Source organism: Lepidochelys kempii, chromosome 27 (assembly GCF_965140285.1).
Source record: "Lepidochelys kempii isolate rLepKem1 chromosome 27, rLepKem1.hap1, whole genome shotgun sequence".
Lineage (NCBI taxonomy): Eukaryota > Metazoa > Chordata > Testudines > Cheloniidae > Lepidochelys > Lepidochelys kempii.
Window position 1 is genome coordinate 14,611,278 of NC_136406.1, and position 128,795 is coordinate 14,740,072.

The 128,795-nt window shown below is 59.4% G+C and overlaps 5 protein-coding genes and 1 pseudogene across 9 annotated transcripts; 3 read left to right on the forward strand and 3 right to left on the reverse strand.

Annotated features, from left to right (window-relative positions):
• Positions 1–832: 832 nt before the first annotated feature.
• CACNB1 (calcium voltage-gated channel auxiliary subunit beta 1) lies at positions 833–30,743 on the reverse strand. 2 transcript variants are annotated; one of them, XM_073325770.2, is made up of 14 exons: positions 30,559–30,739; positions 26,290–26,376; positions 17,058–17,177; positions 14,730–14,852; positions 14,395–14,531; positions 13,527–13,603; positions 10,879–10,898; positions 10,398–10,478; positions 9,871–9,929; positions 9,209–9,318; positions 7,174–7,325; positions 6,588–6,683; positions 5,810–5,995; positions 833–3,853 (listed from the first exon to the last, which is right to left on the reverse strand). In XM_073325770.2, exons 1-14 carry the CDS (start codon positions 30,643–30,645, stop codon positions 3,389–3,391), a joined length of 1,800 nt encoding a protein of 599 aa, XP_073181871.1. In that variant the 5' UTR covers positions 30,646–30,739; the 3' UTR covers positions 833–3,388. The 2 variants fall into 2 exon arrangements, with proteins under 2 accessions (XP_073181871.1, XP_073181872.1); XM_073325771.2 differs by lacking the exons at positions 833–3,853; positions 10,879–10,898 and adding an exon at positions 12,543–12,700 and having other exon boundaries at positions 5,702–5,995; positions 30,559–30,743.
• Positions 30,744–39,129: 8,386 nt separating this feature from the next.
• RPL19 (ribosomal protein L19) lies at positions 39,130–44,112 on the forward strand. 2 transcript variants are annotated; one of them, XM_073325538.1, is made up of 6 exons: positions 39,130–39,234; positions 40,552–40,658; positions 41,542–41,664; positions 41,909–42,029; positions 42,597–42,707; positions 43,920–44,112. In XM_073325538.1, the coding sequence occupies exons 1-6, from the start codon at positions 39,230–39,232 to the stop codon at positions 44,041–44,043; spliced, it is 591 nt and encodes a 196-aa protein (XP_073181639.1). In that variant the 5' UTR covers positions 39,130–39,229; the 3' UTR covers positions 44,044–44,112. The 2 variants fall into 2 exon arrangements, with proteins under 2 accessions (XP_073181639.1, XP_073181640.1); XM_073325539.2 differs by lacking the exon at positions 39,130–39,234 and adding an exon at positions 40,061–40,354.
• Positions 44,113–46,767: 2,655 nt separating this feature from the next.
• LOC140903766 (uncharacterized) lies at positions 46,768–65,806 on the reverse strand. The gene is made up of 4 exons (XM_073325536.2): positions 65,541–65,806; positions 51,939–52,053; positions 49,539–50,657; positions 46,768–48,089 (listed from the first exon to the last, which is right to left on the reverse strand). The coding sequence occupies exons 2-4, from the start codon at positions 51,951–51,953 to the stop codon at positions 47,889–47,891; spliced, it is 1,335 nt and encodes a 444-aa protein (XP_073181637.1). The 5' UTR covers positions 51,954–52,053; positions 65,541–65,806; the 3' UTR covers positions 46,768–47,888.
• Positions 53,916–59,650, forward strand: LOC140903739 (uncharacterized; annotated as a pseudogene).
• Positions 65,807–73,273: 7,467 nt separating the features above from the next.
• On the reverse strand, positions 73,274–97,003 carry STAC2 (SH3 and cysteine rich domain 2). Its single transcript, XM_073325961.2, has 11 exons — positions 96,729–97,003; positions 83,333–83,639; positions 82,173–82,270; positions 81,635–81,719; positions 80,986–81,098; positions 80,610–80,673; positions 80,420–80,481; positions 79,765–79,862; positions 79,290–79,341; positions 76,797–76,934; positions 73,274–75,151 (listed from the first exon to the last, which is right to left on the reverse strand). The coding sequence occupies exons 1-11, from the start codon at positions 96,816–96,818 to the stop codon at positions 75,047–75,049; spliced, it is 1,212 nt and encodes a 403-aa protein (XP_073182062.2). The 5' UTR covers positions 96,819–97,003; the 3' UTR covers positions 73,274–75,046.
• Positions 97,004–110,085: 13,082 nt separating this feature from the next.
• Positions 110,086–123,302, forward strand: LOC140903934 (transcription factor CP2-like protein 1). 3 transcript variants are annotated; one of them, XM_073325919.2, is made up of 15 exons: positions 110,088–112,453; positions 113,800–113,951; positions 114,104–114,177; positions 114,361–114,466; positions 115,571–115,677; positions 115,785–115,937; positions 116,883–116,993; positions 117,448–117,536; positions 117,660–117,714; positions 118,667–118,760; positions 119,413–119,503; positions 120,671–120,753; positions 121,369–121,514; positions 122,081–122,132; positions 122,525–123,302. In XM_073325919.2, exons 1-15 carry the CDS (start codon positions 112,371–112,373, stop codon positions 122,560–122,562), a joined length of 1,434 nt encoding a protein of 477 aa, XP_073182020.1. In that variant the 5' UTR covers positions 110,088–112,370; the 3' UTR covers positions 122,563–123,302. The 3 variants fall into 3 exon arrangements, 2 of the variants coding, with proteins under 2 accessions (XP_078706841.1, XP_073182020.1); XM_078850715.1 differs by lacking the exon at positions 122,081–122,132 and having other exon boundaries at positions 110,087–112,453; XR_013635085.1 differs by lacking the exons at positions 121,369–121,514; positions 122,081–122,132; positions 122,525–123,302 and adding an exon at positions 119,988–120,222 and having other exon boundaries at positions 110,086–112,453.
• Positions 123,303–128,795: the final 5,493 nt, after the last annotated feature.

The window sequence follows — 128,795 nt, forward strand, 5'->3', positions numbered from 1 at the left end:
AAAAGGGAAGGGCAAATTTTCTCCCACCAACTGTGTCACGGTCCCTTTAAGTTTCTCAACTGTGGGGCAATAGGTGGGCCAGAACAGGTGCAGTATTGTTTCCATTTTCGGCTTGGATAGAGGAAAAGGGCAAACAGATGTTTGAAAATTCATGGCCACTGCAGACACACCCACACACTGGCACCGGAAGTATCATCTCGTGCTTCCTGACATAGGTCGCAAAGGCCCAGAGCCTCAAAACCTTTACTTCATGGCTATCTGAGAACCTTTGAGGCTCTGGGCCAAAGTCAAACACAGAAGGGTTGGGTATAGAACCCAGGAGTCCCAAGTCCCACTCCCACATGCTCATCATTAGACTTTAGGGCCCCCCCAGTGGGAGAAGTAGAACCCAGGAGTCCTGATTCCCTATGCCTGAAAAATGATGCAAGTGGGGCTGAGGAAAAGCAATTAAAACATTTGATCACTTGTCCCCAAAAGCTCAGGAATGGCCAGAAATGCAGCTTCACAGACACTTCCCTGCAGAACCACCAAGGGCCAGTGTGAGCTGCACACAACCAGAGCGCAGGCTGATTATACAAAATTGTTCCACTTCCACTGTAATGGGGCTGGGTCTTTGGAGCTTTCACAGCAGAAGAATCAAATTATACGACAGGGGATGGAGGAGACAAACGGTGCGTGGCTGATCTGTCACTTTAAAAGAAAAAACAATCTAAAATGGACTCAACTGCAGAGGTAGCCAACTGATAAGGGTGGAAGGGGACTCATCTGGCATTAAAAACTCACAAGCACATGGCTCTAGTGTTCTTCCCACATGCCCCATCACAGCAGCGTCTTTAGAGGTCTCAATGAAATATTTATTACAAAGAATCAAGCTAATGGGAGAACGTTACCCCCTCCCCGAATGAACGATAATAAATAAATAAAATATTTGCTTTTAAAATAGTTTGTTAAATGACATAAATACAGGACGGTTCATTGCTTTCAAGTGGCTTTGCTCACATTCGGGCTGTGTCCATTTCACAGACACCTCCTCCCCGCCGCCCTCTACTGGGTTCAATAGTGTATCATAGGCCCCATACTGCCAAAGGAGATTCTCCTGTAGTTCAACTGGTAGAGGCCTGTGTGCTGAGTCCTAGGCCTGCTACCACCATGAAGCTATGAGCAGTAGCACAGAGAGCCATGAAGTGCAGTATCGACAACACGTTGATGTGGCTAGAGCGTGCGGATTTCTTAGTGCTTAGTGGAGGTTCGCTTGTTATCCCCCCGGTTTACAGAAAGGAGAAACTGAGGCACAAAAAAGGAGCGTGACCTGACAAAATGGCAGAGCTGGGTGTGGACCTGAGGCACCCCAGGCCCCTGTTCTAACCACGAGATGGCACTGCAGGAATCACAGACAGCTGCCAATCAACCTCAAGAGGCCACTGAAACCAGGATGGTGCTGCACAATCAGGGTTTACAGCGAATGCCAGATGCGGGACTGGGAGGCCCATGGGTCTGGTCTAAGGCAGTGCCTCCCAGGGCTCCCCTGGTGAAGCTTCCAGTGATACCCCAATGGGGGGGGGGCGTTGCCCCCAACCCTTACTGACTAAGAGCAAAGCTTAACATTCCCTTCAGGTGGGGGGGGGGGGGTTTGGATCCACAGCCACCGTGCAGGCTGGGGAGGCTGGCGCAGGCCCCTCCAGGCGCGCATGTGATGGGGGGGGGCGGTGTCTGATGGGCAGAGCGCCAGGGAACTCACATCCAAGAGGCGCTATGCAGAGCCAGGCCCTGCCCGGGTCCCAGCTTGGCACTGGGGGGTTGGGGGGGAGGGAACGGGGGGATGGACAGACACGTGCTCACACACACACGGACACACCATGGCCGGACAAGACAGGACTGAACACACACCAGACAGCCACAGGGACGCAAGACACTGCACAGGGGAGGGGAGGGGCGCTGGGCAGCCATGGGCATTTCATGTCAGCCCAGGTTTTGGCACCAGGTAGGGGGCGGGGGCGGGGGGAAGCAGCTCTGCCCAGAAAGTCAGAGGTCTGGGCTTGATCCATCCAGATCCCTTTCACCCCACCCTCCTCCCAGCTTCCACCATCCCAGGCCCTGGGAGGGAAGAGAGCCCCAGTGGGGACGGCAGGGAAGGGCCTGGGCCTTTGGATAGGGGATGGGCTCCGGCTGGGATAAAAATACCCCAGAAGCGAAGGGCCCCAACAGGCAGGCCCATGAGCACTGGTTCCCACCCCAGAAGTGGGCGCAAGAGAACAGGACAGGCCAGAGCTGAGCCTCAAGAAGCTGTTAACACCTCCCCTCCCAAGCCAGCTGGGAGATGCCGCCCCCTCCAACCCTTCCCCCCCCTCGGGGAGTGGGGGGCATTTCAGCCCAGGGGCTGCTTTGCCCTCAGAGAGCAGGGTGTTAACCCGCCCCTCCCAGCCCAGTTCAGGCTTAGGGTGCCCAGGTAACCCCACACAGCACTCACATGCGGCTCTGCAGGCAGGGGCGCACTCACGGCAGGCCCCAGTGCACACCCCACACGCATGCATCACCCCCTCCCCAACCCACTCCGTCTTGGCAGGCAAAATTGAGCTGGGGGAGCTGCCGGGTGGTCAAGGGGCTGGGTTCTGTTGTAGGCACTGGACCGCAGAGGAGCTTCCTTGGCGCTGGGCAGGGACCCCGGGTGCCGGAGACGGGCTCTCTCCAGCGATGGGGGGGCGCCGGCCGTCCCACTCCCCTGGCGGCTGGGTCATAGAGAGCACCATGGAAATACAATGGGATGGGGGGGTGAGCGGGGAGCAGAACCAGGGCAGGGAGCGAGGAGGAGGTGGCTGATCGGTTACATACCAGGGTTGAGCATGCTTTCCTCCCCGGGGTGGAATGGGGGGAGAAGGTGCCCTGCCTCAGGGCATGGTGCCTCACACCACACGTCTGCACGTGAGTGGGGCAGGCAGGGGGGAGCAAGCTGGGTCCCAGTTTGGTCAGCTTTGGGGGCGGGGAAAGCCCGAGAAACACTGGGCTGCCCTTCACCCCCGGGGTCCCCTGAGGCCCAGGAGGGGTTTAAGGTGGGGGTGAATCTTCACTATCTTATGGGAGATGAGAAGGGCCCCTCTGGGGGCTGAGTGGGGGGCACCACTGGCAGAGGGCCCCCCTGGCACTGCTGGCAAGGGATCCCCATGGAGGTGGGGGGGGGAGCATCATACAATCTCAGGCCAACCCTGCTAGGGGGCATGAACCACACCAGCCTCACAGGGGAGCGCTATGCTCAGAGGCTCCTTGAGGAGAGAGATTCCCCCACAGGACACACTGAACCCTGCCCCCCCAGTAGATCACACCCCATCCCAGGGGCTCCTAGCTGACCGAAGCCCCACCCCCCAGGGCCCCTAGCAGCCAGATGCCCCACCCCCTAGCGGATATAAACATCCCGCCCCCAGCCCTCCAGGTCGTTCTTGTTCCGGCTCATGGCCTCCTCCTCACTGGGGCAGTAGCGATCGCGCCCTTTGCTCCGGCCCCGCAGCTGCCGGTTGTGGTTCTGGTGGTCGGGCTCGGCCTCGTCCCAGGAGCCCTGGCGCTGGTGGAGGCGGCCCAGGCCCCGGGGGTAGGCACTGGGGGTGCCACCGCGGGGCTCGGGCTCCTCGTAGGGGTCTGTCTCCATGTCCATGCAGGAGTCGCCCGGCTCGGTGTAGGCAGAGTCGCGGCTGCCCTGGGTCTCCGAGTCGAAGGTGTCCTGGCGGGACAGGCCGCGGTTGGCCAGGCGGGCGTGCTGCTGGCCTGGCCGCCCCTGGCCGCGGTTGACCAGCTCCCCCGGGTAGTCGTGCAGGCTGGCGCGCTCCCCCTCACGCGTCTGCTCCCCATGCACTAGGTAGGGTCTCTGGTTAGGAGAAGTAGCGACAAACCATGCAAACGGGAGAAGACAAGGCAGAGTTAGTCTGGCCACCAGGGGGTGACACTGGCAGCTCAGTACCGATTAATAGACACGTATATCGTCAGCGCAGCGAGAGCAGCCTCTGGGCTGCTGAGCCCAGGCCCCCAATCCCAGTCTGGGCCACAGGGGAGATGAAACTATGGGGTCCCAGCCCAGCCCCTGGGGGAGGTTATGCCTGTAACACTGAGTATGTGGGATGGTTTGCTCAGGTGGGGTTCAGGGCTGGGATGTGAGGGCTGAGGGTCAGGACTGAGCAGCAACTGCAGAGCTGTGTGCGGGAGAGGCCCTGGACTGGAATAGCAGCTGGGAGGGCGGGGGAGGGCTGTGGGCGGGATTGAGGGGCACTGGTGGGCAATGTATGGGGAGCCCTGGACTGGCATAGTGGGGGGCTGTGGGGGGGATTGAGGGGCACTGGCAGGGTGGAGAATGGGGAGCCCTGGACTGGAATAGCGGCGGGGGGGGGCTGTGGGTGGAATTGAGGGGCACTGGGGGGCAGGAATGAGGGACGCTGGCAGGGCGGTGTATGGGGAGCCCTGGACTGGCATAGAGGTGGGCTGTGGGCTGGATTGAGGGGCACTGGCAGGGTGGTGAATGAGAGAAGCAGGCCCGGCTCCTGCCTGCCCAAACGAGGAGAAGGCCATGAGCCGCAGCTCTTCAGCTATCCAACGAGCATTACAAACGACAGACACCACGACACAAACATGCCCTGACCGCCCCGCCCACCTGACCAGGGCGGGGCACAACTTGGGGCAGGTTCCCCGGCAGCTGGAGAACCTCCACTCGCACTTATGGGGTGGTGCCCAGGGGGAACCAGCCACTCACTAAGGCAGCAGTGGGGAGCGGACAGAGGGGCCAGGCAGGCTGGATCCCGAGGAGCGGGCACAGACATGGTGTGTCAGGGTGCCCTGAACAGAGGCCTGTGAGCTCGGTGCTCTCAGAGACCAGGGGCAGCCTGCAGGCAGGAGTTGGGATGCCTTGGGGGTGGGGGACAGCGAAAGGGAGGAGATGGGAGAAGGAGTCCAACTTCCTAGCCAGGGTGAGGAAATTGTGAGACGCTTCCTCGCTAATGGCTCCCACCTACACTAGTGGGGATGGTACGACAAGCCGAGAGGACGCCTAGCACTGCACGACAGCCACGCCGGGGTTTCTGGCGCAGGTCTGGCTGCGCTGGTGCTGCCCTCTGATGTGGATAGGGAGTCACCCCCTTGCCCCAGCACTCCCCCGCCTCACAGCCCCATCCTGCACTGCAGAGCCTCGTGTTCGGAAATCACCCAGCGGCCTTTGCTCCCACTCTGAGAACGGTGCTGTGGGAACCCCAGAATGCACTGCGCCGGAGGCAGAGCCCAGCAGGGCCAAGGGTCCCCCGCTAGAGGGGTGACTGGAAGGAGCCCCGTGCAAACAGGATCCTGAGCTAGAGCCGGCTGATGGGCTCGACCTAGCTCTCCAGAGGGGGCAGCCTTTACGCAGAAGCCCGGGGGAGTGGGGGGGGAGGCCGATGGCTGTATGGCACTTCCTGGGCAAAGCCCGGCTCCCTGTGACGCCGCTACAAGGCTCAGGCACCGCTGCCGGGGGGGGGGGGGGAGATCCTTCCAGGTTCCCCCCATGGACGCGATGCCCCCAGTTCCTGAGCCTTCGAACGATGCTGGGCAGGCAGAGGGAGTCCCTCCATGCGCAGGGCAGCGGGATGTGGGGGGCAGCAGCAGAGGCAGGGGTGCGGGGAATCAGCCGGGGGTTTCCCATGAAGATTTCTTCCTCCGTGTTCATTGAAGGCACCTCCTCCTCCTCCTCTTAAAGCTACAGCACGTGCTCCTCCACCCTGGGCTGGGCGCTCAGCCCCTGCTCCAGGCTGCCCTTCCCGCCCCAGAAGCCCAGGTTGCGCTTGAGGGAGGTGAGCACCTGTACCTGGAGGTTGGAGACGGGGGCGGGGCTGGCGGCCAGGGCGGCGGTCGCCATGGTGCGGTTCAGGAGGGGATTGGGCGGGTTGCTGCTGGGCGGGTGCGTGGCCTTCCAATAGGCTTCCAGGTACTCAGCCAGGTGCTCGCAGGCGTCTTCCAATTGGTTCTCGTCCAGGATGATGTCAAACATTTCCTGCAATGAGAGAGAGGGGTGTGAGGTGGTCCAGCTGGGGGTGTGGGGAGGGGCCTCGGCCAAGCTGGGGCAGAGGGAGGGGCAGAGGGTGGGGCCTCGGCCAAGCTGGGGGAGTGGGGAGGGGCAGTGGGCGGGGCAGAGGGTGGGGCCTCGGCCAAGCTGGGGGAGTGGGGAGGGGCAGTGGGCGGGGCAGAAGACGGGGCCTCGGCCAAGCTGGGGGAGTGGGGAGGGGCAGTGGGCGGGGCAGAAGACGGGGCCTCGGCCAAGCTGGGGGAGTGGGGAGGGGCAGGGCAAAGAAGGGTACTTGGTCAAGCTAGCAGTGAGAGGTAATGGGGGTATAGGCCGATCAGGGCACGTTGTGGGGCAGATATTCACTGCGGGGGGGGCAGAGACTTGGCCCAGGCTGCGAGAATGGGGCAGTGGGGCGGGGCAGGTATTCTGCCAAGCTGGGGGTGTGGGGCAGCGGTGTGGCAAGCAGAGGGCGTGGGGGGCGGGACAGGCTGTGGGGTGGGTACTCACTGGCTGAGCTGGGGGCATGGGGCAGTTGTGGGGCAAGGCAAACTGGGGGCGAGGCTGTGGGGCAGGTACTCACTGGAGGGCACTGTGCCAGCTTATCCGACGCCACCATCTGCACATTCAGGTGCTTGGCCTGGGACTTCCCCCGGGACTTGACCAGCCTCTGGAGCACCTGCAGGGGGAGGCGGCGGGGGGGGGGGTGAGCGCAGGGGAAGGGATCCCCCTGGGGTGTCCCCCGCTCTCTGTTCCTCTCCAGTCCCGAGGAGAGGGGCTGGGCACGGCGGGGTCTGACTCAGGGCGAATGAAGTATCATTGCGGCTCGGGCCAGGGTCTGAGCCCAGAGCTCAGGCAGGAAAGCTACAAACTCTGCCCCTTTAAGATGCTGGCTTCCCCAACCCCCATCTCTGTTGATGCCCCTGAGTCCCTACCCGCAGCCCCCCGCCAGCCCAGCCTTGGGCCTCTCTTAAGCAAACACTCTGCATTGAATGTGGAGAAATGTCCCTCAGAGGACAAGGCTGAGACCCTACAACTCGTTGCACTTGTGAGCTATCCCTCCCCCCCCCCACCACTTTGTTCTGACCAGCATGGGAGGACTGGGCAGTGAGTCCCCAGGCAGCAACACAAGAGCTGGGCCATCCCTCTGCAGGGTCCAATGCACTGACCTTGGGGGAGGTGATCTTGATGTAAACGATGATGGGGGCCAGCGAGGTCTTGGCCAGCTGGGCCGGGTGGTTGATGGTGTCGGCATCCAGGGCCACAAGCTGAAGCGTCCGGGCCAGCTCGAAAATCCGCTCGATCTCGCTCTGCACCTCAGCTGTCAGAGCAGAGAGATAGTGAGAGACTGTGGGGAGGGCATGGACTGGGGGGGAGGGGGAAGGGGAAGAAAGACCGTGATAGATGGGGGGCAAGGGGTAGAGAGACAGTGAAAGACTGTGGGGAGCGGGGGGCAGAGGCAGAGAAACCTTCAGAGATGGGGGAGCAAGGACCAGGTGGGGGACCAGGAGTAGAGAGACAGTGAGAGACCGGGGCGGGGGGGGGGGCAGAGCCTGGATAGGGGTTGGGGGGAAGGGGCCAGGTGGGGAGGATCCTGGCACAGTACGTTGTGGGTGGGGGAGATGTCAGAGGGGATAGCAACAGGGGAAGCAAGGTATAGTAAGGGGGCAGACCTTGTGTGGAGGAAAAGGGGGAGATATGGAGGGTATATGTGGGGGAACAGCTTTGCGGAAAGCCACAGGGAGAGGCCATACACTGGGGTCTCTGTATCCCAAAGACAGTTCCCCCTCCCCTCCCCCCAGACACACACGAGAAACATGGGTTTCACTGCAGCTCCGTCTCCTCCCAGAGGCGGGAGGGACGTGTCTCCTGGGTCCCCAACGCCAGGTACCTTCATGCCGTGCTGCACACTGGGCAGTGGGATCGCTCGGCGGAGCCCACGCCTGGCGCGTGCCCAACGTGTAACGCTGCCCTGGGTGGGTGCACCGCCAGTATGGACCAGAGATCATCCAGCACCAAGCCACGAGGCGGGGCAGGGTCTGGAGCTGGGGGCACGGTAGAGTGGGGAAGGGACACACACACCACTTTGCGCCAAGCAGGGGACAAAGCAAAACCCAGATCCCCACGTGCCTGGACCCTGGGGACACTGGGATCTGGGATGAGTGTCCTGAGCTCATCTTCAATCCTGAGACCTCATATCAGGCCGGGTGTGGGACAGACCCCTGGGGAGGGGATTCCTGCCCTGGCTGACTCCGGCCCCACACACGGAGCAGCTCATTGTAGATCTGAGCCAGGGGGCAACGGCGGGGCAGCTATCTTGCTCTGCTGCCCGCCTCGTGGCCCCTGCTGGAGTGACCCTGAGTCCATATGGCAGTAGGAGCAGGAGGTTACACGTCGGCCCCTGGCACGCTGTGGATCCCACGGGGTTAAGCAGCACGGTAGGGAGCGGTCTGGACAGGTCTCCGAGAGGTTAAAGGTTACATACCCAGGACATCTGTACCAGGAGCAAGGGAGGAAGGAAGCAGCGCGGAGGGAAGGGGTGGGGGGAGAAAGAAAAAAGGGGAGGGAAAAAAGGAGTGAATTGAACTGATCATCCCAGGAGTCAGTGCGTCAGGCCCCGCCCCAGCCCAGCCCAGGGCGGTCAGTAGCCGCAGCTCACACGAGCCCTGTTAGTCACCCCACTACACGACAGCACCAGTGCCCAGGGGACCTGAAAACACGCCCTGGCCCTGTTGAGTGGGAGTCAAGGCACGTCGCAACCCAGCATGCACTTGGGGGTCCCTGCCTGGTGTGGCCAAGCATCCCTCGGGGCAGGAGCCTCACCCCAGGGCCTCTCTTTCCATCTAGCACGAGCAGGTGAGAGCAAAGCAAGCCACCAAGCCCTGCCCAGGAGCGGGTGAGGCAGGGAGCATGGGCCCGGAGAGCCCTTCCAGACAGGGTGAGGGGAAGGGATGCCCCGGGGCATGGTGGGCATTCCAGGGCCAGCTGGGGGTGAGGGAAGGGAGGATGCAGGAAGCCAGGGCAGCTCCCAGTGGATACAGATCCAAGCCAGGCAGGCTTGAAAGGGTTCAACCTCCAAAGCCCAGCAGTCAGTCTAAGTGAGAGGCAGCCAAAAAACAAAGAGGCCTGGAATAACCAAGCGGGGCTGGGATGTAGGAAAGGGTTAAATCCACAGCTTCTCCTTCCCCTCCACCATGGCCTCACCCAGGCTGGAGCGGGTGCTGGTGCGCTCGATGATGGTATGCTTGGTGGGGTTGTTCAGCACGGAGCGCTTGGCCAGGGCGATATCGGCCGTCACCCGTGTGATGGAGATTCTGAGAGGGACGGAGAGAGGAAGAGAGCGTGAAGGCGGGAGGGGGGGCCCCCCGACCTTTGCTGTGGCCCCCAGCAGGGCGCCCACCCCACCAGGGTCAGGCAACAGTACCCCAAAGGAGCCCTGGGGGCAGAAGTCAGGGTGTGAACCCCAGCACCTTGGCAGCAGAATCCCCATACGGGGAACCACCCCATCTGCGCTGCTCATTGCTGCCTGCCCAGCAAGGGGACGCAAGGCCAGAGCACCAGACTCCTGGGCTCTCATGCTTACAGAGTGCTTGGAGATCCTCCGATGGAGAGGGCTAGGGACGGGCGGAGGGAGAGAGAGAGTGTCCTGCATCAGGCTGGAGTGAGAGCGTGTGGCTGACCTGCTGGGATCTCTCTCAGTCAGACCCTAAGGAGCCTGTCACCGTGGTGTCCAGGTGCTTGCATGGGGCGACTCCCAGAAACTGGGATTTTGAGTAAAACACCATTTCCCTGGTGACCAAAAAGGGCCACAGTGGGGAGGGTTGTGGGGGAGTGTTTGGCAGCATCTGTCTGAGGAGCCCCCGCACCTGCCATCGAAGCGATGCTTCAGGAAATCGAAGAGGGCTTTCTGCATCATGTCCGTCACCTGGGGAGAGAGGGTGACGATGGAGTCAGGCACCTGGGGGGCAGGAGGGAGGGGGAGTCGGGATTCACTGCATCAAGGTGTGACTGCGTGGGGGTGGGTGGGTGGGGTTAGAAAAAGAGAGAGCAATGGACATCGGAGGGGTGGGCAGTGATTTCAGAGATCAGATGTCACTGGCTCCCCCTGGCACAGGCCCTCAGGAGACAGAGCAGATGGGTCCCGGAGGAGATGGAGAGAGGAGGACGTGGGCAGATGCAGAGGTGGAATGGGGCAAGACGGGGCGGGGGGGGTTGTCGGTCAGACGGAAGGGGAGGGGAAGAGGGAATGGCCGAGCGAATGGATGGACAGACAGATGGGGATGGGTGAAACAGAGGGAATGAGATCAAGGGTCACCTGCTCCCCGGGAAGCTGCTGAAAATGCCACCTCCCCAGCCTGCCCCCCCCCACTCCATGCACCCGCCCCGGGCTCACCTCGTACCCCTTCAAGGACGGCCCCACAAGAATGATCGGCCGCATGGAGGGCACCACGTCATAGGGCGGCACATGCTCTGCCTGCCGGAGAGGGCAAAAGACAAGGTGTGACATGTACCCAGCGGGAGTCATTGGAGCAGGGGGCCCTACCCCCACGGGGGCACTGCAAAACCCAAGTGCCCTGCAGGGTGGGGGAAGAGCTGGCATCTTCTTGGGTTCAGGCTACCCAGCTCATGCTGATGCTCCCTTGGCTTGAGAGCTGGGAGGTTCTGCCTTCGTACCTTCATGGCCCAGTGCGGGTGGTGGCACTGGGTCCCGGGAGAGGGGAGCTGATGGCATGGGAACACCCAGGCTGTTGGCTCTGGTACACTCACACGGCCCATCACCGCTGGTGGAGAAGCCGGGTGGGGAAGGATCATTATGGGGGCCCAGGCCCGCCCCCACCCTTTACAGGCAGGTCAAGTAAAGCCCTTTTACTCACCGATTTCTGCTTCTGCTTGGCTATGTCCAGTGATCACCATTAATGGGGCAGGGGAGGGGGCAGGCGAGAGAAGACAAACAAGGCATGCGTGTTATTGACAGGTCACGCCAGCAGACACGCAGCAGCAGTGGGGAGGTTTCTGTAGCCGGCAGTGTGTGGGAAATGGGGACAGGCAGGGGAGGGGGCTCTGAAACCTGGCTCAGGCTGCAGGTGGAATCAGGGAGGGAGGAGGATCTAAGGGAGGGTGTGTGGCCACATCGGAGGGATGGCGTGGCTCCCCCGGGTGTCCCCCAGGTGCTACGCAGCTCCCCCCTGCGCTGGCCCTGCTCCCCACTTCACACCCGCCCTCTTCAATCCACACCCTCTGGCACTGCAAACACCCTCCCTGCTTGGCAGCAGCAATGCCCTCCTCCCCTGCCCCCTTGGCTCACAGGCCCTCGCCCCCAGACTGCCCCCCTGGCCCTGCACTGAATACCACCCCCCTGACGGATCCCCAGCTCTGTGGCTCACTGGGGACCCCTTGGTGAGGAATGTCCTGGAAACACCCTGCTGCAGCCCCTACCCGTGTACTCTAGAGCAGCCCCCGGGCTGCTCAGCAAGCAGCAACCTCCAGGCCACAGGGGCGCTGCCCCCAGGGGAGCGGGATGGGCCCCCGACGGGAGCCGCCCCCCCACCATCTAATGGGGGTAGGGTGGGATGGGACAGACGATGCCACTCCCATGTTTCCGGGGGGGGGCGGGGAGGGGGAGTGTGCGCTGGAACGTTCCACTCCCATGCTTTACATGGGGGCGCAGCATTGGAACATTCCATTCCCATGCTTGGAGAACCGCTAGAATGTTCCACTCCAGAGTTTCATGGGGGGGGAGGAAGGGAGCACTGGAACATTCCATTCCCATGCTTGGAGAACCACCAGAACCTTGCACTCCAAAGTTTCATGGGGGAGGCCAACACTGGATCATTCCATTCCCATGCTTTACATGGAGGGGTGGGGGCCAGTGCTTCAGCCTTCACATGGTGTGAGGAGCTGCCGGAACGTTCCACTCCATGTCTCATGGGGGAGGAGCAGTGCTGGAACATTCTACTCCCATGCTTTATGCTGGGGGCTTTGGAACCGCTGGAATGTTCCACTCCCGCATTTCACAGGGGCGAGGCAGCACTGGACCGCTCCATTCCCACGCTTCATGTGGGGAGGGTGTCAACTGGCAGAAATGCTCTCAACTCATGGGCCGTGTGTGTGATCACTGGAACATACCATTCTCATGCCTCATGTGCACGTATGGGGGGGGGAGGCCAGAGAAGGGACACCCCCGAGGGCTGCCCCTTTCCAAGCCACGCTGGAGGCGGGGTTTCCTGGTGTGATGGGGAACACACCCAAAAGTGCCTGCAAAGGGGACATCCAGCCCTGGCTATAGGTCCCCTGGTGCCTGTGAGATGATGCTCTTACCCCATAGTGTGCCCCACAGCGCTGACCAAGAGCAGCGGCTGAACGACAATGGGACCACGTCCAAACCATGGCCCTTCCTGCCCCCCCTCCCGCCCCCAAAACCCAAAGCTCCCCAACCAAGTCAGCGAGCCCCATACACAGGGTGAATCACGGGTATTAGCAGCAGGCGTGAGCGAGGGTGCGGCAGGCGGGTGCAGAGTCCCACTCCGGGCTCCTTTACCTTCTTAAAGAAGGGGATGTGCTTGACGTTGGAGGGGGACGTGGTGACACTGCTGATGCTAGCCTTAGGGGATCGGGGGTTCTCCAGGCCCTCGGCCTCCTCCAGCTCTAAGTCAAGGGCGTCTAGGTCATAAGCTAAATTAGTCATGTCCAGAGTACCTGGGGGGGCAGATTGTGGGGAGGGGGAAAACAAAAAGAAAGAAAGAACGAATGAACGAAAGGAGGGAGGGAGGGAGGGAAGAAAAAGTAAAACAGAAAAAAGAAAGGAACAGCTGAAAAGAACAAAAGAATGAAAAAATGTACCAAAGGGAGGAGGAAAAAATGATTCAGTAAACGAAAGAGAAAAATGAGAGGAAGGGGAAAAACCTGTCGCTTCCCTGCAGACAACGTAGAGAGGGGGTCAGAGTGGGGGGAGAACCATCAGGTACCCCACCTGCAAGAGTGACAGGGCAGCTGGTAGCAGGTTTCCTCTGCATGCCATGAAACTGGGCATAAGTGGGCATGTCTAGGGGATGTCTGTGCCCCGGTGGGCATACCTGGAGCATGCCTGTGTATACGCCCTTCTGCCTGTGCCCAGTTGTTCATCCATACAAATGCAAGACTCTCCATGTGCACGCCAGCATGAACGACGGGCCCCATACTCCCAGCCCAGTGCTCCCCGCCAGCTCTTGTGTGCTGTGTGTGCACCTGTGTCTCCGCCCTGGCCTGCGTTTGCAGAGGACGCGGAGATTCCAGGATCTGCGGTAGGATTCCTGAGAAGAAAGCTGGGCACTTCCAGGCCAGCACCCTTGTCTCTCTGACACTGGGGCGCTAGCTGGTCTCAGGGCATAATGGGGGAAGAGACCTGGCATTTCAGCCCCTTTTGTTATTGCCAAGGCCACAGCCAGAATCAGCCCCTCTCCATCAGTCTCTCTTAGTGGTCCAGTAAACTTTGCCAGCTGGGGGCTGTCCGCTGTCAAACAGCAAAGGGAGGGGGTGGTCTTACCACTGGCAGGCGGGGTGGGTCTGCGGGTCCCCGTCACCACATCTCCCAGGCTGGAGCTGGAGTTGTCCCCCGATTTGCTGCGTGGAGCAGAAAGGCAAGGAGCAGTAAGTGCCTGGAGATGGGGAATTTCCTGGGCTGGTGGAGGGGGCAAAGGGAGGGGTGTGGGGGGACGGGGACGGACGACATCAGTCTGGAAAGCAAGGGCCCCACCACGGCAAATTCTGAGCAAGGGGGAATTGGCCTCCACACCCAGATTCTGTGAGAGACTTAAATCTGGAACCACAGCACCAGGGCAATGCCATGTGCCCATCTAGCCTGGTATCTCCTATTCCCCTCCCCCAGCTGGGATCAGACCACTGGGGCCAGAGTCCAGCGCTCTCCCACTCACCCAGTGATGTACCAGATCCGATCAAGGGCCTATCTAGCCAGCTATTCTCCCTACTGTGCCAGTTCAGACCAATGAGTCCATCTACTCCTGCACGTTCCTCCTGACCCCTTCCCAGCCAGTACTCAGGTTCTGCCCTGCAGCATGGGGATGGAAGGCCCTTTGCATCCTCAGCTGGTGTCACTGCTGATCCTGGAGCTGGTTCTCCCCTGCCTGGCCCCTTGTGCAGGAGCTTACCACTGAGCAAAGGGAATGATGACCCAAGGTGCCCAGTAGTGAGCCCACTGGAAGGGGATGTTGATCCTCCTCCCCCCACTCCCAGTCTCACTGGAGTGGATTTGTTCAGAGGGCTAACCTGGGCCTGCCTCAGTTACCCATAACACACTGCTCTCGAGCCCTGGGGGGTCCCAGGGCTCCAGGCTGCACACGGATGCGGCCAGGAGCCATGATTCCCCCTCTATCCCCTCAGCTTGGCTGCTCCACCTTGAGCTCAGGCGATTTTGCCTCATCTTCTGCTCCTGCAGCATCCTCATGTTCTCCAGCTTGACGGGGCTGGGGATGAACCCCACCTCGCAGCCCTCCTTCACCAGGCGCCCGATCCACCAGTCGTTGTTGTATTTCTGCAGGATGGAGAGAAGAAGGGCCTGAGACATGGTGCCCATCCCCGCCCTGCGCCGAGCCTGTCCCATCAATGCTGTGCTGGGCCCGTGTCCTCTCCATGCCAAACCCACACCCAGCAACACAGTGCCGAGCCCCAGTCCCCCTGCCGCGGCGCTCCGCAGAGCCTCAGCCGGGCCTGGGCCCGCGCCGGCCCCTACCTCTTTGATATGCAGGAAGTCTTTGGGTTCGAAGGAGATGGCCATGCCCTGGACCGGCACGTCATCGTTGGGGGACGGGTTGTAGCCCACGTTTGTCCTCACGGCGAATGCCACCGGCTTGGTCTGTTCAGGAGACGGGTTAGCGGTGCGGGGAGGGAGGAGAGAGACGCTGGAGGGGCCCGGGTCTCTCAGACACAAGGCTGCATTGCTCTGGCATTTCAGAGAACGCTGTTACCTAGCGGCTGCAGAGACCAGCCAGGAAGGGGGTAAGCAATCCGGGGCCAAATTCTCACCCCTGATCCAGGAACACGGAACAGCCCCAGCCAACTCCCTCCCCTCCCCTCCTCTCCCCACCATAGGAACCAAGGAAAAGGGGTCCCTCCTCCAAGAAATGGAGTGGACCCCCACCCCAAGAATAAATTCCCCACGGGGCAGCGAGCCAGGCAGGGAGACCAGCCCAGGTCCCCCAAGTCCAGGAGGGGGCCACAAGCAGGGCCCTGAGAGGAGCCATGGGTGAGATGGAGCTGAACGGCTCCGGGGACTGGCTGGCTCAGGGGTTGGGCTACGATGCCTGGTGCCTTGAGGCCGCCGGTCCAGAGCCAGGCCAGGTCGGCCGTGAGGAGAGAGGTGTTGCCGTGCGAAGGGTGAGGCGTGTGCGTAATGACTCGGGTGGTTCTTGGTCACAACGGCTGCCCCAAAAGAGGACCTGGGCAACCAAGCTGTCCCACCTATAGAGGGGCCTGCCAGCGCCAGGGGAGATGGGGAAACCCTGCCTGGTCGGGCGATAAACAGAGGCCTTTGCTCTGCCAGCGATGCCGATCTGGTAGCTAGAGCCTTACAGGGCCTTGTCCTTGTCCATGGTGCCCTGGTTCTGCTCACGCACAGAGCTGCGCTAAAGGGCTGGCCCTGCCTGGGAGAGGGGCTGGCACGTCTCCCAATGGACATTACACCTCAGCTGCCAGCAGCAGAGCGAGGGGGTGCTGCGGCTGCAGAGCGTGCGAGCCCACTGCACCATGGGGGGCGGGGAGAGACAGGGGCCTCATTAGCTAATGGCAGCCGGACTGCGCAGCCAGCGAGCAGGGCAGGGCCAACATCTCCCCTCTTCCCAGGGAGCCTGGCTGCGGGCAGGGGAGAGGTGTGCGCTCAGGCCAGGGAAGAGCACGAGGGGCAGAGGTGAGCACCAAGGGGCCGCCCAGGCTCAGCCTGGAATAGAGGGTCCCAGCAGGCCCCTGGGAAGCCTGATGTTCATTGTACAGAGGGGAAACTGAGGTGCGGGGAGGTGAGACGTGCCCAAGGTCAGGCTGGGAATAGAACCCTGGAGTCCTGACGCCCAAATACCAATTGTTCTAACCACTAGTCCACACTCCCCTCCCAGAGCGGTCAATGTCACAGCCCTGATTGTGCCCAGCCCCGAGAGGGCCTCAGGAAGTGATTTTGGGACCTGGTGTCCTCCTGCGAGCTCAGACAGTGGGGTGACCCACGGGATAGCCTCCCCCAGGGCCTCTGACCAGAGGAAGAGAGCGTGCCCACCCCCCGTGTGGATATGGCTGTAGGGGTGCGTCCCTGTCACCCACCTGTGGCAGGGCGGCGGCAGTCCCTGGATGAGGTGGGGGGCCCTTCCCCCACTTGGCAGCCGGTGCTAGCTGGCTGGGAGGGGGTGTAATGGAAGGGCTGGGATGCCGCCAGCTGAGGCAGCACCAGCCGGCAGTCTCCTGGCACCAGCACTCTCCCGAGCCCAGCCCGGGTCAATGAGACGTTTCATCAAGATTAGCCAAATGAATTAGCTGATGGTGGTCCCAGGACTGCGGGATTTACGGGCGGCGCTGGGCCCGGGGCCAGCTGCAGCAAGAACAGCTAGTACACTGGGCACGGGGAGGGAAGGAACAGCCAGGGTTCCCTGGCACTGGGCTCCCCCTGCAGAGCGGGGCTCTCTGGAACGGGGGTGGCGACTCAGGGCATCCGCACAGCAATGCAACCTGATCCGTCACAGACGGGAAAGGGGCCAGGCCAGAAAGCTGGGGGATGAACTCCTAGCACCAGGGCAGCTTGGCGCTGGGGGTGGGGCTGAGGCGAAACTGGGAACGGAGAAGTTGAACCAACCCCCCCCCACGCTGGCTTAGCAGGTGGGAAGGCAAAGTGCCAGCCACAAGCTGCTGGACAGCCCGTGTTTCCCTGCGTAGCCCCCCAGCCTCTCGATCAGCGTCCACCCTGTGGGCTGGGTACAGAAAGGGACCCGTAGTCCCTGCAGCCTGCACAAGAGGATTCAGAGACCGAACGGGAGTGAAGGAACCTCCCCACCCACCCCCACGCACAAGCCCTGGCACCTACCTTGGCCTTCTCCAGCTGCGCCAGGGCCTGGCGCTCAGCCTCCTTGCGCAGTGCCTCGCGATCCTCCTCCAGAGACACATCTGAGTCTGAGGGGCGGCTGGTGTAGGAATCCGCGGAGCCCTGGAGGAGCAAGCACCCACATCAGAGGCGGGTGGGCTTTGCAGCCTCCCCCGTGGAGGCAGAGCCATGGCCACACAGCCGAGTGAGCCCATTTAGAGCAGCAGGAGATACCCAGGGGGATGCTCTCACCTCCCCATGCACTGATCACCCTGTGAAACCGCGGGGACAGGGGCTGGCCAGGCAGCCTGGCATTGGGCCCAGCTGCCCGCCACGCTAGAGGCGGTTGGATGTCATTCATTATGGACCCATCACCGTGGCCTCTGGGCACTTTAGAAACAAACCATTGACCAGCACAGCCCATCCCGGGCTGTAACAACCCCCGCCTCTGGCGCATGGGGTAAAACCTCCACGGTGTGAGCTAGAGAGACGAGCCCCTAAGGGACCTTAGGCCCCTGCAGGGCACAGGGGTTTGTAGGACTCTGGGGCTCTGCCAGCTCTGGAAGGGGAGAGGGGTCCAATGTAGTGGCTATGGTGCAGGAGTCAGGACTCCTGGGTTCCATTCCGGGCCCTGCCGCTGACTCTCTGTGCCTCGGTTCCCCCTAGTGCGGCGAGGGTTAAACTGAGTGGCAGGGAACAAGGTGCAGCTGTTCTCACCGCTCTGGGATGGAACGTGATAGCGGGGATGGGACAGGGCAGTGCCAGGCTGGGGGGGTGGCATCAGACCACATGAAAGCACCAGCACTGGCAAGAGAAACAGGGCCACAGGCGGGGAGGGGGGGGGGACCTAGAAACAGACAGTCCCCCTGGGGTGAGGGGCCTGGAAACCCACATCCTTAATGGGGAGCAGCCTGTGAGCGAGAGGAAATGGAGCAGGGGCAGGAGAACCAACAAGGAGTGGGGTGGTGAGTGAGACTCAGGGGCCTGATCTTGTCTGATCCAGTGGGGCTACGATCCCTGGCCTGTCCCACATCCCCAGCATGTGCCGCTTACCCGCAGGCTGAGGCCTGCTAATGAAGCAGTCAAAGTGCTCTGCCCCCACCCGGCGCCTCTGCTTCGGGGGTTCCGATGCTGGTGGGGAAACTGAGGCACCAATCTTGGCAGTGAACTCAGGGAAGGGAGGAGGCAAAGAGTCCACATGGGGATGGGAGGCATCTGTCTTCTGTGGGGGCAGGCCCCTGCATTCTGGTGGACCCTGACGCACGTCCCCCTGGGGATCAGTGCAGAGGAGACAGGACAGCGTGCAGGCTCTCGGCCCTGCCTGTGACGAATGGAGCTTCCTAGTCACCGGAGAGCCCTGGCAGGGCAGTGAACGCGGGAGCAGGAGCCCAGAGAGAAGGCGAGGGCTCCGGGTGGCATCAGTGCAAGGCGTCCCAGCTGCTGCCATGGGGCATTGGGCTTGGCGCTGCCCCAGCCTCGCCTAGTCATACTAATAGAGCGTGGGCACTGGGCTCAGGGGCCGGGTTTGTTCAGGAATTCGGGGCATCCAAGGAAGGGGGGTTAACCGTGAAGGGCAGTTTAGAGAGGCCTCCTGCACTGTTCTCCTAACTCCCCTCAATCTCGACCCGCAGCTGCCCCACTGTGCCAATTCCTGCCCCCCAGGTCTGCCAAGGCCCTGAATCCTGACCCAGCTCCCCGCAGAGCAGAGACTGCCTGCTAATGACCCTGCATCACCAAATGGCTTGGTATCGGGATCCTAGGGGAAGGGGAGGACTAGCAAACTCATTTCCCTGACTGGCTTGGGGACTCCGTGTTCTCTTGGGGTCCCTCCCCTTCCAGTCCTGCAGCGGGGTTCCCAGCTCGCTTCCAAGTCTCCGGGCCCCGGGGACAGAGATGGCAGCCCTCAGCTGCCTCTGCCCGGGCCCCAGAAACATCAGCGCTAATTAGTCAGCTCTCATCCCACACAGTGAGTTCATCTACCTCCCCGGCTGTGTCAGGAATGGGGGGAGCAGCATCCCATGACTGGCAGCTCAGAGGGGATCGGGGAACTGATGGGGGTTCCCCTTTAATCACAGGCTCTGCACTCAACTGCTTGGGATCTAAATCAAACCTGCTGCTTTCTCCGCAATCCCAATAACTGAACGACCCCAAGGGGCCAGGAGCTGAGGGCAGGGGGCTATGCTCAGGCCAACCAGAGGGGCTGCTGCAGAGCCCCACAGAGCATCCCCCCTCTCTCAAACCGTGCCAGCCTCCTCTCAGGGCCGTTCCAGGTGCCCTTCGGTCCCAGCTGGGTTTAAACACACCAGCAGGTTTCACTGGATCAAACACAGAGGCATCCTCTGAGGAGCCCCCACAGAGGGAGGCAGCGTGGAGCAGGGGGGACCCCTGCTGAGGGGGGCAGCCTGTGCTGTGTGAGGATGGATGGATCTTTGCAAGCCTGGGCTAACCTCAGTCAGGAGTGGAGATGATTCAGCTGGAGCCGGCTGGAGGGGGGACCACCTCCCCGCAGAGACATGCAAACCCTCCCCCTTCCGGTCTCCCCTTTTTGGCCCCCAACTCTGGCCAGGCAGCTCACCCAGACAGACGGGGTTCGAAGCCAAGGTAGCAGCGTACTCACCTCCTCCGAGTCGTCCAGCCAATACAGATACATCCCGGCCGTGAGCGGGGGGCGCACAGGGGAGGGGGGCAGCCCGGCTGGGAGGGGGGACCCCAGGCAGAGGGGCGGAGGGCTTCGGGAGACGAGGCCAGCAGGCAAGGAGGGGAAGCCACAACGCAGTTTTGCTGAGTATCAAGGGCTTCAGGGGTGGGCATCAGCACCCCAGGGTGGGCTGGGTGGGAGGCCCTCGGGGTGATCTCGCAGAGGTACCATCCGCCCTGGCTCAGGGCTGGGGGAGGCAAGCTCATGAGGCACGGCTGCCCGGCTTCCCCTGCCTCGGACCGGAGCGGAGAGACAGGCAGCCAGGAGCGGATGACGTGGGGCTTGGACGCAATTGGCTCAGTGACCGAGCGAGTGTCAGATATGAGTGCAGCCGGCATGTGGCCCAGCTGGGTACGTGTGCGGGGGGTCGCCAGCCCTTTCAGAATGAAGACGCTGTTCTGAAGCCCTGCAAAGTGGAACAGGGGGTGCTTGGGGGGCTGGGAGGGAGCCCTGTCCCGGGGGGGAGGGGAACAACCCACCCAGCTGAGAGGGATTTCTGGGCACATGGGGGTTTAAGCGAGCAGCTAGTGGGATGTACCACGGAGCAAAGGCATTGGATCGGGGGCCAGGGATGGCACTTAGCCCTGGTTGTGCCATTGGGTGCTGTGCTTGGGGCCAAGACAAATGAGAACGGGGGAGAGGGGGAGGGAGAACTGTCTGGATCCAGACTTCCCCAGCGGCCCTTATTTGCTTCTCCAGCCCCTCGACCCAGAATATTCGAGCACCTGCCGCATGCTAATGAACTCCAAGAGGTGAGTCAGGATCCAGTGGGGGAAACTGAGGCACAGAGCACCTCCCCCACAGGACCAGATTTCCAAGTGCATAGCCCTATGGAAAATCCTCCCCCAGCATGGGTGCTGCACCCTGAAAATTCAGGCCCAAGGTCCCGCAGAGATTCAGCGGCAGAGCCGGAATTCGAACATAGATCTCCTGAGGCCTAGACCCCCAACCCTTCCTTTCCTGGCTCCCAGCCCTCCAAGAACTTCCCCCTCGCCCCACTAATTCCTTTGTAAATGTGAAGCCGGCACAGTCTGTTGCTGGTCTGGGACCAGAGAACCCCCTCAGAGAAGAAACACAGAGATCAGCACAAATTCATGGGGGCGGGAGGGGTCACGGATACCTTGACAGCACAGGATTCCCAACGTGTTTCACAGCTCTCTGGAAGCCCTGCCACCCCACCGCCATGCAGCCACCTCGGAGTGGAACGAGGCAGCTGTTTAACAGCGCTCAGCAACAAACAGGCAACGGGGGAGTCTGAACCCCCCCCGTGCGTGGTCAGGAACTAGGTTTTACATCTCCAGAGACAGCCCCTCGAACAGCAGAGCGCCCCCTAGCGCCCAGCTGGAACTGGGGTCAGCCCTGATTCCATGGGCAGGATGGCTCCTACTGAGCCCCTCACCCGGAGCATGGCGCCACCCTGGGGTGTTGGGGTCAGCACTGACCCAGAAGGGAGAGCACCCCGTCGCCTCTCACTCCCTGATGCCCAAGTTAACCATTTCTCAACCCACTGGGAGGAGGGACAACTCCAGCCTGCTCCCTACAACCAGGAATCCCCCCCAGTGCCTCCCCCTGCCATGGCACATCCTGCTCCTCCCCCGCCTGGAGCCTCAGCCCCCAACCTCCCAGAAGAAACACCCCCACCAGACCCTTGGCTCCGGGGTGGGGGGTTCTCTGTACTGAGATCATGGATGGACAGGAATGTGGAGGGGAGGGCAAAGGGGCATCTGGGGGGAGAGTGGGGCAGAGGGGTTATGGAGAATTCTGGGTGGGAAAAAAGCAGGGGGTGGGGGGGCATGGGCTGAGGTGGAAGCGAGGCTGTGAATGGAGCGAGGAGGAAGCAGGGGGTAGAAGAAGGTTGCGGGGGTGGCAGAAGCAGGGGGTGCAGGAGGGAGGGATTGTGGAGGGGTGCAGGAACCCCTGCCAGCTCAGCTGGCCTTGGAACCACTGTGATTGGGGCTGGCTGGGTGCTACATGGGTGGCCCCATACTGAGGGGGGTCCCAAGTGTTTGGGGGGGGCACAAGGGAAGGGATGAAGGGCAGCGAGCCTGCCAGAGAGCGTCAGGGTTGGGGAGCAGCCAGGGGGACCCCAGGCCCCCGGAGAGAGTGAGAGCTGTCAAGGGCTGGGGTGGGGGGACGCTCACCAAGACGGGCCGGTGCCCTTTGCTGGCCGTCTCCATGCTGCCGGCGCTGGCTGGGCCTGGGCGCGAGTGGGCAGCACGGAGTGGGGGCTCTGCTGGGCTGCCGGGGCTCATGTTTCACCAACAGTGCAACATTCGCAACCTGCCAGGGTATATTTAGCCCAGTGCAAGGGGCGGGCGAGCGAGGGGGGCTGGCCTGAGCCAAGGGTCAGCCTCGGGTATAGCCACCCTGGGCACACACTCTCTGCTCACAAGCGATCTCAGGGGGTCCGGAGGGGACTGAAAACAGCCAGGCACCCCCACCCGCGTGCTGGTGCCCCTCTGCCCCCTGCTATTCCAGGCCCCCCAGCTGTGCCGAGGCCCCTCCATCCTGACCCACAGTCCTCCCCCTGCTACCCCAAAACTAGCCCCCTCCTCACAGCAGACCCCGGCTGGAGAGTCAGGGGCACGCTGCGTAGTCCCGGGGGCGCAGACGCTCATTGCAGGGAGCACACGCAGAGCATGCCTCTCGTGAGGTGCGTGGGGGGAAGCTGTCAAAGGGCCAAGGTTCCTCCTGATCCTTGCAGACCCCTGTCTGAGACCGAAGCACTGAGCAGGGCTCTGGGGCTGCTTTCTGACCCGGGTCAAATTCTGGGATGGGTTAAGGCTAAATGGGGTCTGTAACCCGCATATTTTGGGCCAATTCAGCAGCCCCTTCCTCCCAGCCCAGGCCCCCCCACCGCCCATCTCCCGCTCCCTGATCTTCCTGCCAAAGCAGCCCCCAGCTGAGCTATATGTTGCCCCCCAACTGTACCAGCTCCCTCTGGTGCCTCTGATTTCAGGGATCCTGCCCTTGATCCCCTCAGCTGCAGGACCTGGGTGTCCTGGCTCCCCGACAATGGCCTGGACCGACCTCAGCCCCGAGGAAAAGCCAGAAGAGGGGAGAAGGTGGGTTTGCAGAGCACAGCTCTGTACCCCCTATTCACAGCCCATGCCAGCAGAGGGCAGCACAGCGCCAGGTTCGACTGCCCGGCAGACACGCACACACTTTGGGGGGAGGAGGGACTGGGAACCCCCCCCAATTAACACTCCTGGGGGAGATCAGATATGAATGACCCAACTGCTAACACCCAAATAGAGCTAGACCCTGCCCCGGGCCTCCGCAGTCCCTGCACCCAATTCCCAGCCTCCCCACAAAGTGCGAGCTTCCGGGGGACCCTGGTTCCACATTCTTTGGGGGCCCCATAAGGTACCAGCCTCTCTCGCCCCCATCCAAACCTCAGCTGACCTTGGAGCAAGGTGCTGACCCCATTCCAGCCTCCGTCCCATCACCCTCCACGCTTACTAGCCTCCAGAAGCTACTGTGTTATTGCCAGCCAGGTCCAAGCCCCCCAACGCAGGGAGCTGTCAGTGGGCAGCCCCACAGCCAGCAGGGAGTTCTCCCTCCTCATCGGGTTGGGCTTGTTCCTGGGTGGGGCAGGCAGCTGAGAACCCACCCCACTACCATGAATGAGCCCACGCTGCCCTCTGCCGGGCAAGGCTAGGAAGGGCTCTCCAAAAGGACCTGCACCCCCAGGACCCCAAGATGTGGGAATCAGGCTGAGATTCGTCCCATCAGATATTCCTAGGCATGTAGCCCCTGGATTCACCCTCATGGCCTCCCTGGCTGGGGCTATAACGTACCACCGGAGGCTGTTTCTCTGAAGCAGGGCTCAACCTCTGAGCTGGAGATCCCCCCGCCCCTTCCCACCTCTATTCCAGATCTATCCCCCACCCCCTTCACAGGCGACCTGAGCCGCCCCAGACAGCCACTCAGCCCACCCTCCACCAGCCCTCCCAGCCTCACTGCGGGGGCTCACGCATGATAGCGCCACAGAGAACGGGCCCACTCAGTTCTGGGGTGTTTGAGAAGCGCCTCCATTGGGTTTTGGCCGGTTCTGATCCAGGATCCAGGGGCGATGGGTACTGGGTCTGTCTCTTTGGGTGGAAGGTTCTGCTTTCGGCCTACCGCCAGGCGGAGAGCCCTCCCTCGGGCGGATGGAGGGTTCAGGGCCTTTCGGGAGCCCGTGAATGAGCCCAGGGCACAGGGAAAATCCCGCTAGCCCAGGTGCGTGTCCCCCAGGCCCCAGGTCTGTGACCCCAGCAGCCTCATCATCGCCCCAGGGGGCAGCAGGGAAATGGCCAGGCCCAGAGTTTTCCCTAGGGCACCTCTCCAGCCTTCTCCCTCTCGCTCTGGAGGGTGGAAATACAAGGCAAGCTGGCCCTTTAAATCCTCTCTCTGCATGGGGGCCTCGCTCCAGGAACCTTCTCCAGGGTAACTGCCACCTCCAGCATCTTCCCATGTCATTGCCATGGGAACCATTCACCCACCCACCCCCCTCTACTGGGGGGACAGGTCATAGGACCCCTCTCTCCAGCTGTTTATCCCCTTCCCCTTCACACATGGGGGGGGCGCTGGAGGGGATTAAGCCACACCCACCCCAGCCCAGACTTCCAGCCCCCCGCCCTCCAGTGTAGGGCTCAGTCCAGTGCAAAATCTAACGTCCCAAGCACTGGGGCCTTGTCCCGTCCCCTGGGGGTGATGACCTCGCCCCCGCCTGAGATCGAGCTCCATCCAGCCCAGCCAGTGCCTTCTCTCGGAGTCTCCCCACTGGCTGGCTCCCCATAGGGCAGAACCGGGGAAGGGGGGGGGCTGCCAGGCGATCACCCCGTTAGCTCCAGGGGCTGAAGCTTTCGATGCTGGGTCCTTGGAGGCCTGCCCAGACGCAGCCGTTGGGTTCTGGTTCTAGACAGACAGGCGCCGGCTGGACTGACCACCCCACTCTCCCCCCAGCGGCCTAGCCCCGGGATGCTGCCCCCCACAAACCATCCATCTCGCGGGGACTCAGCTGTTTCATTAGTTAATGTCTATTCCAGCCCCCCCCCGCCTCCCCCACAGGGGGTTGCTATGGAGACCACGCTGCTTCCGGCTCGGAGATGTTTCTGGGCTGTTTGATGGGGAGGGACGGGGACGCAGAGTGATGGTGGCTGGAATGGGTGGGGGGAGTGACAGCAAAGGGAGTGGGGGAAGACAACGCTGCAGGATCTACCCAGCTGTCAACTCCAGTCCCAGCCACGCTGCTGGATCGATAGCCAGCTCCCCTCCCTGCCCTGAAGGGGGAGGAGCGCTGGCTCTGTGCATCTTATGGATGGGGAGAAAACCAGAGCTGGTCCAGTCCTGGCCTCTGCAGGGGGTGGGGGGGCACTGTGGGGAGCCTTTGCCAGGTGTGGGGGGCATTGTGGGGAACAGGGCCAGAGGGCTGGCTGGAGGAGCTCCCGGCGACTCCAGCCCTGGTCTCCCCAGCAGGGGGCGCTGCAGGGATCAGGGCAGGAGCAGAAAGAATGGGATGGGAGAAGCATCAGAAGAGCCATAGCAGAGCTGTGCTGTACAGCGGAAAGGGGGCACATTAACCCCTTCCCTCCCCTGACCCTGCCAGCTACAGCCAGCCCCCCACCCCACTCCTCCCCCAGCCAAGCACGCCCTGCCACCCCCCCCCGATGTGTGCGGGCAGCATCCCTGGCAGTGAAGGGGTTATGGCCACGCTGTGTGGGCATGGGCACGGACACAGCTCACATCAGCCCCAGGATGAAAAGAGACCCCAGGGCTCTGATCCCAGCCCTCCTGTGACCTTTCCCCCGCTCGGGGGGGGAGGGGGCAGCTTTGACTTGGGGCTCCCCCAGATGCCCAGGTTCCTCTCCTACAGGCCTAGAGTCAGCGTACCAAAGGGGAAGGGAACCATGCAATTCTTGTGTCCCCAACTCCATCACCCTCCAGCGGTACAAACCGGTCTTACTAAGATGCCATTTCTGCCCTTAAAGAAACACAGCAGATTAAACCGAACTGTAGATTTGGGCGGGAGGGTGGATTCTCCACTGGCCTGCAGAGGTAGGCACTGGTTTGGTCTCCGCACTGCTGAGGGTGACGCACACACCCTATTCTCTCCCATGGGCACTTGACGTTAGTTCTTTCTTGTTCCTTTCCTCACTCTGTAGCTGCTTTAGACTGAAAGGGGCCGGCCATGGCACTTGGCAGATGGAAACAGAACAGCACAAGAGCTGGGAACACGATGCTGTGGCTGTGGGCAGGGATCAAACCCAGGATCCTCAGCACTGAACCCTCAAGACCCTGTTGCTCAAGCTAAAGGAGTAACTGAGAGCAAGGAGGAGACTGTTACAGCAACTGGGGCTAGCCACTAGGGGGCGATGGGACCACCTGCCCTATGCTGCTGTATTACATCTATTCCAACACTCCCAGCTGCCGAATCAATGGTGCAAAGCAAGTTAAATCCCACATCTCATGGCGAGGGACCCCTGGGGCTCTGTCCCCTCTCCTGAACACGGGATGCCGAGGCTATGGGAGCTCCCACCCCGCTGTCCTTACCTGTCTGACGAAGCTGTTGGAAGTCGTGTCCGAGGAGGTGCTGCCATCAGAGCGTTTAAACCTGCTCTTCCGCTTGCTGTATTTCCCCTGGAGGAGGGAGGGACAGCCTGGTTAACGAGCATGCAGGTGCTTACAGAGGGGCGGGAGCAGACAACTGCATGGCATACCAGAAACCTGTGGAACTCCCTGCTGCGGGACATTGCTAAAGTTAATGGAGGAGTTACCCTGAAATCTGCTTTGCCACGCCTTCCATCGGAGGATCTCAAAGTACTTTACAAGCACAAATTAATTAAACTTCATTCCTCTCCTGCGAGTATCATTACCCCCACTGTACCGCTGGGGGGAAACCGAGGCAAAAAAAGGGAAAATGCTTTACTCATGGCCACGCAGCAAGTCAATGGGAAAGTGGAGAGCAGAACACAGGAGCCCCACTCCAATTGAGCCTATAAACAGTCCTATGACCACACTAGACATCCGTATGGCTGAGAATAGAGTGAGCTGCTTGAATACAGATGACAAGCCTAATGCTTCAGGGCATCAGGTCATCAGCTCGTGAGGCCAGGAAGGAATCTCTCCCCTCACGGTAGCATATCACACCACAAGGAGGCTGCCTTCCCCTGTGGCCAGCGGCTGGGGACAGATGGACCCCAGGCTAAACATCCTGCTGAGATGGTCTGAGATGGTCTATTCCACTGTGAAAATCCCTCGGATCGCAGACCCTTAGGACATGTCCCCATCTAAACACCCACCTGGGCCTGGCCTGGCTATGGGATCCCCTTCCCTATGGGGCTGCTGAGTCTCCCACAAAGGAGCCAGTGACCCCCACAGGTCCCTGGCACTCACACGGCACACTGGGAGTGCAGGAGGCAGGGCTGGAGGGCGGGGTCGCCCTCCAGGGAAGCAGCTGGCTCCCAACGCCGCACGGTCACCTGATGCGGGTGCCAATCAATAGGCAGCTCCAGGGCTTTAATAGCCTCGCTGGGTTCCCAACCAATCTGGCGTCACAGCCAGGCTCTAATCACTGGGGGGGGAGCTAATTGCAATGCCGGCCATGTCAGCTCACCCCGATGGAAACAGGGAGGCGCACGCCAGTCAAGGGCAAACGGCACTGGACCGGGGTGGGCCTTTATTGCAGCCGCTGCCGAGGCCCCCCCATATTGCTCTGGGGAGGATTCAAGAACTGTGGGGGGGACCCCACCCCCCTACCCCACAGACAGCAGCATGTTTATAGGGTAACCATCGATCACATGGCATATTCGGGGGGGGGGGGAGCTAAATGCTCAGCTAGCTGAAGGGGAAACCAAGGAACAGAAGAGGGAAGTGGCTTGCCCATCAGAGGCCCCTGTGGGGAAGACAGCCTGGGAGCAGCTTTACTGCCCCGTGTCGATGGGCGGGGTGAGGCGTCTGCCCACCTGTCCCCATGGGTGCTGCAGGGCTGGGGCCGAGCTCCGGACAGATGTACAGGGGGTGGGGGCCTGAGCTGTGTTCTCCAGTGAGATCCGGAGAGCTCCCCCTGTGCCCAGGTAATGGTGGGGCTCAGTCTGCGTGCAGAGGTGTGGGGTGTTTAACACATCACACCCACTGGGCCTAGCAAAGGCAACTGATTCAGCATGGAGCAGCTCTCGGGCCATCCTCAGGGGCCTCGGATTGAATCAGCCGGTTGGTCGTCAGGGAGAGGGGGGGAGAGAGAGGATGTGGGGCTGATTGGATTTGCAGCCAGTCTGTGCCCACTCAACTCTCTCCCTGCCCCACAACCAGGGTGGGGGCAGTGTGGGCTCCAGAGATCACCCTGCTGCTGCCCAGAGCCGTCCCCTCTGTGCCAGGGGTGGGGTGGGATCCACAGGGGCAGAGGCTGAGCCCAGGGAAGGGGTTCCAGTCCCAGGCTCATGGACCCTCCAGGGGAGGCCCCCAGCTGCCAAAGAGATGAAGGGGGTGGGGCTGCGATCCACACACACACCCCTACCCTGTGCAAGGAGCTGTACACACACCCCTACCTCCATGCAACAAGCTGTACAAACACACACCACCTCTGTGCAATGAGAGCTGTGTACACCCACACACCCCCTTATCTCCGTGCAACGAGCTGTGTACACACACACACACACACACACACAAAACGTACTATACACACGCCCACCCCCACACAATCAGAGCTTACTACACACACACACACTCCAAACACCTCCCTAGTGACACAAGCGCTCACCTCCACTCCTCCCCCTCGTGCACAGGCTCTGGTGCTCTCCTTCCTCCCACCCACGCAGGCCCCAGCAGCCATGCAAACGCACACACAACACACCTGCTGCTACTGAGTCATCCCATGACCTAGCGGCTCCTCTTCCAACAGAGCCTGGCAAAGGCTCCAAATACCCGGCTGGTGGCAAAGACTTAGACAGAAGGAGCTAGCAGCTGGGAGCTTCCCTACAGCCCGCGCTCCTGCACCATCCTCTACAGCACCTCCTGCTGGGAGAGGCTGGGGTTGGAGTAGCCAAGATTTCCACCCCACCCGCAGCCAGTGCTCCCTACAGAAGGTCAATTGCTGCTGGACCCTTCTGCTGCTGTCCTTGAGGGCCCAGTCTTGCTTCCCTCCACCCCGATGCGGGCAGGGTCATCACAGCCCGGGGGCGTCAGTCCTTTTCCAGGCCTTTCTGCACAGGGCAAGCGGTCAGGACATGTTGGGGCAGGTCTCGGAATGAGCCAGGCGCATCCCAGAGGGACAGCTGGGCCCAGTTGCTGCCCAACCCACAGACACGTGGTCTCTGAGCAGGGCAGGCGTTGGTATTTTTAGGATTCTTCCCCACCCCCATCTTTCCAATCGGGGCCCCTCCCCCGTCACATTCACTGTGCCTCCATGGGCGGCTGGGATCCCCCATCCAGAGGGCTGGTGCAGGGCATAATTTGTAACGAAAGAGGTACCGACACTGCAAGCTCAGAGGTGCTGGGGCTACAACCTGCCAAGCCTAGAGGGGTCCGGGCTCAGCCCTGGCACAAATTAAGCACTGGGTTGGTGGCTCTCCAGGTGGGGAAGGGTTAATCATGGCCATTTACAGAGCCAGATCCTAAGCTGGTGGAGGCTGGTTCGGTGTTTCCCAGCCCTGTGTTGAGGGCCTGGCACTGCCAGGGTGTCTGGGTGCTACCAGGAGCCTCTCCCCACTTGCCTCTCCAAATCGCCTGGTGCTGGGGGACAAAGGGGCTGCGTGTGGACAACACCCAGCAACGTGACTGGGAGGATGTGCTGAGCTGGGTCAGACCAGTGGGTCCATCTTGCCACTGCTATCCTGTCCCCCTCCCCACCCCGCTCACTAGCCCTGACCAACAGGTCCAACCTGCCACTGGGATCCCCACCTGAGTACATCAGAGCAATGGCCCATCTGTGCTGGCATCCCCGCCTCCTGCTACATTGGCTCACGGCCTGTTTCCAGCAGAGGCAAAGTCCCCTGGTACCAACTGGCAAGGGGATGGGGCGGGAAAGGGGTGTGGTGACTCCGGAGAGGGTTTCCCAAATTATCCTGTATGTTCCAAAGTTTCCCGGAGCGACACCTGCCCTTCGCTAGCTGCCGTTCCTGGCAGCAGCCCAGGGCACCCTACGCAGCGGGACTGATCCAGCCCCACAAACCCCTCGGGATCATTCCCCACATTTCCAGCTGGGGAGACTAAGGTGACACAGCAAACGAACAGCAGGGTGGGGACTAGAACCCAGGTGCCCGGACGCCCCGTCCCCTGCCTGCTCTAACTAGGAGACCGCACTCTTCCAGCTCCGGGGGAGGCACCCCTAGGACCCCCCTCCCATCTACTCTCGGCTGGCTTTGGCACCCATTGCAAAGTTTGGGGGTCGCCTCCCTTGTGATCTCTGGGCATGCGGGGGACACCTGCAGGATGTAGGGCATGGGGTGGGGGGACCCCGCTTGGCCTGGCTGGGGCAGCAGGAGCCCGGTGGGGCCAACAGGGCTTTTGTGCTAAGGCTGAAAGCCGAGGGCAGCTGGGAAGGGCTGATCCCCGGGGAGGGGAGGGCGGAAAGCCGCAGCCAGGCGGAGATTCCTCCAATCCCCCCACATCGGTTCGAATCCCCCCCCAGCAAGACTCACCCCGACCCCGGGAAAAGCAGAGACCAGTGAGTCATTGGCCGGCTCCACCCGCCCTCCGGTTCCGATCGGGTCCAGTCCCACCCCCGCTATTTCTGGCTACAAAGCTCCCCCCCCCGGCTGCGGGAGACGCCCCCCCAGCGGCGGTGGCGGGGGGGGGGTGTTATCCCCCCTCCCGCGGTCCCACCTGGAGGCCGGGGTTGTCGAACACGTCCATCTGGATCTCCTGGGTCGAGCTGCGGGGTGTCCGGGCCATGCCGCCCTCCCGAACCATCGGGCTCCCGGCGTCTCGGCCTGGCTCGCCCCGGACTCGTGTCCCAAGCCAGCCCCGGCGGAGGAGGAGCCCGGGGCGGGGGCGCGTGTGGGGGCGGCCACACAATGCGCAGGCGGGGCGGGCGGAAAGGGGGGGGGCGCGGCGAGGTTCGGGGGCTCGCCGGCCCCCGGGGGGGGGGGGGTCCAAGCGCCCCCCTCCCCCAGCAGAGGGGCTGAGCGATGGGAGGGGCTGGAGAAGGGAGCGCCCAGGAGGCTGGAAGGAGAGACAACCCCCCCCCATCCAACCAGCCCCTATACAGCCAGGAGACCCCCCACACACCCCGATTCCCATCTCCCCCTACTGAGGGGCCTGGCTGCCCAGCAGTGCCGGGGGGAGGGGGGGCAGATGACAGGGAAGGTCAGCCCTGGAGTGGGGACTCCCAGGGGGTGAAGGACTGGCTGGGGGGTGGCCTTATGCCTCCCTGCCCCCACACAAAGCCCCCTGAGTCCAGGGCGATGGCTGGGCGGGGGGCTCCAGTGATCAGTCCCCTCCCTGTTGCCCAGATGGCTCTGGCTTGCTCTGGGGGGTTGAGGACACCACTGCCCTACGACTCCCCCAGGTCCTGCTCAGATATGGCCATGGGTATTTTACTGCCCTGCTGGGCAGCTATTCCAGACCCACAAAGGGCTGGGATTCCTTGTCCCTGCCCCTAGTAGGCAGTGTGCCTAGGGAGGGCTCTTGACATATCAATTCCAACCCACACCCCAGCTGGAGAGCATGTGGTAACCTGGTGTGGCTTGAGAGAGATTTCTGGGCACCAAGGCGGAGATCCCCCGCTGGGCCGGATTGCCTTGTTTCCCGTCAGGTCACAGGGTCAGTGCAGGCATGGGTGCCATGCTGCCGGGATGTGCGTGCAGCCAGGGGAGCTTGGTTGGGAATAGGTCACAGCCTCCCAGAGCCCCTGCCTCAACAGCCTGCTGGAAAGCGACCAGCTGTATTGCTTAGCTGGCCCTATTGTGCAGCGATGGCTGGCCTGGGTCTCCAATGCTCTTCTCCTGGACTGTTCCTCAGTGCAAGATTCCCTGTGGCTCTTAACCCTCTCACCTCGCTCCCACTTCACTCTGCACCCTCTTTTCACCCCAACCCCTTTCCCCCACCAGATCCTTCCTGAGAACCCACCTGCCCCAGGGCTCATTGGGGGCTCCCAACAGGCCCTGATGATCCTCAGAGCCAACCGCATGCCATGCAGTCTCTACATCCCAGCACAGAGGGAGCACCATGGCAGGGGCAAAGCAGCAAATGGGGCTGCATCAATGTCCCTGGGACGATAGGGGAGAAAATCCACATGGCTGGTGGGATTTGTGGCTAATTAGGAATGAAGCATGGGGACCTGGGTCTGCGCTTCCCCATCCCCTCCCTTGTCTCACTCCTAATTGGGCTGCGGCTTTGCCTGAGCATTGGGATGCGCCAACACCAGAGTGGAGAGGGACGTAGGTCTGGGCTGGGCTGGCTACCCAGATAACATGCACAGCTCTGGAAACCAAAGTGCAGCAAATAAACCCTTGTGTCCAGCTCGATGAAAGGGGCCCACTGGGCAGCCCCAGAGCCTGAATCCTCCCCTTGGCCATATGGTCCGTCTGTGGCTCTCAACCCGCCCTATAAGGTGTGGTGGCTGAATGGTGAGCGAGTCTCCCTTGATCTCACACTGAAAAGCTGCATCCAGTCCACCTAGCTTCAAAACGAGGGCCTGATCCATCAAGGCAGGGCCAGCAAAGGTGGTGAGATGGGCTGTTCCCTTGGGTACCATTGGCTGTGAAACTGACGCGGCTTGGTCAGGTGAGCTCAGTGAGCCCCTGGCTGGGGGAACTTTGACTTGACTCCCTATGAACGACCTACTCAATGCTTGTCTTCTCTGCTGAGCATGCCAACACTGAGACTGACCAGTGCCCGTGTGTCCAATTAGAATTGAGCTGAGATCCATGGCACTCATCTCACCTCAGCAATTAGGCAGTAATCGGCTTCAACCACAACTGCCCAAGACTGGATTTGAGCAGACTGCTGAAGGTCCCTGTGTCCCGTACCATTCAGCTTGCTTTTGTCCCGAGGTGGCTATGGAGTCTTATCTCCTTGCTTTTGGAGAGTGAGGGGGTGGATCTGAAGGGACAGATCAACCCACATCCCCTCTGCCAGGGTGGAGGTTAGAGGTCCAGTCCCAAGCCGAACGGAGGCCCTAGAAGGTTAAAAATGAACCTCTCTGCAGGGAGCTGTGGATTCACTCCAGGGAGCTGGCTCCTTCCTGGCCTCTGCAGCTGAGAGACAAACTGTCCAAGAACACGGGACACCCGATGCAAGAGAGATTTTCCATGATTAGAACCCATCTATCACTGACGGGCTGAGGTGTGACGGCAGTGCCCAAGCACTGAATCATATTTAATCTCCACTTTGCAGGCTGGAAAAATGAGGCACAGAGAGAAATGACTTGCCCAAGGTCACACAGCTAATTGGTGGCAGAACCGGGAATAGAACCCGGGCATCCGGTCAGGCTCTAGCCACACTAGACCACGCTGCCTTCCCCCAGCTTTGGAGGGTGGGGATCCAGCTTGGATGACTGTGACAATCCGGGTCCAGACACCCCAAGGGGCGAAAAGGGGGTCTGAACCCCAAAGAATATGCAATTGACTCACCTGGTTCTATACAATGTGATGGTGGATGAATACATCATGGAAGGTCTTTCATGAAAGCTTGTGATGTTCTGGACTTGCGGAGCACCAGGAGAGCTGCATGCAGGGTATGACTGTAGGTACATGTCATCGCATGTGTATACGTGTAGAACCTTGTAACTGTGGTGCGTCTACAGCGTCACCTCGCAACAGGTGGTGAAGGGGTCAGGCAGAGATGGGAGGGGCACCAAGCCAGTTGCTTACAGGAAACCAACTTCAAGTACCCCTTCATTGTCCAACCAGGAAAAGACAATGGTGGACCATTAGAGTTAATGGAAAGACATGGAGACAACTGGGAATTCCCCCCACTCTGAATACCCAAGAGTCACCATGCCAGGAATGAAAAGAAAAAAAAAAGCCTTTTAAAACCAGGTTTGTGTCTGAGGTTTTTTCCCAGAAATTGAAGGGCTGCCTTTAAGTGCAAAGCTGTCCCTGAACCGCTGGGTCTTTCTATGATGGCTGGGGCATGCTGGGAAACCATTTGGAGGCAACAGGTACTTTATAGTAGAAAAGGGGATTTGTCTAATATAGAAGGGTAAAGTCTGAAGTTGCCTCTTTTTGTTCTGTGTGACTGGTCTGCGTTTGCTTTTCCTGTTTCACTTTTGAATCTGTGACTTTTTTTCCCCTATTAAATATGCTTTTTGTTAATTTTTGCCCCCAGCAGGTCTCTGGTGCGTGAACTGGGTGGAGTGGGTCCGCCAAAGTGAACTGATACCTGGGGGCTCTTTGCACACCTTCGGGGGTGACAAACCAGAAGGGAAAAGTCCGAGTGCCTGGTAGATAGGAACTCGGGGTAGATGGAATGGGGAAGACTTGGGACTGGAAGGGCCCTGCAAAGAGTGACTAAGTTGCTGGAAGCCAGGGTGAGACCTTTGGCCTGTGTGCTGGCTAATGGTGTCAGGTCTCTGAGACACAGCACTGTCGCATTAAGGCAGACAGTGACAGAACCCCTCACTGGGCCCAGAATGTCCCAGTGACATCAGAACTGCCCCGGCCTCTTCGTCCCAAACTCCAAACCAAGTCCTGAATCGATACAACGTTGGTTGGTTGGTTTTTCTTCCCACCCATCGCACCGCACGTCCCATTCCTGCTTCCAGTTGGCAGTGAAACATCCAGGCCATGAGGTGGGAGCCTGCTCTCCTTTGATTTTTGTCCCAGCTGGAAGCAGAAAATCCTAGAGTCCCCAGAGGGCGCGACTTCTCCCAAGGTTTCCCATCTGCAGAAGGATCCCAATGTTCCAGCATTTCCCCGACGTTCATGATGTCATGAGACACCCGAGTTAGGGATCCCAAGTTAGGGGCAGATGGGAGGCTGGAGATCATGGCCATGCAGACAGTCCCACCACCATTCAGAGTCTCCCCCTGGACATGACCCTCCCAGTGCATGGAGCAGGCTGTGTTCTCATCTCTCCCCTCCCTGCCAGACTAGACCCCAGAGATGGGCTTGGACCAAAACCCGTATCTAAGCAGTCCCACACATCCAGATGTGACTCCTACCCATCCCCCTCTCCTGACATGGGGATGCCAGGCCAGATTGGAAATGACCTCTCTAGACCAGAAACTCCTTGTATATCCTGCTTCCAGCTAGGACAAGGGAGATGGTCTTACCTGGGCTTCAGTGCAGCAGCCTCTCCAGGAGGGTTAGCCTGGAGGCTCCCCTCTCCCATGTCGGCCTGTTTGTGAAGACACCATCCAGCTAACCTTCCTGAGAGGAGCAATTCACTGAGCATCTCGGACAGCTGCAGCTGTTTCCTGGATATTGTTTTTCCAGCTTGTCCCCCCTTCCCTCCTCCCACAACCCACCAGCAACCGTAATCCCCCCCAGGGACCCTGGCAGCGAACAGAAGCTGGGCAGGAAGAGTGGGAGGGAGAGGGGAGTGGGGGGATGGGAGAAAGATGATGGGTGAGCAGAGGGAGCCATAGATTGGGAGATGGGGCTGGGGGGGGGAGCAGAAGGGAAAGAGCTGCTGGAGGGAAGGTGAACACACAGACAGCAGGCAGCTGCATGGGAGTATAACACAATTACAGATCTCCCTTTACATGGCCAGAGCCTCTCCACCCGCCAGGCGCACTTAATCACCACCTCCACATTTTAGTAGTAAACACTGCAAGCAGATGGTGGAATGCCAGTGGAGCCCCTGGGTGGACTGCTGCTGTGAGGCAGCAAGGGATGGCCTCAGGCCCATCCTAAATGCCAGCAATATAAGGTGTTACCTCAAGGAGATGTCTTTCCCCCCATAGCGCTCTTTACAAATAGATGCAGCCACCTCTGGGGCGGAGCAGAGTACCTTTTGTGAGCAATGATCCACTGGAAAACAAAACCCAGTGCAAGATGCTAAGGAAGACATTTGAAAACACATAGACAGGAACCTCTGGCAAATTTCATTGTTTCCTAGGAGAGATAAGGGCATAAACAATATCACACCAACCCCCGCAGCATTCTATAAATGCTGCAACCCCACTTCTAGGCTTCATTCTGGTGCTTTTGCACCATGTGAGAAAACAGCCAGATTTCCCCACCTGGGAATTCCTCCAGTTTAGGGGAATTCCCCTGGAGAGCATAGGGCAAAACATGATTCTTCCACAGGAGCTGGGAAGCAACTATCTCCCCTCCCCTGTACAGACCCAGGGGTCTGACCAAATGTGTTATGGGGATGTATTTTTATTTGCCTTTCTCTTTGGCATCAGCCTGTGTGGCCAATGCTAGAGGCAGGATCCTGGAACTGGTGAGCCAGTGGGTCTGAGCCAAGTTTCCAACACACGTTCCTTTAGCAGGTATTTCCAGGTTTGGAGTTTGTTTTATGAAAACAACAACTCGGTTTTTAAACTCCCTAAATCTGTGTTTATCTGTGTTTTTCTCGCTTAATGAACCAAGAATCTGTTCCTGTCAGGTCTCCTTCTCCTACCATATGTTGATCATTTTACACCAGCCAGATTCCAAATGAGCCATGAGATGGAATCTAGTCTGAGTATTTAACAAGCAGCCTTAGCCTTTGGTCTGATTTTCTAGCCAATTGCAATTTTCAGACATGACTTTCAAAGGAGGAAATATGCCTAAACGCTGCAAAAAGTGGGGATTTGGGTGCTTTTCAACTTTTAGTTTATAAAAAGTGTGCTGTGCTGGAAATGGCCCAACCTGATGATCACTTTAGATAAGCTATTACCAGCAGGACAGTGGGGTGGGAGGAGGTATTGTTTCATATTCTCTGTGTATATATAAAGTCTGCTGCAGTTTCCACAGTATGCATCCGATGAAGTGAGCTGTAGCTCACGAAAGCTCATGCTCAAATAAACTGGTTAGTCTCTAAGGTGCCACAAGTACTCCTTTTCTTTTTGCGAATACAGACTAACACGGCTGTTACTCTAAAAAAAAAGTGACATTTTTGCTTGAGTGGAATTTATATCAGTTTAAAAGTGGAGCTTCAGTTATATTTTGCAAACGAGGCAATTGGAGAATCACTTTTTAAAGAAACAGGACCATTTATACATTTATATTTTTGTTAGTCTCTCCTCTTGTTCCAAGAACTCTTAAGCTTTGAGATCCTGGAGAAGTTCTGAACACCCCAAATTCATACAAATTTCAGCCCCTTTCTGGATCAGACTTTCTTGGACATGGGGTAAATCAGTGACTCTCTCTGGGCCTGAATCTGACTCTGGTTTTACATTACCCCTTTTTTCATGGAGATGCTCCTGGTTGACATGGCATGAGGGGGGAGTTAGGCCCCCTCGTGCCTCAGTTTCCCTAGCTGGACAACGGTGACACTGATACTTACCAACCTCACATGGGGCCTGTGAGGATTAATTAATGTTTGCAAAGCGCCAGAAGGCAGGGATAAGAGGTGATTGGGAGTCAGGACTCCTGGGTACCATTCCAAGGTCTAACATTGGTTCACTGTATGAGTTTGGGTTAGTGGTGACCATCTACAGGTCAAGGATAAGCACATACAGGCCCAATGGCTACCTGCAAAGCTGTGATTATGGCCTGCCCCATAGCTTTGGTTCCTGTTTCATGGCCGGCCTTTAACCTGGCATAGCCTATCCCATAGCTACCCCCACACCTGATCTGGCCCAGGCCCCCAGCCTAGCACACCTTATCCCATAACTTCTCTACTGTCCCTCATTAACTTAGCTCCTACCCCACGGCTAACTTCCAATCTGACATAGCTATCCTCCAGCCTAGAACAGAATCAGAAATGTAGGGCTCGAAGGGACCACAAGTCCAACCCCCTGCATGAAGGCAGGGCAAAGTGAACCTACAGCATCCTTTACAGGTGTTTGTCCAACCTGTTCTTAAAAACCTCCAATGATGGGAATTTCACAAGATCCACTGGAAGCTATTCCAGAGCTTAACTACCCTTATAGTTAGAAAGTTTTTCCTAATATCTAACCTAAATCTCCCTTGCTGCAGCTTAGCCCCTTTACTTATTGTCCTACCTTCAAAAAAAGAAAAGGAGGACTCGTGGCACCTTAGAGACTAACAAATTTATTTGAGCATAAGCTTTCCTGAGCTACATCACATGCACCCGATGAAGTGAGCTGTAGCTCATGAAAGCTTATGCTCAAATAAATCGGTTAGTCTCTAAGGTGCCACAAGTCTTCCTTTTCTTCTTGCAAATGCAGACTAACATGGCTGCTACTCTGAAACCTGTCCTACCTTCAGTGGCTATGGAGCACAATTGATCAGCAGCCTCTTTATAACAGCCCTTAGCCTACCTGCAGATTGTTTTCAGTCTTCTTTTCTCAAGACTAATATACCCAATTTTTTTAACCTTCCTCCGTGGAAGCGCCTCGGCGTTTCAAAACCTTTGATCATTTTTGTTGCTCTTCTCGGGACTCAGCCCAATTTGCCCTCATCTTTCCTAAAGCATGGTGCCCAGAACTGGACACAGTGCTTCAGCGGAGGCCTCCCCAGTGCCGATCAGAGCGGGACAATGACCGCCCGCCTCTTACACAGGGACATGCGTGTTAATACACCCCAGAATGATTCTAGCCTTTTCCTCAGCTCATCAGGTTGTTGATCCATATTCAATTTGTGATCCATTGTCACCCCCTAAGCCTGCTGATGACAGAACATCAGCAAGTGGTAGCTGATGACTGAACAAGGAGTAATGGTCTCAAGTTGCAGTGGGGGAGGTTTCGGTTGGATATTAGGAAAAACTTTTTAACAAGGAGGGTGGTGAAGCACTGGAATGGGTTACCTAGGGAGGTGGTGGAATCTCCTTCCTTAGATATTTTTAAGGTCAGGCTTGACAAAGCCCTGGCTGGGATGATTTAGTTGGGGATTGGTCCTGCTTTTGAGCAGGGGGTTGGACTAGATGACCTCCTGAGCTCCCTTCCAGCCCTGATATTCTATGCCCCAGGACTCCCCCCCTGACCCCATGAACTCAGCTCCTACCCCCTGACTGCCCCCCAGCCCTGATCTGCCCCAAGGCCCCTAGCACCTACCACCCCACGCCTGCCCTTACGCTCCTCCGTGCGCCCAGCCCTCCCCAGACCGCAGATCACCCAACACCCCCCTTCCACGTGGTGCCCTGAGCAGCTTCCCTCCACTGCGCAGGCGAACGCTCCGCCGGACTAGTCCGGGCAGCACGCCTCCGCGATCATTGCGCAGGCGCCGCTGCGCCCCGGGCCGTACCATTCCCAGACGCGGGGGGTGGGGAGATATGTTTCAGACTCCCGGTTCCGTCCGCACTTTCTCCTTCGGAACCGAGCTCTGGCCCCTTCTTCCCCGTTCAGGGGTGGAGCGAGCCGGGATCGGAGGGGAGGGGAGGCGCTGTGAGCGGAGGGGGTGATATGGTACGTCCCACCCAGCTACCCCCGCGCTGATAGTGGGAGCGGCCGGCGCTACTGTCCCCCTTTCCTTTCAGCGCTAGGGCCGCTGCCGCCATGAGGTGAGCGGGGCGCGGGGCGCGGGGCGGCGGGGACTGGGCGCTGCGGCCTGTGGCGCGTCGGGCCGAGCCGGGCCGGGCCTGGCCTGGCCTGGCCTCGCCTCGCCTCGCCTCAGGAGAGCGGCCGGTGCCGGGCCTGCGGGTGGGCCTGGGCCTAGCTGTGAGGAGCCGCTTCCCTGCCCCCATCCGGGGCCTCGCTCGTCCCCTCAGCCCGGACCCGGGCGGTGGACAGCGGGGCGATAAGGGGCGCCCCCGGCGTGGAGCGGGGGGGCTGCGCGCCATGGGGGGGGCTGGAATGGAGCGGGGGGGGGCTGCGCGGGCGCGCGCTGGGGGGGGCTGGAATGGAGCGGGGGGGGCTGCGCGGGCGCGCGCTGGGGGGGGCTGGAATGGAGCGGGGGGGGCTGCGCGGGCGCGCGCTGGGGGGCTGGAATGGAGCGGGGGGGGCTGCGCGGGCGCGCGCTGGGGGGGCTGGAATGGAGCGGGGGGGCTGCGCGGGCGCGCGCTGGGGGGGCTGGAATGGAGCGGGCGGGGCTGCGCGGGCGCGCGCTGGGGGGGCTGGAATGGAGCGGGCGGGGCTGCGCGGGCGCGCGCTGGGGGGGCTGGAATGGAGCGGGCGGGGCTGCGCGGGCGCGCCATGGGGGGGGCTGGAATGGAGCGGGGGGGGCTGCGCGGGCGCGCGCTGGGGGGGCTGGAATGGAGCGGGGGGGCTGCGCGGGCGCGCGCTGGGGGGGCTGGAATGGAGCGGGGGGGGCTGCGCGGGCGCTGGGGGTGGTGCCCCAGTAAAGGCCCCGCTCTGCTGGATCTCCCCACTGTTCCCACCCCAGGGGGATCCCGCTGGGCACTTGAGAGCTGGGCCTCACTCCCAAAGTGATGGTGACCTTTGGGTGGCCAGCATGAGGCACCGCAAGTGGCCGGGGCCCAGAATCACTAGTTGCTGTTAGAAACTTCATCCCATCTTCTGTTTAATGGGTCACCCGCCACCTTCGGCTCTGAGCTTTTGCCACAAGTGAAAACCTCCTTAATAAGAGTTTGATCTGGTCAACATCACTGGCCGCAATTTCTCCACTCGCACTGTTTTGCCACATGCCGGATTTCCACGTGATTGCTGCCTTTCACTTCAGAGGTGACGACATTTCAGCAGTACCATATGTAATTAACTTGCATTAGGCTTTGTAATCTCTCCAATGAAAGACCCTTTATACATTTAAATAAAGCTAGACTGCAATTTGAGCATTCCTGGAACAGTGAAAAATTTTGTGATCTTTCATTGCACTAAACTGGGGGCTGCCTGTTCTAAGCCATGTGTGTTGGTTTGTTCAGTATGCTCAGGCTCCAGAAGAGGCTGGCCTCCAGCGTCTTGCGCTGTGGCAAGAAGAAAGTTTGGTTGGATCCTAATGAGACCAATGAGATTGCCAATGCTAATTCTCGTAAGTAACCATTTCTCTTCCACATGGGCATTGGGCAATTAAGTGACTTGCTAGTGCTATCTTCTGGTATGATGGGCCTTGCTAATTATTGAATATTGCAGAAGAGGCAGTGATCTCAATTTGTCTTTGTTACAGGCTCGGTAGTAGAAAGGTTAATTTAATAGTAGTTAACCGAATTGCCTTCTTCATGGGCCTTTTTATATTCAAAGGTTTTGCTGACTTACAGGTGTGTAGCAATTGCCTTCCCTTGTTAACTGGAAGCAGTAAATGACCAAATTCTAGAATTCGGCTAAACCCACACTGAAAGAATTCACACAAGAATGTGATGACAAGTGTGGATGTTCTTTGGGGGGACGGGAGTTACTACTATCTAGTCAAAGACCAACCACAGGGATATCTAGTGGTGAACAGGTGAGATGCACGATTGAAAAGAGAGAAGAGCAGAAATACATGAGATACAGTTCACTATGAGCACTGAAAAATAGACAGTTTGTTCCTTCTCACGGACTAGGCTTCCTTTTGTGTTAACTGAGCTGGCAGATCCAGCAGATAGAATGGAGGCAGAAGCTGGACCCAAAGGACATCTTTATAAAATATGTTTATTCCATTCAGGTCCGCACTGCAGTGACTGGGAGAAAGTTTCTCATGTAGGCCTGTGGTGGACTACAACAGGATTGCCTGAGGAAAACAAACTTAATTAAGGGGCCTCTGTAAAGAAGGTCAAAATCTTCTTAAATTCCTTTAGACTTAAATGTTGTAATCCATCCCAAAAACTCCTTTTGAAAAGTAAAATTTGTTCGTGTTAGTCTCTTGCCTTGCTCATGCTGTCCATTTTCTGTTCCATTTGATGTCTTCAACATGGAACATCTCTTCTGGTTTCCAGGTCAGCAGATCAGGAAACTGATCAAGGATGGTCTGATAATCCGCAAGCCTGTGACTGTTCACTCCCGTGCCCGATGCAGGAAAAACACCTTGGCCCGCCGAAAGGGCAGGCATATGGGCATCGGTAAGTGATGGCTGGCTTCGCTCTAGATAACTGGGGTTAAACGTCTGTCAAACTCTAGAGACCTTTGCTGAGGGTGGATTTATAGACTGCCTTATGTACCAAAGAGGGGCCTTGTAAAGCAGCTGGGCTGTTAATCATACTCCTTGGATTTTGAGGCAAGCAGAGGTGTTAAGCACACTGGCAAGGATGCTCACTGGTAATTAGCTGTGTTCCAGCTCTGTAACATCTTTCTGTCTGCCTCCAGGTAAGAGAAAGGGTACAGCCAATGCTCGTATGCCCGAGAAGGTGACCTGGATGAGGAGAATGAGAATTCTGAGACGTCTGCTTCGCAGATACAGGGAGTCCAAGAAGATCGATCGCCATATGTAAGTCTGAGAGCCAAATGAATCCTGCCTTGCTGCTGCTTTGCTGGTGGGTGTGGGTGGGTGGGTGGGGAACAGGGTCCCCATCCGCCTGGATACACCAGCCTCTGCTCTTCAAGGCTTTTGCAGCAGGCTCCATAACCTTAGACCTGAACCAACAGATGCCAGAGGGGAAAGCTAAGAGAGATTAAACACACCTTTTACGTAAATGATAAATCCCTTGCAGTGGATAAGGGCACTGGAAAGCTGCTGCAGAATGGTCTTGATGTTAGCGAGTGCTTCTCAGGACTAGCTCCTCTGCTGAAACTGGAGGGCAGGACAAGGGAGTCGTGTGTGGTGGTAGATTAAGATGCTGAAGAAGGGTTAAATTAATTTTAAAACTCTGGGACACAGAGGTCACTGTGTGGTCCACTGCAGACAAGACACAACTGCTGTTTATCTTGAGTCACTCAAGATGTCTTGGAAGCTGCACAGTTCGTATTTCCTCTTTTGCACCATCAAACAAATGAGTGTTGCTTCCTGCAACACAGTGAGCTCTCTCACCTCACCTGGTCCCTTCTCTTTTGTTAGGTATCACAGCCTGTATCTGAAGGTCAAGGGTAACGTGTTCAAGAACAAGCGGATTCTGATGGAGCACATTCACAAACTCAAAGCAGACAAGGCTCGCAAGAAGCTCCTGGCGTAAGTGTTTGATTATTAAAGCGATTTAGAGCTCAGTACAGGTCTGAGACTTAAGTTTTGCACAAGTGAGCTTTTAAAAGTGCTCAGTACTAGTTCAAGTGATTCCATGAGCTTTCAGCACCTGGGTTACAAAGACATTGATTCTCTTATTGTGGCATCCTGTAAAGTGAAACTGACTGGAAACAAATGAAATTCACTAACATCTCTTCACTATCCAAGCCTGGTCATAGTTATGTTGCTATAGCTCTGTCAATTAGGGGATTATTTACTCCTATAGCTATACTGGTTTAAGGTTTGGTATGGGTGCAAACTATCTTAACTTATAACAGTATAAGCCCTCTTATATCAGTATAACTGCATTCACATTAGGAGTGTTCTACTATACCAGTATGGTTAGAGCAGCAAAACTTTCTAACGTAGACAAGGCCTAAGGCTCAGTGGAATACAAAATAATACTTCATAAATGTTGACAGATCTGGATATTAATGGCTTGGTTTTAATGGTGTAAATAAATCCAAGTGTGACCTGAATGCCCCCTTTATACAAGCTTTGCCCTTCTGTGTGACTTAAACACCCAGGAAATAACACACATCTTCAGGGGATGGGCAAGTTCCCTTGCAGAATGTTGTCCAAAGACCCTGCCATTGAAGGATCCATTCTCAAGAAGAGGCGAAGTTAAGACAATTGAAGGACAAATGGGTTCTGGCAGATCATGCATTACTTTTCCTTTCTAACTTCAATCACTGGTCTGACCAGTTTTGTCAAGATCTCAAGGGCACTGTCTAACAAACAAGTTTGCTGTGTGGTGTCCTTGGAGAAGGAGTAAAGACAACAGCAAGCCCATGTGCTGTCGTTTGGTCCAAGGACCTGTTTCAGTCCAAATCCTGGCCAAGGGTAGATCCCATTCATGCCTGCCTATATTACTTAGTAGGCCAGTGGGGTGTTACTGAACAAGATACTAAATTGCACTTATGTCTCTGTTACATTGCAAAGCGCTAGTGAGGAAGTGAATGGGCTTAGTAACCTGATAAACAGCAGCTGTAAAGCAGTTGATGGTGCATGAGGTGTTTGTGAAATGTGTGTTCACACCTCATCTCTCTACCACAGCTTCCTACGGCTGGAGAAAAATAGAGGTGGGGGTAAAAGCTGGGTGGGTTTATCTGGGTTGCTTGAGGCTGAGGCCATGTTCATGAAAACTGTTTTCATCTTCAGTGACCAGGCGGAAGCTCGCAGGTCCAAGACCAAGGAAGCTCGCAAGCGCCGTGAAGAACGTCTGCAAGCCAAGAAGGAAGAGATCATCAAGACTCTCTCCAAGGAGGAGGAAACCAAGAAGTAACCTTCTGTGGCTGTTCTGTGTACATAGTGCTCTCCATCAAAGGGAATTAATAAACGTTCCACAGCCAAACCTAGTCTTTGGCCTACATCGGGTTTAGTTGAGGGTCTCAGGGCGCTGAGGTCGTTTTGCCATCTGGATACAAGTGCCTCCTGCGATACAGTAAAACTTCTGACACAGACTTTCTATTTGACAGGTCTGGGGACAGGTTACTCGTAACTTGCACTGAACGTTGGGACGCTGTGGGGTGCATCTTGTCCGTACAGCGACTCGTTCTGGATTAGGAGCAGGGCAAAGGGACTCACAGCCAGAGGAAGATCATTGAGCTGGGGGTGAAAGCAAAGGAGAAGTCTTTGTAGATCACCCTGGGGGCAAGATGCAGTAGAAACCACCCGTGTGAGCAATCCCTCCATGGAAGTGTTGCATCCCTGCAGTGTAGTATCTCAGACCAGGTAGAAAAGTTAGAGCCAAGTGGCACCTTCATAAGCAAAGGTCAGTCTGGGATTTTGTGTGTGGAAATCCTGTTTGGGGGGCAGGGGGCAGCAGCTATTCATTATCCATGGCATGATCCAAGGGGATAAACGTTTCATTGAACATAGGCAGCTTGTCCAAAGCCTGGGAATGGGTACCTGTAACAGCCCCAAACTTTGGTAAAGGACACACAGAAAAGGAAAGTGTTAAGAATCTGTACCCACAGTGTTACAGGCCTGATTGTCTTGAGGAACGGGGGGCAACGGGCTTGCTTCAGACATGTACTTGGCCTGTGAGCATTTGGTGTTCAGTAAGCAGCAGGACACATCTAGGTGAAACCACCCCGCTCCAGACGTGACCACACATGCAGAGATGCCTCCCTACATTTTCAGTAATCCTCCTGCTTGTTTACATGTAATTCCAAAATTACTAATTCAGGCTTCAAGCAAAGCTAATTTTGTGTGTGTGTGCGCACACAAAAGTGTCACACCACTGCTTGGATCCGCTGAACACCCCATATAGCACTGGCCATGGGGGGCTGTTCTTTTTCCACCACCCCTGTGACACATGCTCAGACTGTGCAGTGAGGGTCTGATAGGAGGCCAGCTGCAGCAATTGCCTATAGGGGTTGGGGTGCTGCTGAATTCCCTGCCCAAGATTCAGTTCCCTTGTAGACCCTGCTGGGCTGTGTTAACATGCTCTGGGTACCTAGAGTGCACCGGCATGGTCCGTGCAGGGCAGCTAGTGGACAACCTAGTGGGGGAGGTTTAGATTGGATATTAGGAAAAACTTTTTCACTAAGAGGGTGGTGAAACACTAAAATGCGTTACCTAGGGAGGTGGTAGAATCTCCTTCCTTAGAGGTTTTTAAGGTCAGGCTTGACAAAGCCTTGGCTGGGATGATTTAACTGGGAATTGGTCCTGCTTCGAGCAGGGGGTTGGACTAGATGACCTTCTGGGGTCCCTTCCAACCCTGATATTCTATGATTCTAACCTGCAGCCTGAGGCTTGGTCAGGGAATCCAGTGCCCCACTAATTATCGCTGCAGCTTGTCTCCTGTCGGACCCTCATGCTGCAGGGGAGGAGAAGCCAGAGGGGCAGGAGGAGGCAGCGGAGGAGGAAAGAGCATCCTGGGAAGGAGGGCCAGGCCAATGACAAGCCACAGTAATTAAGGGCTCTATATGGCAAAGGAGGGCAACTTTCCTGGGGTTGATCCTTCCCTTCTCCCTGTTTGGGGATGGGTGTTATAGGTGCAATGGGGGGCAGTGGCCCCCTTGGCCATATACAGGGAGGAAAGGTGGGGAGAGCTGGTTTCTGTGGGAGGAGGGGAGAAAGGTCCAAGCAAGTACCCTAATGTTTAAAACATTCCTGAAAGTTTTAGCAAGTACCTCCCCCTCTCCTGGGTGAGAGATCCGTATGAAATCAGGTCTTGATCTATGGAGAAGTGTCCACATCAAAAATTGCCCCAATTGACAATCTCATTAGAGGCCAGGGACAATCTCTTCTCATGTCTTCTAGGCCCTAGGTAGTAGGGCAGCATGTGGAAACTTGTTTTATGCATAAATGGAGCACATCAGTCGGCAGGGCTGTCTGTAGCCCATCTAGTGAGCACGAGAGTAATACAGCTTTAGAAATCCCAGCCTGCCATGGTTAGAACTTTCAATGCAAAGGATGTAACTTTTCTCTCTGGACCCTAACCGGACCTTGAAAGCATGGCAGTGTGAGGGAGACAGAAATCAGAGGTATAGTTTTGAGTAAGGAGCTTTAAATGTGCAGAGTACCCATTCCAGCTGGGTCTGAGCTCAGCCCAGCTCTCTAGTCAGATGACACCACTTCTGCAGTCTGGTACTCATGGGTTTTTTTCCTTTTTAAAAGCTCTGCATATTTCTGACCTGTGCAGTGTGCGATGCTCTTTCACAGGCATCTGGAAAGTCTATGTTCCACACTGTAGAATCCCAAGTGTCTCAGAAAAGGGGGCAGTGGCTACATGGCACCGAGTGGTGTTTCCCTTGTCTCACTGTGGGGGAGGGAATGCTGGGAAAAGGTACTAGGGCAAAGTCCCAAGTAACACATGAGATCACTGCTATCCAGGCAGAGCAGATGGGACATGCTAGCCAAGCTCCTCCTTGCAATGACTGCGTGGTTGGTACGCCTCTACCCTGGGAAGAAAGTGAAAGGGCCTAGGAACGTTCTTGGGGAAGGCAGTGGATGCGCTTCCCAGTGCACCTGCCTTGATTTCCATATTATGCATCCCAAATGTTGGTCTTCAAAACTACAACTGTTCAGTTTCAACCAGAGTTTTCCCTGAGAATTCAAAGTAGCAAGACTTCTCCCTAGGAAAAGCCAAGTGGGCGTGTGGTGAGATCAAATATAATTAACCATCTTTGCCTCTTTCTGCAATGCAGCCTGGTATGACAACATGCATCAGGGTCTCTTTATAGCACTTACTAGGGGCAGCAGTCCGCTGTGGCTGGATCCATTTTGTAAGCACTTGATGGCCTAGATTTAATGGTAACTAGAACAGCCATTAAGGTGTGTACAGTATAAACATAGGTCTGATCCTGCAAACTCATGGGAGTGCCTCTTGTGGGAGCTTCAGGGTCGGAGACCTTCATTTTAGAGACTAAGCAGGTGTGGCAAAGATCAGGGTGTTGCTCTGGGCTTGCTAGAGATGGCCCCTGGGGGTGACCAGCTCAGGGAAAGAATGGTGGAAAGGTGTTTCAAATCTGCCTGTTTTCCTGCCACTAAATATTCAGGTCATGTGTCTGCTAAGACTATGGAGATTATTGTATTACAGAAACAGAGCAACAGTGAAACATGACTGGGGAGGAAGTGATTTTTTTTTTTTCCAGCCCATAAAACTCTGGGCCTGTTTTTCAGAGGAGGATCAGCACCTACAACTCCTAAGCTGTGGGAGTTCGGCACCCCAGCGTTAGGTTTTTAAACATTCAACTCTGAAGCATTGGAGGAAAGTTATATGTGAGTACAGATTCTTCCCCTCGCTGAAAGCTTATGGGAACTCCTCCTCCACCCCTCTGCATCCTGCACAGGAGATTTCCACTGACCAGGTCAGGTTCTTTTCTAAGGCAATACAATAACATTTCAGGTTGCCTACATGAAAGCAGCTTTTCTTCAGCTCCCTTAGGTGCTCTGTGTGCCCTGAAGCACCATGCGTAGGGTGGGTCATAATGATTTCTTCTGCCCCCATTAGTGGCCCGGAGGCAAAAAGCCAATGAGAACGTTTCATCTGGTGTCGCAGCTGCTGTGATCAGTGCAGCCAAGACTTCAAAGCCCTGTGCTACAGGAGATCATTCACTTTAATGGTAGGGCTGATCTTTTAATAGAGGTGGCAGCCATCTGTGGGGAGGAGAGTCTCAGCTAGGATTTGGGGGCTGTCTTTTTAACCAACATCTTCAGCTTCCGGAGAGCCCATTGGAGGAATGATGAAGAGAAATCACCATGCTTGTGCTGAGAGGTCATAGCCTGGAGGGTGGGTGTGCATCTCAGGTGGGCTGAGGGCCTGGTGCTGACCAGCGTCGTCTTCTGAAGGGCAGCCGCTGCGCTCTCCTGGAGAACAGCCTAGAAGTCCCAGAGGAAAGACAATTACAGCTCGGAAGGCTGAATTGCTCACAAGCCCAAAGGAGATCAGACTATTTTACTTTGTCCCAGAGGAGGTTAAGAGGTGGCTCAAGCACCTACAGGGGGAGAAGATATCCAATAGACTCTTTAGCAGAGGAGGCATAACCGGTTCTGGGAGCTGATAAATTTGGGCTAAAAAGAAGACATTTTTAACAATGAGGGGAGTTAACCATTGGAACAATTTACCTAGAGATGTGGGGGTTTCCCCATCACTTGGAGCCTTCACACCAAAACCGGATGCCTTTTCAATCATTATGCTGTAGCTCAACCACAAGCGTGATGCACTGTGGGAGGTGCCTGTTGCTAGGCTGGAGGTTGGGCTAGATGATCAGAAAGGTCCCTCCTGGCCTTAAAGTCTGGGACTCTGTGAAAGTCAGACTCCTTAGGACTTGTCTACATGGGGAAATTCACTGGCATAGTTACTCCAGAATAACTATTCTGCAATAGCTCCCCATGTGGGACACCTATTCTGGAGTAAAAATGCCTTTTCTGGATTTAGCTTAATTCACTTTGGAAGCGGCAAGACAGAGCAGGGACTTCTAGGTTGTATTTTTGGTCCCATCACTGACTTTCTATGTGAGGCACTCGAATTCCCCCTGGATACAATGGGGGTGATCACTGAGCCCTGACCCCATGGTGAAATCCATTTGTGTTTGCAAAGGGCTCACAGACTGTTGGATGGGCTGAAAGCACTAAATGTTATTCCTAGTCCCTCTTCTTCAGCCTGCTGTGGGAATTATTATTGTTTATATGCAGCAGCAGCAGGGACTGGGGCCCTGTTGTGCGGGGTGCCGCACAGACATAGACTATGAGTCATTCTCTGCCCTGAAGAGCTCGCAACCTAAACAGACAAGACAGACAAAGGAAGAGTTGTTATCCCAATTTTACAGATAGGGAAACTGAGGCACAAAAGCCCTCCACGCACGCACACAGACTGGGGATCCTATTGTGCTGGGCGCAGTACGTAAATAGAATAAGAGAAAGTGCCTGCCCTGAAGAGCTCACAAGCTAAATAGACAAGACAAAGGGTGGATGAAAGGCAGGATTATTGTCCCCATTTTACAAGTGCGGAAACTGAGGCACAGAGTGAGCTTGAGCAATTTGGCCAAGCTCATACAGGGAATTTGGGGCAGAGCCAAGAATTAAATCCAGATCCCCAGCCTATACCACAAGGCCATCATTCCTGTCTAATCCAGCCTTTCCCCTCCTCTTCTTACTGGTCAGGGATGAGAACTGCCAACAGCCAAGGCCTGACACAGCTGGAGGGAGGGGTTTTCTTTGTAGAGAGAGAATGATGTCCCTCTACGTTTGTACAGGGTGCCCAGACTCTATGGTGATGGCCGTATTCGAAATGCGGATGCCGAAAAGCCTTCGTAGTGGCTTCCTTACCTCTCTTGCTGAGGCCTGTGCCCTGGAGTCCTCAGGAGGGCAGAGGCGGTAATTGGAAAACAGCCTCTTTGCCTTGGAGAAGATGGCCCCGTGTGCGTCTGCTCCCCATTTGTGACAGCGGCTGAGCTTCTGCCTTAGCTCCTCCTCCGGCCCCTTCAAGTCAGGGGGTCTGAAGATCCTGAGGCCCCCCCTGCAGAGCTGACAGGCAGGGTTGGGATGAAGCCACCAGCTGGGCCCAGGCTCTGTCCTTGTCTCATGAGAGGTTTCAGGCGAGGGATTGCACTGCAGTGCTCCAGGGGAATCCAAGCTGGGAGAGCCGGTCAGCCGGGAGAGGGTGACGCTTTCTGGAGAGAAGGACCGGGAAGCCCTGCCTGATGAGGGTGGCACTTCCTCCACTCTAACTCCCGGGCTGCCCCATCCCTCCTGCAGCAGAAGGTCCCCGTCCTCTCTCGACTGATTGAAATCGTTCTCAGGCAAAATCTTATCCGCGCCGAGTGATGCTGGGCCCTGCTGTGGAGTCGCCCCCTCCTGGTCCCGCTCATACCCACTCTCTGTGTCATCTTCACCTCTGGAAGGGCTCTTTCCCCCTATCAGGCACCTGATGATGTTGTAGCCACTCTGGTCCCTGATCCTGGGCTCTAGGGTCTTCCCCAGGCTGGCTTGCAGTTCATCCTCTGTGGCCACCAGGGCCTCTTTGGTTGAGGTCACAGATGGCGAGCGTGTGGCCAGTTCTGCACCCTTTGCCTCGGGGACTCCCCCTTCCGAGCCCCGGTGGCTGGCGGGCGAGTCGGAGCCAGCGTTCTGCTTGGCGGCCACAATTTTGATCTGCTCCCCCGAAGTCCACACCATGTCCACTGGGGCGGCCTTCAAGAGGTGGCACATCAGCTTCACGAGGCGCTCCTGGCTGTCGTTGTTCTGGACCCAGGGCAGATGTTCCCCTGGAGCCTTTGGGACCATGGTTATCCCCATGGGCTGGCCTGCTCCGAGCGAGGCCTCCTCCTCCTCCTCTCCGCTGAGGTTTAGCACCAGCACCCCAGTGCTGTCGTCATGGCTGTCAGTTGATGTCATTTCCATGCGCTTGTCCTCTTCTGTATCCAGCTCTTCGATATCTTCTACGACCTGAGGGAGAGGAACAAACCAGAGCAGAGCTCCAGAACAGGAGATATGGGGCTTGGAGAAGCAGGAGGGGGTCAAGTGTGTAGCACAGGTCAGGGGATGGGGATGTCTGTGCTACAGGCTGGAGACATCCCAGTCACAAGTGAATCTATCACTCCAAAGACAAAGGACTTTACCTCTGTTAACTGAGATAGCATTAGGGCTTCCAACCTCTCTAGGCCAGTGGGGCAGTGGAGGGGGGACTCCAGGACCCAGCCAAGCTACACAGATAGGCCAATGAAATACAAGGAAAAGGCCTTCCCTGGAGAACGCCAAGGAAAATAAACTCAACTAAAGGCCCAATTGTGTCACAAGGTGTGTGTGTGTTAAATGGCTGCTTTCCCCCGTGACTGATCACAAGGGGCGTGTGTGCACAAGTGCATCGTCCGCTGGGACTTGGAGGATCTGAGACCCAGTGCAAGAGCAATGCCCAGCCGACTGGGTGACCTTCAGCCTTGGAAGGACCAGTCTGAGCCGTTCATACGCATTGCTGGGCTGTGACCTGGACATCACTCAGTGGAAACACAGCAGCAGTTGGGGATGCAAACAGGATGTGAAGGGGCATGAGGAACAGGCTAGGAAATAGCTCGGAGAATATCCTAAAGCCCAGATGGGGATCGATGGGGTGGCCTGAGCTGGAGCCGTCTGGTTAGTCCTGGTCACTCCACCTCAGCTGGGGCAAAGCCGATGGAGAAGGGGGCTCTGGAGAGACCGAATGGGCGAGGAATTAGCAGTGGAGCCAGCTGGGAACTTCGCTCTGATACGTGGGCGGCCACGCTTCAGAACTGAGTGCCATGACCTTTGCCCTCTGACATCAGAGATGCCGGGGTGGCTCGGGGGCGAGGTCAGAAGCGGGAGCCGCGACAAGGGTTCCGTCCCCACCTCCAGCGCTGACTCAGCCTGGGCGGGTCTTTTCCTCAGTTTCCCCATCTGTAGGACAAGGGCGAGCTCCAGCTGCTGCTCCTCCGCTCTTCCCCCTGACCCTGGCCTTACTGGAAATCCTGGGAGGTGGGTGCATGGAGCTGGCGCCAGGAAAGTAGCCAGCACAGTGCCTGACGGGACTTCGGAGGAGTCTGGCCCCAGGCCCTGCAGCGCAGTGGGGCCAACAAAAGGAGACTCACGACCCGTGGCTGAGTCTCAGGCTTCGGCCTAGTCAGGAAACGGCTCCCCGGCTTCCCTCCCTCCCTCCGAGGATCCTCTGTGGCTCCATGGCCACTGTACAGCTTGGCCCAAACAGCTCCTCACCAGCTTCCCTTCCATGGTGGCCGTATCACTACGCCGGGTTCCAGCCGTGACGAGGTCCGGTGTGGCGTGCTCGGGACTCCCAGCTCCGCTCTGGGAGTGCAAAGATGTCCTTGCCCTGCAGAAGGGACTGGGCATCAGTGAAAGGGGCCGGGGCACCATCCCCCGAGCCTTGGGGGCAGCATGCCCCCGTCCCCAAGGCTCATTCCAAGTTGGGGCTCCCTGCGGAGGGTCCCGAGGTGGTGGCCAGTCAGCGGCTATTGTGATGGCAGCTTTGGTGGGGGGGGGGGGCCTGCTGGCCCACTGGGCCAGCATGCCCCCAACTCACTGATGGCCAAGCAGCTGCTGGAGGCTGATATTGATCGTGGACAGCAGGATCCCTGGGAATATCACGCCTTGAATAGGGCTGAGTGTGGGCATGGGAATCCACCCACAGGAAGCGGCTTGCAGGGTCCGGGCCTGGTTCCACGCTGGTGATCCAGCGGCAAATAATCTCCCGATTCCATTAGTGCCTGAGCCATCTCCTCCCACTAATAACTGGCATGTTTTCAATGCCGAAAGACAACTTGTGCTGCCATTTGCACCTGTAAACCTCTGTCCGTTAATGAACTAATTAATGCCCACAGCAAACCAGAGTTACTAGCCCTGTGGGGAAACTGAGGCACAGTGTTACTAGCCCCCAAGTCGCTCAGCGCATCAGTGTCAGAGGCAGGAATGGAACCCAGGCATTCCTGGCTCCCGGGCCTGTGCTCAGATCACTAGGGTGGGAGGAACGCCGGGCACTGTAATCCATGTGTCCCTTTAACCCCTGGGCTGCTGTAGATCCGATTCTCTGTCCCTCTCCCAATCTCACTGCCAAGCACCTGCTTCCCAGCCCCTTCCTTCATCCTCAGCCAGCAGAGCAGGATACAACCTCCCCCCCTCCCTCCAGCCTGATGTCACAAAGGGGCAGGCGAGCCTCCCCATAGGGCACTGTCTCCATAGCAAAACGAGTGCAGGGCTGGCAGGTTTACCAGGGTTGCTCTCTATGATGTATATTACAGTAGCACCTGGAGCTCTGTCGAGCTAGGTACTGCAGGGAGAGCCCAGCTGTACCCCCAAGAGCTCAAGCAGAGATCCTTGAAGGTATTTAGGTGCCTAACTCCCATCAATCCATAGGAGTTGGGCACCTAAATACCTTTGAGGATCAGGGCCTTACCATCCAGGTGGATAACGGATAGGAAGAGAAACAGCAGAAGAAGGATTTACCCAACACCTGCAGGGCTTGTCATGCCAACAGCTGGGAGCCCTTTACAAAGGAAGTCAGCATCATTTTATGGGGAGTGAAACTGAGGCACACAGCAGGGAAGGAACGTGCCTGCGGTCACCAAGCAGGCCAGTGGCAAAGCTAGGGTTAGACCCAGCTGTCCTGAGTCACCTTCACCGCTAACCATGCTGCCTTATCATGACAAATGGGCCCAAGCTGAGAATTCCTGACTCAGAATCCAGCCCCTTGAACCAGGAGGTGCTTGGGGTTGGTTTGATCCATTTAGATCCCCGGCTGAGTTTGGATTATGTGTAGCAGTGGGGCTGCTCAGAGCCAGTTTTGGAGGGATGCTGCTTTGGACCCTTCTCCCCCCACAGGAGCTTGGGGCTAGGGCTTCTACAGGTGCAGAGTGGTCCCTAGGGGGGGTTTCAAAAGCAGGCAAAGCACCTAACTCCCCTTGAAGCTAATAAGAACAAGCCACCTAAACACCTGCTTCCCCCAAGGCCCTCTGCTTTCAAGCCTACTGCAGGGAGAATGCCCTAGGGATGCTGAGCCCAGGTCCACCCCTGGCAGCTTTCCACTAATGATGTGGATACATTAACCCTGCTCCCCCCCTCAGCCCCTGATTGATGGGATGGGAGTCAGCTGCAGCCCCCGTGGGAGGCAGAGTATAAAGATGGCAGCTCAGCAGCAAACTGAGGGGCTATAGAGTATTCCAGGTAGAGAGAGGGGTGCTGCAAAACTCCAACCCCTATGGCTGAGGCAAAGCTGCAGGAGGAGGCTGGGGGATGCAGCACCTCCCTGGGGGGTGTTTTGGCCTCTGACCTCTTTGCCTGCCCCCACGAGGAGTGTGATGCTGTGCTCAGCAAGGAGAGGAGGCTGCAGAATCCTCTTTCTGTGCACATGGGGGAGGTAAGAAGGGGACCTGCACCCCTCTAGGAAGGTGGGGAGAGGGCTGCCCTGCTCCATGGCTCCAAAGAGCCTGTTACCTGCTCTCCATGGGGAAAGGCGCACCGGAGCTGCCTGTGTCAGCCTATGGCTGACCTGCCTGAGCAGGGGTTGAAAGCAGGTGGGTTGGCTACTTCTCTTGATCCTAGAAGTAACAGATCTAATAAGGTGGAGCTGTCTCAGGGGGGAGACATGCTGATTAACCCTTTGTGAGCCTGGGCTGTGTCACTCTTGAGTGGCATGTACCTCATGACTACTGAGTGCCTGGCTACCAGCCCTCCTGCATTGGGTGTCTCGTACAAGCTGTTTGTTTGTTTGGGACTCCTTTAATCCTTCTGCCCCTACCTCCTTGATTATTGTACATGGCCCATCCCTGAGTGTGAAGGGGCCTGGGAGGGTGGCCAGTCCTTCACAAAGGCACGTCTCTGCAGATGGCTCAGCTGGGTGACCAGGACGGCTGTGGCAAGCGATTCCACCGCAGAAGCTCCCTGCAGATGCCCAAGCTGCAGCAGGGTGATGCCAGGCTGAACAGGTAGGGTGGGGGGCTTGGGGAAAGTGGCTTGTCTTCTTTCTCTCTCTTCCCCTCCTGTTGCTCAGGCCCCCTAATTCCCCTGGTGTCTAATGGGCCTTGGTGGTCCCTAGCGGGTCTCTCGGGGAAGCAATGAGCCCATCATGGCTGGTGAGCCCTCTGGGGAGGGAAGCAGGAGGTAGGAGTGCCCTGGTGCCAAACTGAGCTCTGGGCCCCATTGTGACAGGTGCTGCACGAACACAGTGAGAATCCCTGCCCTGGAGGAGATAAGTGTAAATGACACCACTGACCAAGGGAGAGGGAAACTGAGGCACACAGAGGGGAAGGGAGTTGCATGAGGCCACACAGCAGCCTAGTGGCAGAGCTGGGAGTAGAACATGGTCTCCTGACTCCCAGTCCAGTACCCTACCCACTAGGCTGTGCTGCCTGCCACTGAACTGGCCAGGCTGTGGGCAGGTCAAGTATCCAGACGCCCCCGCTTCTCTTCTCTCCTTCCCCCCCCCCCCCGGGCACCTGTCCCTGCCTTATGTTCTTGACTACACACCCCTTTCCTTTGGCTAACTGGCCTGGGCTGTGCTGAGCCTGGGCCCCATCGGGCTTGGCTTGGCGCTAACCCCTGTCTATCAGCCGTGTCTCCACGTTTCTCCAGCTGCTTGGATGCTGACTGCAAATCTGCCTTTGTGCCTGAGAACCACCTGCCCAAGCACTGCAGGGCCCAGCATGGTGCGGAGAAGTCCTTCCAGGTAGTGCCTGCTGGTGGCAAGGAGTTAATGAGGTGGGGTGTTGGGTGAGGCAGAACAGCTGGTGCGTGATGGGGGGTGGAGGGGGGCAGATAGGGGTCTGGTCACAACTGGCTTGAATGGGCTCTTGGACTCTGACTCCTGTTGGGTCTGATGCCTGGGCCACCCCTTTCAATCTGGGGGCCTGGTGGGCCATCGCTCTGGTAGCCCAGATAGCCCCCTAGGCATAGGGTGTGATGCCAACAGAGTCCCTTCTCTGGGCTGACTCTCCCTTTCTCTGAACAGTGACTTGGAGCAGCACCTCTGTGGGGCGGGGTCTTCATCTGTTCGGTGACCCTGATTTTGGGGGGGGGGTGAGCCTTGGCAGCAGGAGCTACGGCTAGGGGAGAGGGGGTGGGGATCGTCCCAGTGCCCCTCTCCTAGTGCATGGGTCGGGGGGGGGGGCAACTCAGTGTTAGCCAAGCTGTGAACAGTGGGACTTGGGGGGCAGGACCAGATTCTGGGTCTCCTGAAGCTGGGGGAGTCTGTTCCTTCCGTGAACACATGAGGGCGCCAGAGGTCACGGCTCTGGTTGTGCTTGTAAGATGGCAAGAAGTGGGGGGAGACTAGCAAAGGGCCCGGCAAAGCCCCTGGCACAAGTGTGAAATGATCCTCCCCAGAGGCCGTGCAATGGGCCCGCAGAAGCGATTTCCCCCTCTGCCCTTACAGGGACCCCGAGCCTGGTTTGTTACCCCCGCCTAGCCAGCGTGGGCGTTCCCAGACCCTGCCTGGCCTTGCAGCCCTGGAGCTGGTTGGGGTTTGCAGGGCCGCTGGTCAGTTCAAACTGCCCGAAAATGGCTAGCATGAGAGAGAAACTTTCCCTTCCATGCGGGATGCTCTAAACGGCACCAGCAGATGTTTGATTCCCTGACGCAGGTGTCGACAGGCTCCTGTTAAACTGCTGGGAGCTCCCTGCTGAATGGGAAGCTGAGGCTGCTGACTTGACTGTCTCTGGCTCCCCATCTGCAGTGGACCTTTGCCCCCAGGCTGGGATGGGGACATCCTTTGGAGCTCCTGCTTCTCACTGGCACAGCCGCCCCCGGACGCAGCATGCCAGTGCCTGGAGGCGAACCAGCACCTCCGTGGTGGGAGGCGCCCCGCTGGAGAGCGGCTCTGAGCACAGGGCACCGGTACTGCAGGCCGGGCTCAGCAGCCACCTGGAGACTCCTGTTGTCCTGGGGTGGCTCCTTCCAGCCCAGTTCAGCATCTCTGCACCTGCTGATCCCCCTCAGTGTCCTCTTCTAGGATACTGGTGCCCCAAGCCAGACTGCGGAACTGTCTTGCCCACCTGGACGGAGCGTCAGAAACACCTACAGCAGCACCCTGGTAAGGCAGGGGTGTAGGGGAGCCCCTCCCCTCCAGTCTGCCTGCATTTCGCTGGGCCAGCACTGAATGGGTGGCATCCCAAATCAAACATGGCTAGCTTGTAATATCGGCAGGCTGGGAGGTCACGTTATCAGCCCCAGCAGGTGGTGGTGGAGAGGTCTTCCTTCTCCAGGCTGTGGCTAGGGAGGAAATGTGACTTGAGAAGCCCAGGGCTTCCTTTCTCTCCTAGTCAGGGTCTCCCTTTCTCTGGGCATCACCAGTAGGGGTGGGGGGGGGCCACGAATGGCTTGTGGGGGTGACTCAGAGTGGAGTCAAATGATGGAGGACCTGGGGGTAGGTCAAACCCCAGTGTCCTGCTGACCTTCAGTCCAGGCCAGCCTGGCCACACCTGGCATCCTTGCACCATGCCCCCCTGGTGGTGCTTCCACCTTGCTTGGGAGGCTGGAGCGAAGAGTGGGATCGGCCTCCTCCCCCAGGCAAGTGGAGACAATTGTGTCCTAAGGCTGCCCTACCTCTTCTCCTGCCCCTGCTGTACTCCAGATGGGCTCAGTGGTTTGAGCATTGGCCTGCTAAACCCAGGGTTGTGAGTTCAATCCTTGAGGGGGCCATTTAGGGATCTGGTGCAAAAATTGGGGATTGGTCCTGCTTCAAGCAGGGGGTTGGACTAGATGACCTCCTGAGGTCCCTTCCAACACTAACCTTCTATGATTCTTCATAACCTGCCCCTCCTCCTCTGACTGATGGCCCTCCTGGGGTTCTTGAGGGCTTTCCGCAGCTGCCTCTGCCCTTCCTTGGGGCTCTGGATTCTGTGGGGGCCATCGGATACTGGTTACACTGGTCTGGGGCTAGTCCTGTGTCCCTCCAGCCAGTAGAACCTGTCCCATCAGAGACCGGCTCCAACCACCCCTCCGCTCCCAGCTCACACCACAGAAGTTACTTGGAAGTGGCCCTCCTCCGTTTCCACATCCTCTCTGGGGCAGGGGTATGAATCCCCCAGAACTCCTGGGAAGCAGCCGGGCGCTGGGGTGTTGGTTCTGTCTGGGGGCTCAGCCCGTGCTCTCCCGCCCAGCGGAGTACAAGTCCCAGCTGTGTCCAAAGCTCTTCAAGAAGCCAGGCGGCCTGCGGCAGCACAAGTCCTTCCGCAGCTGGCAGAAGCGGGCGCTGCCGAAGCCCAGGTGGCTGTGCCCCAAAGCTGACTGCCAGGCCTCTTCACCACCGTCTTCAACCTGGAGAGCCACATCCGGATGGCGCATCTGAAGCTGCTGAAATATCATTGCTACTTCGCTGGCTGCAAGAAGGCCTTCGCCATGCGGGTGAGGAAGCAGCAGGGTCTTTAGGCACTGGGAAAGGGGGGGCATAGAGCTGAACGGCGGGGGGGCTGTGGGGCATAGAGCTGGCTCTAGGCATCTTTACTAGCAGTAGCAGAAGGGTTTGTGCAGGGAGCTGGCTGAAAATGGGCTTTTTTTTTCCCTGGGAAAGTTCTAGGAAGCTTTTTTAACTTGATCAATTTTTTTGATTTGGCAAAAAATCAATTCCCCCCCCCCTCGCCCCCCCCAAATATTTAACTTGGGAAATGCTGTCACAGTGCCTCATGGGAGTTGTAGTTCCATTTCCTCATGCTCCTATTGGCCTCTCCAGGCAGGGGTCCCTGGGTGGACTAAATTTCCCATGATGCACCATCTTCCCCCTCATGTTTGGGGGAGCAGTTGCATCATGAGAGATGTAGTCCAGCAGGTGATCGTGGCCCATAGATGAGACAGGAATCAGGAGAAACTAAACCCCCATGAGGCACTGCACTAGAATACCCAGTCAACCCTAAAATATTTGAATAAGAGGGATTTTGGTGGGGGGGGGGCCCTCTGGCAGGGGTTTGTGCTCGGTGACTTACTCCTCTTTCCTTGGCAGGAGAGTCTAATCCGGCACCTGACGGTCCATGACCCCACAAAGAAGAAACTGAAGGTAATTGGCCCATGCTGGAGTGGGTGAGTCACGGGCCCTTCCTGAAGTAGCAAAATCTGTCACTGAAGCTGGGGTCTGGTCCCAAACTGGAGGGGGGTCTTCTACTGCAGTGGGAAGTAGGGTGTGACCCTCCCCAATGGCTCAAACCCAGGGTTAGCTAGGAAAGACCCTCTAACATCAAACCACCACAGGGGCTGCCATGGGAGGCATCTGCCCTGAGCGCTCCGGGGGTGCGGCTCTCTGCTGGCAGTGGTTGCAATAGAAGCTTGTTGGGGAGAGGCTGGGGGAGCACGGGGGGCCTTATAACGAGGCAAGGCTGCATAGGGCTTGGGGTGGCAGGGTGCTGGGGGAGCCCCTGAGGGGGAATAAGCCCCCAGGCCAAGGCCCTGAGCCCCGCTCCTCTCTGCAGCCGCAGCGCTGCTGGCCCAGCAGGAAAAGCCAGCAGCGGCTGGGCACCCAGCGGCAGGTGCTGGTGGAAGAGAACCTGAGCCCGCTCTTCAGCCAGAAGCTCTACGTGCGGCTCAAGCGCAGCCGGTTGGGCTTCCCGGCGGGCGAGAACGGCCCTGGGCCCCTTGCCGCTCCTGCGTGCCAAGGCCAAGCTGGAGAGCGACCTGTCGGGGCTCTTCAACGAGCGCCCCTGCCGCCACGCTGTGGAGCCCGAGGTGAACCTCAGCGCCCTCTTCCAGCTGCCACCGGGCCCCAGGAGGTGGCCTAGAGACAACATCCAGCCCGGGGAGATGCTGCCTGGTGCCAGGCAGGGGGGCCCCCAGAGCTCAGAGGCTGGGCTGTCCATGGCTTTCAGCTGGTATTTGCTTTAATTCTTTTTCCCCCTGGAATGGGTGGAAGGGGAAGCTCCCTGGGGCAGGAAGAGGTTGGTCCAGGCAAATGAACCTCCCTTTTACGTTGGGGTTTTTTTCCTGCCAAGCAGAGGGTGTCTATTGAATTTAAGCAGGGGGCAGGGCTGTCCCTGACCCCAGCAAGTCTGTAGGGGGGTTGTGTTCCAAGGACAGGCGGGGTTTGGGGGATGCCTGGCCTGTGCCCACCTGCAGGTGTGACAAGTGGGCCAAACACTGAGCAATAAACACTTGCTGGAAAGCTGAGCCCTTGTCTCCTCTGGCCTTTCCTCCTCTTCCCCACCCGGTCTGTAGGCTCGCAGGGCCCGCTGGGGGTGGAGGGGGCATGAGGTGCTAACTGTGGGGGGCCCCCCCGCTGTGTTCCTAGGGCTGGGGGGTTGCCTTGGGCTCTTCCTGGGAACTGTTACCAGGCGCTGGGGCTGCTGTGGCCAGAGCCAGCCCCAAGCACTGGGGAGCGGGGCGGTCACGGAGCAGAGCTAGAATCCGCTTCCCCCTCCAGCCATTCCTGAGCCCATGGTACAGGGACCGGTCATCTCCTGCCACCCCCTGAGCCTCTGGGGATCTCCAGTTCCTGCCTCTGAGGGGGCAGGCTGCACAGGTAGAGCCCCCTGTAGGTCACCCATGGGAAGTGGGACCCTGTGTGGGTGGGAGGTAGCCTCCCCCCCTGCCCCCCCCATGGCAGGGGCTCTATGGGTAGGGAGGGGCTGGCAGCCTGGTGCCTTGCTGGTGCATTCACAGTGGGGTGCGGGGGGATGTGGACTGTGGTTGATCCAGCTCTGGCCCTCCACCAAGCAAGGCCTCTCCTCACTGTCCAGCCCCGGGGACAGGCCCTGGGGGGGTGGGACTTTTTTGTCAGGGTGGGGAACAGCCCCTGCTCACAGCGTGGGTGAGCTGTCTCATGCCCCCTCCTGTGCCCTCTCTGGGCTGGTGCATGGAGCCGGCTGGCTCAGACCCTGAGTGTGGGGTGGGGGGAGTTGAGGGGGGTAGTCCTGGGAGTGCCCAGCAAACAGCGCTGCCCTGAATGCTCATTTGCTGAGCAGTGAGTGCAGGGTTAGTGGAGGGGGGGTGAGGTGCCCAGCATTGCTCCCCACCTTAGGAGGGCCACGTGCATTGCAGGGGCTAGCCCGGGACTCCTCCTCACTGAGCAATGTGAGGGGGTGGGCCAGGCTGGCACTCAGAGGAAGCCTTGGTGCAAACAGGGAGCCCCCATTAAGCTGGGGCTCTGCTGTGTTCAGCCCCAAAGGGCAGCTGAGGGGCCCATGGAAGGACTCTGAGCTGCCTTGAAGGGGCCATTGTGGGACTGGTGCGGGCGTTGTTGCCCCCCATGTAGCAAGGGTCTGCGATCAGCTCACGCTGCCCAGGCTGAGCTGGCTGCAGGGCCCTGCTAGCTGCAGCCTCCTGCCCCCTCCAGGGATGAGGGGTCTGTCTCCAGGGGGGCAGTAGGTGTAGGCCAAGTTCTCTTCTCCTTCCCCCCCCCTCCCTGCCCAGAGCAGGAGCAAGAGGTAGTGGGGGCATTGTCTGTTTCCTCCCCCTGCCTACCCCCTCCAGCGTTCCCCAGGCAGGTGACTCAGTGCCGTGGGGGCGGCTGCCTCTGACTCAGCTGTCACAGGGAGGGGACCTGCCCTTAATCTGGGCCTTGTGCTGTACCAGCCTCCCAGCCCCAGCTGCTCTCATCTTTCTGGGCCCTGCTCTTCTTCCCAGCCCCCCTTCCCCTAGGCAGGGCTTGTCTGTCCCCCCTGCCCCCTTTGGCAGGGGAAAATGAGCAGCCCTGGCTCAGTGCTGGCAGGGGATAAAGTGCTACCCCTAGGGTGTGAATTCTCCACCCGTGGGCCAGCATAGGGTGAGCAGACAGCAAGTGTGAAAAATCAGGACACTTTTCTTTTGTGGGGGTGGTATAGGTGCCTATATAAGTCATAGGCTCTAGTAGGCTGTCTGGTCACCCTTGGAGGGAAGACTACCTCCTGCCCCCTGGTACAGATGCAGAAGTGCAGAGCTGATGCTCCTCCAGCCTGACCCACAGCCGTGCCCTCTATCATCCCAGACCGGGGCTGTCCCCTACCCCCAGCGGTCTGCTTCAAGTGAGGGCCTCAGGGCTTTGGCCAGCTGTCAATTTGCATGTGGGCCAGTGGCAGGGAGGTATTCTCCAGGGCATTGCCCAGCCCGAGAGGCAGTACCTGGGAGGACGTTGCGTGCTCCAGCCTCCCAATACTGCATATGGGGCTGGATATGCAGGAATTGCTTCCCCCAGGGTTGAAATGCAGCCTTCTCTGGTGTGGAACAGGGCAGCTCGCAAACAGTGCACAGCAATGGTGCTTGGCTGTTTGGGACAGGAAGTGAAGGATGGCTATATCTGGTGGGTGGGGGTTTGGGGGCAGGGCAATGTGGGGCCTCTGGTGGAGTGGGGCTTGCCAGGGTGGAAGGGGCTTTGAGATGAATGAGGCTGGATTAGGGGTGGGGGTAAGGGTTAACATTAACGAATGCCTTGCTGGCCGCTTCCCCCAGAACTGGTAGTGTCAGTGTGGGGAAAGGGTTAATGCCAAGCAACTCTTCTTAAAGCCTGGATGTGAATGAGCAGAAGTAGCCAGTGATGAGGGGAGGAGGATGGGGGCCTGGGGTGGGGGGGTTATGGGGACAAGAATACTGTGGGGGGGTGGAGATAAGGCAAGGGGGTGGGGGCTAGGGCTGGGATCATGGGGTGGGTGTGAGAGAGAGGGGAACACTTGTCTGTCAGTGTGTATGGTGGGCATGTGAGGTGGGGGGGTGCATAGGGGCGTGGGGAGGAGATGGGAGGGTGCAGGGCTGGAGGATGTGGTGAGGCTGGGGTGTGTGGAGGTGGGCTGGGCATAGGGGCAGGGGGGGTGAGATGTGCGTCTGGAGGGGTGCATGGGGAGCTGGGGGTCTCTGGTCTCAGCAGCTCCACCAGGCAATCGTGTGGGGAGAGGCAAAGGCTGGAGCGGCTTTCTGGGCACATCCACGCATGTAAACCCCCCCCCATGTGTCCGGGAAGTGCTCCGCTCTCCTGTAACGGGCAGCTCTGAGGGGGGCCGCACTTTGCGGCTAATGCAAATGGGCCTGGCATTTGCTTAGTGGTTTGGAAACGGTCCTGTCCTCCCTTGCTCTGGCACCTTCCCAGCTCGGGCTGCAGGGGCTGGCTTGGCCGTTTAACCCTTCGCTGGTGCCACGCTCCAGCCCGGCGAGGAGCGAGGTGCGTTGGCTGAGCGGGGCCGGGGGTGGCACGGGCAGGTAGCAGGGTGTCTCCCCCTAGCCCCTCATCCCTGTCGCCCTGAGGGACGGCTGCACAGCCCTGCAGGGTTGGTGTGAGGAAACGGGGCTGAGGCCACTGGCTTCGCTCTACTTGTGCCTCTAAGGGCACGTCTACACAGCAGCTGGGAGCACGTGTCCTAGCTGGCCTAGCCAGGTGCACCCGAGAACAAACCTTCCCCAGACCCCTGGGTACGTATGCAGGTAGCTAGCCCAACCTGCCACCCATGGTTCTGCTGCGTGTCTACCCAGTGTCAATGGCTCCGAAGAGCCAAACCTGTAGGGCAAGTGCATAACTCCAAACAACCCTCAGACCCTTCCTGTGGCCATGTACAGTGCCTGGCGCACAGGGAGGCTGGACCTGCAAGGGTCCTGTAGGCCCTACAATAATACAAAGGGTAACAACATTCACTGACAACACCCACCCCTCCCCATCTTCCTTCTCAGAAGCCCTTGGTGAGCAAACGGAGTGGCTCTGGGCAGAAGGAAATTCGCTCCCGAGCCCCCTTATGCAACTGCAGGTGGTCCGGCATGGCCCCTCTGCACCATAGGGAGTGGAGATCACCCAGTGAACATGCTGCCATTATTCCAGCCTTTGTTTGCTTCCACGGTCGGATTCTTTTCCCTTTTAAAGGCGGCTCATGCTAGGAACTGAAATGCTTTCAGGTTGTCATGCTTTTTAAGCTGGTTTTGCCCAGCTCCTGGTGTTTGCTCTTGGGGGGCTGGGATCTGGGCTGAACTCGCAAGCAGGCCGGCCACGGAGAGTCCTTGAGTGGGGAGAGCTCCAAGGAAAACCTCTCCTTGCAGCCAGTGCTGGCCCCACTGCCCCAGCGCAGTGCAGGGGGGCACTGTGGGCTCAGTAGGGGGCGCTCTCCCCTGGCAGTCAGTGCGGGCCCTAATGCCCCAGTGCAGCTTTAGCCAGTGCTGTGCTGAGGGAAAGGGGGGGCCAGAGGAGGTGCTCTCCTCTCAGCATCAGCACTTGCCCCAGTGGGGTGCTAGAGAGCAGGTTAGGGCCCTGCCCCACCCCACCCTACTCCCCTCCCAGTCAGTGCTGGCTTGTGGTGCCCAGGTGCAGAAGAGCCGGGGGGCTGCGTCTCCAGCTGGGGCACGTTCCAGGCTGGAGCTGGGAGGAGGGGGTACAGCCCTGCCCTGTGGATAAGCCCCCCTGTGAGGGCAGGGGCTGTCTCCACTCCCAGCGCTCCCCACTCTGAGCCCAGCACGAGGCTGAGGTCTCTGTTCCCAGCCCCTGGCTGTAGCCGGGCAGAGACGTGCTTGTCCCTGCCTGGCCGGAGCCCTGAGTGTGATGCATCCTGACAGGTCGGGACGCTTCCCAGCTGCCCCCAGGTGAGAGGAGGGCCCCAGCGCAGCCCAGAGCCCTGGCCAGGGGCCAGCTCCAGCCACAGCTGCTCCCAATCTGTCAGCCAGGGTGGCTGGGGAGGAGAGGGGCCCAAACCACAGGGGGCTTGTGGGTGGGTGCCGGTGAGGTGGGTGGGCAGGTGTGTGCTCGGTGCTGCAAACGGAGGAATCCCTATGCTGCCTCATAGCGCTGCCCTTGCAAGATCCAAAGGGCCGTGCACCTGCTGCCCCAGAGCCAACTAATGGGCCCATCTACCCCGGTATCCCACCCCTACTGCCCAGAGCCAACCACTGGGCCCATCTACCCCAGGATCCCACCCCTGCTCCCCTGGAGCCAACCAAGGGCCCATTTACCCTGGTATCCCCCCGTCCCTGCTGCTCTGGATCAGACCAATGGGCCCATCTCCTGCTTCCCCCAGACGCTAGCAGTCGGCGAGTGCTGTTGCTGTGGAAGGCAGCCCTTCCCTCTGCCCCAACAACCCACAATGCACCTGGCCAAAGGCACAGCGGGGCACATGGCTGGAGCATCAGTTCCTTCCTGACCCCTTGTGTCCTGAAGCCTGAGATCTGCTTCCCTGTGAGCTGGCCCTGTCTTGTGGGGCGATAGATGTTATTAATAGCTGGAGAGCCGCTGGTTGGGATCTGTGTCAGTGACCTCTCCCTGCAGCGGAGTGCACAGAACAGAGCCGTGCTTTCTTTTGTTGGTGCTCAATGTATTGGCCTGAAATCCTAGCCCCCCACTCTGTGTGGTGTGGCTGGAAACCGAGAGCCCTAGATCCCTCATGATCTGCACCATTAATGGGGGGGGGACACACTCGCTTGGTCCTGCTTCTTTTTGCAGCGCTGGGATCTCTCCCTTAAACTTCTCACCCCGGTTCTGCCCCACACAGGCCTTCACCACGCTAGCAGTCCGCAGGGCTTTTCTGATTTCTCTGTCTCGGGATGGGTTTTCCTAGGCTCTGGCTGGGATTGGCCAGCACTAACTGGGATCATTTGCATGACAATTGGAAAAAAGAAAGAGAGCTCCAAATGGATTGGTTTCAGGGCTTCCCGCTTTGTCTGGCTGGAGTTATAGGGGGGAAGGGAGGGTGCAAGGGGCTGGAGATCTGTCAGGTTATTCTGCAGTGGTTGGCTGCGGTGCCCAGTGGGGTACCCCAGGCAGAGTGCCCAGTGCCTCTGGCCTCAGGCCGGGGCGTGCACTGGAGAGACACTGGCAGGGGATGTATCACACCCAGTGCGTACGGGGCCCGGTGTTCCTGGAGGGACATTGATGGCGCCCAGCGCAGTGCATATCATGCCCAGTGACTCTGACCAGCCTCCCACCCCCGTCCCCGTTACCAAGATCACCTGGCTCCATGAGGTCGATGGCCGACCAAGGGATGCTCCAGCCTGGTGAGTGGCTTCCGAGCTCCAGCCCAGCTCCAGACCCCGGCCACAGACCTGCTGCACCCGTCACGCCAGCCCCTCCGGGAGCCGCCCTCCAAGCAGCTGCTGAGACCGAACGAGCCTCCCTGTGGCTTTGCTTCCCCTGTCCTATGAGTGGAAGTAAATATCAATGCGATGTGACATGAGATGATGGAAAATTCCCAGCCCAGGCTGGAGACGCTAACGCAGCCTGATGGGCCCTTGCTGCCTCCTGGCTCCTGGTACTTTTCCGTAACCCAGCCCTGACTCAGCTCCACCCATGGGAACAAGCCTTTCCCAGCAGAAACACGAGCCACACCCGGCTCTGAGGGGCCACCCGGGCACTGCCAGACCTGCTCTTGGCCTCTCGCTCCTGTTTACCCACCTCAGCTCCTCCTCCCGTGGGCCCCCCCAACTCCTGAAGCCACGCAGCCACTCCCAAGGGGTGGGAGGGTGGCTGGGCTCAGCCTGGAGCCACAAACGTTCTCCATGTGCCAACCCAACAGGCCCTGCACTCCCGGGAATGGTGCCCATGTGCCAGTTGCTCGGGAAGAGGGGCCACCTGGCTTCTGTGAGCAGAGCCGAGAGCCAGTGCGGAGACAGGGCAGGGGGCGGGCTGACTGCCCGGTCAGGGGCCAAGCCAGCCCCAGAGCCAGGAGAAAGCAGGAGCAGGCAGGGAAGCCAAGCGGGAAACCTGCTGCATGGCCAAAGAGAGCAAGGTGGGTGTGCCGCCTCCTGGGGAAACTGAGGCACTGTGGAGGGCGATGAGGCATTGTGGCCTCTGTGCTGGGGGCTCTTGGTTTAGCCAAAGCACAGGGCTTGGGTGCTGCCCCCGAGCCGAGTCTCCCCAGGAGTTTGGGCTGGGCGAGCCCGTGGGAACGGCCACAAGTCCCCTGCCCCAGGCTCAGCTGCAGCCCCTGGTGAAGAAAAGCCAGCAGGAGGGCTCAGAGGCGGGGCGTGGGGTGTAATGGGGCCAGGGCAGATCTTGGCTGGCTGCAGCCAGGCGCTGGGAACGCTGTCCTCCGAGCAGCCCTGGGCAGCAAGCCAGGGGACTGGGAAAGCAGCTGCTGGAGGAATGTCATCACCTAGCCTGGGGGCCAAGATGCTGGGGATCCCCAGAGGCCTGCCTTAGGCTGGCTCTCTGGACAGCAAAATGCACTTCCACACAGGCAGTTCCAGACTCTGTCCCCACTCCGCTTGGCATGAAAGGGTTGGTGCCACGCAGCAGCGCCCCCCCCCCCTTCCTGGGCAGCCAAGCAATGCCCCTGCTTCACCACCTCAGGGGGAAGGTGGGCACCATGACACCGGCACGAAGATATGGCCTGCTCTGACACATGTATGCAGAGCTCTGGGATCTCCCGACCGGGTGGTGCCTGGGACTGGCTTGCCCTAGCACTGATCAGCACCAGTGGACTGCATATGGCCTGGGAGCCAGGACTCCCTGACTTCTCACCCTGCCTCCCTAAGTGTCTGTGTGCACCTTTGTGCCTCAGTTTCCCCATCTGGGGCTGTTGATGCCGACTTGCCTCCAAGGGTGAGCTAACGGTTGGTTGGTGCTTTGTTGCTGTCACATGCCTGTCACTCGCTGTGGTAGGGGGGAGCTGTCTCCTCTATTGGGGTTTCTCCTTCATTGCAGGACTGTGGCTGTTCTCAGGGCAGTCAGCCTCTCAGGGGTTTACCCAGCACCTGTCGGCCTCGTTAGCGGGGAAGACGTGCCGTGTAATTGCCAAGCAGCTGCCTGGGCTGTGAGCTGGCTCCCATCTCATTGACTCCAGTGGGGAAGGATTGGGCCATGGCAAACACAGCACCTGCTCTCTGAGTCTCACGTCTGCTCCAACAGCTGCCAGGGGGTAGAGGAAAAGGAGCTGTGGGGTCAGGTCACGCTCCAGCCCCATCCACCCCAGGCAGTGCCCCTGTTGCCCTGTGCTCGCTGCCCTGTGCTGCAAACCTTCGAGGCATGTTGCGGACGTGGCGTCTGAACTCCCCGGAGATGGATTTAATGTGATGTCCGTTGCTCCGAGCGCATTTCCCTGCTGTGATTCACAGCATTCGCGGCTTTGATGGCTGGGAAATGGAGCCGATCCTGCGGCTTTCATTGGGTTAGAGAGAGGTTCATAACAATCCCAGTAATCCTAGAAATGGGACCCAGTCCAAGGCCTGGATCAGAACCCCAGGGGGAGGCTGGAATCTGAACCCGGATCTGAATTTGGGGTTCGGGCCTCTGGCGACCTAACAGACAAATCAACCCACTGGAATGAATGATGAATTATTAACCCTGGAATACAGTGTATTGCCCGGCTTTCGGAAACGGGGACAGGAACGCTGGGGGCCTCGCCACAGACATGTTGAGTGCAAACAAATCGCATGTGTGCGTGTGTTTGTTGGGGGGTGAGGTGTCTCTCTGCTTCTGGGGGCGTCTGAGTGTGTGGAGGGGGTGTATTTCTGTGTGAGTGGCTGTCCGTGGGCATGTCTGTACATGGACATTTGCACATGTGTGTGCGTTAGTCTTACCCCAAAGGATGTGCTGAGCCGGGTGTTCCTCACAGCAGCGGTCAGAGACTGACACAAGCTGCAGTGGGGTGCCAGACCCACAGCTGGGAGCCAGAATCCCCAGGACTATAATCCACGCCCAGCTGGGCTCCGGCACCTACCCAAGGCCACCTACACAAATGGGATCCAGACTTTGCGACACCATGCACGCCGGGCCGGAGGCCAGAATCTCCATGTGTGCGTCACACACCTAGCTGGGGCAGACAGACATCTGGAACCTCCAGGAGTGCCAGACACACATCTGGAACGCCCGGGATTACCAGACGTGCACAGCTGGAACGCCCAGGATTATCAGATGTGCACCGCTGGAATGCCAAGGATTACCAGACATGCATAGCTGGCCTCCAGGCTGGGACACCTGCATGACCAGATCAGGCAAACATCCAGACACCCAGTGGGCAGAGAACGCAGGCCCGTGCCACTCAGCGCACACCTGGCCTCGTGCCAGCTACCCCCAACCCCTTTTATCTCGCGGCCCAGAGGAGCTGCCCATACCTGGTCCTACACCGCTTTCCGCTGCTCATGGCACAGCGCAGAGAGACGAGTGCTTTGCTGTCAGGGAGCCAGACTGGGCCTCTCAGCGCGGGATCCAGGAGGGCTTTTGCTCGGGGTGGGCCGGGGCTATGAAATATTCCAGGAGTTTTGTATGGCTGCAGCCCTCGCTGAGGCAATCTAGCACAGGGGCTGGATTGCCAGCCTCCAAGGGCTCTTCTTCTCCATAGGGCAAGGCAGTGCCCCACACTGGTCTCTGGGAGGTGTTCCAGGCACCACGACCCATTCACACCTTGGCCTTTCCACCCAGCTGTGGCAGTGGGTTTTCTGGGATGCAAGTGGGGGGGGGGTCCGAGAAGGGCAATGTGGGGAAGAGCATGCTGGTCCCAAATGCTAATCAGCTTGTCACGGAGTCCCTGGGCGATGCTCTGGAACTGCTCCCCATGAAGCCAGTCAGGACTCTGGGGAAGTCTCCTTTCTGTGAGCAGCCTGTCTTCAGGACACAAAGCTCACACAGAGCTTCCTGGGTCTGACCTCGGAGCATTCAGCATCCTCTGCCCCTCCGTGCGCTTCCCCCAGCGAGTCCCCTCAGGCAGGGCTCCTGGGGAAGCCAGAGGGTCCTGCCCCGCAACTTCGCAGTCAGACGTGACTCTCAGCCAGCCAGTAAAACAGAGGTTTATTAGATGACAGGAACATGGTCCAAAACAGAGCTTGCAGGTGCAGAGAACAGGACCCCTCAGCTGGGTCCATTTTGGGGGGCAGTGAGCCAGACAACCACATCTGCCCTTCACTCCATGTCCCAGCCAGCCCCCAACTGAAACTCTCTCCAGCCCCTCCTTCTCTGGGCTTTGTTCCTTTCCCGGGCCAGGAGGTCACTGGATTCCTTTGTGCTCCAACCCTTTAGCTCTCACCTTGCAGGGGGGAAGGGCCCAGGCCATCAGTTCCCAGGAAACAGGGTGTTGGCCATTCTCTGTGTCCAGACTCCTGCACACACATGCCCTCTAGGGCTCTGCAATGATCATACACCCTTACCCCACCACCTAGATACTTAAGAACTGTTTAGGGGAAACTGAGGCACCCCCACACTATTCAGAGGAAACATTAAGAACAGTCCCACTTCGTCACACAGCTTCCCCACCCCCAGTCCCTACCCCATGGCTCAGCGGTTGGCTGGTTTCAGTGGGGCACGGGGCATTTAGGGAAGAGATCCCCACTGCGACTGGGACAGGGCGCAAGCCCCAGTCTGGCTCCAATGGCCTTCCTGTGCTCGCGCATCATCACGCATCACTGGAACATCCCCTGGCCCCGAGGTCACAGGGGCTCTGGCCGCATGCTGCCTCAGTTTCCCCACCTGGAAAATTCAAACTGTAAATATCAAAGGTGGGTTTCAACCCCCTGCCCTGCCATCCAGGTCATAAGAGGTCTGGGCAGGCAGGAGCGAGCCAGGCCATTCCAAAGGGAGAGGTCACTTGCGAAGGACGGGGCGGGAGCTAGGGTTTGCTTGCCAACACCTGCCCTGCCACTGGGGGCCAGCGCAAACACCATCGTGCCAGAGCAGTGTGGGGGCGGCTAATGAGTGAGAGCTCAAGCCAAGCAGAGACCAGGGTGATGGGCAGGTTAGAGAGTGTGTATGGGGCTGGGTGGCCAGGTTAGATTAGCTAGCAGGGTAGATCTAGGGCTGGATAGAGCAACAGGTGTGGACAGGATGGTGTGATAGCAGAATGATGGATCGCTGGGACCAAAGCTCTGTGAACTGCCAAGCCCCAGAGCCTAGAAAGTGCGTCTCACCCAGCCTAGGGTCGGGCCACTGAGTCTGAGCCAAGCGTCCCCAGGGGACAAGGCTCAGCCCATGGTGGAGAAGGGGGGGCTGGGGGCCTTTGGCTGAGGCCTGGGGGGGCTGGGGGATGTCTCCGCTCAGTCACAGTAACCTGCAGACACCGCCCCCCCCTCCATCCCACAGGCAGAGCCGGCGCTGGCTTCTGCTGCTGCCCAGCGGCTCTGGCAAAGGCCATTAAGGAGTCCGGTGTCCCCACGGCCCCATCTGCAGCCCCCAGGCTGGCTCTAGCATTGCTGGCCTGTCCCTGCCGGAACAGATCCAATTACCCGGGCTAATTAAGTTATCGCTCTGCTGTCACCAGCCGCCTGCCTCGCTCTCCCTTCCTCGGCAAGGCTTTGTTACGGGACAGTTCAGTTCCTTCCTGGCTGAGCCGCTATCCTGGGCCCCATCCAAGGAGCTCAGGTCTCTCTGCACCCCCACCCCCCCCCGCCCCCCACAGCTATCCCGGGCCCCTCACTCACCCCACAGCCCAGGGCCCCACCCCCACCCCAGGATCTTCTGTTTAGAGCAGGTGGCTGGGACTCAGGCCTCCTGGGGTCTAGTTGCAGCTCCAGGAGGGGAGTGGGTCTAGTGGTTAGAGGCCTAGCCTGGGACCCAGGATCAAGTCCCTGCTCTGCCACAAACTCCCTGTATGACCTTGGCCAAGTCACTTAGCTTCTTTGTGCCTCAGTTTCCCATCTGTATGAAGGCACTCCTAGCCCTGTCCTGTGGCCCAGCAGTGCGGCATTAAAGCACGTGAGGTGCTCAGGGTAACAGAGGCCATATAAGCTAGATAGGGACTAGAGCAGGCACCTGCTTGCCAGGACTCCTGGGTTTTATTCCTAGCTTTGCTACTTATTACCTGTGGAACCTTGGGCAAATTAGGGGATGCCCCCCCCCCCCGTTCCTCAGTTTCCTCATCTGTAAAATGCCTGCTATGGATATGCAGCAGGGTATTAGGACGAATGCTGAGCCTTGCCAGGCTACTACCCCCCAACCCCCTGCCCCCCCGCCCACCCCCCCGGGTCCCAGTCAGCGCTGAGGCGGACGTGCTGGGCAGAGACATTGTGGGGGCTTTTTTGTAATCCTCTCATCGAGCTGGGACAAAGCAGCGGGGGCAAGGCCAAGCTGAGCGGGAGCTAACCTTGCTCGTGCCTGGGACCCTGTAGCCTCTCCACAACACTGCGAGGTCAAGTGACTTGGCCAAGGTCATCCAGGGAGCCAGGGTCAGAATCCAGGAGTCCTGATGCCTAAACCCCTTGCCCTAATCCAAAACCCCACTCCTATCGAGCTGTGGGGCTAGAACCCAGGCATCCTGCTCGCCCACGCCCGTACCCTAACCCTGCCACCACCTTCCCAGCTGAAGACTGGGAACGAACCCAGGCATCCTGCCAGAGCAGGGCCGTGATGCTGCAAGAGGAGGGTGCAGGTCCAGCAACCTTCCAATCCCGCCACGCTCTCGAAATCGCTCAGACAAAGGCTCCCCGCAGGCCAGCCTGTCTGCACAGCCCGGGATGCTCAATGGATGATGGAGCGACGCATGCCCCTCCCCCCCCCCCGAAATTTCCTCAGAAGACGCCCTAGTTCTGCCGTGTGCCAGGCTGGGGGGCTCCCGCGGTGTGGCCAGGAGCCAGACTGCCACCCTGTGCTGCCTGAGGCCGGGGACTCGTGAAAGACAGCGACCGGGCAGCCCTCCCAGGCTCTTAGCACCAGGCTGTGAGGCCTTTCTGCGCCCCCCCCGTCCTCACGCACGGGCTCCTGGGGTTGTCTGCTCTTAGCTCAGCACCGAGCGCCCGACTCCGTGAGGCTGGGATGGTGCAGGCAGGTGGTCTGCTAAGTCCCACCCCGCTACTGATCGACGCCCCTCTGTCTGACCGCCCCCCTCCCATCCGAGACCCGCCACACGAGCCAGTCCCATCCAGGGTGCCATGCACTCCTGGCAATGCCCCTCAATCCCACCCTGGAGTCCCCTGCTAGTCCAGCCCCAGGCTGCTCACTCCCCAGCTCTGCTGCTGCCCCCCAAGCCTCCCCACTGTCCCCCCATTCCAGTGCTGAGCTCTTCCCACCCTCCCAACTCAGCTTGGCCCAATGCTCCGCAACCTTGTCCCCTACCCCCAGTTCTGCTGCTGCCCCCTCCAGTCCCACCCCACAGCCCCCCCCCCCTCCACACTGGGCCAGTCCTGCCCTGGGTTCCCTTGATCCTGGTTTGAAGCACCCAGTGCTCCCCCTCCCCCCCCCCGCTGTGCAACAGAGTTCCCAGGGCCAGGCAGTGCCAGGTGCTTGTCGCACAGGACCAGGGCAGCAGGACAGTCTAGCGGTTAGAACAGGAGGCATGGGATGCTCTGAGGGGCATGTGATCTAGTGGATATAGCAGGCTGCTGGGAGCCAGGACTCCTGGATTCTAGGCCCAGCTCCAGGGAAAAGCATGGTGCAATGATTAAAGCAGGAAAATCCATCTTTTCCCAGGGCTAGGAAGGTGCATTGCTCTGGGGTCAGACTAGGGGACTATAAACCAGGACTCCTGGGTTCTATTCCTGAGGCTGACACTCTTAGGCAAGGCAAGCCAGCCCTAGTGACCTTTCTCAGCTCCAATGGCCACCGAAGTCCTTCTCGCCGCTCCATGCCTCAGTTTCCCCACCCAGAAGGGGGCTGGAAAAGCCTGTGTGTCCTGGTGAGGGGAGGGTATCTGAGGGGCCTCAGATGCCGTACGCGGGCAAAGGACGAGTCACACGCTCATGGGCTAGCGACAGGGCAGAGTGGGGTCCCTCGTCAGCAAGCCATCCCCATTGGCCCAGAGACAAACCACCCAACGCGGTCATGAATGCGACATAGTAACATTTAATGTGGAACTAGATCAGCCAGGCCGATGGCCGAGCTCTCATGCATCCTCTATGTACAGGTGACGTGCCACAACCCTGGGTCCAGACCGGCACCGGACATTATTGCTTAGGTGAGTTGATCTGGGAGTGGGGCAGCTTTGCCTCAATTCCCCCTGTCAGGCTGCAGTGATTGTGTCTGCACATTGGGGGGGGGGGGGTTCGTGGCTGGTGCCAGGGGAATGTTGACGAGGTGACCCCTCCGTGTGGGTGCTGCAGGGCACCAGGACGGAGGGAATCCCAGGGATCTGCCCATAGTGTGTTCCTGGGAACCCTTCCCGAGCAATCTAGCGCTGAATGGCCCCGAGTTGGGGAAGGGGTCACCCCTCCCAGGAGACGAGCTCTGCCCCACATCCGTGCTCCGTAGCACCCCTCCGGTGCTCCAGTGACAACCAGACAGAGGCAGTGGGAGGGTGAGGCTGGGCTGTTGACCCACCTGAACCACGGCCACAGGGAGGGGCTGCATAGATGATCCGGGGGTGGGGGGCTGTATTGAAGGGGGGAGTGCAGAGAAGAGACGAGGACTGGCATCCTAAAGAGCTCGAACAGGGGAGGGGAAGCAATGCACCACCCCTCCCCCTCCCGGTGCCCGCCCCCTCTGAACGACCAGCGGGCAAGCCCAGAGAGCTGGCCTGGAGCAGGCCAGGGAAATGGCTGATGGTGTTCACAGCCTGCCAAGGGAAGGGATGGCAAAGCCCATGGGGTGAGGGAGGAGGAGCTGGCAGTGACCCTGCATGGGCAGGGAACGCCCTGGAGAGAGGGATGGGTCCCCAAGGATAACAGGGGCCCGGGAAAGCCTCGCGCTCTGAGTCTCCTGTGGGTCTGGCCGAAGATTCCTGAGGTCGGGTAAATGAGTCCACGGAGGAGCCACCGGTGCCGAGGAAGAGCCGAGTCATGAGAAAGCCCCCCGCCTCCCCCTCGGTCACACCAAAGACGCAGGCCTGCCCCCTTGCTTTGACACGGACGATCCCGGCCCTGAGTGGTTAACGGACAAATTCGCGTGGTTTCCAAGAGGTCTCGCGATTAAACTAACACACGGATACACGCACAGACAGACAGACGGACGCGACACACAGTCCACATGCCCCTCGGAGCCACAAGGCCAACCAGGAGCCGTTGGGTTTCCACACATTATACGCATGCGGGACGGCGTGGGCAGCAGTGTCCTTCTACTGGGAGCCGGGGGGCACTATGAGCGATTGAGGCCCCCTCCCTGTGGCATCTCGGCCAGCTGGATCTGGAGTCATCTTCCTGCAGCCGGCTCATGGCTCAGTCCAGGGAGTGCTGCCCACCAGGCAAAAGACAGAGGCGGGGATGGGGAGAAAGATTAGATGCAGCCGGGGGAATCTCCTGCCATTTGCTGCGCTGCGGGGCTATTGACACGTGTGCTGCTGGGGAATCTGTCACCCCTGCTACAAAAACAAAGCCGGAGGGGGTAGGATCAGGCAGGCTCAGCCTAGACAGGAGGGTGGGAATTAATCCCCCACCCCGCTTCTGCCCTCTGCTGGCCAGCAAGATGGCATTGGTGCCAACCTGGGAGTAGTCAGCCTCAGAAGAAACCCCTCTGAGTCCAGTGTGGAAACAATATTAGCCGAGGTGCTCCTAGCACAGGGAAGCGGTGAAGGGCAGGCTAGTGAGTGTTGGGCTGGGGCGGGCTACAGAGGCCCTGTCCCCGCTGCCAGGAGAAAGAGGGTCAGACGGCTCAGTTGCTCCCTTCAGATCTCCGTCAGGGTGTCGGCGGGCACCAGGCCTCGTTTCTTGCCGCTGGTCACCTTGAGGAAGCCCTCAGTCTCCTTGCTCTTCCCCACACCAACGCAGATCTGAGAGAGAGAGAGAGTCGGGCATGATGCCAGCAGGACCCAGGCATCCGGCACAAGCCAGCTGAGAACAGGACACGCTCGACACATGCCAGAGCAATGAGGCTATAGCCTGGTGTGGGGGGAAGGGCGCTAGATCAGGGCCCATGCACACTACTGGTCACTAGCATGCAGCCTCCTCCCCCCGGCCCACCTGTGCCTGATCCAGAGATCGGGAGCCAGCAGCAAGGGCTGGACCCTAGATCAAGCGGCAAAGGCTAATTGCTGTTCTGAGCGCCGCAGGGCGGGCGTTCACTTCCCCAGGGGCAGGATTTACAATCAGATGCCAGGGAGGGAACTGGAGTAACCAGGGCTTAGTTAGAGAACGAGGGGCCCAATTCTGCTCTTGGGGTAAATGGAGGAAGGCATCGCAATAACGTGAACCAGCTAGAAGAAACGCTTTGAACTCTGAGCTGTCTTTTGAACACTCCCCGCCGCCCCCCACCACTCTCTCTGTCCCTCGCCCACCCCGGCCTGGCAAGATTGACTCATTCAGTTGCAGCAAGAGTGCGAGCCGGGGGCTGACGCCAGTGAGGAGCTCTTTGTGCCCCCAAAGCCCTGGTCCCCGCTGCCAAGTAACAGCTTCCGACCCGGGGCTCAAGGCCTAGGCCTGGCTCGCTCTCAAAGCCCAGCAAACATCCTGCCTTGGGCTATCGCCCACCCCTGGGCTGCGGGGGCTGGTCAGAGACAGAAACTTCCCCAGTACCAGGCTCTTGTGTTCCAGGGGGAGAGCTCAGGATCCTTACCCGGGTCCCGGCCGTCGGGCCCGGAAGAGCCCTGGGTGCTTGGAGTTCAGCCCCGCTGCTGCCCCCCACCACAGCGGATCAGCTGGGAAGCTGCCACTGAGCGGGAGGGCAGCCCAGGGGTTGCTCCGAAGGGTTTGTCCCCCTGGCATCTCTCGGCCAAGTCTCCAGCCCAAAGTATCTGACCCCGGCGTGCATCCGAGCAGGTGCCTCGGCCAGAGATGCGCTGATCTCCAGGGCCCAGGCCCGCTGGCTGTTGTCTCTGGGCGGCAGGACGGTGGGTGGCCGGGACTGGGGGGCAGCAGGAGGCGGAGCATGGGGACAGCCGACACCCTCCTTTGGGGAGGCTTAGGGATCTGCCACGGCTTGGGGTTGGCTCCAATAGCCCCCCGGAGAAGAGGAGGAGGACCGCCCGCGTGGCCCCGGGAGCTGGAGGGGCCGGAGCACACAGAGCGTCCCGGTCCCAGTTCCACAGCAACCTCCCACAGCGCCCCGGGGGGTGGGGGTGGGAAGCTAGACTAGACCCACTGGCCACGGGGACATCTCGACACGTCGCTGGCCTCCCCACTGGGGTCACCTGCAGCCCCGCAGCGCACGCCCGATGCTCCCCACCAGCACAGATCCCCACCACTCCGCCCCCCCAGCACAGACCCCCCTAATGCCCCCAGCACAGACCCCCACCAGCACAGACACCCCCATCCCACTCTGTCCCCCATCACAGACCCTCCCACCTCCTTCCACCCCCAGCACAGACCCGACCCCCCCGGCTTCCTTATTCTGCAGCCCAGCCCAGCCCCGCTCTGCCAGCACAGACTGCCCCGCCGAGACCTCCCCTGTTCTGCCCCCTAACACTGACCCCCCCATACCTGGCTCTCCTTGAGGCTCATCTGTCCCTGCTCCTTGTTCCCGTAGAAGGGCCGACAGCACTTCCAGACGCTCTCGCCCGGGCGCACTCTCTGCACGAAGTTGGCCGGGAAGAAGCCCACCCGGTCGCCAATCTTGCCCTGTAAGGGCAAGTTGGGGCCGTGAGGTCGACGGCCCACCAGACCGCACCTGGCCCCTGCTGCCCCGCCACATGGAGACCCCTGCGCTGGGCCCAGGGCCGACGCACCGCAGAGCCCCAGGACGATGGCAGCTTGTGGCTGGGCTGGGCTGGGAGAAGGGGGCTCCGGGCTCCAGAACCAGGGGGGGCGGCTGGGGCGGTGCCTCTAAGGGGCAGGGCTCCAGCCCAGCCCGGTGCCCCCAGCTGGCACTGCCTTGAGGGCAAGGGCTTGAGATCCAATTCCCAGCCAGGCCGTGAACCCAGCCCCCACGCTCAGCAACTCCATGGCCCATTATCCGCCCCCCATGGCCTGGTCACGCTGGCGGGTCCCTCTTGGCATCCCCTGCCAAGGGGGACATAAGTTTAACCAGGGGAGGAGGAGCTGGGAGGGGGGCAACTGCGGAGGGCAGGCCCCAGAGAAGGAGCTTCCCAGGTGTGTGGGGGGGGCGGGGGGGCAGGTGTGGTTATTAGACTGCAGCTCCATTGCCTGGGAGAGTTCAGCTGTGTGTCACACGCACACCGCAACACTAGCGCTGTCTACCACACACCCACCCACCCACACAACGCACACACACACCCACACCACACCCACACCCACCCACCCACACACACACACACACACACACACACACAACGCACACACACACCCCCACACCACACACCACAGCCCAACACACACACACACACACACCACACAGCGCTGCCTACCACACACACACACACACCACACACCCACACCCACACCCACACCCACCCACCCACACACACACCCACACAACGCACACACACACCCACACCACACCCACCCACCCACACACACACACACCCACACAACGCACACACACACCCCCACACCACACACCACAGCCCAACACACACACACACACACACACCACACAGCGCTGCCTACCACACCCACACACACACCACACACCCACACCCACACCCACACACCCACACACACACCCACACAACGCACACACACACCCACACACACACACACCCACACACCACACACCACAGCCCAACACACACACACACACACACACCACACAGCGCTGCCTACCACACACACCACACACCCACACCCACACACACACAACGCACACCACAGCCCAACACACACACACACAGAGCCCAACGCACGCACACACACACACACACACACACACTGCCCAACACCCCCCCACAGCATTGCCCATCACACACCCACAGGGAGCTGCCTGACACCTGCCCCCCCCCCCCCCAGTAACACGTTAACAGGGCCCGTGGGCTGTAGGGACGGAAGGGCAGGAAACCAGCGCACCCAGCTGAGGCCCGCGGGGGTCCCTGGGGGGGGGGGGGGGCAGCTGAGGCCCGCGGGGGTCCCTGGGGGGGGGGGGACAGTTGAGGCCCGCGGGGGTCCCTGGGGAGGGGGGACGGACAGGGCAGGGTTTGCCCCCGACCCCACCCTGCTGGCAGGCGGCCAGGGCCAGCCGCGCTGCATGGCACCCACGCTCTCAGAGCTGCTGCGTCAGCTGGGGGGGTCCGTCCCCATGGCAACCGGGAGAGGGAGCCCGATGTGGGTCCGCCTGGCCGGGGGCTGCGGGGTGTGCGTGCACCGGGGCGTGTGTGGAGCCTGCCCACCTGCTCCGAGGGCAGAGGGTGGCGTCCGGACGTGGCACAGCACGGGGGACTCGCCAGTCAGGACCCAGCCCTGCCACGGCGACGGGGGGGGGGCACCCCACCCAGGACGGGGGGGTCTCCAGTGAAGCCCAGGGGGGCAGGGACCCCAGGGGGCGACACCAGGGTGAAGGGCGTGTAGACCCCGGTTCCCAGTCACCATGTGCTGAGTTAACCCTTCCTCCTGCCCCAGCCCGGCTTGATCTGCCCCTCCACCCTCCCCATCATGCCCACCTCCCACCACTCGATCTGCCCCCCCATCTGCCCTGTGCCAGGGGGGCTGCATGTGAGGCTGTTGCAGCCCCCCCCTTCCAGCCACCGCCCCTGGCACTGGGCGGCTGCTGCAGCATCTCGCTGGCTGGCTTCCGCGATAGGTTTATGGCGCCATTTATTTCCTTCCCAGCGGCCCCTCACTGCCCGCAGGAAATGCAGTAGCCCTGCCCCCCAGCCCGGGGGAGTGGGGCAGGGCGGGCAGTTGCTTGGGGGGGGGGCTGATGTGGGCTTGGGGGGCCCCCCTCTTTGGAATCTCTGGCCTCTTTCTCCAAGACCCCAGAACCCCTGAGCCCTCCCTGCCCAGCCCCCCACTGTCCCCCAGCCCTGTGCACCCTCCCCGACTCCCACCCCCTCCTTACAGCCCCCAGGCGCTCTCACTGACCTTCCACCAGTCTTCATTGGAGTCATCGACCAGCATGATCCTGTCTCCGGGTCTGGGGGGGACAGAGATACGGGGACAGGGTGGTGTTAACCTGGAGGGGGCGGGATATGCCAGCCCCGTACAGCCTCCCATGCTCCGCATCACTGTCCACCACAGGGCAGCCGGCGAGGAGAGGGCTGCCCCCCATTCTCTGCCCCGTGCCCGGGGGTGCCCTACCAGCACCACCCCCAGGGCCACACTAAGCCGAGACCCTGGCACATCTGCCTGGCGCAACCCCCCACTCCCCACTTCCCAGCTAGCCCATTCAGAGTCAGTGAGGGGCCAACACCTGCCCACAGCTCCCTCCTGGGGCTGCCCCACGGGGACTCAGGGCAGCCCCCCTCCCCCTGGCTCCAACATGCCAGCTTTGCAGGAACCACTGCTAGCGCGCTCTGCCCCCATGCTCATGGCTGCCCCCTAGGGGACGGGCACTTACTGCAAGGGCAGGTCGTTGTGCTCCTGGGGCAGGAACTTGTAGAGAGCCACATAGGAGTACATGGGGGAGACATCCTTCCGCGAGGAGCCCCCGGCAGCCTGCAGCGACAGAGAGCGAGGGCCCCAAGCCCAGAGTCACTGCTGGCCAGGGACGGGCCCGAGCTGGACTCATGTTCCCCACAACCCGCGCCCCATCACCCACAGCCCACGCCCCATTGCCCATGGCCTGCGCCCCACGGCTCATGCCCCCCATGCCCCATCCCCATCCCCTACACACATGCACTCCAGCCCCATTGCCTAGGGCATGCACCCCATCCCCACCCACACGCCTGGTGCAGGGAGCTGGTTGGGCCGTCCCTTGGGGTACAAGGGCTCCTCAAGGAGCCAGGGGATCCCCACCCCAGGGGCAAGTGGAAGGAGTCAGGGCCGCAAGGAACAGGAGCAGAGCCGACGCAGAGTTGGGGGAAGGAGCCAGCCATGGCCCTGGGGTGGGCCTGGGGGGCAGCTCCATGCAGCTGGCAGGATTTAAGGGAGGGGTCTCTGGCGACATGGGAGCCAGCTCGGGGCAGTGGGAGGATGGGGGATGGGCTGGCAGGGACACAGGAGCCAGCAGGTGCCTGGGGAGCAACTGTGGGGGGACCTGGGGGACAGCTCACCTGCTGCTCAGGGCTCTTCTCCTCTGAGCCGGGACCTTCACCCTCGGGGCAGGCCGTGAACACTGAGAGAGAGGGAGAGAATCAGCCCCACGTCCATGTCGCCCCGGGGCCAGGGCCCTGTGGGGGAGCGGGCATGGGCTCTATTAAACGGGCAGCTCCACCCCTGCCCCGTCCCCCTCCCCACGCTTACTGCTGTCACCGTGGCTCTCCTCCGTGCTGCCGTCTGCATCCTCCCCGGCCTCCTCTTTCTCGTTCTAGGCAAGACAGAGACACCTGGGGCTGGATGGGCTGTTCCAGCACTGCCCCCGCTCCTCCCCAGCACCAGCTGCACCCCTCCCGCAGCAATCTCCCTACCCCCACCCCCTTGTGCCATCCCCTCCCTCCTCTAGGGGGTCCAGCCGAATGCATGTAGCCCTCGCCCACCCCAGAGTCTCCTGGCCGTGGCGTGCGGCTGGGGCTTGCAACCCGGGCCCAAGATGGGGGCTGGGATGATCAACCGGTGCAGGGTCCCGTGACACGCCTGGGCTGGGCTCGGCTCAGTGCCCCCGTCCTGCCCTGGCACATACCAGGCTCCTGGTGGGTGACTCCGAGGTGCTGCTGAAGCTGGAGCGGTTCAGGTGGGCCAGCGAGGTGCCATAACGCAGCGTCTCATAGATGGGATCCACCTTCCCGCTGGGGCCTGTGGAGACGGGGGTGGGGGGGAATGGGATGGGGAAGGGTCAGGGACCCCGAGCCAGCCTGTAACCCAACCATGTGCTGGGAGACCCTGCACGAGGGGGAGGAGCTTGCTACATAAGGGGGAGGAGCTTTCCACAGATGGTCCCAGGATCCGCTTAACCCTCTTTCCTTGCAAGGGCTGCAGGTAGGGTGACCAATGTCCCGATTTTATAGGGCCAATATCTGGGGCTTTGTCTTATATCAGTGCCTATTACCCCTCCATCCCCATCTTGATTTTTTACGCTTGCTCTCTTGTCACTCTATCTGTAATCCCCCTCCCTTCCCCCCGAAGGGATCAGTACCCCAAGAACATCCCTGGGGTCCCCCCTACTGCTCCAGCACCACGCCCAGAGACCCCTCCCCAGGGCCAGTCACGCCCCCCCTGCTGCAGCTGGCATTTGGTGGATCCGGATAAAGGGACTCTGAGGATTCATATGGCTGAGACCCCCCCCTCCCCCACACACACTATCCAGTGGGACAGGGGCAGGGGGATCTCACCTGCAGGGGGTGACTCCTTGGAGCTGCCCTGCTGATGCTCCTGCACCAGGAGAGGGGAGCTGAAGTTGCGTCGGAAGGAGGTGGCCTGGCAGGAGAGGAAGGAAAGAGGGAGAGAAATGGGGGTGGGGGACAAGCCCCTCGGTCCGCCTGTGACCCCATAGCCAGCAGGTCACCCACCCCACTGCTGTGGTAGCCCAGACTCAGAGGCACCTCCAGAGCAGCCTCACTTACCCCTGCCCCCCAAGGGGCCCTACAGATACCACCAGGCACACGGGGGTGACTGCAGGACTAGGAGTCAGGACTCGAGCTCCCAGAGCGCAAACCCTGGCCCAGCTGAGCCACGGCAGCACCCCGCACTTGGCAAGCGCTGCTGCCAGCAGGGGGCAGTAGCGTTCCAGGTCTGCGGAAGGGCACGCGTGTGCGTGATGCTCCGGACAGCAGTGGCCTGCACCCGCCTACCCTCCCGCCAGGGAGTGGGGCACGGCAGAGGAGGGTGATGCCCCCCCCCCCGCCCCGGGACAGCTCGGGGGGCGCTTACCGTCTTGCCGGGACAGTGCTGGTGCGAGACCTCCTCCGAGCACCACAGGTGCACGCTAACCTTGCACGTTTTACACCGCAGGCCTTGCTTCGAATTGCCTGCAAGACACCGAGCACGCAGAGGGGGCGGTGAGAGAGGCCGGGGGTGGGCGTGGGGCAGGGGAAGCATTTAGAAAACTCCCCGCGGGGTCTCACTGTGGGAGGGGCACGAGGGCGACCAGGATTCGGAGCAGAGACGGACCTTGCCGGGAAGGAAAGGGCAGGATCGCAGTCTGTTAGGCTTTCCTGTGTGCCTTGTGGGGAGGGGGTTGTCAGAAAGAGCCCCACCCAGAGGGCACCCTCTCTGCAAGGTCAAGGAGGGAGAGGAATGAAGCTCAGAGCTGGAATGGCAGGGGGGCTTCAGGGCAGGATTAAGGGGCATCAGCAGAGCTGGGTGGGGATGGGGGAGCCCAGGCTGGGAAAGCAGGGGGCTGAGCTGAGATTGAGGGGCGGAGGCCGAGCTGGAGGGGGGAGCCCAGGCTGGGAAAGCTGGGGGGCTGAGGGCTGGGATTGAGGGGCGGAGCTGGGTGGGGATGGGGGAGCCCAGGCTGGGAAAGCAGGGGGCTGAGCTGAAATCGAGGGGCGGAGGCCGAGCTGGATGGGGGAGCCCAGGCTGGGAAAGCTGGGGGGCTGAGGGCTGGGATTGAGGGGCGGAGCTGGGTGGGGATGGGGGAGCCCAGGCTGGGAAAGCAAGGGGCTGGGCTGAGATTGAGGAGCAGAGCTGGGTGGGGATGGGGGAGCCCAGGCTGGGAAAGCAGGGGGCTGAGCTGAAATCGAGGGGCGGAGGCCGAGCTGGATGGGGGAGCCCAGGCTGGGAAAGCTGGGGGGCTGAGGGCTGGGATTGAGGGGCGGAGCTGGGTGGGGATGGGGGAGCCCAGGCTGGGAAAGCTGGGGGGCTGAGGGCTGGGATTGAGGGGCGGAGCTGGGTGGGGATGGGGGAGCCCAGGCTGGGAAAGCAAGGGGCTGGGCTGAGATTGAGGAGCGGAGCTGGGTGGGGATGGGGGAGCCCAGGCTGAGAAAGCAGGGGGGCTGGGATCGCGGGGCATCGGCGGAGGGGGGAACCCGGGGGCCGGAGTAGCAGCACGTCCCTTCCCCTGGGAGCGAGGGGCCCGCGGCACCCACCTACGATAAGCTGGTGGCATATCTCGCACGGGCTGTGCTTCTTGAAGACGTGCTCCTGGAAGCTGTGTGTTCGCAGGGGCTTGAGGGGCGCCAGGGTCTGGTGGCAGGCGATGGGCGACTGCTCGGCCCGGGGCAGGACGGCCTCGGTGGGCATCGGCGGGGGGGACGGGGGCGGCAAGGGCGTCGGGGGGCTGAGCAGCACCTCGCAGGGGAGTTTGAGCTCGCTGTTGGATCGCAGGAAGAAGTTCTCCACGCTCTTGCTACGCAGGATGGTCTTGAGGGACAGTGAGCGCTTAAGCCTCTGCATCTGCCGGGGGGGAGCAGAGCAGAGACCCGAGGAGCGTCACGGGGGTGTGTGGGGGGGAGCCAGCACCAGGCCTGGGGGTTCTGACTGCTGGCCCCCTACCCCACCCTGCACACAGAAGTGGGTCCAATCTGGAGTGATCCTGAGTGCCCCCCCCGCCCCATTTTCTTCCCCTCGCCATCCAGCGTGGCACCATTCCCCATGGGTCCATCTCAGGTGCCAGGCTCCCTTCCGCAGAGCCTTGGGGAAGTGTGTATGGGGGGGGAGCCACCCAGACCCCTCAGATTATCCCTCCCCCATGAGCCCAGCTCCCTCTCTCTGCGACCTCCTCCCGGGGCTGCATCCTGCCAGGATCCCCCAGGAACAGGCCGCAGGGGCATCAGTGCCCAGCTGGGAAATCCAGCCTTCAAGCGTTCATGGTGGAGGGGGGTGGTGAATGGCCTGGAGCAATTTGTGGGGGAAGGCGAGGGGGATGGAAATGAGCCATGGAGCCTCCCACCAGCACCACAGCCGGTGCCAGCTGCCCCCCTTGTTGCCTGGGGACCAAATGGGCCATGGAGGCCAAGCTCCCTTCTCATCCTGGGGGGGTCCTTGCACTGAGGCACATAGGCGGGTGCCGGGGTGTGTGTGTGTGCGATGTGCCAGCCCCAGGCACCAGGCCATGGAGCCCGCCAGGGCTACGCAGAGTGTCCCCCCCCTGCCCCCCCCGACCTCTTTGAGCTACTGATCCAGTAACCCCAGGGCGGGGAGACCCACTACCAGCCATGACTCTGAATCCTGCTCTCCGGCCCGGAATCCCCCCCGCCAGCCTCCGCCAGCAAAAGCCGTAATCTGGGTTTGAAGATGGTTTTGTTTAATCTGTTAATCCCCCTCCCCGCAAAGCCAGCGTGAGGGCAGGGGGCTGCGGGCTGGGGGGCAAAATAAACCCCACGTGGTGACGTTGGGGAGGCGCCAGCCCTCCCTCCACTGCAAAGGCCTCTCCCTTCCCCCCTCCACAGAGGAATGGGTTAGCAGGTCCCTTGCACCCCCTGTTTGCACCCCTCAGTCGCTTGCACCCCCTGCTTGCACCCCACACCCCATCCCTGTCCTCCTCAGCCCCCTGCTTGCGAGGTACAGCCTGATCTACGTCAGAAATTAGGAGCTGCAGGGACTCCCCCGCCCCCCCCCCCCAGCATGTGCCCACGGGCCAGCCGGGATCTTAGCGCTTGCAGCACCCCAGAGCAGGCCAGGGACTCAGCCCCACGCATTTTCCACCCCGGATTGGGCTGGGGCTGGGGCTCTCACCTCTCTGGGAGCTGAGGCAGGAGCAGAGCCAGGATCCAGCTCTGAACCTTTAGGAGACCAGCTGTACCTGCCAGGGACAAGGCAATCACACCGACAGCCCCAGCCCCACCCCCACCCATGGCTCCACCCCCACATCCCATAGCCACACCCCCATCGCTTCCACTGGCGCCTCCCTTTTTCATCTCAACCAAGGGTTAAAACCCTTTGGGACAAGGCTGGGCCCATAGCTCCACCTCCACCCCTTAGCCACGCCCACTTCCCATGGCCCCGCCTCCACCCCTTAGCCACACCCACATTCACGGCCCCTCCCTTTTCCATATGCCTTTCTCCAGCCCCACTATGACAGCCTCCCTCCCCCCGACATCCCTTGGGGTGCAGGATCTCCCCAGCCCAGTGACTGCCCCTCCCTGCTTCCCACAGGCCCCGAGTCTCCTGTCTCCCCCCCGGCGCAGGGAGAGGGAACATATGGTAAGTTCAGCACTGCTGCACGTGGGTCCCCAACTCCCCCAGCCGCCCGGCTGGGGTAATAAACCAGGAGAGACACCAAGCACAAGGCGATTAGCCATGGCCAGGACCTGACACACACACAGAGCCCGGGGCGGCCGGCAGCCGGCCGAGGCCCCAGCTCCGGAGCTAATTGCCAGGAATCCAGCCGTTCTAATTCTGGCTGAGGCCTCGCTCCCCGAGGCCCTGTCTGAGCGGGGATCGAGGGACCCGGCGTGGAGATCACCCGCTCGCCCGCAGCGTCACGGGATCTGGGGTGCAAGCAGCCAGCGAGGGGGGAGGCGCAGGCCTGGGAGTCAGGACGCTTGGGGTCCAACCTCAGCTGTGCTGGTGCCCAAGGAGCTGCCAGCGTGAAGAGGGAACCTGTGTCTGTTCAGTGCTTTGAACCCCCCGCCGCACCCCAAGGCAGGCGCCACGTGGGGCATCACGTCGCTGTCGGCACAGATCCGGGCCTTGCTGCTGGCTGTGCCGGGGGAGACCTTTCCATGAGCCGAGCCCTGCGCCATTTGAGCTAAGGGGGAATCCCCATGAGCTGCTGCCAGTACAGGGCTCGTGACACACAGCTGAGCAGGGCTGATCCTGTCGGGCGGGGGGGTTATTGGGGGCACAGACACAACTGCCACAGGATAACAAGCCAGACACAGCCACAGCGGCTGACGCGAGAGTAGCATGAAATAACCACTTGCTGGGGCTGAGGTTTCAGACCAGCTCCGAATGAGCCTGGCACCCAGATCCATCCCTCCACCGGCTCGGAGCGGTATCTCGCCCTTCATTTATTCAAGGTCTGGCGCAGTCCCCGGCATGGGCTTGGCAGCCCTGCTGCAACGGCCCCCGTGGATGCCAGAGCCCACGTCTGCCTCGGCTGTACCCGCTCCCACCTCTGTCCCACCCAGGGACCCCAGGGCTGCTGCAGAGGAGGGGCGGGAGCTCCAAGGTTTGGGCCGGGGGTCCCAGCGCCCGTCATGGGCAGGCCCAGGGCTGTTCTCTGCCCACCATGGCCAGCATGGGGCTGCAAGGCAGGGTGCTCTGCTCGGTGGGGGAATCGCACTGGGAACAAGGGGGAGGCCGGTGATCACCACTGCAAAGGAGCTGCGGGGCCAGGTTTTGGGAAAGGAAAGCGCGAGGATCGCAGGATGCCCAGGGGGACGGGGAACCACCAGGCTAACTTAGCATAGCCCACGACTTCTGGCCTATTCCAGAGTCCCCCGCCCGGCTCACCCAATCTCAGCTATGCCGGGAGCATCCGAGGGAGGGTCCCCTCTCACCTCCCACGACCACCAGAGCCACCTAAGGGGCTGTCACACCTGGTCAAAGCAAGACAAAGGGCAGCAGGACTCCTGGGTTCACTTCCCAACTCCATGGCTTCCCCCACTCAGTGCCTCAGTTTCCCCATCCATGAGATGAGAGTGAGGAGCCTTGCAAAGCACCCTCGAGACCTGACGAGAGTTACAGCCAATGTGCCCCATACCTCATACCCCCACCCTGGCACAGCCCTCTGGGGGGCAGTGCGGGGAGGCCCAGAACCCAGCACGCAGATGAGAACAATTGACTGAGTTTGCAGGGCCATGCACTCAGCTTGATGGAGTTTCTCCGTCTGCCACACAATAGTTCTTGACGGCTGCATCTGGTCAATTCCAAAACGGCAGGCAATGCTTTAGGCTCCTGTGGCCAGTCCCCTATTGGTTTGGGGGGGAGGGGGGGCAGAAGAAAACCAAAAGGGGGACCGTGGGGGACACATGGAGCTCCTGCCGCCTGATGAGCAAAGCCGCAAGCACCTCTGTGGTTCTGTGGCTCAAAGAACTGGTTGATGATGCTGTTAAAGGCTAATAACCCACCTCAGCTCTGCTTATCCTCCCAAGAGTCTAGCAAGAGTTGACACGCCGAATGATTTACCCCTCCCCCAAATCATAATGGGGGACATGAGGGGAGGGATTGGGGGCATGCACAAAGGGCCCCTGCCATGGGGGGGAAAGATTGGGGGATCCTGGTATGGAAGAGGGGGGCAGACAGAGCTCCTGGCATGGGTGGGAAGGGGGAAATGGAAGGCGTGGAGGGTACATAGAGACCCCCAGCCTAGGCCTGAGCCCCCTCCGCCATCACAGCGATACAGAGACCTGGAAGCCATGCCCCCGTCCCGGTCACCCAGCACTCCCAGACCCCCTCACAGCTCCCTCAGCCCTGGGGTGCATCCTGGCAGGGCTCACATGCCGAGAGATTACAGGATGCTGGGGGGAGGGGGGAGGACAGGGGCACCCCTCCCCCCAGGGCAATGTGCTTTGGAGTCAGATCAGGAGCTCAGCAAGGGCACAAGGTAAGGGGCAGCTCTTGGCTTACACGGGGGGGGGCGGATGTCTCTCTTTCCATTGCAGTGACCCCCCCCACTCTCCCCATCCCCCTCCCTCTCTGCTAGCTGGAGCTCTGTGCTCCATGCTATCCGCCCCCCTCCCCCTCGGGCAAAGCAGGATGGGCAGGCAGCCTGTGTGCCAGCTGACTCAGAGGGCACTGCCAGCCCCCGGGAGGCGGGTGGGCAGGCCCGAAGGTCTGCTCCGTCACTGTCTGCAGACGGACCCGGTCCCAACTCGGGGGGGGGCGTTGGCAGCAGCGGGCAGGGTGCCCAGGAGGATGCTCTCAGGCAGAATAATGGCATGTCGCTTGGCTGGCATCCCAGTCCCTCCTCGGGGAACGAAAGGTGATTAACCAAGCACGGGGACTCGTCAAGAGATCTTAATTAGACTGGAGCGGGGGTAGATGCCAGCCTGGGAAGGGGAGGGGTGAAATTCTCCTTCCCCCCCCAACCCTGGGCTCAACCCCCATCCCCCTGCTAGCAGAGCCTTGGGCTCCCCCCAGAGCTCAGTGACTCCCCCCTCAATCCCAACCTGCCACTCCCCCCCCCCCCCCAGCTCTGCTGCTCAGATCCCAGCCTGCAGCTCAGGCCCCACAGACAGGACACACACAGCCCCAAACTGGGACGTAGCACGGGCAGGGGGTGGGGGGTGATCTGACTAAAATGGGACCTGGATCCATCCAAGGAGATGGTGAGGCCATATTCCCCCCCACACACTTTATCCCCTCTAAACTCAGGGACCCCTCGTGTACCCCCCCTTCCTGTTCCCCTTAGGGGCCTGCCCGTTTGATGGGACCATGGACTGGATCCTCAGCTGGTGTGAACAGACCCTGCTGGAGTCCGGCTCATTCCCACCCCCCCAGCAGCCGGTCACGGGCACCCAAGCAGGATTCCACCCCCTGCTCACGGCCCTTACTCCACGCCCCCTCCCTCCATCAGAGGGCATCCATCCCAGCCCGGATCCCCACACACAGCCCAGATCCTCAATCCCCCCACCCATCCGGCCACCCTGTGCCCCCTCTTAGAGCACCCCCAGAAGCTCCAGGGCTGCGTCTCTCAGGAGCCGGCGCTGCATCAAGGCAAGGCTGAAGCAGCTTCGCTAGTCATTTCCCATCCGCCTCGCTCACACCCCGCTTCGAGAAATCTCGCGTTATTAGGATTAGGGTTAGCTTGTCTCTTGCTCTGTCTCCGAACCGACCTACGCGGCGGCGTACAAATCCTCTTTTCCCTTTCACACTTCCACAATCCCCCCTTCTGTGCTCCTAGCACAGCCATCCTCCTTAACCCTCCAATTTCATCAGACCTTGTATTCCTGATTCCACATCAGGTGGATCAGCCTCAGAAGCTTTGGCTGGATGCAGTGTCAACGCGCGGTTAGTGTGGCCACGAAAGGGATTTTTGTCATTACGTTTCTTACAGCAACAATAACATATTCCTAAGCTAAACAAAAGCCATGCAAAGGCCAACACCCCCAACGCTGGGATTGTTTCAGAGCCTTCCTTACGTAACACAGAACATCAAAATGAGTGCAGACGGTGGGCACTCTCCAGGAGCATGGGAAGCTGCTTTTCAATTTGATATATATATTTTGAAGCTCATGAATTTGATTTCGCAATTCGGAGATTTTCTGAACCTCTGGCAGGAGGGAGAGTAGGCTTTGGAATCGGTCGGGTATTAAGATAGTCCAATTAAAGGGGACTTGAAACCCAAGGGCCAACTCTAGGATCCTGTCTGCAAGCCAATAAATAATATAATTTCTCGCAGCAGTGGTAAGGTTAAAATGTGTATCTTGCAAGGTGGTGGCCTTAACATTTACACAGCTATCATTTGCTTGCAAGAGCAGGTGTCCCATCAGGGTGGTTCCTTGCCCCATACCTTCCCAACAGACGTTGTCATAAACAGTGACAACTTCCCCTAGCTTCAGCTTTCATACACAATTTCCACCTAGATGGAAGGGGAACAGCAGCTCACCAGTCAGGATCTGCCCCCCCCTTTCCAAAGCCCCCCCCCCATCCCCCAACAACCCTTCCCCTGCAGGTTGGGATTCGGGGGCCATCAGCAGAGCTTGCCAATTTAACTCCTTCACGAGCACTAAATTGATCCTCCGTCCCCATCCCCCCCCACAGCCTGGTTAAAACCCTAATCCCCAGAGTCTTTCTTTAATCGCCTAACATCTGCGTGGGCATGTGGGCGTCTACAGCTGGCTGGTTGTGAGGCTGGGACTCTCTGTGGGTCCCCCCAGCTTCTCCCCGGCGCTGTGCCTTGGGCCGGTGAAATCTCCCTGCGTCCCTTCCAGTCCCAGCTGCCCCACCCTCAGCGCTGGGGTGTTGGTGCCGGGTCGCCCCCAGAGCTGGGCTGTGCTTTGGGGGTTGGGTTTCAGTCTCAGGCGATCCCTAGAGCTGCAGGTGCTGGTTTGTTACGGGGGGGGGGGCGCGCAGTGTGGCAGGGCGGTTTGCGATTGTAGCGGGTGCTGGGGCGGGCTGGGCGCAGTTCCCTGCTTTGTTTATTGTAGGGTTGCTCCTGAGTGCTGGGCTGCTTCGTGTCGGGCTGCTCTCATGGGTGCCATGCTGGGAAGGTGGGTGTCTCAGTAGGACGGCAAATGACAGCGAGGACGCAGACCCCGCCCCAGAGATGATTCCTCCCTCGCCCCTTTAATTGGGTGCTCGCAAAAAGAGCTGGCCAAGCCAGAATCAAAGCTGCCATCCGAGGATGCAAGAGACGTTCACGAGGCCGTGGCGAGAGGGCCGGGAGCCATCCACAGCTCTCGCTGTTATCCCTCAGCCGCTCCCCTGAGCCTGCCCGCGCCGCGGCTGCTATAAAGCCCGATATTCTTTGACACCCGGCCCTACCCTAAGGTCTATTTTTAACCTGCCCTAGATGCCGCTGCACAGAGCGGCTGAAATGGCAGCAGCTGCCACAGCTCAGAGACAGGATGAGTCCAGAGCTCCCTCAAACGCCTTCCCAAAACCTCTCCCCCCCCCCCGGGAAATGTAACTGCCCCCCACACCTGGCAGGTGCCCCTTGCAGGGGCTGCCCCTAGCCCTTGGTGTACGAAGCGTCCCTGCGGGAGCTGGAGGGAGGAGCAGAGACGCAAACCTGCCACTAGAGGGGGCCAATGAGCCCTGGCCCATCAGTACACCGGGATGGGGTCGATGCTCCCCCAAGGGGCTGGTGGGGGTGCGAGGGGGGAACGCCCCACCTCTGAGAGACCTGGCGTCACCCAACCCATCCCATGGTTCTTTCAGGGAGCCGGGTGCCAGCGGGACTCGAACCAGCATCCCCTGGAGCTGGAAGAGGAACCCATGGTCTGGGAGGAAGTAGGAGTTTGCTGTAGTTTCTGGGGCAGCCAGCAGAGGGGGAGAGGGAGCTGCCCCAAGCCAGCCAGCGATGCTCGATGTCGAGATAGTAACTGGATTCTTGGCTAGCTGGGGTTGGGGAGGAGACAGGTGAATAGCTGTTAACCCTGAAAATCCTTAACAGCAGCCTTCAGTGGCCAATTGTCTCCAGGCGGCTTGGCTCATTTCTGGGGCATTGGATGCGCTGTGGGGAGCAAGACCCAACCCCGGGCGGCCGCTCTGCCCTGGCCCAGATGAGGCCGGGATCAGCCCCCCTGCCATGGATCCCAACTTTGGGACGTTCTAGATCCAAACTCCACTGCTGGGCGCCCAACCCCAGAATGGACTAATACCCCCGGATCCAAACGTTGAGAGACGTTCAAAACCCGGCTCCTGCTCCCAGCTTTGCGGATTGGGTCCCCTCTCGATCACTGAGACTGACGTGACTTGCTGCATCGTGGCATCCTGTCATTCCCCCCCCCTCCCGCCCCACAACCACAGAGCCCCAGTTCCTCCAGAGAAGCATGAACCAGGTCAGCCCTCCTTGCATGCTACCTCCGCTCAGGGGAAGGGGTGGATGCCCCTCTGCGACTCCCCATGTGCCAGGGCACCTGATTTTGCATCGTGACATTTACCACCTGGATCAGAGAGGGCTCATCAGTCCCTCCTGGGGCAGATTCGCCCACTGCAGGGCAGGGGTAGCTGGCAGCGGTAGGGAGGGAGAGGGCAGCACCGGATGCCGGAAGGATCAGGCCCCTGAATTTTAAAGGGAGAGAAAGAGGGAGTGTAGCACCTCCAGCCACTGAGCTTTGCTGCCTAGTTTGATCTGGGTCAGAACCAGCACCAGGAACTTTTCCTTTCCCAGAGAGGAGAGGGATCCTGGGGCCGAGACACCAGCCGGCCCCAAGAGGCTGATCCTGGCCCTGCCCCTCCCTAGTGTCAGTGGCCTCCTCCTCCCCGCCCCATCCTGCCAGGATCCCAGGACCCTAATGCCACTGCACCGCCCCATCCCATGACAGGGCTCTGGCAATATCACCTTCCCTCTAGCCCCCCCATTGGGTGCTCGCTCCCTCTCCCATTTCCCCCTCCCCCGGGCACAGAGCCTGCCCCCCACCCTGCAGAGAACTGCTCCACGGGCTGCTGGGGGAATTTGCAGGCGTTACCCTCCAGGGATCCTGGAACGCGCTGCGGCCCACGCGGGGGGTATTGGCCCCAGGACCCTCAGGCCACAGACCCACCACGCCAAGGGGGCTGTAACTACGAGGGGAGATGGACACATGCATCGAGCTGCCAACCCCGCTCCCAGGAGGGGGGAACGTGGGCAGGGATTTTGCCAAGGGGTCCCCATCGTTCTGCAGCGCATGGGGCCAGTCAGAGCCGCCCGGCTGGCAGAGGGCACCAGGTTGGGGCTCAGCGTGAGCCTGCCCGGCTAAGAGCTCCTGAGTTCGGAGGGCACAAGCGAAGGTTCTGCTTGAAATCCCCCATTGTCACTGGGCCTTCCTGATTTCAGGGCCCAATTCCCCACTGCCCTGAGTCTGACACCCCACCTGGACCCGGGGGCCTGCAGTGGGATGAGCTACAGAAATCTCCCCCGCCCACCCCGCAGGGGTCAGCAGGTTCAAGCCTGGGGCAAGCTGGTTATTCGGACTCCTTGCCACACCCTGCTTTCATCTGCCCCTTCTGCAGCAGCTGCGGAAGTCCCCCCACCCCCATGCTGGGATCTCCACCCCCCTGTCTGGGTCCCTGGGGAGATAAAGATTTTTAAAGGGAGAGACAACCAGGGCAGAGATCCCAGGACTGATCAGCTATTGTGTGAGCTGATTAGCAGCCTGGAGGAGTCAGGGGGCTCCAGGCCTGGAGAGGGGGCGGCTGGGCCCTAGGGCTGCAGCAGACCTGGGAGAGACCCAAGAGGAAGATCCTGGGGACAAGGGCCGGGAATTTCAGGGCCCATTGAACCCAGTTCATCAGAGTCCCGTGGAGGCACCCGGCCCTTTGCGGGAGCGGGAGCCCAGCAGCCCCCAAGGAACGTGCCAGGGGTCTCTGCTGGGGCCAGCTGCCGGGACGGGTTCCCACCAATTTGGGGTCTCTAAGCAACACCATCAGGCCCCCACCCACAGACCCATCCCCTGACTGGCCTCCAGATCCCTGGATCCTCTTCCCAGTTGCCCTCCTTTGGTGAAACTCTGCTCCCAGTAACATTGGGGTCCAATGTGGGGGGGAGGGGGTTACTCTGGATTTACACTGGGGACCCACTTCCTGCCAGCCTCCCATCCCAATGGATCCCTTGGCCTTCCTCCCCTCCCCCATCTCCTTGGGGGAAAGGACCAGGCAGAATCAATGGGACTGTGGGGTCAGCTTCCTGGAGTTCCCACCACCGCACGGAGCCAGGCTCCCCAGATCCGGCCTTAGCATCGTGTGTCCCTCACCCCATTCCCTGCCCTATGCACAATGTAGCGTGGGACATCAGCGCTGCAGCCCCTCACCCGGCAGGCCACCCCAAAACCGACCCCCCAGAGCAGCTCCCCCATGCTGTTCACCATTTTATGCCAGGCTGAAGTTGGGGGGTGGGAATTTATTCAGCACTGATCCAGCATTTATTTGGGGGTCCCCTGCTGGGCAGTGGGGCAACCTCACCCCCACCCCACAGAGCATTGTGGCAATAACTAGATGTGCTGGGATTCTTCACTCAAGCCCCCTTCCCTGTCCCCCACCCCCATGGTTTTGGGGAGTGCCAGGCGCTGTGTGGCTCCGGGCCCCATGCTCCCTGTTCCCAGGAGGGAGTCTGAAAGGCTTTAGCTAGGGAATTAGCGCTGATTGGAGGCATGAGGGGGCTGAGACGGATCCCAGCCCCCTCCAGCACAATGCCAGCCTACCCTGGCACAAACACTGAGGGGGCAGAGGGTGGGGTCTGCTGCCCAACCGGTGGGATGGCAAGGAGGGGACAGGTTTCAGAGTAGCAGCCGTGTTAGTCTGTATTCGCAAAAAGAAAAGGAGGACTTGTGGCACCTTAGAGACTAACCAATTTATTTGAGCATAAGCTTTCGTGAGCTGTAGGGGATAATAATTGGAGAGGGGAACCAGCTGCTCCCCCCACACACACCCAGAGCAAGGAACGGCAGGAGGGTCCCTGCTGATGGGCAGGTGGGGGAGGCAGAGCTGGGTACTCAGGACAGGGGCAGCTGGATGCCTGGAGAGGGCAGAACGAAAGCACCTCTCCCAGTTCATTTCATCCTCCCCCGGCTTGTGCCCCATGCCGTGGGAATGATCAGCCCTCAGGGGTCTGTCCCTGCCCTGGGCCGGGAGAAATCCCCCCACCTGCCCTCCAAGGCCTAGGGATAGGGATGGGGAGCGTGGTGGCCTCGGGTCAGATACCACGGTGACGGACGTGGTATAAATGCTTAGGCCAGCGGGTTCTCAGCCTCGGCCCTTCCCAGGTATTTAAATGGGGCTGTCCCTGGCTCGAGGGGATGTGGGGGGCAGGCGGAGCAGATGGAAACACGGGCCAAGGCAGGGAGGGCAGGAACAGCGCCCTGGTGTGGGAATCGCCCCTCCAGAGCCCTCTGCGGATGCCAGCAGCTGGATTCACAGAAAGCCCCCGAAGAGCCACCTTCTCCCTCTGTTCATTACACACCAGAGACACTTTACTGCACCCAGCCCCCAGACGCCCCAGTTCAGTCCCTGCTGGGATGAGGAACATGCCCAGAGCCAGCTGCAGCTGCCGCCTGCCCCCAGATAGTGGCATGCGTGGCACGGGGAACACTCCGGCTGCCCCAGGGCCCACCCAGCCCCGGAGTGGCGAGACAGTCCCTGCCCCAACGTGCTCCCACCTACGCTTGCCAGGATCATTCCATCAAGTCTGGCTTCCAAACACGGTTCCTCTGGGGAGTTTTAACACTCCGCTAGGGAGACCCCCAGACTAGTGCTCCAGAATCCACCTGCCCCACGCAAACAATGTGCCCATCTCTGTGGCATCTAATCTCTTCACAACTCTTATTTTGCTGTGTTGAGAGATGAAAATTATGCTTTAGAGTCTGTCTCTCCCCTGCCACAAAATCCACTGCCTCTGGCTTGCATGCCCAGCCCCCCTCCCAAATCCCCTGCCTCTAGGCTGTGTGCCCAGCCTCCCTTACAAGTCACAAACCCACGCGATCCATTTTACTCTGACCGGAGTCCAGAGCCGAGCGTAACCTGCAGCGTGGAGCAGCTCCACGGACGGTGCGACAGCCCCCTTTGCAAAAGGGAAACGAGGCCGGATTCTGTTCGCATTTACACGGCTGTAAAACCAGCGTCACTCCACTGGCATCAGCGAAGCTATTCCTGATTTATACCAGTGCGAGAGCAAAATAAACAAATCCCACCCCAAACTTTTCCCCATTAGGATCCTCTGCTCGGGCCAGGGCGGCAATGGGGCTCCCCTAGCCAAGGGCCATTGTAAAATCTGCACCCCCCTTTTCCCCTGCAGCTCAGATGTAAGCCCGAGGGGTCAACTGACCATTACTTCACGCCGGTGTTACGCCCGGGGAACTGCACTGAACTCCAGGGAGTTATGTCGAGTAAATCTGGGGTAGTAGAAAGGGGGTCAGCGTGGGAATCCGGAGGCCCGGTTTGTGCTCCGGGTCTTGCCCTGTGGCTGCATTTGCTTGAATTGATTTGATTTGAAGCTGCGTGAACCCCAACCCCCCCAACCCCCCCACATTTCAATCCCCCAGTGAATTCATCGTCATCTTCCCCCCCCCTCCAAAGGCTTCTGCTCCCAAGGGAAGGAAGGGCCCCCCCCGCTCTGCTCCGGCTGCTGCGGGTGCGGAGATGATGCCAGCAAAGCCTGCAATTAAACTGGTGGGAGAGCAAGTGACATTGCTCCAGATCCACACCCAGCCCCACGGCCTCTCCCCAGCCCTCCCCACGCAAGCCCGCACCAACCCTTTGGAACCCGCCCCCCAGCCCCAAATGTGTGACGCGAGACCCGCCCCTCCCATGCACCCACCCGCCCACGTAGGATCCAGGGGGAAGCAGAGAACCACAAACATCCAGAGCTGGTTTCTTTTTGAATCCCATCAGCCTTTCAAATCGCTGAGGTCAGGGGGGAAGCCAGGCTCCAGCCCGGATGCACGGGCCGTTTTTACAACCTAGTTGTATTTCAAGCAAAACAACCCCCCCCCCCCGCCCTTCCAGGCGAAGAGTTTAAGCCATCAAATTATGCAGTAAGAGCATGGGGGGGGGAGATCAACCAGCCCTCCTTGGCTTTGATCTGATTTCCTTGGACCTTGGGCTGTACAACACGGGTTTAGCCCCATTCCAAGGCTGCGCTCACGTCTGGCCGGGGAAAGCCCAGAGAAGGGGGGCTCGTCCCCACAACCGGCTCGGGGCGGCTGACCCCAGCAACCCCAACCGGGCAGCCAGCGACTTGTCTGGGGCAGGTTGACACCGGGGAGGCATCAGATCCATCATTTGGAAATCGAGCCGGGGGTGGGGGGGGGGAGCGCATTGAAACCCCCCCCCCCACCTTCTTCAAGAAGCGTCTAGCGATGACACGTTGTGTGTGTGTGGGGGGAGACTTTTAAGTTAATGTTTTAAAAGCAGGGTGGGGAAGATACGTGCCCCCGGGGCTATGGGTCGGGGAGTTACCTTCGTTTCGTGAAGGCTGGAGATGGTGCCCGGGGACCGCTGGGCGTCTGGGTTTTGGGGGTCATTCTCCTTTTCGCTTAGCTCCGTCATGATGCTGGTACAAATAGGTCAAGATGCGGGGGGGGGGGAGAGAAAGATCCCCCCCCACCTCTCTGGTTTTCAAGAAAAGAGTGAAGCCCGCCTGGCTGCTCCCGGGGAGGGGGAACAGCCCCGGCTCCCCCGTCCACACTTGGAAATAAAACTTCTTGCTCGCCCCTTATATCAACTCGCCTACAATAACCTCCGCCCCCCCCCCCCCCCGCAAGACGCGTAGCAAACCCCGGCCCCTGGCTGGTCCCAGGCACCCCCGGTCCCGATCCCGTCCCCCGGTGCCCCCGGGACGCGCCCCGCTCCGGGACCCGGCTGGCTGCGAAGTGCCCGGGCTGGGGCTACACGTTTGATTTCGGAGGCTGCCCGGCTCCGGCTCCGCCCCCTTCGCTTCGCCAGAAGTTCATTAACCGCGCTGGGGCTTTGGCTATGCTAATGAGGGAGGGGGGGGCCGATTGCCGGCCGCCCATTGGCTCCCCGGCAGGGGGCGGGGCTGCCCCTCAGCCCCCCAGCCCCGCTCTGAAGTTACCTGGGCAGCGGGGCTGCTGCGGGAGCTGGGGGGCGGAGGTGCGGGACTCTAAGGGGGGGGGGCTGCCCCGCTGCCGCACCCCCTGGCTTGAAGTGGTCCCCATCCTATCCAGGGCTTACAGTTTGGGCTTCAATGGCTCTCAGCCACCCCCCCCCCAAACAAATTGTACCAGCTCCCCTGCCCCCGGGGGATGCCAGTATCTTCTGTGGGATCAGGTGGTTTTTCGGGGGTTTCCCCAATTCTATCCTGCGCCCCCCCCCACCGCCATCTCCCCTCAGCCAGGATGCTCTTGGGTCCTCCTGCAGCCTCGCACGGTTGGACTCTCCCGGCCTTGCACGGCGGAATAGTGCAAAGGCAGCAAACCGGGATCCTTCATGTTGGATGGATTTGGGGGGTGGGGGAGGGATATGTGGAAGCATTTTCCCTTCTTTAAGGTGGAGTTTTCCTCCCTGCCTGCTGTCAGCGAGATCTACAATCCCCCTGGGGATGGATAGTTTTCCTTCAGCCCCCCTGAGTATAAGACCCATTCCCTGCTGCCTTCACCTTTACCCTCCTGCGCCCCACTCTCCGGTCCTCCCTGGCATGCTGCCACGCCTCAGCCCCCCCAACCTGCCTCCTGCTAGGCCCAGCTCCCAGACGCCTGCTCACACATGCCAACCAAGAGCTCACTGCCAGGTTCTCAGCTGCCGTGTGCGACTGCGGCCGCTGGATTGATGGGGGGGGGGGGCTGGCAGGGCATAGGGCCCTGTGCGAGGCAGAGCCCAAGGCTGCTCAGCGAGAGCAGCTTTCCCTGGCTCCTTCCCCGTGTTCGCTCTCCACCCACCCCCATCCTGCCCGGCCACATGCTTCTCTCGCTCAAGCTGGTGGCATCAGGCCGCTGATGATTTCACCCCAGCTATTCTTGGGCCTTCTCGGCTACGCACCGTCTTTACTCATGCGTGAGCCGCAGAGCATGGCTCAGGGTATTAACCGGGCCAGATGCTGGCTGGCTGGAGCCATCCCCGCTTGCTTTTTGCTGGTTTGCCTTTCAGGCCAGCATCACAGAGAGCTTCCTTCCGTGATCCTGGCGCTCGCCTCCCTCGGCATCGCCCATCCCCATATGACCATCAAGGGTGGCTGAGGGGCAACAGGGATGGAAGGGAGCTTCCCCAAGGACAGCAGCAAGTCCTCCCCACCCCCCCCCCCCAGCACTTTGTGACTCAGTGATAGAGCCAGAACGAGAGCCCCCTGGCTCCTAGCGCCCTGCCCGAGTTGCCATCCGAGTGGGCAGAATTCACAAGGCCCCAGGCTGAAATGTTGGAACTGGGCTTTGAAGACAAGAAGGAGGTCTGGCTCATTTTGTGATCAGCACGGACGGGGAGGGGGGAAGGAGGGGATTTCCCCCAGCCACTTCTTCACAGCACTGTACAATGGGCCAGGGGGAGAGCGGGGTTCACCTTCTCCTGCAGCATCGGTTAAGGCGGGGGGCAATTACCATCACTTGGGGAAGCCAGGGTCTGCTCAGTACAAACTGGGTCTGGGTTGTTCTCCACGTGAATGCAAGGAAAACGTGTGTTAAACCAATGGGCTCTTTTCTCCTTCTCTTACCATTCCCTTCCACCGAACACAAGCCCGAGCCTGCCTCTAGCTCCTCTGTACTCTGATCAGCATGCCCGTCCCTGCATGGCTGGGCCCCCTGCACAGGAGGTAGGAGTGCGGGGCGGCAGGCCCAGCTCCCAAGGGTGTGTCGGCACCTAACTCCCATTGACTTTCATGGGGAGGGGCGTGAGTTGGTGCAGATTTGACCTCTGCTCCTCCTCCCAGCCCTGCAGGCTTGTCTATACTCCGGGCCGTACCTGTGCCACTGTAATGGCAGAGTGTAGCCACTTCCGACAGCGCCGGAAGGCGTTTTTCCACTTCCCCAAGTGAAGCCAGACAGGTCGATGGAAGAATGCCTCGGTGCCCATCAGCTGATGCCTGAGATCTGATCACCCCCATCTCAGCCTTTACTGTCTCTAGCTGTGGCTGCACTGGGGGGCTCAGGGGGGTGAATTTTTCCCGCACACCCCGAGCAGCAGAGCTACGTTGGTCTAAACTGGAAGTGTAGACCAGGCCTCTGGAACCCTCTCAAAAGTGGAGTCACTCCCAATTCACCAATGCCCAGCTTGGCTGAGGTCTGGTATCTATTCGAACAGTTGCCCCCGTAGCATTTGGTGTTATTCGGCGGAGACAGGCACGCGGCCACATCTGGGTTCTTCCCCAACCGAAACCGCCTGCAGCTTTTGCTCTAGAGGCTCCCGCCTGTTCAGAGCCCTGTCGGCGGCGGGCCGGCACGGCCGCATGCTGGCACAGGCCTGGTGGCACCAGAAAATGCAATCCTCCCACTGCGTCCCCCATCACACCGCTCCCTCCAGCAGCCGCCTGTCTGGCAGCCTTTTGAAGCTCCACTTCCCATCAAGAGGCCAAAGGGCAAAGGGCGGGGAGCATCGATGCCACACACTAATTGCCAGGCGGGGGGAATTCTGAGGGCTGGCATAGCTGGCTGGGGGTGAACCCCACGGCCAACTGAGATGAGGATTACCCCCCCGCTCTAGATGCAGGCCCGGTGGATTCAGCCAGGGCTGGGTTGACGCAGCTCCGGGATGAGGACGTGTTTTACAAGCGTCACTGCCCCCAATGCAAAGCAAAGAGCTGATTTATGATAATGGTGAGCTGTTTAGACCCATCCTTCAAAGCCCAGGGAATTAAAATGCACCAGAGCCCCTTGTCTTGATTCAATCATCACAGAGACAAGAGGTTTTTAACAAGACGTTCCTGGCAAGTGTTTGTGAAATTCTCAGCCTCCGGCTGCTCCCCCTCTTCTCTGGGGTGTGGGGATTCTCCATCCTGAGCTTTGACCAGCCAGTCCTGGGGTGTCACAGCGAAAGCTGCAGGATCTGGACAACTGGGGAGATGCTGGGCACTGGAAATCTGACCCCCTGGACCCCAATCTGCTCCCCTTTACCTGTGTTGAGTAGCAAACTACTCCAGCAGCTGGACCATGGGAATGTACAGAGAGGAGCTCCCGCTGTGTGTCTGCACGTAGATTTCAGGATATAAACAAGTGATCTCCTTAGCCCACAATAAACCACTGAGAACATTCTTCTGGCTGAGCTAGAGCCCAGCTTTCAGAGAGCCATCCGGTCTGGCGTGAGCCACTGTGCCATGTCCTTGAGGGGGAGTTCCCCTGGCTGCCAAGAATTTGCCGCTTATCTGATGCCTGCATTTGTCAGCTGGATTCGGGGGCAGAGGGGAGCTATCACCTCCTGCAGTGGAAATATTGGGGGCTGAACAGTGTTCCCACGTGCATGTCACATGCTGCCCTTTAACCCCGAGCATCACCCCTGGCTCCAGCCACCTCTGAGCCCCGGCTGGGGAACAGGCCAGGCCAGGGCCCAGGAGTGAGAGACACCCCTCTCTGCCCCACCCTGCTGTGCCCCATCCAGGAGCTGATACCTGGGCTCCAAAACACAGGGCCCTCTCCTAGAGGGAACCAGCCAACCAAGGGGTTAATAGCCACGGTAGTTTAGAGCCCATTTGTTCCCTCAGATAGTTTTTCTTCTCTCGCTCTCTCTGCCCCTTACTAGCTCCTTCACTCTGCCTGCGAGCGTCAGCATCAGCCCAGTGATTGTCAGAGCGCGGCTAGTCATTCTCTTCCCGCTGCCCCCCCGACGTCATCTCTTCCTGGTTTGCATCCCACAGCCTGGGCGTCAATGATGACATTCCCAGGGCCCTCACTCTGGAAGGCGCTTTGATGCTTCATGGCGTGATGCTCTTGCCTTTTGCACAGAGCGATGCTCCCAGAGCAAAGGCAGCAGCTGCATCTGGATTTGGATCCAAGAGTTGTTTTTTCTGTGCTCCCTTCAGCAATGGAGGAGGCCGGGAGGGAGCGGGGGGGCAGGAAGGAATTTTGCAAAGAGGACATTTCCCCATGGACACGTTATGCCATAACTGTCCACTAGGGGCGGTTCTTGCACCTTCCTCTGAACCAGCTGGTGCTGGGTGCTGATACAGGAATAGGGTTGCCACCCATGCAAGTTTTCCCAGGATTGGCCCTTTTTTTAGGCAGCTGTGCTGGGAAATCTGGAAGTCTGCCCAGGCCCTTAAAAGTCCCGGGTTCTGTCAGTCACACCCCTGCTGGCTCCCCCAGCCCCCACTGGCGGTAGCCGGTAGGGTGGCAGTGTTGTGCAGAGGGACCTCTGGCTCCAGGGTGTCTGGGAGCCATGGGGATGGGTCAGTAGCAAACAGGACAGGGGGAGCTGAGGGTGGGTAGCACCCAGTCACCACCATGCAGGTTCTAGCTGGGTGGTTGCTGCCAGGGTGGATTTAGCCGGTACTGTGTCCTGCTTGGCGAGGTCGTTGCCAGGGACAGCTCTGGCAGCAGGAGCTTTCAGGGCTGGTGCCCTCTCCTGGAGGTGGGATGGGGAGACAGGGCCCTGGGTGGGGGATAAGCGGTACCCAGGGGTGTATGTGTTGGAGGGCAGGCAGACGTCTGAGTCTTTTGGGCCTTAGAGGTGGCAACCGTGTAACAGGACTAGCTGGGTCTCTGGGCTGATCCCAGCTGGCAGGCACGCTGTTCCCGTTCACACTGGCTGTGCTCACACGTTAATGCACTCGTGTCCCACGAGGATTTGTGTGTCAACTGCAGGCATTCCCTGCTTTAAAATTTGTGCCAAAACTCAAAGATCAATTCAATCAGGCGGGTCATGCACGCTCAGCCAGTCAGGGAACAGAAATGGTGCCGTGTAACACTTACAGGCCCAACTGCGGCTAAGCAATGAGCCTGGCCTATACCCACAACCGACCGTTCGCGATCAGCCCGCCCCTGCAAAATAGTGTCCTATTGTTATGGATAAAGGACAGATTCCTGGGTGTGGCCCAGGAACCGTGCCCCTAAATGCACTCTGCTCGCTCCTCTGCTGGCATGACGCAAGCCAAGGCAGCGACCCTCATTCGCACCAGCTCAGGGGCCGGCCCATCAGCTGCTCGTGATCCCAAGACAGGGCCTTTGCTCGGATCTGCCTCCTGGAGGCCCAGATATTATTCGCGGGCGTCAGTACGTGTGTAAAAAGAAAAGGAGTGGATTTTCCACTGAATGCGTCCGAGGAAGTGAGCAGTAGCTCACGAAAGCTTATGCTCAGATAAATTGGTTAGTCTCTAAGGTGCCACAAGTCCTCCTGTTCTTTTTGCGGACACAGACTAACACGGCTGCTGCTCTGATGACTTGTGTAGTGTAATGTTACTTGTGTGTTACCCTCCAGTTCCACATCCGGCCAGCAGGGGGCTCTGTGATCCCCCTGGAACCGGCAAGGGAGGAGCCTCCCCAGGCTGTGGGGGGCAGCCGCAGGCTGGGTGCTGGCCAGGCAGGGGGTGTCAGCAGGTGCAGGAGGAGGAGGAGGGGGCAGACGGGGTCACCGTAACAATACCCACATAGCGCTTTTCATCGGTAGGGCTCCATGAACGTCACAAGGGAGGTCAGGCTCCTTAGCCCCATGGTACAGATGGGGAAACTGAGGCACTGAGCAGGGCCGTGACTTGCCCAAGGTCCCCTAATGGCAGAGCTGGGAATCGAACCTACTTGTCCCAAGTCCCAGTCCAGGCTCGTCCGGCCAGTGGCCCGCGCTGCCTCCCAGTGAGCCTGCTCCCTTTACAGCCCTGCCCCAAGGGGCTGTGGCAGGAACGGCTGGGTTTACCCTTAGCATGAAAGCAAACGTGTGGGATTGGGAATGGCAGGCCACCAAGGGCAAGGGCCTGGGAAGTTCAGTGCTTGGAGCAGGTACCGGACTGGCCGCTGCATGCCCAGTACACCCATCACGCTGCCCACCCCCTCGGGGAGTGGTGCACTCAGTCACCCCCCACCCCCACCCCCATGCGTTTGGGGGACAATAGCAGGAGCCTCCCCGCAACGGGTCATCAGTGCGGCTCGAACCCACGTCCCAAAAAAACCAGCAGGCGCTGCCCCGTGAGTGACTCCCTTAGCTGGTGGCAGTAGTAGACTTTTGCCCCCGCTGGGGGACACTGGGCCAGTGTGTTGCATATCTCAAGCCAGCCCCTGCCCTGCGGTCTCTATTCCCGTGGCAAGAGGAGACAAAACGAACCGGCGGTTCAGCGTCAGCTTTCAGCCCTGGCCCGCTCACATAAGGCTTTGATGGCACGGGCGGCTGGCTGGCCAGGGCAGCGCCCGTGGGAGGAGGGCTTTGGCCGAGGCAGGCGCCAGGGGCGAGAGGGACGGGTACCCAGCGATCACTCTGCTAGGGGCACCCCGAAAAGCTAGCCACCTCCAAGGGCACTAAAGGGGGCAGGTGGGTTTCTATCTGGGTTGAGCGCAAACAGCAACTGGATGCCATGAGGCCTGGAAGGGGAGGTTTTAGGAGCATGAGCCCCCCCTTGACACCCCCACATGCCTCACTGTTCTGCTGCTGCCCCCTCCTGGCCCTGCGCAGAACCGCACGGTCTGGCAGCCAGCGGAGGAAAAGTTTCCATCCAAATGTTTTTCGGCAAAAGATGCAGCTTTGGTGACCAGGAAAGGCTCAGCGGAGGCATGACGCACTCCGGGAAGGGTGCTGGTGTTTTACCCAGGCGCTGGCTGCTGGGCCCACCTGGCATGGTGCCCCCCCTTTGCGGGGGGGCCAGGCCGGGTGAGGATTCCGGCCCTGCCTTGTCACTCATAATAATCAGAGATGGGACCAGCCCGGCCGGATGCTGGTTCAGCCCCAGCGTGGGAGGAATCAGAGCCAGGCTGGAGGCAGAGGGTGTGAGCCAGCCGCGTGGCGAGCGCCCACCAGGGCACAGGGATCTGGCACAGGACAGGGCCTATGGGTTACAGATTGGGGCAATGAAGGGGCCGTGGGAGGGCCCCTGCCCCAACTCCGGTCCAGGTGCTCCCTCCCCCATGCTCATGGCAGTGGCTCCGGGTGACCTGGAGTCCCATGTGCTGTCAGGACAGAGCACTGGGCAATGAGGCCAGTGACAGGGCAGGGTGGGGGGCTCCAGAGGCCCCTTTCTTCCCCTGCAGGGACTGAAGCAATGTGAGTCACGAGAGCCATGGGCCAGGGCAGGGAGTGTGGGCGTGTGTGTTTGTGGGGGGCGTAATCAGACCTCGGGAGCCCAGGACAAGTTACAATGAAATGGGATGGGGGTGGAAGGGAAGACGGGGAGCACCTCCCAGGTCACAGTGCCCCCCAAACTCAGCCAGCCAGACAATAGCACTGGGGGCATTTCCCCCTCCCCTCTGTGACTTTGGGAGCCTCCTCCCGCAACTGGGCCGGTAGGAGCCATGCTGGGCCAGTCCCAGCAAGGAGCCCCCTCCCCCGAATGGGCCGGTTAGGTAGGAGCCATATGGGCCGTTACCAGCCGGATCTCGTGAGGGCTAATTTGGTTTCTCCCAAACGGTGCCCATTTTCACCCAGCCCTACTACGGTGCCATAAATTCCTTGGGGGGGGAAGGATCACAGCCCCCCCTCCCCACAGTGGGGATCATCTCCCAGCTCCAGCAGGAGCCTCTGAAACAGAGCCCGCCTCCCAGCCCTGCCCTGCCCTTCACCTCCCCTGGGCAGGGAGCATGGGGGTTATTTTCTCCCCCTGGAACAACCCCGGCGAGGCTGGAAGTGGGTCACAAGCTCTGCATTTGCTGCCTCAGCACCCCGGCTGCCGTCACAGGCCCCGGAAGCCGGCCCCCCTCCACCCGCACTCCCCAGGCCAGGCAGGTGTGTGTCAGCCGAAAACGGTTCCAGGACCAGCTATATTTAGCCACTGTTTGTCATGCACGGATTTATAACTCACCGCTTGAAAACTGCAATGCAGCCTCCCGGAGTCAGCGGCCGAGCAGGGAGGGGAGGGGAACCGCCGGGGGCGGGGGGGGGTGTCACCCCAACCCTTCCACGGGTGCAGAGGGAATCGTCACAAAAAGTCGAGGTTTGGGGGTTCTGTACGCTGGGATCCTGCCGTGGGTATCTCCAGCTCCTTCCAGCCACGGCGCCCCAGGCCCGAGACAAAGGGCGAGGAGTCAGGGCTCATCGCATCTCCTGTAGGATAACAGCTGGGGTGCCCAGCCCCAGCACCCCAGAGAGACCCTACAATCACAAACCAGACCACCCAGCCCCAGCACTCCCAGCCTCCTCCAGCTCTGCCACGGGGAACGAGCTGGGGTGGGCCGTTCCAGTCACCCCCCAGGTCTGCCTGCCCTGGAAACCCTTGGAAAAGGTGACCTGGGCTGGGAGTCGGGGGTGGGCCATTCCTGCGGCCAGCACGGCTCTCCTCCAGGTCAGGAGTTTGAATTCTGCTCAGGTTGGCAGCGGCCAAGCCCAGCTCTTGAGATCAGGGCCGGGATGTGTGGGGCACCGCTTAGCAGGAGTGCCTAAGCGGGATTGGCTAAGAGCTGCAAAATGAGCTGCCCTCTATCTGCCCAATTGGTCCCCACCCATCACCAGGTGTCCCTAGTGCCCCAGCAATCCCCTCTCCGGTTCCTCTCTGCCCACAGCTAGTCCTAGCACTGTAAGCACCTCCCCATCTCTCTGCCCTAAGCCCCCCCAGCTTAGCGGTTTTCCCTCTTCAGAGCCCACCACAGACGGCAGCTCCGGGCTCAGGGATGCCAGCGGCAGAGGAGCCCGAGGCTGGATTGGCCACGGAGACTGACTCCCAGCCTGAGGAGGGCCCCCGGAGTCACGGGTGGTGCCCATGGGTGGGGGAGCTCACCCAGCGTGGTGGGAAATAGAGACCTCAGGGGTGTCGCTCTGGTACTTGCCACTAGGGGGCGCCAGTGTGTTTTGGGGCCTGGCCCCCATCCGTCGAACTGGGTGTCAAACAGGCTGGCACAATACGCCCACCGAGACCTGCGCCCTTGTCCGCGCGGGTCTCGGCCAGCCTCAGCCACTGCCCCTCTCTGCTGTGCTGACCCCAGCAAAGCCCCACTCCCAGCCCTGGACGTGCCCTTCAGGGGAGGCCTCGGGCTCCCCGCCCCGTGGCGGGGCCGAGGCGCCTAGAGCCAGGCACGCTTCTGCCTCCCGGCTGCCGATGAAGCTCAGAGGTCAGCCCCACTCGGCCACTCCTGACCGCGCAGCTGGGTCCAGCCCGGCCTGAGGACAAAGCCAAGGTGAGCCAGGACTCGGGGACAGCCCACAGCTGCGCCCTGGGGTGGGGGTGGGTATGGCTCCCGCCAAGGAGCCCGGTGGTGGGCGGCAGAGGGAAAAAGACGAGCAACATCCCAGAGGGGCCCAATCATCCCTTCTAGCCCAGTCGCCGCAGCCAGTCCAGGAGGGGTCCCATGGCGCATTCTCCAGCTTGGGGGCCGCACGGCTCAGGGCGCCTCCCTTCTGATCACCCTGTAATGGATGACAGAGGATGCAAGAAGTTTGGCCCAAGGATTTTCCTGTTTGTTCCCCCCCCCCCCGGCCAGTCCCCGAGATCAGGACGATCAAGTCTCTGTCCCTGGCTGTGGCGTCCTGGGGTGGCAAGACGCTTTCGTATGGGAGGGTGGGGAGGGTGTCAGCGAGCAAACAGCGCTGCCCCCTGCTGGAGGGAATTGGCTCTGTGTGTGTGTGTGGGTGGGTGGGTGGTGCTGCCCCCTGCTGGTGGGAATCGGGACCCTGCGTGTGTTTGTGTAAAATGGTTGGCCGCAAAACCCAGAGAGTCTCCACCGGTCTCAGGGAAACCCCCGTCCCCGCCATCCAGGCTGCTTTGTTTGTGCTCCACCCGCACCTACCAGCCCCAGGCGAGAGCGAGGGGGGCACCTGAGGCGATTCCCTGCCCCCCAGGGGCTGTGGTCTAAACAGGCAGGAGAGCGATGAGCAGACTTGCCCTGGGTCAGAGGTTGGGCTGGGAACAGAGCCCAGTGCCCTGCCCACTGGGCCATGCTGCCTAGTACCCTACCCCTGCCAGCTCCCCGGTCACGCACGGAGTCCTCCGGGGGCCACAGGCCCAGCGTTTCTCATGTAGACACCAAGCCCCCCATCTCTTGGGAGGGTCAGACGGGGCTCCTTGGAGCTGGTCCTCCTCTCCCCACCCCCCCATGCTTAATTATTCCCACGTCCTCGAGGGAACCGCAGGCAGCAAGAGGCACTGAAAAGCAAAGGGAAGTCCGCCACGGTTTCAGGTTAATTATTTTTCCCATTAAAAACAGCAGCTCCCCCCCCTGCCCCCCCAGGGGCTCAGCAAGAGAGAGGGAAAGCCCAGTCGTGGGGCTCTGCTCCCAGCCCCAGGCTCTGGAATCCCAGAGGGGGCTGGACGGAGCAGATCGGCCGCGGGGATCAAAATGTGGGTGAATGACTAACGGCCAGGGGCAGAGAGACCACAAGCCAGCTGGAATTGACCGCCCCCCCCCGCCCCCGGTCTCTGTCACGCACACACCATGGGGAGGTCAGTCAAACTGGGCTCGGTGCTGCTCACTGGGCGAGCGGCTCTGGCCTGCGTCCGGCCGGCTCAGCCTAGAATCTCGAACCCCCTCCCCTGGCCCTGAACTGTGTGTCACTCAGGCGTCAGCCCCCTGCCCGCAGCACGGGGTGCCTGGGGAGGGCCGGGGTTGACCCCCGCGAAAGGCCCCCGGCCTCGGGCTGCTCCTAGGAGGGCTGCTGGAGTGGCCTTGGGGAGGGCCTGGGGGGGCAAGAAGCATGGGTCAGCGATGGGGGGTGGGGCAGGGCCTGGCCCTGGAGAGCAATAGCTGGCAGGGAGAGTGCCCCTCGGAGAGGCCCCACTCTCGTCAGGGCCCCTTCTCTCCTGCAGGGGACGCTCTACACCCAAAGAAATTGCCTGGCTCTCTTCCACAGCTACACCCAGCTGTGATCTGGGGGAGACGCTCACGGGTGGGGGTGCTCTGTACTTTCAGTTCGGCTGCATTGGGGGAGATGAGTGTGCAGGCCTCAGCCAAAGTCCCTCTCTTTCTGGGGGTGGGGGGGGGAGGATCTGAGCTTTGCAGATCTCCCCCAAAGGATGCAGGGCACCTGGGGCGTGTCCCCGCCTCCCCATCCCCAGCGGCTCCTGGATCATTGCAAGGGCTGGTGTTTACTGGAAACGGGGCTTGTGTACAGCAAACACCAAGAGCGGGCCCGGTTTCCACCCAGGGCCTGTGATCCCTGCTGCCCTGCTGGGCCCTGGCCTGGAAACGGGGGTCCAGGGATAGAGAGGTGGGATTGTGGGGGAGGGGAGATGCCCCCACCCACGTTTGGAGTGGGCAGAGCCAAGGCTGGGGGAGGGGGGACGCCACCCCACCCCAGGTGGGGTCCGGCAAAGGAGAGCTGGGGGGGAGGGAGCTCTGGAAGGCGAGACAGAGGTGGGGCAGGGGAGCCAGAGCTGTGGGGGAGGGGATGAGGAGGCAGAGCTGGGAACTGGGGGGCTCCCCGCCTGCTGGGGGAGCTGGCAGGGAGGCAGCAGCTGAGCCTAGGAATGGGCTGGGTGGAGGGGGTGGGGGTTTGGCGACAAGGAATGAGGAGCAGAGAGATGCATTGGTTACCCCCTCCTGGTTGCTACCTCAGGGGGGCGCCAAGGGGATCTGACAGGGTTCCCCATCCCCCGCCAACCCCCGGACTCCAGGGTTCAATCCTGCCAGGAGCCAGGAGCCCTGGGGGTGGTTCTTCACCCTCCATCCTGATTCTGCAGCCATCTGGTGTCAGCCTAGGGTAAAGGCGCCAGGCCACCAAGGAGCTAATGCCCCCAGACAGGGGGAGCAGCCCCCCCCCCCAGCAGACGGATCCTTAGTGGGCTGAGGAGGCTCCTTGTGGTTGCAGAGACACCCCCCACCCACCAGCCCCCCACGGGCTGAGAACTGGGACCCCAGAGTGTCTCTGAGCTACCAGGCCCTGACACCCCCCAAGGGACCCATCGCTTGGCCCATGGAAATCCACGTCGGTCAGTGCGCTACTCAGTGCCCCACAGGCCACAGTCCTCCTGCCCCACCTCGGCCCTCCACAGTCACTGCCAGTGGGATCCACCTGCCCCAAGCCCTGCTCCTGGGCCCAGCCGGCGTGGGATGGGCCACAGCCTGGGATCGGGGACCAGCCCAGCCTTTGGGGGGAGCTTGGAGCTGGGCCTGAACGGCTCTGCTCCAGCTCGGCTTGGGGGGGAGGGGGGGTCTGAGCCCTCCAGCAGGCAAGCGGGGCTGCTTGGCCCCTGCCCCCGGGAAATTTGGGGGGAGGCCTAGGTTGTACTGAGCCCCTCTCCCCCTCCATGTGTAGCTCATGTCAGGTGTCTCAGAGGGGTGAGCTGCAGCCCCGGCTGCCCTGCTCCCCCCCAGGTCACACCATGACCTGCCCCCACTGCAGGGCTTAGTCTTTCGTCCTCGGGGCCCCGGGGACCAGGGGAGGTGCTGTCCCCTCCAGCCCCCCAGCCGCTCTGCGGTGGATCAGTATGGGGCCAACTAGCCAGGCATCCCACCCCCCAGCTTCCCGGGCCCCTGGATCAGACCAACAGATTGAAGTCCCCCAAAGTCCCTCTGACCCCCGGACACCCCCTGAAGTGCTGTCCCCGCCCCCCTACCAGTGAGCTCCGTCTATTTTGACACCAAACACACACGTCTCTCCGGGTTTCTAGGAGCGCGTTTTATGGCGCGGGCTGTGTGCAGTGTAAACACGGGCGCGGGGTGGGGGGGAGCGGACTCCATGCACCCAGCAAGCCAGCAGCACGCCCCCGTGTTTGTGCGTAAACACCCCATGGGCGTGTCGGGGGGACGGGGTCGACGGACGGGGGGGGTTGGGGGGGACACTGCCAGAGCAGGCAGGAAGCTGATCTGAAGCCAGCCCAGGCCCAACGGGACGGACCCGATCACCGGGATGCAATGGACGAAGACCAAGCGTAAGGCGGAGGGGGGCAGGGGAGGTTCATCACTGCCCTGTTGCCATTAGTGGGTGCCAACAGGCTCCACGGCCCAAAAGCCCTGGCCCGGGCGGCGTCCCCCACAGGCACAGATTCGGCTCCCCTGACTCTGGGCTCCCCCCACGTCGGAGGCAGAGTGCGCCCCCACCCCAGCGCTTAGCTTATGGGGGTCATTGCAGCAGGCGGACGGGGCAGCACCCGCGGCTGAAACGGCCTCCAGCAGCCCCGGGTTGGGGGATGCAGGACCTCCGTCCTGGCTCGGGGCTCTGCACAGAGGCAGGGGTGAACTCGGGCCACGGGGCTCCCCGGTCTCAGCCCCCCGGTGCCTCCCGTCCCCGGAGCCCTGCCCTTTCAGCAAGTGATGCAGAGTTTAGGCCACACAGGAAGGAGCAGCAGCCACCCTGTATTTTCCTAGCGATCCCCCCAACCCCTTGCCTCCGCCGCCTGCACTGTCCCCTGCTTCCCCCCCAGGCCACAGGCTCCCAGCCCCACGGCTGCCCCAAACCCTGGGCCAGCGACACCTCCCAGCCCCCGCTACAGTAAAGAGGGAAGACAAGAATTTCCCCAGCTCAGCAAAACAAAGGGCCCTTGGCTCTGCCTGTTTTCACAACAAACCCCAGCAAAGTGTTTGCTGTAAACCCGGCTCCAACCGCCCCGCCACACCCTTCGCTGCTTCGGGGAGGGGGGGGAAAGCTCTTCCCAGCCCCCCTCCCCGGGGCAGTCCTGAGCTCTCGCTCACCCCACCCCACCCCCTCGACTCAGCCGTGTAACCCTTTCCTGGAAGCCCCGGAAAGCTCCAGGCAGCTGGGAAGAGACCCAGGCCCACCCAGGCACTCGCTCCGGGTGGGAAGAGGTGTGATCCTTGAGCCACCCAGGTGATGGCAGGGCAGAGCTGGGAACTGGGGAGACCTGGAGCCAATGAAGTCACAGCACCAGCCGGGTGCACACCAGGTGGGCGTTGCTGGGCTAGCATGTGTGCACGGCTAGACCAGCACGTGTGCATGGGCGGAAAGGTCTGTTGCCATCATCTAGTCTGACACCCTGGATAGCCCACTGCTTCCCGGGATCGAGGCCCCCATCCGGGAAGCACGACCTCCAGTCTGCCTTCCCGACGTACAGGGGCACAGGGAGCCGTATTAACCCAGGCTGGTGGCCATCGTGCCAGACCCTTCTCACAGAGCCCAGCTTTCTGAGCACCCGGCGCCAGAGCGGAGCAAAGCTAGGAGTTTTTGGTTCGGTGCCGGCGTTCCTGCTCAACCCGCGGGCTCTGCAGACAGACGGGCCTTCCACCTCTGGGCCCTGCCCGCGTCTGGCCTGGCTTCGCTGCTCCTCAGCGTTTGCCTCCCCGCGAAAGCCAAGTCTCCCTCCGTTTCAGCCGCAGGCCGATCTAGGCCATGTTCGTGCCTCCCTCTGCAATATGCTCCCCGCTCGGAGATGCCCCCTGGGAAAAGCCTTTTACACAGGCGTGCGACAGGAGAGACAAGGCAGGACACCAGCCATCCTCTGTCCCAGCTTGCCCAGGCCTGTGCAGCAGAAGCCGGAGTGCACAACACGACACGCGGTGAGCTGCAGCGGCCAGGAGGCAAGAGGCCTGGGGGACGATGGCATGTCTGGGGAGCTCCTGCACCAGTGCAGCCTGTGGCTGGCGAATCCCCCAGCAAGCGAGCCCCGTCCCAGCTCAGGGCTTAGCTCTGCGATCGCCTGTCTCCTGCGCCTCCAAAGCATGCACATGGGGGGAGGAGGTTACCCAGGCAATGCCCGCTGCAAGGTGAAGTCCTTCTGGCCCAGCCCCCGGGGACGGCTGGACGTGGCTATGGTTTTCTGAGCTTGTTTGGGCCGCGTCCCACTGGGTCCTTGCTGCCTCCTACCGCAGCTCTCGGTTAAGCAGGAGGGGCAGGAACCCCTCTCCGGCTCGTGGCGCTTTGCCCGCTCGTGCCCCAGCGATGACCGCCCACCTCCTGTAACACAGACCAGGGCAGCCGCAGTGAAACGGCCCCAGCTCCCGTCCTTCCCCCCAGGGTGTGGCCAGCTGCTCAGAGCCATCTGGAAGCTGGCCAATCCTTCAGCACCTCTCCCGGCACACGCCCACCTGGGGAGCCTGGGAGCATAAAGGCAGGTGCCAGGAGCTGCCTCACCAGACAACAGCCACCTGACAGCGCCCCTCACTCAGATCTGGGGACTTTTCCGTCCAGCCTCACGCCCTCACCATGCTGTTCTGGCACAGCCAGCCCGAACACTACTGGCCAGGGCCAGGGGAGATGTACCCCTGCTCCGGCGGCAATCTGCTCAGGTAAGTGGCTTTTTCGCATCCCCCAAATTGCTCCCCCACCGTCACTACCTCTCTGCCTCAGTTTCCCCTGCTGTAAAACAGGAATATCAATTTTTGCTTGGGCTTGGAGATCCTGGCCTGTTATTACACCAGCTGCGCTAGCTGAAGGGGTACGTGTGTGCGTGTGAAATGGATGCCCAGGAGAGGCGGCAGGGGCTCTCCTGCAAACTGGAGAAATGCAAGCGAGCGAGGAGCAGGGGATTGTCCCATTTCAGTGCCCTCTGTATGTGAGAGATGCCCTTCAGTGGGTGTTTGGAAAAGACACAGGCGATTCACTTCCTGTGCCTGACAAAGCAGTTCGCAGGCTCCAAGCACCGGCCCGAAGAAAGACATTTGGTTTTGGTCCGTCCCCCCACCCTCTGTCAAAAATGAGGATTTTTATTTTTGTTAAAACCCCAAGCATGAAGGACCTTTCTGGCTGGCTCGTGATGGTGCTGGATTGCCAAGAGCTGTCCAAACTGCGTCACATGTGACCAACACGCCCCATGGGGAGACACGGCGGGTCTGGTCGGCAGAGAGGCTGAGCGCCCACACGTGGCTGGCCACGCAGTATGGAGCTCCCCCCCACTGGCAGGCCCTTGGCAGGGCCTGAAGGTGGGGCCCCTGGAGCTCACAGCACATGCTTCTGCTGCTGGAGCTAAAAGGCCAGGCTGGCAGCACCCCCCCCCCCCCCAAATAAACCTCTGCACTAGCAAAGAGCCCCCTGGGGTTAACACTGGCGCCTTCCCAAGCGCTTGCAGCCAGCCCCGGGAGGCAGGAGCTGGGCCGGGACAGCCCCCCTGGGCTCCAGCCACCTCCCTGGCATCAGGGCAGGATTCTTCCCTCTCGTGTTTCCTCCTGTGAGGGCTGGTCTAGATGTCCCAAGGGCCAACGGGCTTCCACCCCCCCCCCCCCGAGAGACGATTCCAGGGTCGGGGGCATTTTCTTGCCCCTCGGCAGAAATATTCCCTCCCCTTCCTCCTAACCCTAAATAATCGCTGGGGACCCACCCCCCTTCAGAGCTAAGCACTAGCAGATGGGTCAGGGTAATGCTTCAGAGGGGAAACAGACTCAGCAGAGGGGGAGTGATGTGCCCAGGTCCCAGTGGTAGGAGCTGGGATGAGACTCTGGCTCCCAGGCCTGTGCTCAGGGCACTAGGGGCTGGGAGGATGTGTGTGTGTGTGGGGGGGGGAGGGTGACAGGAGAATTATACTCCCCTTCCCATCCCCCAGCCCTGCATCTACAGATCCCCCCTTCCAACAGGCTGGGGGGAGGGGGAGCTCACAGGGGAAGCTGCCCCCACTGCCGTGTGCTCTGCCCTGCCGCAGGGAGTCCCTGGCGCTGCCCTTCCTGAAGCAGGAGGAGCAGAACATCTCCACGTCGGCCGAGCTGCAGTGCCCGGCCTTCCAGTACGTGCTCTGCGCCCCCACCTCGCCCGCTGTCAAGCAGCACGAGGAGACCCTCACCTACCTGAACCAAGGTGAGCCGGGTGGGCTGCGCCCTGGGCGGGGGGTAAGCCCCGGGGCTAGCAGCGGGCCGGCTGCCCACAGCGGGGCACAGAGAACTCCTCCCCCGGAGCCTCTGCCCACAGTCGCCCAGATCTCACCCGCAGGGCCCTGCCGTCTCTTTCAGGCCAGTCCTACGAGATCCGGATGCTGTGCAACCCCAAGCTGGGCGACTTTTCCGAGTGCCGGAAGCTGCTGAAGGTGAGCCGGGGAGGGGGCCCGGGGGGGCAGAGAATGGGGGCTGAGCTGTTGGAGTCTAGGCTACCCCGGCTGCATGACGTGGCCTCTCCCGCCCTGGCTGGCGTGGCTCCATCCCCCATCTGCTCCTGGCCACGGAGCCCAGCCGAGGCAGGGCCCAGGGCCTGACGCCCCTCTCTCCCGCAGAGCGTGGCCAGGGTGGTGTTTCACGACCGGCGTCTGCAGTACATGGAGCACCAGCAGCTGGAGGGATGGCGGTGGAACCGCCCTGGCGACCGCATCCTGGACATCGGTGAGTCTGGCTGCCCGCAGGGGGCGGCCCGGCTGTGCCCCAGGGATAGGGAATGAGAGGGGTTGGGTGAGTACCAGCTCCACACCCCTAGTGTCTATCACACACACGGCGCATGGTGCCCCTCGCTCCTGGCATCTGCAGCCCAGCCCGCTCGTCGCTAGAATCCAATCCCGGTGGGCGAGGAAGCCCCCAAGAGCAGCCCAGCCTCGGCTGTGGGTGAAGCGGGGAGGGGAGGGGGTCCCTGGGTCAGAGCCAGGAGGAACCAGAACCGGACTGTAGGCCCTGCACGGAGAGGACTCGGGGAGGGGAGAGGGGCATAAGGAATCTGTGCTGGGCCGCTGGGCCAAGCCAGGCTGGGCAAGATCCTATTCCTGGTGCCCTCCCACCTCCATCGCGGTACATGTGACAGTACCACCTACTGGTCCTGGTACCCCAGAAATGCCATCCCAGCCTGGCACTCAGCTGAGAGGTCTGGGGGAACCCCAGGCTCCCCCTTGCTGGGTCTGGGCCAGCTCCAACAGCCCCCGCGGTGGGGGAAGGAAGCAGAGGATGAGAACCAAGGGCTGGGAACCAGGCTAAAGGAACAGGGGGCACTGGGGAGCCGACTCAATTCAGTCCAGCCTACGGAGGCGCGGCTCCTGCAGACACCGGGAGCTGGGCCACTTGGGAAGATTTGGGCCCATAAAGTGCTTAGAGCACAGGACTGGGAGCCTGGCCGCCAGGGTCCTGTTCTCACCTCTGGGAGGAAGCCTGGGCTAGTGGTCAGAGCCCCAGCTTGAGGACCTTGGGCAGGTCACTCTCACGGCCTCACTTTCCCTAGAGGGAGAACAGCTCCCGGCCACCGGGGCTGGGAATTGAATTCGCTGTGGTGTAGGAGGGCTTTGCGATCCGGTTTCATGGGAGGGGTGAGAGCGCCGAGAACGTAACCGGCAGGATGCCCATGTGGCTGGGCAGAGGCTCATGGGCAGCGGATCCTTCAGCCCCCTTCTGTTCCACATGGGCTCCTCCGTCGTGCCCATCCCTGGGGTGTCTGGGCACCTGTTGCCCCGCATACGCGTCTCCCTGGCTCCAGTCCTGCCTGATCCCTCTGTGCCCTGCTTGCAGACGTCCCCCTGTCCGTCGGGGTGCTGGAGCCGCACATCCACCCCACCCTGCTGAACACGGTGGAGTTCCTCTGGGACCCCACCAAGAGGACGTCTGTCTTCATGCAGGTCAGAGCATGGGCGGAGCATGGGGAGGGTGGAAAGGCAGAGCGCGGGTGGCTGGGGGGGGGGGGGGGAAGCCAGGGCGCCACGCTCACCCCTCCCCCTCCCGGCAGGTTCACTGCATCAGCACCGAGTTCACGCTGCGCAAGAACGGGGGCGAGAAGGGTGTCCCCTTCCGCATCCAGCTCGACACCTACAAGGCCAACGAGAAGGGCGAGCACGCGGATCACCTGCACTCGGCCAGCTGCCTTGTCAAAGTGTTCAAGGTGCCCGCGCCGCCCTGCCCCTGTCCCGGGCACGGACTGGGCCCCCTCTATGGCTTCCCTTAACATCCCCGGCTGCCTGGGCCGGGGGGAGGCCGGGAAGAAGCAGCATTAAAACAGAGACGGTCGTGGTAACCGTCCTCCAGGGCAGGGGCCTGGCACCCTGGGATCAAGTCGGGGGCATGGAACCCAGGAGGCCGCCGCGCCAGCCTTCGCTACAGCCACTAGATGGCCCAGCCCTCCCCTGCGCCCACGGCCTCGCAGTCAAGAAGAGAACCCAGGAGTCCTGCCCCGCTGTCCCCTGTTCTAGCCCCTAAACGTTGCTCCCTCCTTTCCATCACTGGCGTGCAGGGTGCTGCTCCGGCTCTGCCCCCACCGGCAGCAGCCTCCCACTGCCAGGCCTGAGCTTCCACCAGATGGGGAGCAGCACGGGGCTCAGCTCTCCCGCGCTCCCCAAGACTCTTGTCTTCGGGGTCAACTCTGTCTCGCCGTCAGCTTGGCAGGCTGGTGCAAGCAACACACAGGGTATCTGTCAGGGGGCCCAGCAGGGAATCCGGGGTGGGGGTGGGGGGGCAGTCCAAGGGCCAGCAGAGACCAGAGGAGTTCAGTGATTTATATTTTGCCATCACTACCGCCTGGGAGGCAGTGCGGTCCAGGGGTTAAGACACCGGAGCGGGACTCAGCACGTTGGGGTTCTATTCCCAGCTTTGACCCTGACCTGCTGGGTGACTTCCCCACTCTGTGCCTCTGTTTCCCCATCACCGAAATGGGGATAGCAATACTAAGATCCTTTGTGAAGATCGAGGGCTGCGAAGAGGTAGAGGGTGCTGGGGGACTTTCAGAGGCCCCTATCCTGCCAGCCCAGCCAGGGGGAAGGGTCCCTCGACAGACATGATGGGGTCTGCGCTTACTGGGTCCAGCTGGAAACTGGGGAATTTGTTTTTTCAGCCCAAGGGAGCAGACAGGAAACAAAAAACTGACCGGGAGAAAATTGAGAAACAATCACTGCAGGAGCGAGAAAAATACCAGCCTTCCTATGAGAGCACGGTGCTGGCGGAGGTGGGTTTGGGTCAGGTATGGGGCAACCCCACAGCACCAAGGGCAGCTGAGAGAGGCACCAGCCTGCTGGCATTACATTTCTAGCTGTACCTTGTGCCCCCCCACGGCAGCCCAACTGTGGGGTTAGCAGTGCAGCGTTCCCAGGTAGGCCAGGGCTGGGCAGACCCGGACCTGTCAAGGGGGCAGGATCGGTGCCACCATCTTAATGGGGCAGCAAGATAACCAGGACTCCATCCTATTAATGAACCCCAGAGGTGTGTCCCCTGGCCGGGAAGCGCGCAATTGTCTAACCCCAGAACACAGACAGGGAGGGCGGGAGGTGCATGTGGTGAGGGGGTGGCTAGGTCCCACCCCAGAGGTAGCTGCATTAAGGGGGCAGAGCTGTATGCAAAGCACAGCACTGCTAGAGAAGTGGAAACTACCCTCCTCCTAACCCCCTCCCCTCTGCTTCCAGTGCACCCCCTGGCCCGAAGCCTCCAGCAGCCCCCCGGCCACCCCCGGGCTCCCCTCTCCTCACGCCTTCAAACTGCTGACCCCAGAAAGGTAAGCTGGAGAGACCCCCTGCTCTGATCAACCCCCCTCCCCCGCAGCACTTGTAGCCCCCCACTTCACCCCTGTGCTGCCTGCTGCAGGATAACCGTCAACCGTCTCCCTTCTCCCTGGCAGGGGCTGTTCCTCGCCCAGCTGCCCCTCCGACAGCCCAGCAGAGAGCACGGCCGAGGTAAGAGCCTGCCTGGCGCTCCCCTTGCCTCACTCTGCCACCCACACCCCGTGCCATGGCCGGCTGCCGCAGGAGGGGACCTTGGCATTGCATGTAGCAGAGGAACCATCATTGCTTTCCCGGCAGGCGGAGGAACTCCAAGCACTTGCTAATCAAGCGAGTCTCCGCACGCTGCGGGGTGGGCGTTATGGCACCCATCTTGCCCGTCAGCAAACTGAGGCAGAGAGACTAAGTGATTTGAGCTGATGCCCCGCCGCAAGGCAGGGGTAGAGCCCAGAGCAGAACCCAGGAGTCCTGACTCCCTGTTCCTGCTCTAACCCCCTGATCATACGTCCCCTCCCAGAGCCTGGCGCAGAACCCAGGAGTCCTGACTCCCTGTTCTCGCTCTCACACCCTGATCGCGCTCCCCCACTGCTTGGGAATGGAACTCACAGCCCTTCACTCCTGTTCTAAACCCTGCGCCACACAGGGAACACCCCAGCCCCGCTACTGGAATAAGCCACGGAGGTAACCAAGCTTCAGCCATCCGTGGATTCACTGGGGTTGTTACTGAACCTGCCCTGCTCCTGGCTGATCCCTTGATGAGAGAGGGGCTGGCAAGAGATTGCAGGGCACAACGATCTGGCATGAGGGTGGGTTCCCTGCAGGGTGAGATGCAGAGGTTAGAGCCCATGCCTGGGTTGGGACACTGGACAAGGCCTGGGTGTCTGGGCCCAGCTGGGACAAACACTGAAGGCGTTCAGGTTCCGGGGGGCTACCAGCATCACTCTGCACCTGGGGCTACAGCTGGCGGCTGTCTCCCCACAGGCTAGTCCTCACGGTCACTCCACCAGGTCCAGGGGCCCTAGGTGAGTGCTGGGCTGAGGTTTGCTGAGTACGTACAAAGCTCGTGATTGGGGTCTCAAGCCCACCTGTCACTCCAAACGCTCCCCTCTCCATCTGTCTGTCCCAGGCTCTCAGTCCCTGTGCCTCCATCTTGGAAACCCAGCAGTGGCTGCACAAGAATCGCTTCGCCGCTTACTGCAGGATGTTGGCTAATTTCACAGGTGAGGCAGTCTCGCTTCCTGAGCCAATGAAACTAGGGAGAAGGGCTGGTGGAGCCAACCCGCCCCAGAGCTGGGGGGCAGCGCTCACCCTTGCGTGGCTCTGTCCCTGTCCTAAGGGGATGCTCACAAGACAAATACACCTCTGTGCTTTGGAGGTGCTGAGACGCATGGATGAACTCTGGGTGGCTTGGATGATGGAGAGGTTAGTGGTGGGTAGGAGGGGCAGTCTGTCCGTGCCCCTGGGGACCGGCAAGCGTGAGCCCTCCACTTACAAAGGGACGTAGGCCACGTGAGCAGTACCAGCTCTGCAGGCTGGGCTCTGGCCTTGTCCGAAGAACCCAGCTGATCCAGGAGGTGGAGGAGCAGCCTGCTCTCAACAGGTCCACGCTGCTGGATTCATTGGTCTGGAATGGAGATGGCTGCCTTCATCCCCTGCTCACCTAACCCTCCTCTGGGGGGAGTCAGGGGATGGTTTGAAACAGACAGGAGTCCTGCTCGGCCCAGTCGCACCCAGGGGGACGCTTTCCTTCCCCAGGCAGGGACCTGCAACATGGCAGGTCCGGCCCCTGCCTGTGAACCACTCTGCACTGGGATTTAGTGCCACACTGGATGATCATGCCAGCCACGCCTGCCTGCCTCTCTCTCTCTCCAGGAGCCGACCTGCTGAAGCTTTCCCGCAGCGACCTCATCCAGATCTGTGGAGCGGCTGACGGGATCCGGCTCTCCCATGCGCTGAAAGCCAGGTGGGGTGGGGGGAAAAGAGACCTTGACACTGCATCCAGGGCTGGTGGGTGGGGGAACACGGGGTCCCCTTCTGCAGTGCTCAGGCAGACCCAGAACCCATCGATTTGCACAGCCGTAGCAGCCCCAGTCACAGCCCAGGCTCCCGCTATGCTAGGGGCTGTACAAACAGAATGAAAGGACTGTCTCTTTCTGAACGACTTTATACTCTAAGCAATTGCTTTGCTGCACCAAGTCACTGCTCTACCTCATCTAACAGTAGCATAGAGGGAGGCTCCCCGTCTCCTTTGCACCTAGCTGGCGCATGTCATGAGCTTGTAAGTTCTCAGTGTGGTCACAAGGGGTGGGATGTGGTGGATATAGACAGCCCAGGAACCGGTGATCGTGGGAGCCCAATTCTCAGAGGGCAGGTGCTCAGCCCTTGGAAGGAATCTGAACTTAGACCCCCCCAGAATCACTAATCACCTTTGGAAATCTTGGCCTTAGCGTCCAGGAGGAGGTGCAGTGGGTGGCTGGCCCTTCCCGGCTCCCCGCAGGCCTGCCCGGGCAGAGCCGAGGACACAGGATCGCGGAATGGGCTAGTCTTGCGGCGCTTACCCCTACGATTGCAGCAGCCATGGAGCGATGGGGTCCCTGTGCAGGGGGACAGTGGTGACCTCGTCACAAGCACTGAGGTCTGATGTGCATGTCCCACTTATGCAACCACAGTGCCTAGCAGGAGGTAAATACTTCTCTCTCCAGCACCCCCACAGCCGGGGCAGATCAACACAAGTCTAAACGGTTCATTACAAGCTTCTCTTCATCCGCAGGGGTAGGGTAGCCCTGAATTCCAATAGGCAGAGGAAGGTGGTGTGTCCGTTGGAAGCCCTGTACTGGGGACTCGGGAGATCTGGCTTCAGTTCCCAGCTCTGCTAGATTCCCTACGCAGCCTCCAGTGAATCACAAGCCCTGTGCCTCAGTTTCCCCAACTGTAAAACTGGCATTGAGGTCTGGGGGGGGGGCAGGGGGTGGACACGTGCACACATGCAGGCAGCACTCAACCTCTCCTGGGGTCCCTGGGCACTAAGTGTAATTCACGTTACACGAGCATGGCTCCTGCGGCCCTTCTGCTTCGAGACACTTGGAGCTACAGGTCGATAGGCCAGTCAACACGCTCTCTTCTCCCACAGGTGCGTCCGCCCTCGGCTCACCCTGTACATGTCCAGGGAGCCCCAAGCCCATGGCAGAGACATCCCTGAGGACTCGCACCCAGGTAAAACAAGCAGCTGCTCTTTACTGTCAATGCTCCTGAGGGCCAAGTTCAGGGAGCCAGGCCAGTTCGCCTTTGACCAGGGGGCTGGGCACAGCAAGTCTTGGGCTCAGGAGAGATTCTGCACTGGCCTCCAGCTGTGCATTTCTGGTGCACCCATCCATGCAAAGCTGAACCTGGCTGGTCATCTGGCTCAGGGCTGGGGCCAAAGTCCATTGAAGACAATAGGATTATGCTGGCTGAAATCCCCTAGGGCCTATCCTATCAGCTGTATGAGGAAGAGGCTCAGATACCCACGTGCTGGGCAACTGCATAACACCTTTAGCCAGACAGCCCTCCCTAAGCACTGGATCAAGCCTTTGGCTTGCAATCAAGCCGTGGCTATTTCACAGGGGCTGCCGTGTCAGCTCAGCAGGAGCTTTCAGGAATTGGGGGCTGCTAATGAGGCTACATCTGAATCCAAACTTCCTCATACTGCAGGAAGGGCCGGAGCTGGGCTGGTCTCCACGGTAGCTGCAGGTGACCCCTGGAGGTCTTTTTGTCGCCCGACAAAGCTCTTGGGAAGGGGAGGGAAATCCTGGCGCTGGCTCACTGGCTTTTTGGGGTTTTCTTTGAAAGCCACGTACCAAGAGGTCTATCTGGAAGAACTCACTGCCACGGAACTGACCAATAAACTGGCAGAGCTGCTCAGCCTCCCAGCCAACCAGATCCAGCAGGTTTCCAAGCAGGGACCGACCGGGATTCACATCCTCATCAGTGACCTGGTAAGGGGCTTCCAGGTTGGGAAAACTGCTCTTCCCTTCACCTATTCCATCCCCTCCCCTCGCTTGGCAGAGCCTGCTTTTGTGCTGGACTTTCCCATAAAAGATCACCTGCCGTTGGTGAAGGGGTAGGACATCACGGGGGCTGGGGTGGGGGGGTCCCCCTTGCACTGGCCAATACGGACACGTGCTGCCTTGTGTGGCCTAGCAGATAGAGCATTGGCCTGGGACCCAGGAAAACTGGGTTCTAACCACAGCTCTGCCACAGGTCAGCTGGATGACCTTGGGCAACTCACTTCTCCTCTCCCTGTCCCACTTTCCTGTAAAATGGGGATAATGATGAAGATAGTGCTTTGAGATCTACCACTGAAAAGTGCTGTGTAAGAGCTGGGTATTATACAATCCCGCCTGCACACAGCAGGATGACCAAACAACTGGTATCCACCCCAGCAATTCGCACCCCGCCTCTTAAAATCCTGCTGGAGCACCGCTGAAGAATGAGCAGCCTGACTCACTCTGCAGCCTGCCCACGTTCTAACCTTGTCTCTTTCCTCTCTGGGGCACCGCAGATGGTCAGGAACCTGCCAGATGAAGCCTGTTTCGTAGCAGCTGTTACCAAAGGTATACGGCTTCCCTGAGAAAAGGAAAGGGCGGGGAAATGAGGAGCAGCCAAAAAAAAAAAGCCCGTGAAGGGAAACTCCAGTCCACAGTTGTGATGGCCCTGGCTCATGACAGAATGGAGAAAATGACTCATATGAACATCAGTCATAAAAGAACAGGGAAGAGGGAGAAAAAATAAAGACACACGAAGAGGGCCTGTGCAGGTCTAGTTGGGGGTGGGGGAGGCTCCTTCATTCTCACAGGAAGACAGGATTTTGTGATGTCCCAAAGCGCGGTCTTAAATAGTCTCAAATGCACTGAGACGCCCCCCCACAAGCTGAATAAGAGAAACATTAGGACTACATTTCCCAATCGAGGAAAGTGACTGGTGCGTATGCCTTTGTCTCTCTCAGTGCAGGCTCCAGAAGGCTACCACTTAATTTTAAGATAAGCGGACAGCAACCTAGGACAGTTCAACGCAGAGAAGTGCAATGAGAGAAGCAATGCCAAATCACTGTCTGGAACCAAGGGAGATTTCCCCACACAGAAGCTGGTGAAGAGGCCAACAGGAGTATTTCCCAGCAAGGCAGTCCCATCCCAGTGCTGTAAAGAATCTAGGCCAAGACAGCTGCAGTGTCCTGCATTTGTGAAATGCCCACGTGCCACCTGTTTGAAGACATGCTCTGCTTTGTGTAGCCTTAGACTGGCACAGTTTACACTGATGCTCCATAGTGGCACGGTCATACACACAGCTAGTGGCCTCCTGCACTCAGGGGCTTGGCAATAAGGAGTTCACTTCTAGGCTGTTGGTTGAAATCCAGCTTAAGTCAGTAATGATATTCAGTCATCTGGAGGCCTCTACGTCATGAGGTTAGTGGGGGGGAAATCTGTGGACAGAGGACTTCTGGGCAGAATTTCCAAAAGCACCCAACTCCCAGTGAGCTAGGCACCCATCCACCTTGGGAAGCTTTGCAAACCCCTGCCTGCCAGGGAACCCCTCACGACCCTTTAAATTCTTCCCTTCACAGACCTGACCTGTAAGCAAAACCAAACCTCAGGCTGAGGTAAGCAGGCTCCTCTAAATATTGTATCATCTGCCTTAGCATTAACACTGAAAACCAACTGCTGTTTTTAGAGTTCTATTTTTATTTGGCTGTTGTATTGTCTAATCCTTTTGATATTAAAAATATCAGAGCTGAATAGTCAGTCTATTACTGCCATCTGCTTCAGTTTGGGTGGGGGGGTGGCACATTAAGGGGATTTCAAATCCCTTTCTGTGTCACAGCAGGGGGGCACCTCTGAGTGATTAAACTAACCGCTAGCAAGTAGTTTGAGAGGGCAGAGCCTGTGTGTGTGGGGACCAGGAGTCGGGCCTGCTCAGACACAGGATGGGGCTGTTGCACACACATTTTTCACCCTGTGGAGCCAGTGGAGTATGAAAGCAAAGCTAAGCCCTGGCCCTGCAGGATCCACACAGACAGAGCCTTGCACAGGCATGGAGCCCTAGTAGGATTGCCCCCATCAATACAACTGAAGAAGCAGGGATTAAGAGTAACCCCTCCCTCCCCCCCAAACACACACACACACACACACAATCCCGTGGGTGCAAAGGCCTGAGTGGTTCAAACTCCTCCCCAAAACCCTATGTGCTCTGTCACTTGTACCCTGAGAAAGGGAGCAGGTGACTCACACCTAACGCACTGCTGACTTGCTTTGGGAGCTAGGACTGCAATGCTTAGCAACCCTCTGGTTAAACAGGAGGAAAAACCATTCTTAAAAGGAACGTGCATTCACTTCCAGGGACAGCCCTGCCCCTTCACCTGGCACATCTCAGTCATTCTGGCACACGAAGGATAGGACGAGTGGGGAGGTGGCACAGCTTTCCTCAAGCCCATCTGGTGGCCCCCTAGGTTTAGATTTGTGAAAAACATCTGGTCCTTATGGTGCTGATGAAAACCTGCGGAAGATGATGCAATGCTGTCCCCAGCAAGAAGCATCTTTCAGAAAGGTGAGAACTACTCACCCACAGAGCCTCAATACACTGAGGACTCTGAACGCTAACTATGACATCTCACATTCAAAGAGCCCCTCTCATCCAGCTGGGGAATGAAAATGTACCAAGGGAACCCAGATTTCTTTAACTAGATACCTGCTTGTGTCCCCTTATCCGCCTTCCACAGTCAAGTGAGAGAGCAGCAGTGTGGTGTGATGAAACATTAACGGACCAGACATATTTCACTTGCCATAGTTAAGGCTGGAATTTTCAGAAACATCAATAAAAGATGGGACACAATTCCCACTGCATTTGGAAATTAGGAACTTAACTCCTACATGCTTGTGTAAAGAAGCCCTTATCAATCCTAAATACCAGGGACACTCAGCACTAGAATCTCATCTTAAATAGGTTGGTTTTTCTCCCCTTTCTGAACCACCTTTTGTCATTGTTTAGCTACAGACAAATCCAAACCTGACTACATACAGCTATGGACTCCGGAGGAAAGCTGGCAGGGAATGAAATATTAATGAACCTATTTTTGTGGTCTGTCGCTTTCACTCCATTTCTTGTGAAAACCTCACTTGAGGTTTGCATGTTCTCTTCTTTTATGGTCTTTAACTAGAGGGGTTCCAAAGTCCTGTGAATTATAATTTTAGGATGCTTTGAGTAGGCAACACACACACTTATCAACAAGGATGGGGGGGGGGTCCCCCACCCCCAAGGTTTGGTACTATGAAAGGAGGATAAACCATGGAAGAAGGGAAGATCCTTCTCGGCTTCATCACAATGGGAGAACGGTGTCATTGAGGCTAACATGTTAGTGACATGCAGCTGTTGCCAAATATATTAACACTTGGTCCTTTAGTAATGAGTCTTCCACCCAAGGATCTCAAAGCACTTTACATCGTAAGCCTCAACATCCCAGATTAGGTCAGTATCATCCCCATTTTACAGATGGGGAAAACGGAGCAGTGACTTGTCCAAAGTCACACTGTGCATCAGTGGCAGAGCCAGGAGTAGAACAAACTCCCAGATTCCAAGTGCCACACACTGGAAAAAAGAAAGTGAGCCCTTTACTTGAAAAATGATGAAATTCAACAAACAGCATTAGCCAAGCAGCAATACCAAGGACTGAGGATCAGTCAGGACAAGTAATCGTTCCCCAAAACAATTAAGATCCTCTTTAGATTGTGGTAATGGTGGGATTTCAAAAGTGCTCAGTGGTGGCCTAACTCTGCTCCTGTAGAAGTCAATGTTGAAAACCCCAGCCTAAGTGTATAAGAAACAGAATAGATTAAAGAGCCTTTGTCAGACGATCCGTAGCTATTTGCTGTGTGACCTCAAAAGGCAGTATTTGTGGGCACTCCTTTGCATTACCACAACGCCACCTCGGTGTTAGTCAGGACTCCGGCATATCACACAGACGAAAAAAAAAGGACAATTTAGCTACATATATATATTTTACTTTTAGTTAATTGGCAATATTATATCCACACTTAGTGTCCAGGAGAGGGAAAGCACAGATTACAATATCATTAAAATAATATTTTACAGCTCTCTCTCTAATATATATAATTAAGGGAGTGTATGACAAGGTTCTATCTTGTGTGTCCAATAAGTTAGTCTAATGGACATGATGCATCCAACAAAGTTTAAAAATACTTAAAGAAACCTCTCCAACACATACAACTTTAAGAGAATAGTACACTCAACCAATCCAAAACTGCAGCTATTCGGACTGGATCAAGATAAGAGGCAGTTGCGGGGGAGAAAGAGAAAGGAACTATAAGACAAGATCATCAGCCCAATCCTGAATGCTAAAAAGCAAACAATAAAACAAAATGTCTTCTCAACACAATTAAAACTATTTCTTTAAGTTCAATTAAAATTACGAGCCTCACAGCCAAAAATAAAAAGATACTGAACCACCCTCCTGAAGAATTGAAAGCCAGGTCAGGGCTACGCTACAAAGTTATGCCAGCGTAGCTATGTTGGGAGGAGCGTGCAAAAATTAAAACCCCTTAGCTGGCACAGCTATGCCAGCAAAGTCCCTAGCGTAAATGCAACTATGCTGACAGAAGAGTGCTTCCGTCAGCATAGCTCATGTCGTTTGGGGAAGTGGTGTTACTATGCAGGTGGAATTCCTCCTTCTGTTGGCATCTGTGGTGTTTAGATTATACTAATGGGCTATGCCATTATAGGCTCTGTCGTGCAGACATGGCCTTAGTTCAGGAATCCGGTCAGCTGCAGGAATCCACAAAGGTTAAAGGTTTTAGTGTGGCAGGAACGGCCTCAATGGGAAAGGAGGATTGTAGGAGGTGATGGTGCAAGAGGGATTGTCATGGTGAAAGCTAAGTAGTCTCCAAGACCCCGTCTGTCCTGGCCTTACAGCCAATCTAAGCATCATGCCTCAATGCATGGGTAGCCAAGCTAACAACATCTGGACAGACTGGATGGGGCCAAGACCAATCAACAGCCGCCACATACTAGTCTTGCTAGGCAATGGTGCAGATGGGTCCTAGGAGAGGAACAGCCTCCATGTGGCTGGGGAGGGATAATATACATCTGAGGGGACATGAAGGAGATTGTCTCAGTGGGGGCAGTAAACGGAGGGGTGAAGGAGCAGCAGAGGCGGGTTGGTGAAGCCAGAAATTTCACGTACCTTGGCTGTTTCTTTAAAAAATCACTGCCCAAGTAAAAACAAAACCAGAAGGTAAATGTGGTGTGGAAACACATTCGGTGGCCGCAAGGACATGGCAACATGTGCTAACCTTTTCCTCCCCTGCCTGCTGGGAGGCGGGGAAGAAGCAAGAGGAGAATAATGCCCTGTCGCAATGACAGTCCCTCCACTGTGGAATCCAGAGGTACAAGGCCATGTTCCCTGCAGCTGTAAACAAGAAGGGAGCAGAACTTATCTGAGGGGGAGTGTAAACGAGACGAGAAGCATTTAAAAAACCCAGCAGACTTCCCTGGAGATGTGGCATTATGCTGAGGAATCCACTCTATACCCGGGCTACTCCAATTGCCAGCAACTGTGCAATTACCTGCAATTATGTGGGTTTTGGCACGTAACCCAGGGAAAGGTTATCCTCAAAGATGGAAACGAAGGGCTAAGAATGCAAGATACCGGATTTTTGAACATGGACTGTGAAAATTTTGGCCTGAAGCTTTGAAAGATAAAAGTATGTTTTTGGTACCTGTCTGGAAAGCCCTTAAGAGGGTAGGGCATGGGGTTGAGAAGCCCAGCGCTAAGGAGTAGGACTGTGACTCCCGGTGCCCGTGAGTTTTCTGATTAACTCTGCAGTATTGTTGGTAAAGCAGCACAAAGAGAAAGATCTGCAGTTTGGTCAAGTTGGGTGGATGCCCCTCAAAAAAAACCCAAAACACTAAGCCACACACTGTGTGGACAAAGGATCACAGGTCAGTTCAACCCTCAGCTCTGCCCACCCCCACTAATAGGACACTGTAGTGAAGAACCTTGTCATACTGGTCTCCCCTGCACCCCCCCCCCCCAAAACCCAAAACACAACACCATGGGCCAGCCATGAACAACACATTCGATTAAAATAAAAAAAAGGAAAAAGGAAGAATACAATGATGTTTAGAAAATAGGAATTTTGTTTAGGTTTTTTTTTTTTATTTTAAATATTCATTGTGACAGCATGCTACGCCTTTCCCTCCCACCCCTTTCAGGAGCAGTTCTACAATCATGATTGAAAGTACTGCTGTCTTTTTTTTTTTTTTTTTTTAAATTAAAAAAAGCCTCTTATTTTTGGTTGTGTTCGAGCTCCTCACAGCACCTCTACTGGAGGACCTCAAATTCCATTAGTCCAGAGGTTCTCTCGGTCTTCATTTACTTTACCTTCTTGTCTGTTCTGAAGGTCGCCCCCACTTCCCCTCCCAAAAGTGTATGGACTGGGGCAGTTTGACAACCACTGCACCAGCCCATGGACAACTCACGGCTGCTGCATGTTGAAAAGACAGATACAGGTTACACAGAGGAATTAATACATGGTTCAACCTACACCACTATCATTGTGGATCACGTGGATTTCCATGGAATCACCCCCAGCAATTTAGGCTGCGTGTGGGGATTTTTGGTGGGTGGGTAAAGAGGGAGCCAATAAGTAAATGCAACAGTCAATGGCCTGATACATCTTTAAGACCAGCACTGACAGTCGCTGGAGATGACACTAAGTGAAAGAAGTCTAGTGTCCTTCAATTTAGCTCACATATTTGGCACAAGTAGAAGTCTTCAAATCAGATTAGATATTCAGCACGGGTTTGTTCCTTGCTGAACCTCTAAGAAGTTCCACTACTTCCCACCACTTCCCCCTCAAAAACCTCCACATCCCTAAAGGATGATCCCTTCATCTCAATACATGATACCTCCTGTATTCATCAGGTCAAACAATGGTGCTCAAGTCTAATACCACCTCCGCATCAGCAGCACTTAGGCTGAGACATAACCCTGCCGCTGGTGCCTAGCAATCCCATATATCTGATTGATGGCTAACCAAGACAAAGCAGGAATGCACCTGGGACCTATTCTAGAATTCCAAAAGCCAGAGCTTGTCCAAAACACTAAACTGTTGAAGTTCTTGCCCTACAAAGGCATTCTTCTGATACGACCAAACTTGGAAAGTGGTTGTTTATTGTATTTATAAATACAAAACATAAGGAAGAGA

Excerpts from the sequence above, each read along its gene's own strand:
- LOC140903766 (XM_073325536.2), bottom strand. Across the intron at positions 48,090-49,538 it reads CACAGGCCTCAGCAAGAGAG|GCTGTTCTCCAGGAGAGCGC; the intron begins GTAAGGAAGCCA and ends TGGGACTTCTAG.
- RPL19 (XM_073325538.1), top strand. Across the intron at positions 40,659-41,541 it reads GATTGCCAATGCTAATTCTC|GTCAGCAGATCAGGAAACTG; the intron begins GTAAGTAACCAT and ends TCTGGTTTCCAG. Across the intron at positions 42,030-42,596 it reads AAGAAGATCGATCGCCATAT|GTATCACAGCCTGTATCTGA; the intron begins GTAAGTCTGAGA and ends CTCTTTTGTTAG.
- LOC140903934 (XM_073325919.2), top strand. The coding sequence starts at position 112,371 with ATGCTGTTCTGGCACAGCCAGCCCGAACACTACTGGCCAGGGCCAGGG. Across the intron at positions 114,467-115,570 it reads CGACCGCATCCTGGACATCG|ACGTCCCCCTGTCCGTCGGG; the intron begins GTGAGTCTGGCT and ends CCCTGCTTGCAG. Across the intron at positions 117,715-118,666 it reads CAGCAGAGAGCACGGCCGAG|GCTCTCAGTCCCTGTGCCTC; the intron begins GTAAGAGCCTGC and ends TGTCTGTCCCAG.
- STAC2 (XM_073325961.2), bottom strand. The coding sequence starts at position 96,818 with ATGACGGAGCTAAGCGAAAAGGAGAATGACCCCCAAAACCCAGACGCC. Across the intron at positions 80,674-80,985 it reads AGTCACCCACCAGGAGCCTG|AACGAGAAAGAGGAGGCCGG; the intron begins GTATGTGCCAGG and ends TGTCTTGCCTAG. Across the intron at positions 80,482-80,609 it reads GGAGAGCCACGGTGACAGCA|TGTTCACGGCCTGCCCCGAG; the intron begins GTAAGCGTGGGG and ends CCTCTCTCTCAG.
- CACNB1 (XM_073325770.2), bottom strand. The coding sequence starts at position 30,645 with ATGGTTCGGGAGGGCGGCATGGCCCGGACACCCCGCAGCTCGACCCAG. Across the intron at positions 14,532-14,729 it reads ACTTCCTGCATATCAAAGAG|AAATACAACAACGACTGGTG; the intron begins GTAGGGGCCGGC and ends TCCATCCTGCAG. Across the intron at positions 10,479-10,878 it reads CCAAGCAGAAGCAGAAATCG|GCAGAGCATGTGCCGCCCTA; the intron begins GTGAGTAAAAGG and ends CCTCTCCGGCAG.